At 45.0% G+C, this 110544-nt stretch overlaps 1 protein-coding gene across 3 annotated transcripts; it reads right to left on the reverse strand.

Annotated features, from left to right (window-relative positions):
• Nucleotides 1–39061: 39061 nt before the first annotated feature.
• MCCC1 (methylcrotonyl-CoA carboxylase subunit 1) lies at nucleotides 39062–100961 on the reverse strand. 3 transcript variants are annotated; one of them, XM_068281094.1, is made up of 19 exons: nucleotides 100932–100961; nucleotides 77202–77248; nucleotides 75855–75994; nucleotides 73602–73697; nucleotides 72388–72509; nucleotides 69523–69670; nucleotides 69075–69196; nucleotides 68882–68993; nucleotides 60328–60409; nucleotides 60083–60210; nucleotides 55260–55443; nucleotides 52483–52592; nucleotides 49353–49569; nucleotides 48897–48983; nucleotides 47284–47333; nucleotides 43992–44129; nucleotides 43175–43282; nucleotides 40626–40697; nucleotides 39062–39276 (listed from the first exon to the last, which is right to left on the reverse strand). In XM_068281094.1, exons 3-19 carry the CDS (start codon nucleotides 75933–75935, stop codon nucleotides 39166–39168), a joined length of 1968 nt encoding a protein of 655 aa, XP_068137195.1. In that variant the 5' UTR covers nucleotides 75936–75994; nucleotides 77202–77248; nucleotides 100932–100961; the 3' UTR covers nucleotides 39062–39165. The 3 variants fall into 3 exon arrangements, with proteins under 3 accessions (XP_068137195.1, XP_068137193.1, XP_068137194.1); XM_068281092.1 differs by lacking the exon at nucleotides 100932–100961 and adding an exon at nucleotides 96424–96528; XM_068281093.1 differs by lacking the exons at nucleotides 77202–77248; nucleotides 100932–100961 and having other exon boundaries at nucleotides 73602–73720; nucleotides 75855–75936.
• Between the last annotated feature and the right edge of the window lie 9583 nt (nucleotides 100962–110544).

Consider the following 110544-nt stretch of genomic DNA (forward strand, 5'->3'; position numbering starts at 1 on the left):
TGACACTCCTGCTCTAAAGGGATGCAGAAAAGCCTCATAAAAATCTCACTTTCCCCTGCTCTGCTACATTGAAGACCCACCTTCCTCCATGTTGGAATCAAATCAGGATGAGAAGCAGGGCTGTGTGGCTTTCCCTATTGGCTCCCTGGCTCTCTCTATTGGCTGTCTGTCAATGTCACCGCATGGAGAGAGTAAGTTATCACCTGGTGAGAGCTGGAGATACATATTTAACACTTTGGCCCGATTTACTAAATGCAGAAGTCTTTGTGAATTGCAATTTCTTGAGACAATGACTGCACAAGTTGGTAATTTACCTCACTAGTCGGTAATTTTAATTTTCTGTGTGGAAATAGGTTTAGTGAATTGGAATTTGGCATGGTAAAATCAGCTGTTTTCAGCATTACTAAATGTGGTAATGCTTATTGAATTGAGGTCATTGTCTAATTCTAACTATTATTATGTATTTATATAGCAGTGTCGCCGACTGTCCTCACATGCGCTCACAATCTAACCCTACTATAGCTATAGTGTAATGTTCTATCATATTATTCTAACATATTATTATTTTGTATTTATATAACACTGACTTGGGTGATTTATTAACCCTACCACCAATATCTATTAAACCTAATACTACATGGAGGTGGTGAAATTAGTCAGTGATAGGCCAATAATGATTAAACGTGTGTCCAGGCGTAAGGGTGAAAGACTTCCAAATATGCTTTGGCCTTGATGTCTGCTGGTAGGGGAGGAGTGGCTGAGTTGCTATTCACCACTCCTCTCAATAAAGATATGTGAGAGGGGATGGCAAGTATAATTAAATAATTGTATTCAATGCGCTGGGACAGCGCCTGCGTACTACTGACGGACCTCGCCGACCTGGAAGTAACCCTAAAGTCACTACACAGGGACTACTAGATCTTGCCATTACCACTTAAATGTGATGTGAAGTGTAGGCATGATGTCATGCAGCCTTCTCTCAGAGCAAGCACTCTGGAAGATCATGTGATGTTTCTGCTTTCTACCTTGCCAGCAGTAAAGATGCTTATATCTCTGATAAATGTAACAATGTAAATTGGAGCAAGGTAAGATTTTACACTGGTCAAACATTGACTAAATAATTTATGAATGAATATTGTGAAAAAAAAGCACTTTTACTCATTAAGTTAACACAGTAAAGTTCTTATTGAATGTAATTGAGGTAGAGTCAGCTGAATAGCAAACAATTGGCATTGTTTAAAAGAAAATACTGCATATATGGCAGCCTTTGTAACCCTTCCCTTTCACTACAGGGTCACTTAGTCCATAGTATTATGTATCCCTTTCACTACAGGGTCACTTAGTGCATAGTATTATGTATCCCTTTCACTACAGGGTCACTTAGTGCATAGTATTATAGCCCCCCCCCCCTCTTCCTGGACATGGCTGTAATAAGAAAATTGAACCCCAAATGGGCAGAAGGCTAGTGAGAGAAGTATACAAAAAGCCACAGCCAACCTCCAAAAGAATACAAATTAAATTCCAAGGGCAAAATCAGAGATGGTCAGCGAGATGCATTGACTCAAATGTATTAGCATCCCAATGACCAATTTTAGTCAGGATCTATCAGTGTCTGATACCCACATCTGAGTGGCAGTGGACAGTGGCGTAGCTAAGGAGCTGTGGGCCCCGATGCAAGTTTTACATGGGGCCCCCCAAGCACTCTATTGATAGGGCGCACCAAAACCTGCCAAGGACAACCACAGTATTAGAGATGCAAGAAGGGGATGGAGAACAGTTTGTTAATGATTACCACTATTCAAAGTATCTATAGAAGTGATTATTTTGAGCACAGGATCAGTAGAGAGCTAATACTGCAGTTGAGGGAGGGCTCATCGGGGGCCCCTTGGCCCAAGGGCCCCGATGCGGTCGCAACCTCTGCACCCCCTATTGCTATGCCCCTGGCAGTGGATTAAATGATAAATGGCCCAGAATTATATAGCCAGTGCTGTTTTTAACCAAAGGCATCCCAGCCTGGAGTGCCATTGTTCCTAGTGTGTGCCATGCCCCAAGATTAAGCCCTGCTCAAAACAATTCTCCACCCCCACGGGTATTCCATCACCTGCTTCTGCTGCATGTGTGCAGCATCAGGAAGTTCAGTGTCCTGACGGGCATAGCAATAAGGGTTGCAGAGGTTGCGACTGCATTGGGGCAGAGGGGCACCGGAGGGCCCTCCCTCAACTACAATATTAGCTCTCTATTGGTCCTGTGCTCATAATAATCACTTCTATAGATACTTTGAATAGTAGTAATCATTAACAAACTGCTCCCCACCCCCTTCTTGAACCTCTGACACTGTAGCTGCCATTGGCAGGTTTTGGAGTGCCGTATCAATTGTTATGTATAGAGTGCTTGGGGGGGCCCCATTGTAAAATTTGCATCGGGGCCCACAGCTCCTTAGCTTCACCACTGTGACCTGAAGAGCAGCAGCAGCATCGGTCCCAGAGGATCAGACATCACAAGGTCTGGGTTGTGTATGTTGCAGGCTGCTTCCACTGTGTCTCACTGTACCTGTGCCTCCTTCAGCCCCCTGTGCCTCCTTCAGCCCCCTGTGCCTCTTCTGTACCCTTGTGCCTCCTTCTGTTCCCTTATGCAACCTCTGTTCCTCCTTCATAGCGCAGCAGAGGATGTGCTCTCGCCTCCCCACAAAGTGTCTGTCTTCTGATTACTCAAGTGCTAGCACCTTACTTTCCTTATGTCGTGTGTAATCACCCCACATGCAGTAAGAGATGCCGGGTACTAGGTAGAGTTGTGGGCAGAAAAACAGCACTGGACTCTGGTGGAGAGGTGAGAGCAGAAGTTCTGTTGCGCAGTACACTGCGTTTACACACTAAGTTGGGAAAGTGCAGGAAGGGGGTGTGCAACATACCATAATTTACACCGATTTGGGTGGAAACCAATTAAGTTACCAGTGTGTTTTTTTTTTGGTAATGTGGAAAGAAGTCTCTGGAGGAAAAAGCAAGCATGGGGAGAACATACAATCTCTATGCAGATATGCCCAGTGTAGTTATTTCTACTCTTCCTAGATGTACCCAATAGTAGCCTGAAAGTATAGTCCATCATAATCCTGAATGAAAACTCCACCTACAACTTTTGTTCACCATATATATCTATATACTGTATATAGTCCCAACCACACAATATCCTTTCATTTCAAGTGTCACAGCTATGCAGGATATTAGGGAGTCCTGTAAAGCTAAAATAATATGTGAAGAGCCCATTGAAAAGGGCAGGGTAGGGGTTGAAGTTTCTTTCTCTCACAGAGCACTGTCTTTTCATGCCATTAGTACTGCAGGGAATTGGAATCAGGGACTGTCACATGCTTGTCTGATGCCTCCATGCCAACCGCAACTGTATATAAGTGGGGGTGCTACACTGGTCTGGTCTGTTTACAAAAGGGGCAGGGGCTTAACATTTCTATTAGGGATGGGACCTCGAATCTGGCGAATCCACGAATACCTCGAATCTTAAGAAAGATTCGAGATTCGTGGATTCAAATCCCCATGCCATTTTAGCGCATACGAATCCGCCGCAACGTTTTGCCGCCGCGGTCGCTGTGTATACATTACCTGCTCCGCTTGTGACGTCGTCGCGACCTCCGCCGACCTCGCGTTCCATCGCAGTGTGATGCGCCACCACGTCATCGCGACCACTGCCGACCTCGCGTTCCGTCGCCACGTGATGACGTTGACGCCACCCCGCCTATACTTCAGTGAAGGCCCGAGGTGTGGACGTCGCTCTCGCGTACAAGACCTGGCTGAGACTGAAGACGGACAGACGGAGGGAGAGAGAACAACAGACAGGTACAGTATGGGGGCAGTAAGAGTACCTACGCTGGTCGGGGGGCACTAGATTGCCGGGGGGTGGGCTCGGGCACTGAACTACCTATGCGGCACTAAACTACCTATGAAGGTGGGGGGCCACTAAACTACCTATGCTGCTGGGGGGCACTAAACTACCTATGCTGCTGGGGGGCACTAAACTACCTATGCTGGGGGGCACTAGACTACCTACCTATGCTGGGGGGCACTAGACTACCTACCTATGCTGGGGGGCACTAAACTATGCTGCTGGGGGGCACTAAACTACCTATGCTGCTGGGGGGCACTAAACTACCTATGCTGGGGGGCACTAAACTACCTATGCAGGTGGGGGGGCACTAAACTACCTATGCTGGGGGGCACTAGACTACCTACCTAAAGGCCCCTCTACATACCTACCTATACACCTACCTATACATAAGGCCCTATACCCTGCTACCTATACTGAAGGTCCCTCTACCTACCTACATACCTACCTACCTACCTAAAGGCCCCCTATACGTACCTACCTACCTAAAGGCTCCTATACCTACCTACATACCTACCTATACTTAAGGCCCTATACCCTGCTACCTATACTGAAGGTCCCTTTACCTACCTACCTAAAGGCCCCTATACCTACCCAAAGGCCCCTATACCTACATACCTACCTATACTTAAGGCACTATACCCTGCTACCTGTACTGAAGGTCCCTTTACCTACCTACCTACCTATACTGAAGGCACATGTACCTTACTACCTATACTGAAGGCCCCTATACCTAGCTACCTACCTATACTGAAGGCACATATACCCTGTTACATATACTGAAGGCCCCTATACCTAGTTACCTACCAATACTGAAAGCACATGTACCGTGCTACCTATACTGAAGGCCCCTATACCTTGCTACCGATACTGAAGGCACATGTACCTTGCTACCGATACTGAAGGCAGACGTACCTTGCTACTGATACTGAAGGCCTCTATACCCTGCTACCTACCTATACTGAAGGCACATATACCCTGCTACCTATACTGAAGGCCCCTATACCTTGCTACCTATACTGAAGGCACATATACCTTGCTACCGATACTGAAGGCCTCTATACCCTGCTACCTATACTGAAGGCCCATATACCCTGCTACCTATACTGAAGGCCCATATACCCTGCTACCTATACTGAAGGCCCATATATCCTGCTACCTATACTGAAGGCCCATATACCCTGCTACCTATACTGAAGGCCCATATACCCTGCTACCTATACTGAAGGCCCATATACCCTGCTACCTATACTGAAGGCCCATATACCTTGCTACCTATACTGCAGGCCCCTATACCTTGCTACCTATACTGAAAGCTATCAATATTGAAGGCACCCATACCTAGCTAGCTATACTGAAGGCACCTTTACCTCGCTACCTATGCCTGGGTACCTATACTGCGGGCAACTATACCACGGATCGCACAATTCTTATGTGCAGGATTTGTTAGATTCAGGATTTCAAAGGTTCGAGATATTCGAGAACCTTTTTAGATTCGGATTCGAAGAAATTGTGGATTCGTCCCATCCCTAATTTCTATAACTTATAGTTCAAATTGTTTGTCTATGAAATCTTCTTGATAATACATCGTGCACTGTGAAATACTCTTGCTATAAGACCATCCAAAAACATCCAGTTTGTTGCGCAAAGCAGAAACCTTTAATACTTACAAGTGTATGTTAGTGTGATTTGCCTTCCTAAAACAGAAGGTACTTGCGATAATTCAGCTTTAAGTGAACATTTGTGTGCTGCTATACACCAGCGGTTGTGGATGCAAGCCTGGCTCCAGGGGCATAAAGAGATAATTTGCATATTCAATAGCAGTGCATTGTGGTTAGCCACAAATATTTACTTTAAAGCTAAAGTATAGAACAAGTAGCTTCTGTTTTAAGAAGGCAAATCACACCAAGCATTGCTTTTTAGTAGGAGGGCTTTTCGGTCTCTTTTAGGCTTTGTTCACATCTAAAATTGAAATCGCAAACGCAAGCAGTTTTGTGCTCAATTTTTTAGTGCCTCCCGGCACTTGCCTGCGCACTGCGTTTTTGTAAAAGCGCTTTTCTAAAGCACTTTTGCAGAGCGATTTTTTTAATTCACTCCCTGACACAAGTCAAGAAGTGCACTCTTTGACCCGTAAAAGAATAAATACAATGCATTTATTCTTAAAAATGCAAACGCAATCATAAAGCGATTTTGTGAGCATTTAACGCTCTTCCTATACCTTCCATTAGAGCAAAATCGCCCCAAAAATGGTACAGGCACCGCTGTGCAGAGCGCAAAGTGGACAAAACGCACTGATACGAACCTTCTCATAGAGAATCATTGCACAAGCATTTTGTGGGCGATTTTGAAAATCGCCTGCACTTGAAAAAGGGCAGAAAACGCTGTAGATGTGAACGAGCCCTCATTCCCCTATACTTTCTAAGTGGAGCTCCTTGGTTACTCAGTATCTTAGTAAATTAAAATATAATTGAGAAGTTAATTTATTTTCATAATTCAATTCAGAAAGTGAAACTCGTGTATTACGGTATATATATTTATTAGACACAGAGTGATATATTCCAAGCTTTATTTCTTTTCATTAGCTTGTGTTTTTTTCCTATTCATTAGCTTAGTTCCAATATCAAGTTGTTCTTTCTTTCCTAATTAATACTGTGTTACAAGTCCAAAGTCAGCGCAGCCATCTACAAGGAAATTCAGGAGCATTTCATACTTGAATCTGCTGACAACAAGCTTTATAAAGATGCTGATTTCATTTTCTAGCAGAACTTGGCACCTGCCCAGAGCCTACACTGCCAAAAATCCCAGTGCCTAGTAAGAAACACAAAGGTCTGTAGGGCAATCTCACTATTCCGATAGGAGAAAAATCACACGCTACTACCTCACCATTATGGGAAAGGAAGAGGCACAAGCTACTGAAAGAAAATCTTACCATTGTGTGAAGGGCTGAGACACAAATTACATGACTCCACTTTCTAGTGGCTGCAAAGTGGAGAGGCATAAACCCTACAGCATTCACCAGCAATACAGAAAAAGGCAGTGTCGTAGCTAAGGAACTATGGGCCCCGGTGCAAGTTTTACATGGGGCCCCCCAAGCACTCTATACATAACAATCGATATGGTGCGCTAAAACCTGCCAAGGACAACCACAGTGTCAGAGGTGCAAGAAGGGGATGGGGAACAGTGTCTTAAAGGATACCACAGCCCAAAGGCTGTGGTAAAATCAAAGTTGCAATGTGGAGGGAAAGAAAGATACATACTTACCGCTTCCCTCGTTCCCTGCCGATGGGTCCCGCTCATCTGTTAAAGCTCCCGGTACCGACCCGACTCTCCTGACCCTTCACCCGGACATACTGTGCTGCGCATGCGCAGTATGTCACTATACTCTTCGCTTCTGCCGTCGCATCGTGACGGCAGAAGTACGGACACTCCCCCCGCCTCCTCCTCTCCCAGCGTGTGCGCTCCAATCTAAAGCTAGCGTGACATGCTAGCTGGAGTTCGCACTGGGACAATCGATGTGGAGAGAGCGGAGGGGGGAATAAGTTAAAAAAAACCACACTGCCGGCTGGAGGGAGCGAGTGAGTGGGCGGGCGGGCAGCGAGTGGGCGGCGAGCAGGCAGCGGCAGTACAGCCCAAGCATTCTGTACATAGATGCAATGACATCTATGGTACAGCAAGAAAATTATCCCCACATTTATCTCTGCATATGTGCATGTATATACATGTGTGTACATGTATATATACACATGTATATACATGCACATATGCAGAGATAAATGTGGGGATAATTTTCTTGCTGTACCATAGATGTCATTGCATCTATGTACAGAATGCTTGGGCTGTACTGCCGCTGCCTGCTCGCCGCCCACTCGCTGCCTGCCCGCCCACTCGCCCACCCACTCACTCGCTCCCTCCCTCACTCGCTCCCTCCCTCCAGCCGGCAGTGTGGTTTTTTTTAACTTATTCCCCCTCCGCTCTCTCCACATCGATTGTCCCAGTGCGAACTCCAGCTAGCATGTCACGCTAGCTTTAGATTGGAGCGCACACGCTGGGAGAGGAGGAGGCGGGGGAGTGTCCGTACTTCTGCCGTCACGATGCGACGGTAGAAGCGAAGAGTATAGTGACATACTGCGCATGCGCAGCACAGTATGTCCGGGTGAAGGGTCAGGAGAGTCGGGTCGGTACCGGGAGCTGTAACAGATGAGCGGGACCCATCGGCAGGGAACGAGGGAAGCGGTAAGTATGTATCTATCTTTCCCTCCACATTGCAACTTTGATTTTACCACAGCCTTTGGGCTGTGGTATCCTTTAAGGATTACTACGATTGAAAGCATCTATAGAAGTGATTATTACCAGCACAGGACCAATAGAGAGCTAATACTGTGATATAGGGTGGACCCTTCGGGCCCCTCTGGCCCAAGGGCCCCAATGCAGTCGCTACTTCTGCACCCCCTATTGCTACGCCACTGGGAAAAGGTTTCCTTAAAGCGGATCCGAGATGAAAAACTAAATATAACAAGTGACTTGTCTATATATCTTATCTAAAGTTTAGATAGTTTACACAGCAAATCTAACTGCAAACAGCTTCAACAGTATATTAATATTTTTTCCTGTGATACAATGGGAGCAGACATGTTTTCTGCTTGTCACTATTACACAATTACACACACAGGCAAGCTTATCTGTATCTAGGCATGCTAATCTACATATTCTGTGAAAACTCCACTCTTATCTCCTCCATTACACAGGCAACTGATCTGTATCTGCACTGCAGCTCTCAGATTGTGAAAACTCTGCCTCTGAAATCTATAGCTAGTAACACCTTTTTCACCTGCCCAGACTGAAATCCCACAATCCCTTGCAAGCGCCAAGGCACTCTGGAGAAGCTGTGGGTGTGGTTTGTTTAGTTTATAGTAAATTAGGGTATTAAAACAAAACAAAAACGTATTTGGCTTGAGGAATGCCCTATAAACAATAGGAAAGGAACACAATTATGCAATGAGTAAAAGTTCATCTCGGATCCACTTTAACAAACATGTGACATGATGAAACAAATGTGAATGTACAGAGTCATTCCTGCATAGAACTAGGCTGTGTTTTTTTTCTTACTGTAATGGTTAATAAAGGAGGTATGCAAATGACTGTTTCTCTCTGGTGGGATTGTACCATTGAAGCTGGTAAAAAGGGCACAAGAGCCCTACGGAAAAAACGGTGTCTATGATAAAAGCCACTTTTAGAGCCACAGTGTAGAGATCAAATTACAACTTGTGACACAGAGGAGGGGGAATTAGACAGGCTCTCGAAATGCGTACATGTGAATTTGGCGCTGGTACACTTGGGCACAGGATCCAGCTGTTATATGGCTGGTCCTGCTTCTGCACAAGTCCGGGGCGTTTTAATTACTATTCCCCCTCCAGGCCGCCATGGATAGTGGGGGAATGAAATAATTCGGCTTCCAGCAATTGCTGGAGGCCGAATTATTGTGTTTTTTAAGCAACTTCGGCTCTGTCTTCTGACGGAGCCGACCTTCCTCACTGAGCGCCGCTATAGACTGATTCCCATTACAGTCTATGGCGGCGCTGGCTGCGCCCAAAGGTAGCAGCGCTGATAAGCACTGCTCCGCTCGAAATACATACATGGTACATTCTCTGTTTTCCTTCTGTCCTGTGCAAGAGTTCAGCTCCACTTTAAAGCATCTGAATGACATTTATTTATATTTGCTGAAAAATCTATGCATCTCTTTTGAATGCTGAATGTACATATGGTGGTGTTCTCTAACATATTGACATTATACGGGAACAAATTCTGAAGAAGGCTTATTAGCAGAAAGCTTACTCTTTTTCTTTTAAGCCAATAAATGGTATCATCCTGATTCAAAACTCTCTGCTTTCGCTGATGGCTAAGATGGTACAATGCTCTACTGCTACAGGAAAGAAAAAGAATACCAAACCATATACACTAGCATAGAGGTAGTAACAGTTCAGGTGCAGTGCTGTTCGGATACCCATTTTCAAAATACGGATTGAATTCGGATCCGGATACCTAGATATCCCATCCGAATCGGATATCCGAGTTTAAAATTTTGGAATCCGAATCGGATATCCGAACCCAGTATCCCAGATATCCGCCTGGATTCGCATTTTCAGGAAGTGAGAGGGAGATGCAGGGATTGGGGAACTCTGGAATTCAGCTATTAGTGCAGAGCAGGGCGCTGGATGGCTGCGCTGCGGGACCAGAAGAGATGATTTACTTTGACATATGACCTCTTCTCTCTCCAAGTCATGCCGCCCTTCTTATCTTATCTAATTTTACCGCCCTAGGCCGTGGCCTTTCTGGTCTTCCCAGAAATCCGGCCCTGTATGTGAGTCCACTCCCTTGGATGAGAGGCAGCCTCACACATGATTTTCTTCTTGGAGATCTCAGCTCTCCTCCAAACGGCTTTCCTTCACTGTGCAAGCAGATGCACTGACATCTGCCTGCTGCTATTAACCGATCAAGCTCTGCACTGTTGACACCTTGATCCCGCAGCTATATCATAAGAGGACAGTGATGAACTTTCTTGGGCATTCTGAAACCTTCTTTAAAACGATTAAACCTCTCTCCTTCTTGACGATCCAATAAATGGTTGTAGGTGCAATCTTAGAAGCAATATCCTTGCGAGAGATGGCCCGAACGGTTTGCTGGCGAACGGTTTCAGGCAAACTTTGGGTGGTTCGCCTTCACCGACGAAGGCGAACTTTCCCGGAAGTTCGATTCGCCCCATAATGCTCTATGAGGGTCAACTTTGACCCTCTACATCAGGGGTCCCCAACCTTCTTTGGACCGGGAACCACTTTCTGACCAAATTTTTCTCCGGGGATTGGGGGGGGGGGGGGGAGTTCGTGCGCAGCAGGTTATGGGGGGGGGGGGTGGCTGGGGTGCGGCATAGCTAGCATAGTTGACCCAGTATAGGAAGTTTAGTTGCCCCAGTATGGCTAGTATAGTTACCCCAGTATAGCTAGCATAGTGCCCCAGTATAGCTAGTATAGTTACCAGTATAGCTAGTATAGTCCCAGTATGGGTAGGTAGTGCCCCAGTATAGCTAGTATAGTGCCCAATATGGGTAGGTAGTGCCCCAGTATAGCTAGTATAGTGCCCAGTATAGCTAGTATAGTGCCCAGTATGGGTAGGTAGGGCCCCAGTATAGCTAGTATAGTGCCCAGTATGGGTAGATAGTGATACAGTATAGCTAGTATAGTGCCCAGTATGGGTAGGTAGTACCCCAGTATAGCTAGTAAAGTGCCCAGTACAGCTAGTATAGTGCCCAGTATGGGTAGGTAGTGCCCCAGTATAGCTAGTATAGTGCCCAGTATAGCTAGTATAGTGCCCAGTACGGGTAGATAGTGCCCAGTATGGGTAGGTAGTGCCCCAGTATAGCTAGTATAGTGCCCAGTATGGGTAGGTAGTGCCCAGTATGGGTAGGTAGTGCCCCAGTATAGCTAGTATAGGGCCCAGTATAGGTAGGTGTTGCCCCAGTATAGCCAGTATAGTGCCCAGTATAGCTAGTATAGTGTCCAGCATGGGTAGGTAGTGCCCCAGTATAGAGCCCTAGTATTGGTAGGATGTGCTCCCCTCTCCCCCCCCCCGCGGCCGCCGCTTGTGTTACCTTATGAGCTGGCGGCCGCTTGTTCTATTAGATTCCCCCAGGCGCCGCTCTCCTCTTCACCGCATCTCCAATTACAGCAGTCAGCAGCGCGTCTTGCGGCTGCTGTAAGGAGGGATGGAGACAGGACAGTGACTTCCTGTAGCGGCGATATGCATTGCTGTTACCATGGGAACCGCTGCCCTGCTCCCTTCCCTCCTTACAGTAGCCGCAAGACGCGCTGCTTACTGCTGTAAGAGGAGATGCTGCGAATAGGAGAGCGGCGCCTGGGGGAATCTAATAGAACAAGCAGCCGCCAGCTTATAAGGTAACACGAGCGGCGGCCGCGGGGGGGGGGAGAGGGGGGAGATGACAGTCCCGCCGTGGCCCAGCTGGAAACTGCCAACGGACCGGCAGTGGGCCGCGGCCCGGTGGTTGGGGACCCCTGCTCTACATCACAGTCAGCAGGCACATTGTAGCCAATCAGGCTACACTCAGCCCTGGAGTCACTCCCCACCTTATATAAGGCAGGCTCGGCCGGCCATTACACTCACTCGTGTGCCTGCTATAGTCAGAATAGGGCGAGCTGCTGCAGATTGTTTCTCCTAGGGAAAGATTAGTTAGGCTCTTGGCTTGTTAGCTTGCTCCTGGCTGAATCTGATTGCTTTAATAGCACCCCACAACAGCTCTTTTCAGAGCTAATCCTGTTCTTGTGATCTATTTTTTTTCTTCTGTGTGAACCTGACACTTGTGTTGCATATAGACAGCCTTGATAATTCATGCTGTGTGTGCCACTGCCAGGCCCAGCACATTCAGTGACTACCTGTTTGTGTGACAGGGAGCTGCACATTGTAATACCCAATACTGCATATACCTGTTGTGTTTAGTTAACCCACCTCATCACTGCATATACCTACCTTTGTGTTGAGTGAACCCACCTCACTGCATCTAACTACCTTTTGTGTTCAGTGAACCCACCTCACTGCATATAACTACCTTTTGTGTTCAGTGAACCCACCTCACTGCAAATACCTAGCTGTTGTGTTGAGTGAACCCACCTCACTGCATATACCTAGCTGTTGTGTTGAGTGAACCCACCTCACTGCATCTAACTATTTTTTGTGTTCAGTGAACCCACCTCACTGCATCTAACTACCTTTTGTGTTCAGTGAACCCACCTCACTGCATATAACTACCTTTTGTGTTGAGTGAACCCACCTCACTGCATATACTTAGCTGTTGTGTTGAGTGAACCCACCTCACTGCATCTAACTACCTTTTGTGTTGAGTGAACCCACCTCACTGCATATACCTAGCTGTTGTGTTGAGTGAACCCACCTCACTGCATATACCTAGCTGTTGTGTTGAGTGAACCCATCTCACTGCATCTGACTACCTTTTGTGTTCAGTGAACCCACCTCACTGCATATACCTAGCTGTTGTGTTGAGTGAACCCACCTCACTGCATCTAACTACCTTTTGTGTTCAGTGAACCCACCTCACTGCATCTAACTACCTTTTGTGTTCAGTCAACCCACCTCACTGCATATAACTACCTTTTGTGTTCAGTGAACCCACCTCACTGCAAATACCTAGCTGTTGTGTTGAGTGAACCCACCTCACTGCATATACCTAGCTGTTGTGTTGAGTGAACCCACCTCACTGCATCTAACTATTTTTTGTGTTCAGTGAACCCACCTCACTGCATCTAACTACCTTTTGTGTTCAGTGAACCCACCTCACTGCATATAACTACCTTTTGTGTTGAGTGAACCCACCTCACTGCATATACTTAGCTGTTGTGTTGAGTGAACCCACCTCACTGCATCTAACTACCTTTTGTGTTGAGTGAACCCACCTCACTGCATATACCTAGCTGTTGTGTTGAGTGAACCCACCTCACTGCATATACCTAGCTGTTGTGTTGAGTGAACCCATCTCACTGCATCTGACTACCTTTTGTGTTCAGTGAACCCACCTCACTGCATATACCTAGCTGTTGTGTTGAGTGAACCCACCTCACTGCATCTAACTACCTTTTGTGTTCAGTGAACCCACCTCACTGCATCTAACTACCTTTTGTGTTCAGTGAACCCACCTCACTGCATATAACTGCCTTTTGTGTTGAGTGAACCCACCTCACTGCAAATACCTAGCTGTTGTGTTGAGTGAACCCACCTCACTGCATAGAACTACCTTTTGTGTTCAGTGAACCTACCTCACTGCATAGAACTACCTTTTGTGTTGAGTGAACCCACCTCACTGCAAATACCTAGCATCCCGCCCGAGATGGACAAAATGGACAAACCAGGTAGAGGAAGAGGTAGCGGCAGACCCAGAGGAAGGCCACCTGGCACTGGCAGGTCTGTGCGAGGTCGTGTTGATGTGATTTTGTGCGGCCCTGGCCCAAAGTACAGTGCTCAGAAGAAGGCACGTGCCATCACTTCCCAAGATCAGGACGTGCTTGCCTATTTAACACAGAACACCTCATCTCCTGCAGCCACCAGTGCTACTACAAGCACCACATCCGCTGCATTTGACACTTCGCAGGAGTTATTTGGTGTTGAAATCACTGATTTACAGCAAATACTGCTACAACAAGATGAAGGCGCTAAGCAAGTTACACCACCTCATACGTCTGAGTTAGGTGGCGATAGTATGGACATAACGTGTAAGGAGGGGGTTGATGAAGTACCTGGTGTTGGTGCAGTTTTGGAGGTGTCTGAGGAAAGCGAAGCTGGGCAGGAGGATTATGATGATGATTATACGGATGCCACGTATGTTCCCAATAGAGGAGATGACCAGGGTGACAGTTCAGAGGGGGAGTCAGAGAGGAGTAGGAGGAGACTAGTCCATGAAAGAAGCAGAGGGAGCTCATCCTCAGAAACAGCTGGGGGCAGTGTCCGGCGCCATGTATCGACAGCTATGGACAGCCAGCCAACATGCCCTTCAACGTCTTCTGCTGATGCCACCATAGTGCCATCACCCCAGGGGAGCTCAGCGGTTTGGAAATTTTTTAACATGTGTGCTTCAGATCGGAGCAAAGCCATCTGTTGTCTCTGCCTCCAAAAATTGAGCCGTGGAAAGGCCAACACTCACGTAGGGACAAGTGCCTTACGAAGGCACCTGGAGAAAAGGCACAAACAGCTATGGCAAAAACACCTGAGGAAAAGCAGCACCCAAAAGACAAGCCACCCTCCGCCTCCTCTTACTCCTTCACGTGCATCATCTTCAGCCGCTTTCTCCCTTGCACCTTCACAGCCACCCTCCTCCACACCGCCTCTGCCCTTGAGCGGTTCCTGCTCCTCAGCCCACAGCAGCCAGGTGTCCATGAAGGAAGTCTTTGAGTGGAAGAAGCCAATTTCTGCCAGTCACCCTCTTGCCCGGCATCTGACAGCTGGCGTGGCGGAACTATTAGCTCGCCAGCTATTACCATACAAGCTGGTGGAGTCAGAGGCTTTCCGTAATTTTGTGGCCATTGGGACACCGCAGTGGAAGATACCAGGCTGCAATTATTTTTCAAAAAAGGCCATACCCAAACTGTACCGTGCAGTTGAGAGGCAAGTGGTGTCATCTCTTGCGAAGAGCATTGGGTCAAGGGTCCACCTGACCACGGATGCCTGGTCTGCCAAGCACAGGCAGGGCCGCTACATTACGTATACAGCCCATTGGGTCAACCTGGTGACCGATGGCAAGCAGGGAGTACGTGGCTGCGTAGCAGACCAACTTATGACACCTCCATGGCTTGCAGGCAGCCCTTCTGCCACCTCCTCTCCTTCTCCTCCTGCTACATCCTCTTCGCTGTCATCCTCCTCCTCCTCCTTGGCTGAGTGGCAGTTCAACTCTAGTTGTACTGCCATCTCCTCCTCTCCAGCTACACAGCCCCATCTCCCCAGAGCCTACGCTGCATGCCAGGTACGACGGTGTCACGCCATTTTAGAAATGTCTATCAAAGCGGAGAGTCACACTGGACCAGCTCTCCTGGCTGCTCTTAACAAAGAGGTGGAGCAATGGCTGACCCCGCACCAGCTGGAGATCGGCAACGTGGTGTGTGACAATGGCAGCAATCTCCTTTCCGCTTTGAATTTGGGAAAGCTGACACATGTACCCTGCATGGCACATGTGCTGAATCTGGTCATGCAAAGATTTGTCTCAAAGTATCCAGGCTTAGAGGACGCCCTGAAACAGGCCAGGAAGTTGTGTGGGCATTTCAGGCGGTCTTACACGGCCATGGCACGCTTTGCGGACATTCAGCAGAGAAACAACTTGCCGGTGAGACGCTTGATATGCGATAGCCCGACTCGCTGGAATTCGACCCTGCTCATGTTCTCTTGCCTGCTAGACCAGGAGAAAGCCGTCACCCAGTACCTGTACAATTACAGTAGAAGGACACAATCTGGGAAGATGGGGATGTTATGGCCCAACAACTGGACACTGATGTGAAATGCATGCAGGCTCATGCGGCCGTTTGAGGAGGTGACCAACCTGGTGAGTAGCGCTGAAGGCACCATCAGCGACTTGATCCCCTACGCTTACTTCCTGAAGCGTGCCGTGCGTAGAGTGGTGGATAAAGCTGTGGAGGAGCATGAAGAACAGTTATGGCAGGAGGAGTTGTGGGAGCAATTTTCATCCGAACCAGATGTTTCCTCAACACCTGTGGCGGCACAGAGGGGGGAGGAGGAGAAAGAAGAGGAGTCGTGTGGGGAAGAAGAGGAGTCAGACTCGGATGATGATGAGGAAGGTGTTTCTGTGGAGGAGGAAGAGGCAGCGGTAGAAGAACAACCGCAGCAGCCATCACAGGGGGCTTGTGCTGCTCCACGTTCCCGTGGTATTGTTCGTGGCTGGGGGGAGGAAGAGGACTTGCGTGACGTCACTCAGGAAGAGCAAGAGGAGATGGAGAGTACGTCTGGATCCAACTTTGTGCAGATGGCCTCTTTCATGTTGTCCAGCCTGTTGAGGGACCGCCGTATCAAAAAACTCAAGGCGAATGACCTGTGCTGGGTGGCCACGCTACTAGACCCTCGGTACAGGCACAAAGTGGCGGACCTGTTACTAACTCAACAGAAGACGGAAAGGATGCAGCACTTGCAGAACAAGCTGGCAATGATGCTTTACAATGCATTTAAGGGTGATGTGACAGCACAACGCAATAAAGGTACCACTGGCAGTAATCCTCCTCCTCCCAAGTCCACGCAGACATGGGCGTCCGCAGAAAATTTTTCAGGGGGGGGTAAAAAGGGGGGGGGGGTAAAAAGAGGGTCGAACATTTTGGGTGGTGCTGTGTGGGGCGTGTAGCGCGCCAAAAAATGGAGCTACGTCATTTACGCGCGCCGCGCCGAAAAATGGGTGTGGTCATGAACCAGAATGTGGGTGTGGTCGTGGGTGGAGACAAGTTTACATGAACTGAGCAATGGTGGGACATTAGATTAGGACAGTGGTGGCGAACCTTTAGGAGGTCGAGTGTCCAAACTGCAAAGTCCCTTTACTATCACAAAGTGCCAACAGCAATTTAAACTAAATACAAACGTTTTAACTCATACATGAACATTATGGAAAATCCAAGTTGAAAATAAACTGTGAAGATAAACAATTTCATCCATCCTACTCCTGAAAAAATTATTCATTTTTTTTAGAACCTCCCAGTTTCATTTTCTGTTGCAAAAAGCGGAAAAAGTAGGTTTAATGCTATTGTCTCATATGATTATGATTCAGCTTTTTCCATAGTCTCGCAGTTAGTAATCATGTGACACCCAACAACACAAATTCAGCAATCATGAGGCCCCCATCAAGACAAATTCAGCAATCATGAGGCCCCCAACATGACCAACTCAGCAATCATGAGGCCCCCTACAAGACAAATTCAGCAATCATGAGGCCCCCATCAAGACAAATTCAGCAATCATGAGGCCCCCAACAAGACAAATTCAGCAATCATGAGGCCCCCAACAAGACAAATTCAGCAATCATGAGGTCCCCAACAAGACAAATTCAGCAATCTTGAGGCCCCCAACAAATAATGAGGCCCCAAACAAGACAAAGTCAGTATCCATGAGGCCCCCAACAAGACAAATTCAGCAGTCATGAGGCACATAAATAGACAGCATTTCACATAAATAGGCAGAATGCCCCTTTAAAATGGTAGACACCTCTCACCTGGCAGCAGTTCCCCAAAATACACTCAATCTGACAGCAGTGGTTCCCCAAAAAATAGGTAGCCCCAGGTCTATAGGTGTCCCCAGAATAGGTGGCCAGCGGTAGAGATGTCCCCAGAACTAGTAGCCAGGGGTAGAGATGTCCCCAGAACAGGTAGCCAGGGGTATATGTGCCCAGTATATGTAGGCAGGGGTATATGTGCCCAGTATATGTAGTCAGGGGTATATGTGCCCAGTATATGTAGTCAGGGGTATATGTGCCCAGTATATGTAGTCAGGGGTATATGTCCCCAGTATATGTAGCCAGAGGTATAGATGACCCCAGTATATGTAGTCAGGGGTATATGTGCCCAGTATATGTAGCCAGGGGTATATGTGTCCAGTATATATAGCCAGGGGTATATGTGCCCAGTATATATAGCCAGGGGTATATGTGCCCAGTATATATAGCCAGGGGTATATGTGCCCAGTATATGTAGGCAGGGGTATATGTCCCCAGTATATGTAGCCAGAGGTATAGATGACCCCAGTATATGTAGTAAGGGGTATATGTGTCCAGTATATGTAGTCAAGGGTATATGTGCTCAGTATATGTAGTCAAGGGTATATGTGCCCAGTATATGTAGCCAGAGGTATATGTGCCCAGTATATGTAGCCAGGGGTATATGTGCCCAGTATATGTAGCCAGGGGTATATGTGCCCAGTATATATAGCCAGGGGTATATGTGCCCAGTATATATAGCCAGGGGTATATGTGCCCAGTATATATAGCCAGGGGTATATGTGCCCAGTATATGTAGGCAGGGGTATATGTCCCAGTATATGTAGGCAGGGGTATATGTGCCCAGTATATATATCCAGGGGTATATGTGCCCAGTATATGTAGCCAGAGGTACATGTCCCCAGTATATGTAGGCAGAGGTATATGTCCCCAGTATATGTAGGCAGGGCGCCGGACTCGGACGCCACGGCCACAGGGCTCCGGCCTTTTTTGCATCTTTAGATGTAATTTCTCCACTCCACTCACCTCTGAACTCTATTTCTTGCTGAGGCGGAGGACATGGGAACTGCTGGTCTTTCTTTGCACCAGCCACGGACTGCCGTCTGCAGATCGGAGAGGGATCAGCTGTTCGGGGCCATGTGCTGTGCGCAAGCATGGAGAGGCAGCATGGAGATCAGCTGATCCAGACCATCAGCGTCTCAATCTGTGCTGATCCCACCACGGCACTGCAGCCATCCAGGACGGCTCCCAGCGGAGAAGCCTCCTCCGTGTTGGTAGAAGCTGCCGCGGAGTTGTCATACGGAGTCCACAGCGGGTTTCCTGCCGCTGCACGGAGGAGTCCTCAGCCGGTTTCCTGCCGCCGCTCACAGGGGCCTGTAGCCGCCGCCATGGAGACACGGACGCTGCGAGGAGGGAACTCCCAGCTGTTCCCCCACCGCTCACAGCCTGTAGGAGCTGCCAGAGCAACCAGGACGCCGTACAGAGGAAGTCACAGCTGGTCCTCCGCTGCTGCTCCCAGCCTCTCATCCACCAAGGTTGGAGGATCCTTTTGCTCTGCGGCTGCCATCAGGGAACCTTTCGGGGGCCCTCTGCTGCCGCGGCTTGTTGGGGTATGCACACCACTGTTCACCTTGCCCCCCTGTCCTGCCTTCTCACAGCCTGTTACACACAGCAGCCCTTGATCCCCATGTACAGGCCTGACCACCACTGCTCCCTCCTGGGCCTACCACGTGGAAGAGACCCTCAGGCTGAGCTCCAGAGAGGGTCTCCACCAGCCTGCAGCCCCCTCCTCTGCCGAGGCCCCTGCACCACCACCCAGCCCTGAAGCTGAGCTGCCCACCTTGCTACATCGGGGAATCGGACCACAGGGGTGGACATTTTTTTCGGACTGATTATCGGACCCAGTGGTGGGTTTAATATGCTGCCCTAAGGACTCTGCCTCTGACTCTCTCCTCTTGCCTTGGCTCTCTCCTCTTTCCTCAGTCTCTCTTATCTATCCCTTCACTCTTTCTCTCTCGTCTCTATCCACTCTTCTCCAGGACACACTGCGGGGCATCTGGAAACTGCCGTGGAGCGAGCGAGCGCCGTCGGTAGACGTGGCTGCTCCCCTCGCACAGCACTCCAGACCCCCCCTCACGCGTCCTTCACTATAGCTATGTGCTGTTTGTATATACAGGTATACGCTTACTTTGTACTACTGTACCTGACTGTATGTGTTGGATTGTGTCACGGAATAGCCGTGAGAAACGCAGGTGAATCTAGAGAATTCACAGTCGCTTTCCTGATCGCTCCCTGTCGGATCTGTGTAGTCAGGCAAGCGATCCGAAAATGACATTTTTGTGTTGTTTTAAATCCAGAGATCTGTTCCCCTGTGAGCCAAAGCAGTCCCCTCACCCCTCCGGAATGTCGCACGTGGCTGGACTCCCTGTGGGGCCCAGCTCATTCCCCCTACAGCAGATGTCCCCATGAAAAGGACCAGGAAACTGTCTCCACAGGGGGGCCATAGAAAGCCAGCCGATCCGGCACCGAGCATGGGCCATAAGGAAAGCATGGGTGATATGATTTCCTGTCGGCATACGAAAACCGTATGTCGCACAGCTATAAAATTCATATCGTCTTGTCCGGTAAAATCTGGCCATCGTGCTGATATGAAATTCCTTGGGATAGACCGTCCGGTTATCGAGATATGAATCTTCTCAGGAGCCTGACCCGCTGGCTTAGCCGTGTCTGATGTCATATTAATCTGTATTTTCCAACAAGTCTGAAGCTGTTACCCCCCTAAATGTAACATGTATGGTTCAGGAGTTACAGCAATTCATAAGTTTAGCTCTAAAATCTCTCAGAGGGAATGAACTGTCATTTGCTGGTAGCTCAGAGGGGGCTGGCACTGCCACACCCCCAAACCAGCTTCATCAAAAGCACAGAGCCAGCAGGCGGGCTGGAGTCCTCCACACTGAACCATCTTGCACTCATCAGATGCCAGCTTGAGGATATGCTGGCATCCACCTGGTCTGAACTCTGAACTCTGGACTTTGAAACCAAGGACTTTATGATTCTTCCCACAATAAGGACATCTTTCCAGGAACTAAGTATTTTTCTCCCTTCTTTTATTTTTCATACTGGCTATTACTGTTTAATAATTGTCTGTATATATTAATTATTTATATTGCGTGAATAAACGACTTTCTCCAAGTCATTCACTTTCCGCTACCCTGCTTATCAGCACACACAGAAATGATCCCGGGTCTCTGAAGATACGCTACTGTTTGTTTGTTGTTGGCTAGACAGAATATCGTGTGTGTTCCTCTGACTCAGGAAACAGAGGTGGTGGCAGTTTACTCTGAACCAGTGGGTGAAGTGGTAATCACCCGTGTCTCACAGGCTCCCTTCTGAGTTGTCTGCGGCTAATTCTTAACGGTTCCTGCGCATTGACTGCGACCAGAGTTCGCACGATCTGTGCGCTGGCACCGTTTAGAAGGCTAAGTGCGGTCAGCCACTGAGGGCTCATGTGACAGTGTTAGGCAGCGGTTGGGACCTGTGTTGTGCTGAAAGTATCTGCGATAGCACTAGCGCTATCGAGAAACGAACTAATTCGTTGGTGTAGCTGGAAGGCAATATATTTTTTATATATACAGAGAGGCTGTGTAGCCAGTACCCCTTCCCCAAAGTTTTATTTTATTTGGCATGGAAATGTCCGGGAACTACCAGAACATGTGCCTAGCAGACCTGGAAAATCTTTGCGAAGAGAGGGGCATTGGCATCCTCCGCAAGACAAAACGGGACCTGATAGCAGACTTGTCCAGATGGGATGCCCAGCAACTGCGGGAGCCGGGAGTGTCCGCTGAGGTGGATACCAGCCCATCTGACAATCAAGGGGAACCAGAGGCTGAAGATCTTAGGCGTACAGAGGTTGAGCATCCTGCGGGCCCTGTTGCAACAGTTACGCCAGAGACTGTCAGTATGGACCCCAATCCCAGAGTTTCTGACATTACTCGCCCAGAACTGGCCAGTACTGGACTGTCCATGGGTGCTGACCCGGTAATGCAGCAGGCATTACAAAAGCTGATGGAGACTGACCTGGACAAGTACATGCAGTACATGGAAGCACGAGAGGAACGGGAGCGCTAATCTGCAGAACGCAAAGCTGCTGCTGCTGCTGCTGCTGAACGCCACGCGGAGAGGGATGCCGCAGAGGCGCGGGAGAGACGACAGCATGAGCTCAACATGGCAAAGGTTCAACAGGCCAGCCGGAGTTCACCGCCCAGCCTCCCTGCTGAAGGAGCTGCAGCACCCGTAAGTGCAAAATTTAAATTTGCTAATATTGAAAAAGACACAGACATTGACTTGTTTTTGCGGTCTTTTGAAAAAGCATGCCGTCAGTATCGTCTGTCCCAAGACCAGTGGGCCAGACATCTGACACCTTTGCTGCGCTACAAAGCGCTTGATGCCTTCGCAGAATTGCCTGCGGAGAAGGATAATGATTATGCTGCTATAAAAGACGCTATCATTACTAAGTACCAGCTGACGCCAGAAGCCTATCGGAAGAAGTTCAGGGCCTGGCAGAAAAAGTCTTCTGATTCGTACCGAGATGTGGCCAGCAGCTTGCTCACCACACTCCGCCAGTGGACACTAGGCCTCACCAAAGGGTCTTATGGCGTCCTGGAGGACTTGATAGTCCTCGAACAATTTCTGAACATTTGCCCTGCTGATGTACGACAGTTTGTGCTAGAACGCAGGCCGGCTTCAGCCACTGTCGCTGCAGACCTTGCTGAGACTTTTGCAACTACCCGGGTGGCTGATACCCGCAGAACTGTCCCATCCAGCTGGAGAGGAGGTCAGCCCAATACCTCGGCAGACCCTCCTGCCCCTGTGAGCCGTCCGCCACAGAGGCCACCCAGCGCAGCTGCTGCACCCAGGCCTGCAGCGCCTGGAGAGGTCACCTGTCACTACTGCCGCCAGCCCGGACACATGAAATTCGACTGTCAGGAGCGGAGACAGACACCACCAGCACCTGGATCATCTGCATCACCTGCACCTCACCCACAGCAGAGGCAGCCCGCCAGCGAACCACAGCCTGGATCATCCGATTTTGTCATGTTTGCCCGCGGAAAGGAAATCCGCGACCGAACCGACCAGCAGCAACTTGTTAGAGTGAACGGCAAAGTTGTCACCGGATTTCGAGACACCGGAGCTGACATCACGTTAGTTCACTCACATCTTGTGCCAAAGGAGAGCATCAGCTCCAGCCGATCCCTTGCCCTTACTGGAGTAGAGGGCACCCTTTTCCACATAGCCCACGCAAGAGTGAAGCTGGATTGGGGAGTGGGAGGGGTCCACGAAAGGGTTGTTGGGGTTATGAAGGATCTCCCAGTCCCTGTGTTGCTAGGGACTGATTTGGGCAAGCTTGTGTCCTACTATGAACCTGCCACGACCGCCTTGTCGCTCACGGAAGGAGACGGACTCTCCACCCACCACCAGGTACTTTATACACTTGGGGGAGCACCAGGGGGAGGTGGGTTGAATGTGCCCAGTTCAAGGGTACCAGGTTCAATAGTGCCTGCTTCAAAGGCACCTGAGTTTGATGTACAGACTGTCTGTTGTGATGATGCTGTAACTGTACCTGAGTTTACTGTACAACCTATCTGTAATGAAAAAATGTCTATACCTGTCAATATCATTACTGCATGCAATGATGATTTGAGTACTGTCCGTCTGTGCCATTCTGACAGTGTACCGGTGCTAGCAGTACCGCGCAGCTGCACTGCTCAGAACCTGGGCTCAGAACAGGTGGAGGGGGTTCCGGCCTCCTCCCCCTCCTCTGACCGCAGGGATGAGACCTTTCAGCCGCTGGCCTCGTGTGACATGAGCCAGTTGGCTGAAACTGACAGCGCCGTATTCTCAGCTGCACTACAAAGTGACCCAAGCCTGGAGGTGCTCAGGCAGCAAGCCGCTGAGCCCCTCGCAGACGGGGCCGCTTTCAAGGTGTACTGGGAAGGTGGGAGACTGTACAGTGAGTCTGTACAGCCCCCTACAGGTAGATCCCACGCGAATACCAAGTGGCTTGTGGTCCCGAGTGCGTTCAGGGGACATGTGCTGAAATCCGCACATGGTAATCCTCTGACAGGGCACTCGGGTGTCCGCAAGACACTCGCCGGTATTCGGAACCAGTTTTATTGGCCCCGGATGAACAGGGATGTAGCAAACTACTGCAGGGCATGTGCCGTCTGTCAGGAGCTGGGAAGGTCCAGGGATTCCCGCGGGGTTCCCTTAGGTCCACAGCCACTCAGCAGGGGAACCCTGCGTGGGCTGGCTGTTGACCTAACCAACCCACTGCCCGTTGTCAGCAGTCCCGGCAGGCACCACGTCCGACTGCAGTGGCGCAAACGCCCTGTCCAGAACGGTCCATGTTGGGTCAACCCTGAGGGTAGCAGACTGCGACCGGTCCAGGGGAACCGAGCCACAGGCTCCAATAGGTTTCCCTGCCGCACCGGCAACCCGAGACCCGTCAGCCAGGTTGGCCGACACCGGAACGCTGATGGGCTGTCCTGGTGTCAGGGGGAACTAGGCCCAACAGCGCCAATGGCTGCTACGACGGATGTCTTGCTGACAACCCTCTACACAGCGTCAGGAAAGGGAGGTGTCACGGAATAGCCGTGAGAAACGCAGGTGAATCTAGAGAATTCACAGTCGCTTTCCTGATCGCTCCCTGTCGGATCTGTGTAGTCAGGCAAGCGATCCGAAAATGACATTTTTGTGTTGTTTTAAATCCAGAGATCTGTTCCCCTGTGAGCCAAAGCAGTCCCCTCACCCCTCCGGAATGTCGCACGTGGCTGGACTCCCTGTGGGGCCCAGCTCATTCCCCCTACAGCAGATGTCCCCATGAAAAGGACCAGGAAACTGTCCCCACAGGGGGGCCATAGAAAGCCAGCCGATCCGGCACCGAGCATGGGCCATAAGGAAAGCATGGGTGATATGATTTCCTGTCGGCATACGAAAACCGTATGTCGCACAGCTATAAAATTCATATCGTCTTGTCCGGTAAAATCTGGCCATCGTGCTGATATGAAATTCCTTGGGATAGACCGTCCGGTTATCGAGATATGAATCTTCTCAGGAGCCTGACCCGCTGGCTTAGCCGTGTCTGATGTCATATTAATCTGTATTTTCCAACAAGTCTGAAGCTGTTACCCCCCTAAATGTAACATGTATGGTTCAGGAGTTACAGCAATTCATAAGTTTAGCTCTAAAATCTCTCAGAGGGAATGAACTGTCATTTGCTGGTAGCTCAGAGGGGGCTGGCACTGCCACACCCCCAAACCAGCTTCATCAAAAGCACAGAGCCAGCAGGCGGGCTGGAGTCCTCCACACTGAACCATCTTGCACTCATCAGATGCCAGCTTGAGGATATGCTGGCATCCACCTGGTCTGAACTCTGGACTTTGAAACCAAGGACTTTATGATTCTTCCCACAATAAGGACATCTTTCCAGGAACTAAGTATTTTTCTCCCTTCTTTTATTTTTCATACTGGCTATTACTGTTTAATAATTGTCTGTATATATTAATTATTTATATTGCGTGAATAAACGACTTTCTCCAAGTCATTCACTTTCCGCTACCCTGCTTATCAGCACACACAGAAATGATCCCGGGTCTCTGAAGATACGCTACTGTTTGTTTGTTGTTGGCTAGACAGAATATCGTGTGTTTAACCGTTTTATTCGCAGGACTAGTCAGTTAGTGAGTTCCTCTGACTCAGGAAACAGAGGTGGTGGCAGTTTACTCTGAACCAGTGGGTGAAGTGGTAATCACCCGTGTCTCACAGGCTCCCTTCTGAGTTGTCTGCGGCTAATTCTTAACGGTTCCTGCGCATTGACTGCGACCAGAGTTTGCACGATCTGTGCGCTGGCACCGTTTAGAAGGCTAAGTGCGGTCAGCCACTGAGGGCTCATGTGACAGATTGCATGTATGTGTTTGTACCATCTCCGACCCTGTATGTGCCAAAAATAATTCCGGGTACAACCCCACGTTGTACTTGGCGAAATAAATATGATTCTGATTCTGATTCTGATATGTCCCCAGTATATGTAGCCAGGGGTATATGTCCCCAGTATATGTAGCCAGAGGTATATGTGCCCAGTATATGTAGTCAGGGGTATATGTGCCCAGTATATGTAGGCAGGGGTATATGTCCCAGTATATGTAGGCAGGGGTATATGTGCCCAGTATATGTAGGCAGGGGTATATGTCCCAGTATATGTAGGCAGGGGTATATGTCCCAGTATATATAGCCAGGGGTATATGTGCCCAGTATATGTAGGCAGGTGTATATGTCCCAGTATATGTAGGCAGGGGTATATGTCCCAGTATATATAGCCAGGGGTATATGTGCCCAGTATATGTAGGCAGGGGTATATGTCCCCAGAATAAGTAGTCAGGTGTGCCCCAGCAGGAGGGGAGCAGCGTAGAGAAGAGAGAGAGCTATGTGCGGATAGCGGGGAAGAGCGGACATTTCCTCCCCCCTTCCCTCACCTTAGGGGGCTCTCCCTCCATCGCTCTCCCCTCCGGAGCCCGGAACGAAGTGTGAAGCGGTTGGGCAGCAGGCGGAACTTACCTCGTCTCGTCGCAGGCGCCGGATGGATTAGCCGCTACTCTGGTCTGGTCCAGACCAGAGTGCGGCACCAGAACTTCCGGTGCAGGAGCGAGATGAGGTAAGTTCCGCCCGCTGCCCAGTCGCTGCACACTTCGTTCCGGACTCCGGAGGGGAGAGCGAGGGAGGGAGAGCCCCCTAAGGTGAGGGAAGGGGCGAGACGAGGTAAGTTCCGCCCGCTGCCCAGTCGCTGCACACTTCGTTCCGGACTCCGGAGGGGAGAGCGAGGGAGGGAGAGCCTCCTAAGGTGAGGGAAGGGGGGGGGGGGGAGACGTCCGCCCTTCCCCGCTATCCGTACATAACTCTCCCTCTTCTCTGCGCTGCTGGCCGCATGAGCACGCGGCCAGGGGGGGCAGCGGGCGTACAGGGTCGGGCAGATGCCCGATTTTGCCATATGTGCGAACGCCCATGCATGCAGGCAAGGACAGGACACTCCAGCGATCTCATGGTGATGTCGGACATGCGGACATTCTTTAGTCCAACGCCTCGCCGTAGCCCTTCCAGATCCACCCTCCACCAACGCCTGGACCAGCAGGTAGCCGACTACTTGGCCTTAACTGTGGATGTAGACACTGCGAGCAGCGATGATGAACCCTTGGACTACTGGGTGCGCACGCTTGACCTGTGGCCAGAGCTGTCCCAATTTGCCATCCAACTTCTCTCTTGCCCTGCCGCAAGCGTCCTGTCAGAAAGGACCTTCATTGCAGCTGGAGGCATTGTCACTGAGAAGAGAAGTCGCCTAAGTCACAAAAGTGTTCAGTACCTGACCTTTATCAAAATGAATGAGGCATGGATCCCGGAGGGCTACTGCCCGTCCGAAGACTAAGTCAGTCCCAACACACAGCATCTCTGCCTGCAGGCCGCTTGCCTTTTCCGCCACCACCAACAGGGTCCAGGACTCTAGGCGGATTCCTGAATTTTTAAGGCCGCTGCTAGCAGCGGCCGCTATACTAATTTTTCTGGTGCATGTACATACCTGCTTAATTTTTCTGGCTGCACTGCGGGCGGCTGCAACAAAAAAACAAAAGGCATGTACATGTGCCCATCCCCCTTCATGATCATTACCTTGCCGCGGTGAAGGGGCTTGCGTATCACCATGAAGCAATGACCGCCGGCTATATGAGTGTCTCGGGTGGGGGTGGCACACCAAAGATAATAAGGTCGTTGCTTCATTGTGGTCAGACCAAATTTGATCAGCTGGACAATTTGATCACTGTTGTCCTATCATTGAGCTACCACAGCCCGGCGACCATATGGCCTGGAAAACCGCCACGGCCTGCACTCTGGCCATGTTGCGCACCAGTCCAGCACGGCTGTCACTACGCAAACAGCTGTTTGAGGTGCGTTACACATTGAGTTTGGTGTGTCAGTGTGCAGCAGTACTCAATTACACTCCCTGATTGATGTATACACATGCAAGATGTTTGAAAGCACTTTAGGCCTGCAATTTAGCATTCAATGTGATTTCTGCCCTTAAAACGCTGCTTTGCGGCAAATCCAGATTTTTTTCCCCCGGACTTTTGACGTCTATCCCACTTCGCCATGCCCCCCTCCAGGTGTTAGACCCCTTGAAACATGTTTCCCATCACTTTTCTGGCCAGCATAAGTGTTTCTATTTTTCAAAATTCGCCCCCCCCCCCCCATTGAAGTCTATTGCGGTTTGCGAAAGTTCGCACGAACCGAACCCTCTGCGAAAGTTCACTTGAAAATCAGAGGTTCGCGACATCTCTAATCCTCGCCTGTTAAAAGGACACATCCAGGGTGGCGAAATCATTAATAAAAATTACCTTCTTGTCTTCTGCCTGTTTCAATGATCCTAAACGCAGTGCAATTATTTTTCTTACTCCCTCCACCAGAGTATCAGGGTCCAAGCTGGAGTCAATTCATCAACGCTGAGGTTATCTCGGATATGTTGTGGTGTTAGCCCTTTTAAGCGGCGATATTTTATTTGGTTCTTGAACTGGTTTTTGACAGCTGGTATTGAGAGGGAGAAGTGGATAGTGTGATGGTCTGACCAGGCAACAGGATTCATTTCCACGCTGGCTATTGACAAACCAGTATGAAATATAAGGTCGAGTGTGACCTTTCTTGTGAGTAGCAGAGCTGATTGCTTGGAACAAGCCCAGTTCATTTATGGCACGAGGTAGCTCTATTCCTAATTGAAAAAAGGGGTCATCCATCCATCTATTGAAATCTCCAAGAACAATCCATCTAGGGTGTTCCAGTGTTAGGTTGCATAGGAGATCTATTAAGGAAGGCCAATTCCTTTCCTGGTGGGCGGTAGATCAGCAATATGTTTGTTTTTCTTAGCTGAAAGTTGCGCCCCCATGCATTCAAACAAGTTGGTAGGTCCTACAGTAAGTGGTCTGATTTTCAAAGCTGATCTAAAGCAAAGTGCAATGCCTCCGCCCCAGCGTTCTTTCCTGTTGCAGTGTATTACGGAAAAGTGTATTGGCACGGTGGCCTCCAGGGTGGGGCCAGCTGGTTCAGAAAGCCAGGTCTCAGTCAGGCCAGATCAGAAGACTCTATTAGATTGTGTATGATTGCTGGTTTGTTGTTTAATGGTCTTGCATTACAGAGAACAGCCTTGATGGGGCTTCCCTGGGAGCTGAGGTCTGTGATTGAGGACTCCAGGAGGGAACAGTCTCCAGCTGTGTGGCTGTCATCTCTGCTGGATTTTGTTGGAACTTTTAAGGTTGTTGCCTGGGTGTACTCTGTAGATTTTGTCAGAGTTATTTTGGTTCTGCAGCGAAGAACATCTTTTTCCATGTTCTGGGGACCATCTTTTGGTCTTTCTGAGGATTCCAACAGACTTAAGTAGAATTATTGTTGATTTGTCAATTGGATGAATATTTCTTGGTTAGTATACAGTGAGAAGTGTCTCTGCTGAATATTGATGTTTACACATTAGAATGGACAAAAGAAACAGCTCAGGGCTCCTGCTGATATAGGCCCTGTTTAGAGTAATACTAGTCTGTGTGGGGGACTTGAAAGGGGCTTATTTATTTTTCTAAAAATATTTAGTGCAAGAAAAATTATTTAAAAACAAAAAATGATGCCCAAAAGCCCCATTTTTAAATAATTTTTCTTGCACTAAATATTTTTAGAAAAATAAATAAGCCCCTTTCAAGTCCCCCACACAGACTAGTATTACTCTAAACCAAGCTTTCTCAACCAGGGTTCCCTGGAACCCCAGGGTTCCTTAAGGACTCTGCAGGAGTTCCTTGGCATTTTACCCCATTGTGGGAGAAGTATAATAGAGCACACTATAATAGGTGGTACTGTAACAAGAAGCACTAAATTGGTGGGGGGTCAGGAGACAGTATAATGAGTGGCAGTGTAATAGGAGATAGTGAAATTAGCAGCCTAACCTATTTAAAGACCATGCCTCCTGAAAAATAAATGTAGGGGTTCCTCGAGACCAAAACATTGTTTGCAGGGGTTCCTTGAGATCCAAAAGTTACTTGCAGGGTTCCTCCAGGGTAAAAAGGTTGAGAAAGGCTGCTCTAAACAGATGTGAGATGTGTTTTTATCACATATAGAAGAAAACAAGATACTGGACGGGGAAACGTCACATACATTTATTTCATCTGTCCATTCAGCTACGTGGCTGAAGTTGTGTCTGTGAGGACTGCTTTACTTTTTAAGAAAATTGGTTTAAATTCAACTGAGAACATGCCCTGCTTATCTACTAGTGGTTATGCTGTTTTAGCTGCTGTTTCATACATTCATGAGTTTGAATGTTCTGCCACTTAGTGGCCAGTGTGTGTACAGCAATTAAAGTGAATTCTAACACCTTGTTTTTGTGTGTGTAAAGACAAAGGCTTCCCAGTAAAAACCCAAGCAAACTTGAAATCTGGACAAATTATGAATGAACTGTTGCTCTAAATGGTCTTTACTTTACATATTGTTTCTGCCTGCATTTTTGGAAGGATTGCTATACTGGCATTCGCTTCAAATTCTGGCCAATCAGAATGTACTGCTCCGTAGAGAGAGAGAGGACAGGGAGCCAAGTTTCATCAAAATCAACACATTTTATTGATTAATCTACTTAAGCGGGCTGCAGTCAGGATAAAGATGCCGTGTACCACAAAACTAACGTGTTTCCAGTCCTCCTGGGTGTTTAGTTGTAGGCATTACAACATAAGATCATGCAGAATTTAAATCCCCTGAACTCCTCTATTGCTCCACACGTTTCTCTAAATTCTGTATGGAGACCATATATTTATTAGAGTACATGGTAAACAAGTAGAGCCAAGGTAACCCAAAAACATTTTCTTCATGACAACAGAACTAGTAAAAATGTGTAGATACATCTGCACTCAATAGAATCTACAAAGACGGGATTGAACAACAATATAAACCCAATATATAGACAGTTTGGTCAAAGAACCAGTGGTGCCAAATGGATGTAAAATAATTAAAAACTTAAAAGGTAATGACGGACTTACCTCTCCAAGAAAAAACAGCCACCAAAGGTGCCTCTGGAGACACCAAACAAGACAAACTACTACTTTTGTGGAGATACTCCCTTGTGTTATATTTTGCCTGATGAAGGGGGTCAGCCAATGAAATCCATTGCAACATTGTATTAAGTACCGACTGTTTTGAATAAACTTTTTTAAAAACCACTATCGGTGGCTGTTTTTGCCTGGAGAGGTTAAATCCACCATAATCTCTCAGTTTTACACTTTTTTATTTATTTCACATCCTTTTGGCACTTGTGGTTCTTTGACCAATTTATGTTTTGTCCACCCTTGGTGGAGAGGGTTACCCTTATCAACGTACAGAGCAACTTTTGTACTCAAGTGGGGTTGGGTTCATTTAACTTACAGAGCAACTTTTTTTTACTCAAGGGGGATTGGGTTAATTCCCCCCGCCTGTACAGAGGTCATTACCACTGGGATCAGCCTGTATTCTCACTATTCCATAGGAGAAGGGTTTCATGTCAACCCCATGAATATTACAAAAATGTTTGGATCCAGTCGATAGATTATGAACTGTGCAATTGCCTTCTCCTTTACAGTATTCAGCAATCTTGATTCTCAACTAATAACATTAAATGACAACTGAAGTGAGAGGGATATGGAGGCTGCCAGGTTTATTTCCTTTTAAGCAAGGGTTTATTTCCTTTGAAGAGGATCAGCAGGGCTGCCAGGCAACTGGTATTGTTTAAAAGGAAATAAACATGGCAGCCTCCATAGTCTTCTCACTTTAGTTGTCCTTTAACTACAATCTTACTACTTACAGTTAATATATTGCTCAAAGTGAACCTTAAGCCAGAAAAAAAAAAAAGGAGTTTTACTCACCTGGGGCTTCTACCAGCCCCCTGCAGCAGTCCTGTGCCCTCGCAGCCACTCACTAATCCTCTGGTCCCCCGCTGCCAGCTAGTTTCGTTTTTGCCGACAGGCCCGTCAGGACTGGCCACGCGTAGCTTTTTCCGCATTCCCGACTGTAATTAGCGCTATTGCGGGCCGCAACGCGTACAAAAATACGCGTTGCCGCATTATGCACGCATAGATATGTGGCAACACGTATTTTTGTACGTGTTGCGGCCCGCGATAGCGCTAATTACAGTCAGGAATGCGGAAAAAGCTACGCTTCGCCAGTCCTGACGGGCCTGTCGGCAAAAACGAAACTAGCTGGCAGCGGGGGACCAGAGGATTAGTAAGTGACTGCGAGGGCACAGGACTGCTGCAGGGGGCTGGTAGAATCCCCGGGTGAGTAAAACTTTTTTTTCTGGCTTAAGGTTCACTTTAAGTTGCACTTACCATTAATGTTTTAAAACCATTGTCAGATTCTGTACCCTGCAATATCTACAGGTCCAATAGCCACATCTATGGAGGTATAACTGGAGCGACTTGATGTACATTTTCAATTATAGTTATAGAGTTTATGCCCAAGATGATGGCTCTACCTGCTGGATATTTTTGTTAGGTGGGAAAAGAAGGCTGTTTGGGGATTTTTTTTTTTTTTTTTTATATTGCGGAAGTTGTATTTGTTCTTCAAAATGTTACCATTCCTGTACTATTCAGTAATGTGAGAGAGATAGATAGAAATGTCTCTTTAGAGTCTTTTGCCAGATTTCTATAGTAGGAGGTGTCACTGCAGGAGTCAGACATGAGACTCCAACTGACCAGAAAGCGGATTCCTGGCGGCATGCATTGGAGAGCAGAAGAATCAAGCACTGCTCTCCATATGCCAAGCGGGACAGTTGACATGGCGGCCACATGCATGCTGCTCGGGGGGGGGGGGGGGGGGCACACACAAAGCCCACAAGCACACCAGGAATGTGTTCTCAATCTTCACTACCCCACACACATGCCAGCCAAGAACAGTAACCAGCTCCCCCCAGCCTCAGTGATGGCTCCGCTGCCAGGGTCAGTGCAAACTCATATCTAAGGCTCACCCATGGGAAAAAGCATGAATTCCACAGGAAAAGGAGATTTTTTTTTCTTTATACAGGAGTTTACATTGTATGTCTGTTAAGTAAGCTGCATGTGTGTAGAGGCTACACAGCATCCAGGAGTGAGATGGTGATTGGTTGTGAGGAGGAGCAGTGAAGGGCGCAAAGGGAGGGAGAGTAAGAATAGAATGCGTAACAGTGGCAGACAGTTTAGGTGCAGGAGAAGATGTGTGGGGGCAGTATTGGCGGTTTGGGGTGCAGAAGAAGAAGTTTGCAATGAGGGGACGGTATGGAAGTTTGGGGTGCAATGTCACTATCAAAGGAAACACAGAGCCATTAATAAAATTACCCCTGAAATGTCACATGTACCTCTCCTACTGCTTCATTTCCTAACCTCGGCTAATACTTGAGTCAATCGTAAAAGTTGGAGGGTCAGCTTATACTCAAGTATAAGCCCACTGGCGAACTCAGGGGGCTATTCCGGGTGTCTGGAACCTCCCCCCTGCACTGAGCTGTGTATTCAGCCAGGGAAGCCCGCATAATATAAACAGCCTCATTCTCCCTCCCTTCTTACTTCTGGTGCCTCCCTCCAGCTAATAGAATGAGAGAGGCAGCCGAGCTTCCCTCACAAGAAGATGCAGCCTACAGTGAGAGAATGTTGATTATGGAGTCCTGGACTCTCCACAGCACAGAAGTGTCAGACATGATGAAATTAGAGTGCAGGCAAGCTGGTAAATATGCACAGCATGATGCAGAGCTTGCCTGGACTCAGGGTCTGTGGGCAAACATCTGTCTGGTCTCTCCCCATTGTTATAATGACTGCATGTGTGGATAAGGTGTGGATAACAAGCTGAAAAGTTTTTGACAGTCCCTAGACTCCAGGAGGGCTTCTTTCTGACTTGTGTGAGAGACTGACAGGGACAGGAGTCCGATTACAGGCAAGTAGCCTGTGTGATGTGGGACTTCAATACAGATAAGTTCTCTGCTCCATCTCCGGGGCTATTCTCAATTTCTCCACTCCTCTCTCTGGGCTAGTGCAACGCCAAAATGACAATAGCAATCGCTAGCAATTTGTGAGTGTGATTTTGTGAAGTGATTTTCAGAGCGATTTTTGAATGAATTGCTCAAAAACATGCTACATGCAGTATACCTGCGATTTTGAAAAAAATCACAATGCTGCTGTGGGAACACCCACATAGGGTAACATTAGCCAAGCGCTTTTCAAATCACTGTTGATTTGAAAAACGCTCAGAAGCACTCTTGGTGTGCACCAGCCTCCTTCATTCACCTTTGTTTCCCTCTTCCCCTAGTGCTGGCTGGCTGACTGTGTGTTCTTGTCTTACAGGAAAGCTAAATAAAAGTGCAATTCTGGTGAGGCAAAATATTATTATTTAGTATTTATATAGCGCCGCCATCTTCCGCAGATGCATATATCCCTGCATCATATGGGTATCGCTTGCGCTATATGAAACTATGTAGCATATTCCACTGAATTGTCCAAACTAAGTCTATCTCCTGTTCCTCTCTTGGGGAGTTGTTCCAGCGCTGTACCCCGTTCACATTTGCTGCTACCAGAAGCCCTCAGAAACACTAGTGTCCTTGAGTACTTCCAAAGATAGGCAGCTCCGTAATACGCCAGCGCACTTTTGTGCATGGGCAGTATGGAGCCACCTGTATTCGGAAGCACTCGAGGACATAAGTGCTTCTGGACCTTTCAGGAACCCCCCCCCTTAAAAATACTGCGTTTGCCCCTGAAGCCAGCCCGAGTACATATAGTACTGACATCGATGCTTTCTGAAAGCCGTTTACCCTTTCGTCTTAAAAGGGAATAGTTCTCTATGGGTTGACACCTAATATACCTGTATTCTAAATCATAAATATGCATTCCAAAACAAACAAACTAGAATTTGACGTCCATTAAAATAAAACCCTCTACCGTGTAAAATACTGTTACTGTTGTGATTTCGGGATTAAAAATAGTTCTGTATTTACAAAAGGAAACAAAATCTTCATGTAAACCCATCAGTGAAAAGGTTTTTAATTGCTTGTTGTATCCATTTCCTTTCTTCACTTGCCTATTATGCTGTCCCCTCTACAATTAGTTCATTTTTTTAATCCCTAGACATTTAAATTGATGCAATGATCATGGTGGTTCAGATACTAATGTTCCAGTAGATTGTTTGCAAACCATTTGTTACATTTCTCACATGTCCGGTTTGTTTTCCGTTTGCTTTCAAAGCTTTATTTGTATGCCTGACAAACTGAAGGCCATATTCACATGTAATAAGGCAGTAATAAGTCTTACTGTTCCAAGTGATCATCTCATAGGCCTGATACTCTTTGCCAGTTATTGTAGAATGTTAGAGAAAAGAAAACTTAACAATGGATCTTCTAATATCTTCATCTATCATTAAAGCTTCCCAGCACTACATTGCTATTTGTATCCATGGTCTTAAATTGTTTAGTTGTAAGTTCATCACCTATAAACTGTGCAAATTTGGACAGAGGCGCCAGGCAGGTTAAAATGATCTAAAAACAACTAAAAAGGAGGAGTACAGGTGGACTTACCTCCTGAAATGGACAATCGAGATTGTTCAAATCGCAAATAACAATTTATTTTGGCACTCCGCAACGCGTTTCGCAGGTATAACCCGCTTCATCAGGAAAGAAGTGCAAGCTCAAAAAGGTCCAATAGGGGCAATGCGCCTCTGTAACCCTGTGCACCAAGTCTCTGCACGGAGTCCACTTGCCAGCCAGCTGAACTTAGCTCACTACAGCTACAGAAAAGCCTTCTTCTGGTCTTGACCAGCCAGGTCCTGTCATTTCCCATTCTGGCGGGCCAAAGTCCAAAAATTTAAGTAAAAGGGAATCTGAAGTGAGAGTTATAAGATGGCTGCCATATTTACTTATTTATTAAAAAAAACAAACATACTAGTTGCCTGTCTGTCCTGTTGATCTCTTTGGCTGTTTGAATCATACACCTGAAACAAGCATGCAGCTAATCTTGTCAGAAACATCAAATCTGCATACGTATTCATGGTCTATGGCTAAAAGTACTAGAGAGAGGATCAGCAGGACTGCAAGGCAATTGGTATTGTTTAATATTAAATAAATATGGCAGCCTCCATACCCATCTCATTTCAGGTGTCTTTTAAAGAAAAAGCCAATGTTGGTATTGCAGTACAGTGTCACAGGAGACAAAAAAAAAAAAAAAAAAAAAAAAAAAAAAAATCACATTCAAGCACACCATAATATTCAAGACTGGCCATTGTTTTGGATTATAAGTTGGTCTTGTATTGGTGTTATGGTTTGGTAAACACTTCAGTTAATGCACAGGTGTGGAATTCCAGGCCTGGAGGGCCAGATCTATGCCAGTGTTTAGGATGGGCTGAGAAAGAGAGGAATGTGTACTACCTGATGGACCACACCTTTCCTGATTCATACCCATCAATTCATTTGTGTCAAAAATGTGTTAGGATCTCAACTCTCGCAGGACCGGTTTGATAACCCCGAGTTAAAGGGAACTGAAGGTGAGAGGGATATGAAGGCAGGTATTAATTCCTTTTTAAAGTGACACTGTAGCGAAAAAAAATATGATATAATGAATTGGTTGTGTAGTACAGATAATTACTAGAACATTAGTAGCAAAGAAAATAGTCTCATTTTTATTTTCAGTTATTTCGTTTTTTTATAACATTGCATCATTCTCTAATATTTGCAGTTTTCACATTACAGTCAGCAATCTAAATGATTTCACAGAGCAGGCTAGTAAACTTTTGAACTGTCCTCTGCAGAAAAAAACAAAGTATAGTGAGAGACACTTGAGATTACAAGCTTCAGAAGACAAAGCTCTCTGGAACTTTGAAAGTTATGGAGCTCAGTGGCTCTTTTGCATAGATAACTGGAGTTTAACTCTTCCTGTACTGGAAACAGTATTACGCCCCGTCTACACGGGGAGATGTGGAGGCGATCCGGCGGGATCGCCTCTTCCGCATCCCTGCGCGTCCGCGCGTGTGTCGGATTCAATCCACCACTCGTTCCCGCCCGGCGCCGCTTATCTTCCCTCGTGGGGAATGAGCAGGGAATCGGCAGCTCACAGATCGGACCTGTCGGAACTTATCAATCGAGCCGCATCAGCGGCTCTATTGATAAGGAACATCGCCGCCTCATCTACGCATGTAGATGAGGCTTTAGACTCCTATCTCTGCTGATAATGCTTTATTTCTTAGCTGTACTACACATACAAATCATTATATAAGTAGTTTATTTTCACTTCAGATTCCCTTTAAGCAATACCATTTCTTTGGCTCTCATGCTGATCATATTAGCTGCATGCTTGTTTTAGGTGGGTGATTCACACACTACTGCAGCCAAAGATCAGTAGGCATACTACCAGTATTCTTTAAAGTGAAATACAGAGTGGCTGGATAGTGTAATGGTTAAGCGCTCTGCCCCTGACACCGGAGACTAGTGTACAAATTTCGGCACTTCCTATTCAGTAAGCGGTTCCTGGGCAAGACTCCCCAACACTGCCACTGTCTACTGAGTGAGCTCTAGCGGCTGCCTTTAACAGGTTTTAACTTGGACAGGAGAAAAGCGCTATACAAATATAGGAATTATTGCTTCAATACAATACAATACAATAACATTTCTATAGCGCTTTTCTCCCATAGGACTCAAAGCGCTTAGGCTCTCTCAGATTCAGTGATTAGTAGGATGAAGTATTCACACAACAAAAGTTATATTTCTGCAAATGCCAAACTGAACAGGTGGGTTTTCAGTCTGGATTTAAACACGTCCAGGGATGGAGCTGTCCTGATCTGTTGAGGTAAGGAGTTCCAAAACGTAGGGGCAGCATGACAGAAGGCTCTGGGACCAAAAGATTCCAAGTGGACTCTGGGTATGACTAGATTATTAGAACCTGTTGATCTGAGAATGCGGGGATTGCTACGCAGCTGCAACATATCTTTCATGTATCCAGGGCCTAGATTATTCAGGGATTTAAATGTCAGTAGGCCGATCTTGAATAGGACCCTCCATTCTATAAGTAGCCAGTGAAGGGAGTGCAGGACTGGCATTATGTGGCAGTGACGGGGTTGGTTGGTTAGCAGTCTGGCAGCAGTATTCTGTATCAGCTGTAGGCGGTACAAGACCTTTTTTGACAGGCCAGTGTAGAGAGCATTGCAGTAGTCCAGTCGGGATGTGATGAAGGCGTGGACTAAGGTTGGCAGATCTTCTGGGGGTATGAGGTGCTTGATTTTTGCAATGTTCTTCAGGTGAAAATAGGATGATTTCACCACAGCAGATATTTGAGTTCTGAATTTTAAATCCCCATCAATTAGAACTCCCAGGCTACGCACATGATTAGAGCTGCGTAGATCCATGCCTCCTATTCCCAGTGGTGAAGACTGCAAGTTAAGTTGTTTTGTTGTCATGCTCTGCCCTCCAAATCAGGACTTCAGTTTTGTCGGCATTTAGTTACAGCCAGTTGCTTCAGGTTCCCTTTAAAGGAATACTTAAGTCAAAAATAAAAAATGATTTTTACTCACCTGGGGCATCCCTCAGCCCCCTGAAGCTGTATTGTGCCCTCGTAGCCTCGCTCCCATCCTCCTGTCCCCGCCGGCGGCTACTTCCGGGTTCGGCGACAGCCGCCGACAGGCTGGGAACGCGAGTGATTCTCCGCGTTCCCAGCCACTATATCACCCTCTATGCTGCTATAGCGTATATGTTATCCGCTATAGCAGCATAGAGGGTGATATAGCGGCTGGGAATGCGGAAAATCACTCGCGTTCCCAGCCTGTCGGCGGCTGTTGCCGAACCAGGAAGTAGCCGCCGGCGGGGACAGGAGGATCAGAGCGAGGCTGCAAGGGCACCATACAGCTTCAGGAGGCTGAGGGATGCCCTAGGTGAGTAAAAATCATTTTTTATTTTTGACTTAAGTATTCCTTTAAGGTATGCATTCCTTATATCTCTCAAGTGAAGCTCATCTCCATTTTTCTTCTTAGCTTTTATATCTGAACTGCTGAATGGTTTAATGGAGAATGCTTAGGAAGATGGATGCAGGTACGATTTCTTAACACAACACATACAAAACATTTTTTTATATTGCGCTTTTCTGCTGGCGGGATCAAAGCGCCAGAGCTGCAGCCACAAGGACGCGCTCTATAGGCAGTAGCAGTGTTAGGGAGTTTTGCCCAATGATTCCTTACTAAATAGGTGCTGGTTTACTGAACAGCGAGATTGAGAATTCAACAGATCCAATGTAGGGAATTATTCACCAACAATAGAATTAAAGCTAAAGCAGGTTCATTGCAGTTATTCAGTTAATCCAAATATTCAAGACTCAGTTTATTTTACCAAGATGATTTATTGTGCAAAATAACGAGAGCCACATGGGAACAATATATTAATACGTCTTGTAATAACACAAGAATACATTTAATGGAAATTGTCATTCAGAGTCTTCCTCAAACTCAACAAGTGGGGCGTATCGGCTGGCTTGGACACCTTCTTTGAAGTGAACCTTTTTGATGGTACCAGCTTTCGGTGCTCTTATAGTGTGCTGCAAGTAAAAATGGTAATCATTCTCAAACAGATGCAATATAATTACCTAACAGGACTTAAACCAATATATAGTATACACACTCCCTGAGGGCTCGTTTCCACTATCGCGAATCCGCATGCGTCCAACGCATGCGGATTCGCACATGGTATGCAAGTGAATTGGCCTGTTTCCACTGTTGCGTTGGTGATGTGCGTTTTTTTGAGCGGTGAAAAAACGCACAAAAGAGCCAACAAATTCGCCGGAGAGTGGAATGCATGCGAATCGCATGCAATGTATTTAATAGGGAAATCGCATGCGTTTTCCCCATGCGTTTTGTGCCGCGAATTCGCATAGGTACCGATGTAAATTCACACAGGCAGTGACATGGTTAAAATCGCATATACCCTCACCTATGCGAATTCGCATGCGAATTCGCGGCAAAAAACGCATGGGGAATCGCAGCCGCATGCGATTTCATCAGCGGTGGAATCCAGGCGATTCCGCACCGCAACACTGGAAACGAGCCCTAAAGGTGATTTAGTGCCAGGGAGACAATTGATTTATCAACTAAATATCTGGCTACCCATGGGCTAAATGAGGAGCTAGACTTATCTATATTAAAAAAAAAAAAAGTTTATTGTTTACATATGTGGTAGTTATATATTTATCCTGAGTTTGTTTTAACTTTCACTGATTTTTAACTGATACTTGAACCAAATTTTATTTTTGTATATGGGGGGGGGGGAGATATGCGGGCTTCCTGCTCGAGATCAGTAAATCCATTTGTTAATGTAAAGGTCAATGACTTTATCAAGAGCAAGGCTGTTTTCATAGTGGCCATCAGATCGATTTTGCAACCAAAAACGTATCTGGATAGATTGATTTAATCAATATAATGCATATTGACTTTGATCTATTTTTCTGGTACAATTGTTTTTGATGTGGAGGTCATCTGACAATACGGGAAGGCCTCCAAAATTTGCTGTGATATTATCTGCTTCCTGGTTGGGAGGTATGAGTCGGGTGTGAAGATAGGATGGGAGTTTAGAATAAAGCTGCTGGCCTCATGCATGTTCTGCAGTCTGTCTTCCATATCTGCCTACATGCTATTTCAGACACCGTGGTATAGTAAGTGCAATTTAGTGTTTTTTGTTGTTGTATAATAAAAAGTACTTTACTTTCTTTGTGTTAAGTGTGTCCCAATGTGTAGTAGTTGTTTTGGGAAATGACAACTTTGAGTTTAGTCAGCTCAGAAGTATGAGACGGTCATATAATACCCATTGTTACGAGGCATTTATTTGATCCACCCAAACTGGGCCAGATCATGTGATGGTCACCTATAGATAGCATCTTTCAAAAGTATTTACCTCCATCTTCATAGCGTTCATGACCATCAGCGGATCTCCAGCTTCCACTTTATCTCCCACCTTGACAAATACCTAAAAACAAAAACAAAATGTATAAATGACTGGTATAGCACAATTATTGCTACTACAGTGTGTCACAAATTGATGTTCTGTAAGGGCTCTTTCACACCAGAGCCCTTTTCCTGCGTTTCAACGCAAAGGCAATTCTTTGCGTTAAACAAGGTAAAATGAAAGTCCATAGACTTTCATTTTACCTTTCACACCTGACGCTGCGTTTCAGTGCGTTGCGGTTCGACGCACCCGGCGTTGTCGGGTTCAATTACTAGCTACTGCCGCTAAATGCGTCGCACCACAGATTCCTGATGACACGACGCAGGCTATTCAACGCGTGCAGGAGAACAGCTCCTGCACGCGTTGTCTAATGTGAAAGAGGCCTCAGTAACCGATTAAAAGAACTGGAAAAACAAGAGACCTGCTATAAACAAATATGTAACTTTTGCACTTTGACTAGAGAAGAGAGACAGCCTTACCACTAAACTTTTCTAACTTTCATTAGAATGCTCTTGTGCCCCTTCCCTTCAGACTGCAGTCTGAGTGCACAATGGAATATAAAAATATTTTGCAAAGCACAAAATTTTAAAGAGGTTACAGTTCCCTCCACAGTACAGTACAATGATTGTATAAATTTACACGAAAAGTAAACCAAGTGGACGGTTTCCATTTTAGGTGTTGGATTAAATTTACCTATTGTCTTGACATATATGCAGATTTAATCCAATAGTGATTTGTTATACGAGATCTGACCATATTTTGGAGCCATAACTGACAGTACATTTCTCAATGTGGCATTCTGGCATTTCATTTAAAAGGTTATCGTATATTTAATAAGTTATTGTTAGATTCTTATTTTTTGTCTATAAAGTATATCAGCACTCCAATTTTCAAATAAACACGCTCTTTATTGAGCCATTTGTCACCAGTGTGACACCAGTGTTCAGCAATGGTATAGTCAAAATACTGCTCTAGGAGAGTGGTTGATCTAGACTAGAGGGACTAGCACCGTAACGAAGTATTCTCGTCCACCCTCTCCATGCAACACTGTTCCCATTCTCAATATATGTCCAGATGAATTAGCACCAGGGGTAGGGGGTAACATAAGTTACAGTTAGGAAAAGGTTTGTGTGGGGCACTTAAATATTGTAATACGCTGGTGTTTAATACTATGTAATTGTCAAACTACTTCTAATGGAGGTCTCTTGTGAGTGAAGGCTCATACACACATCAGACCATGGTCTTTGGAAAATGAAAGATCACAGACCAGTTTTACCCCCTTCCATGTAGTATGAGAGCCATACCTACACAGTCTATTCTATGGAGCTGAACTCCCCATCAGAAAAAAAACTTTTCAAGATGCTGCACACACAGATGCTCTACAGACACAAAAGATCAGTAGCTGCAAAAGATCTGTTCCTGCCAAAAATCCAACCCTGCAAATTGCAATGATAGTCTATGAGATCTGCAGATCATCATACACACATGATTTAACTGACAGATCTGCAGATCTGAAAATCCAACCTGGTGGATCTGATCTGCAGATGAATGTCAGTTAAATCATGTGTGTACGATGATCTGCAGTTCTCATAGACTATCATTGCAATTTGCAGGGTTGGATTTTTGGCAGGAACAGATCTTTTGCAGCTACAGATCTTTTGTGTCTGTACAGCATCTGTGTGTGCAGCATCTTGCAAAGTTTTTTTTCTGATGGGGAGTTCAGCTCCATAGAATAGACTGTGTAGAGTATGGCTCTCATACTACATGGAAGGGGGTAAAACAGATCTGTGATCTTTCATTTTCAAAAGACTATGGTCTGATGTGTGTATGAGCCTTTAGAGTGAGAGAGTGAGAGTGAGAGAGTGAGAGAGTGAGAGAGTGAGAGAGTGAGAGAGTGAGAGAGTGAGAGAGTGAGAGAGTGAGAGAGTGTGAGAGAGTGTGAGAGAGTGTGAGAGAGTGTGAGAGAGTGTGAGAGAGTGAGAGAGTGAGAGAGAGAGAGAGAGAGAGAGAGAGAGAGAGAGAGATTGCGGGCACAGACCGTACTGTGCAGGCCCACTATGGTCTGTGCCTGCGCAGTATGCTGCTGGTGACATCAGTGGGAGCGAGGACACGGCAACGCAGGCGAAGTGGTTTTCAGACTTTAGAGTCTGAAATTCCAGAAGTGACCCGGAGGTGGAGCTGGAGCATCGGTGAGTGGCTGTGCAGGCACAGGATGTCTGCGGGAACCCATTAGGAGCCCAGGGTAAGTTCAACTCATTTTCCCTCGACCCCCTCTATAGTATTCGTTTAAATGCATGCTTTAGAAATAGAACAGCTGTTATGAAAAACATTAGTGCAAGGAAGAATACCTCCAGTTTTCCAGTGAATTAAGTGGTATACAACACTGCTAAAATACGATGCTTACAGCATATGAAAAAAAATGCCTATTCCAGTATTCACCCTTTTATAAACAGTCCAATATTTTTGCTCAGTGTACATTATATTGTAGTAGCAATTACCTTCTCTATTGTTCCCGTCATTGGTGCTACAGCCCCTCCTTGGCTTCCGGATGTGCTTACTTCAGAAAGATATTTAGGAACAGGAATACCCAGCTGTACATTACCTTCCTGTAGCAAGAATAGACAGCACTGTACAATAAAACAAGGTCTGCATCACGTAAGGAAACATACAGTGTGTAGACTTGTGCCATTGTGAACCCAAAATAATTCCTGCAGTACACTAGAATGCATTTCATAGCAATAGAATATTAGCCCCTGCACTGTGGAGGCCACACCATAGTCATCTGGTCTGATGGATAAACTGGGGTTATACATTAAAATGTTTGAGCCTGCACACCTAAAGTTCTCATTTAATAATGATCGGATTCACGAATAAAATAATATTTCAAATAGGTGTTATCTTTAGAAATGGATTTAAATTGTTATGCTCACTACATGGCAGGAGAAAAGGGAAGAGTACTCCTAATTTAATCATGCAAATCCTGTCAACAGTAAGGATTACAGAGAAGTGGAATACACAGTTTACAGTAAAGGTTACCCAATCTAAACTTGTAGGAGTCACAGTACCTAAATACAGTCCTGGCATATGGCACTGCACCGTGGTAGAATTAACTTCACTGCTTGAAAGCAGTGTCTACAAAAAGCGTATCTTAGTACTGTAAGAGCATTAGAATGAGCCCATTACGATATTTCTGCACATTATGCAGAGACCCCCTGACTGACTGTCTCCAACTGAATTTGGAGTATTTGCAGCAGAAATAGAGAGAAATCTAGAATCTATAATACATTTAACAGATGTTGTTCTAAAGCAGATTACCACTGAAAAGAGATGGATAGTGTTGTCAATAATAATAAGCTTGGATTTGAAAACTGCGCCATCCACACAGCATTTTATGAAAGTCACACCACCGTCACTCGTGAGCTCTCCTGAAACTTTCACCACTTTATCTTGAACCTGTAACAAACAAATGGCAGTCAATAGAGATTAAAAGCTTTATCACTTTAGGAGTATCCAAACAAGAAGACATATGTGGAAATGCAGCATAGGTTGGTGGCCAAATGTGTAAGGTGGGGGGGAGGAGGAGGGGTGTGTTGGCACCTAAAAAAAAAAAAAAAAAAAAAAAAGAACAGAGACAATGGGAGTTCAAATAGTGCAATATGTAACTTCAGTGAGATGTCGTAAGTGCAATGTATACTACTCACAAAAATAGGTTGCATGAAAGTCAACCAACTAATAAAGCAGGTGGAAATGTTCACTTGACTCCACTCGGGGTGTACTGGATGTGGTCACACTTGAGGAAAAAGCACTCTGCAGCCTACCCAATGGTATGCACCATGCTAAGGTGGTAGCCCTCCAAACCTCATAGGTTGTGGGGGGGGGGGGGGATTATACAGCATAAAAAGGGAGAAGAGGCACCCAAAAGGTATATAAAACTACCGGTATGTTAAATACACTAATATCGAAAAGGGGGAGGTGGCTTACCTCAACAAGTGTGACATAGTCAACAATATTTATTAAGCATAGGCAATGCATTTCGTGGGTCTGAGCCCACTTCCTCATGCCAAATACAGTGCCAACGGGTTAATGAGATGGAGTATTGAGACCAAATGCCACACAGTGTAGGGACAAATGAACTGAACAGGCCAGAAAAATCTGGCGAGTCTAAATGTTTCCAGCTGGAGAGGCAATGCCAGCCCTGAGTGTGCATGGCTGCCTGTTCACTAGTATTAGGGCCCTTTCACACGGGCAGCTGACAGATGCTACCAGTGCTGGACAGGTGGCCCCTCCACAGAGTGAGATCTGAGCACTGCCATGGCCGCGTTCAGACTCAACATGTTGCGTTCCTCCGCCGCCCAGTAACACCAGCGCATGTCAACACTTGAGGCCTTAAAACCCTCAGCTAAGTCAAATATTCTGGAAAGGTGGGGGGGAAAGGCTGCACATCCCTAAACACATGTTGCAATTGAATGGTTAATCGCACAGGCATACACCGCCTCTGCCAGACTGAAAAATGCATGCCCTGCATCCAAGACAAGTGCTAACATTTATTAAAGCGGAATATAACCCTGCATTTCAACTTTGCTCTAAATCATTATTTACAGTATATTATATGCAACCAGCAGTTTTTTTTACTAGACCAGCATTGGAATGGTTAAACACAGAGGTTTAAAGTTCCATGGAGAAATATGCAGAAGTTCAGATTGATACATTTAACTAAATAGAATGTAGCAAGTGATAAATGTTACACACTCTTTGGCTGTCCTCCAGCTCCTTCTCAGTCAGAGAGAGTGAGTCACATGCCACACTTAGATACATTTATGTAAACAAAATGTATCTATGTCAGCTTCGGATGCGTCTGCAGTTCTGTCCAGGAACTTTAAAGCTCTGTGTAACCCTTCCAATGCTGGTCTAGTAAAAAAAAAAAAAAAATGCTGGTTGCATATAATATACTGTAAATAATATTTTAGAGCAAAGTTGAAATGCAGGGTTATATTCCGCTTTAAACTAGGAGGAACTTTAGCTTCCAATATGGTTTGCATGCAAAGTATATTATACTAGACACTTGCGCCACGGTGAGGCAAACCGCCGGGCAAGTGACCTAACCTAAAGTTAAAACCTTGGGGAGCAGCTAAGCAAAAAAAATGTGTAACTTACATTTGGTTAAACAGCGAGGAGAACGCCAGCGCATACCACTAAGGCTGCATCTGAAATAACGACCAGCTCAGTGCGCAGCACCTAAATAGATTTTCTGCACACTTCGCATTTAATTCAGAAGCAAATCATATGCAAATCTGCTACTACTTATCATGCAAACAGGAAACTCAGGAGGAACGTGTTTAGGGATGTGCAACCTTTCCCCCCACCTTTCCTTAACTTTGTAACTATGTAACTGTCAGGTTAGCTGCTCCCAGCCCCTCCTCCTGAGTTTCCTGTTTGCATGATAAGTAGTAGCAGATTTGCATATGATTTGCATCTGAATTGAATGCAAAGTGTGCAGAAAATCTATTTAGGTGCTGCACACTGAGCTGGTGGTCATTTCAGATGCAGCCTTAGTGGTATGCGCTGGCGTTCTCCTCGCAAGTCAAATATTCTGACTAAGAGATCAATGAGATGCAAATAAGTTCTACTTGCACTCAAATTTCATGTGCATTGTATGCAGCTTGAACAAGGATCAATCACAACTGACAGGAAGTTATAATGATTGGTCCAATTTCAAGCTGCATACAATTTGTGGAATTTGATTGCAAGTAGAACTTTTTTGCATCTTATTGACCATCTCCAATTCTGATGCATTGTAAAAAGACTCGCACAATGTCAAGTAAATGCATGAATCACTGCAGGTGCTTAAGAACATGTGGGCATGTTTTTGGGCCCCACAACCAGTTTATATGTGATGTTTTATTACTTTAAACTACAGTTTGATTCATTAACCACTTAAAGCAAAATGGATGTGTAAAAAAACGTCCTATTTGTGCAACAATTAGTGCAAAAAGGACATTAAAAAAATGTCCATTATGCCAAAATTGCACAAGTGCACCATGCCTGTTTTAACCACTCAATGGAGAGGTTGAATGCTAAGCTTTGTGGAAGAGGTTTGATAGTGCAAGTTCTTTGTATTATTACATATTTATTTGCTGGTTTTCCTACTGAAAATCATTTTTTTTTCAAATGTTGGGAGTGCTAGAGTATCTCAGACAATCAATCCTCTGATAAGCCAGCAGAATGCAGTGTGTGCTATGCAAGGGTTTGTTCGTGTGGCCCGACACAAATCGTACATAATTAAAATGTTAAAAAAAAAATTAAAGCTACAAAACTGAGCACACAAATATTCAAGGCCACCCTGCAGCAGTGTAAAAAAATAAATAAAAATTTCCGATCAGTCCTGAATATATACGGTAGAATCTCGTTGTAGTAAATGCTGATATTGTAATCCTCTGGATATAGTAAACTCAGTCCTCAGGTCCCAGCACATATATCTGTATAAATATACCATGAATGACCAATTCTGATATAAACTTCTAATATAGAAAACTACTTTTCCTGGTCCCTTGGAGTTATCTATAAAAGGGATTCTACTGTACTACAATATCCACGGTTTCTTGCTTACCTGCATATTAAATGATCCATCATGGTTGTAATTGATTTTCAGGTCCACTTCTGTTAAAAATGAACAGTCATTAAATTACAGCAATGGGTAGATGGGTAGATTGAAAATGGTAGATGCAATGGGTAGATTGAAAAAAGCCATTCAGCATTGTGCCTGATCACTGTGAACCTGACAACACTGCTAAATCCAAGCTTTGGGTTAGCCAAATGAAGTACAGATAACCACTAAAGACATGCAAGATACATTGGGAACAAGAGAGGGTAGGAAAATAGGAGGCCATGGTGAACATTTCAAGTATTTCTAGTATGTAAAGTGCTGCACAATCAAGGCACTGTACAAGGCTATATAAAGTAACTCAAGGTTGCATTATATTCAAGTCTGTAAATATAGTAATTCTGCCAATTACTGTAAATGTTCCCTTTCCTGGCGCATCTCCATAGCAACATAGTCCTGAGCTTACTCCACACCTTTAACCATACCAGGACCCTTTATCTGTACATATTTCACCAATAGGCCATGAGTTCATTTTTCTAACTACCTCCCATGGGAACTCTAGGCAAGAATTTATGTTGAAAATTACCAATGGTGAGGTCAAAATGTTCCCGGTTGATGCAGATTTTATGCAAATCTATCAATTTTGAAAATGAAGCAATTACAGCACAGGCTGAGGCTATTGATCTCCTCCTTACGCCTCCCGCTCCATCATGAACTGTTGTCCCTTTACCCCCATGTATAGAAGGAGAATGCAGGCTAACAACGCATCTTTGCAGCACTGTGGATACCTGTGTTTAATGACTAGTTTTTACAAATGCCAAGCAACCAGTATTCCCGCTGTACATACGTATTTCTATATAAAAGAAAAAAACCTTTTTAGCTTGTCGCGTTGTTAGTGGGTGTGATTATAGAGGACGGCAGTTTTTGCTGTCTAGTTTTTTCTTGTCTGCCAGTAGTAAAGATGATTACGTGCAGGGTGACTGTGGCTCATCAACACGAACAAATTACATGGCTAATATCAATTTCTTGATATCCCTTCTATTTTTATCTTCTCATTTTGAAATGTATTGTACTGAAGTACTGAATAAAAATGTGACCAAATAGCTGGTCAGGGCCTAAACCCTTTAATGTTTGATCATCACTTGACACCTTTTCTTACCTTCCACTACCCGTGCGTGCGCGAGGGGGGGGGGGGGCGCGGAGGTTTAAAGTTCCCCAGCAGCCTTCTCTAACCCATCCCACGGCACATTCCATGCTGAGTTCCAAGCCGCATAACTTGATTACTACGCTTCCACCTTCAACCTGGAAGGAGGAAGTGTTTGTAGTCACGTGACGCGGCTTGGAAAGCAAGGAGCTCATCCCTGGCCATAATACAAGTGAATGACCTGCATACTATTTTACTGGCCAAAAGTAATGGTTATAGCTGGCGATCAGTTACTCCAAGCAAATACAGCTACAAATCCCCACTAAGGCTCATTACCACACAGCAATCAAAGTGCTGACTGCCACTGTAATAGACTGCCTTTTATAAATTGGGCAATATAAAAATGACAATTGGACTAAGTGGAGTGCTCTTTGTTTCAGGAAGGCAAAATTATACCTAGAGCTCAGTAACTTACGGTTATCTCCATCCAGCAAAGTGAGGTTCCTGGTATGCGAGACATTAATTCTCCTGCCACTGCCTGAAGCAAAGGGAGAGAATCTATCTGCAAAAGACAAACAGTAAAATGAGTACCAGTAAGTAAAAAAATAAAAAGTAGCACACTGTAATTCGGCTTTTATTACAAATGTGAAAATCTATTATATATGTGAAGGAGTCTTTATTATTATTTTCCACATACAGGTGAAAAGGTAGAAAAATGTGTGTTTCAAATGGACCCTATGGCCATTCATGTCTGACGGAAAACATACGGTATATAGGATGTACTGTAGTCCCTAATTTGTGACCACATTACAGCTAAAACAAGAGTTGCTGTACTGTATTCTAAATGTTATATCTGCATTATAAAATACTGAGCAACATTTTAGGATCAATCAAAATACACCAACTAGCATGCAGCAAAAGTGTAACAAACCTTCCCAGTGTAGATTGAACTCATTGGTGAAGGCTTGCTCCTTCAGAATGAGACCCAGAGCAGCCTGGCATAGCCACTCATTGGAGATTCCTTTTTTAGGAGGGAAGAGCTCATTGTAGTGCTGGGGTATAAAGCTGGTGTGCACATCCCCCGCCTCAAACGCTGGGTGTCTGGTGAGGCTGAGCAGGAAGTCAATATTGGTGCTCAGGCCTACAATCTGGAGAATGAGGGTAGAAGGGGCATCAATGCATCTATTATTTATTGCATTTATATAGCGCCAACATGTTACGCAGTGCTGTACAACACATAGGATTACAGCCAATGATAACAGAGGTGACCGGCAGCACAATTCAGGTAATAAGGAATAAGATACAACAGCACAATACAGGTAATATACACTCACCTAAAGGATTATTAGGAACACCTGTTCAGTTTCTCATTAATGCAATTATCTAATCAACCAATCACATGGCAGTTGCTTCAATGCATTTAGGGGTGTGGTCCTGGTCAAGACAATCTCCTGAACTCCAAACTAAATGTCAGAATGGGAAAGAAAGGCGATTTAAGCAATTTTGAGCGTGGCATGGTTGTTGGTGCAAGATGGGCCGGTCTGAGTATTTCACAATCTGCTCAGTTACTGGGATTTTCACGCACAACCATTTCTAGGGTTTACAAAGAATGGTGTGAAAAGGGAAAAACATCCATTATGCGGCAGTCCTGTGGGCAAAAATGCCTGGTTGATGCTAGAGGTCAGAGGAGAATGGGCCCACTGATTCAAGCTGATAGAAGTGCAACGTTGACTAAAATAACCACTCGTTACAACCCAGGTATGCAGCAAAGCATTTGTGAAGCCACAACACACACACACACACAACCTTGAGGCGGATTGGCTACAACAGCAGAAGACTCCACCGGGTACCACTCATCTCCACCACAAATAGGAAAAAGAGGTTACAATTTGCACAAGCTCACCAAAATTGGACAGTTGAAGACTGGAAAAATGTTGCCTGGTCTGATGAGTCTCGATACTCTGAATTTGGCGTAAACAGAATGAGAACATGGATCAATCGTGCCTTGTTACCACTGTGCAGGCTGGTGGTGTAATGGTGTGGGGGATGTTTTCTTGGCACACTTTAGGCCCCTTAGTGCCAATTGGGCATTGTTTAAATGCCACAGGCTACCTGAGCATTGTTTCTGTGTGTGTTACGATCACTAATAGGGGAAGAGGGAGAGCACTAGATAAAATCCTAGCCACAAAGGATCAAATACAATTTTAAAAACACAAAATCCAGGCTCCTCACCTGGAGCTAGGACTTTTAAACACTTGTAGATTTAATGGGAAGGTGCTGGAAGGGGTGTGGCAAGAAAAACATCAAAATGAACATCCGCACACTCATGCGAATCCAATTATCTAGTGCTCTCCCTCTTCCCCTATTAGTGATCTTAACACACAGCTTGCTGGTGTGTTTGCATGGTACATATGTAGGTACTAGCAGCTCCCTTGCATGATTAGTTAGATGCACTATCTGTCCCAGGGAGGACATTAAGGATATGTGCTCCTATTCCTTAGATAGGTTTTGATGCGCTGAATGCATGCATGCATGCATGTTTGTGCTTTGCATGTTACAGGGCCACAGTTAGGACACATACGACACTGGGCTACCTCTACACGGTGTATGTGACTACATAAGAGACTTTATTCTTGTAATGAAAATCCCAGCTTTTAACTTAGCTGTAGGGACAGCATGGTTTTCTGCATGATTTTTGTAAATGGATTTGCATGAGGATGTTTTGCTTGCCATATCCCTTTCAGCACCTCCCCATTAAATCTCCAAGTGTTTAAAAGTCCTAGCTCCAGGTGAGGAGCCTGGATTTTGTGTTTTTTTAAATTGTTTCTGACCATGTCCATCCCTTCATGACCACCATGTACCCATTCTCTGTTGGCTACTTCCAGCAGGATAATGCACCATGTCACAAAGCTTGAATCATTTCAAATTGGTTTATTGAACATGACAAGGAGTTCACTGTACTAAAATGGCCCCCACAGTCACCAGATCTCAACCAAATAGAGCATCTTTGGGATGTGATGGAACGGGAGCTTCGTGCCCTGTATGTGCATCCCACAAATCTCCATCAACCGCAAGATGCTATCCTATCAATATGGGCCAACATTTCTAAAAAATGCTTTCAGCATCTTGTTGAATTAATGCCATGTAGAATTAAGGCAGTTCTGAAGGCGAAAGGGGGTCAAACACCGTATTAGTATGGTGCTCCTAATAATCTTTTAGGCAAGTTTATACAACAATACAGGCAATAAGCAATAAGATACACAACACAATACAGGTAGTAATACAATGCCAGATCATATACTGGAATGGTAGTGCCAATAATACAAGTTTACATTATTCTGGGTAGAGTGTGCAATCAAGTATTGATACTTGACACGCTGATGTACATTGTGCGGTGCAAGTGGGGGAGATAAGCACACAGCACAGGACTTTGTGAGGGGCTTCCGCCAGCTCAGAGCGAGCACCACATGCACACAGAAGGAGAATAGAGAGCAGGCGGGAGGGCACAAGCGGCATGGTCTGTTCATGTTCTGCTACAGATGTATTAAGCATTTATGTACGTATGTGTTTTATCTAGGAATTACATATGTTTTTGTTTTACCGACCCAATTTTCAGCCCACTTGGCATAGCATTTATACACAAATCAAAAAAAAAAAAAAAAAAAAAAAAAAAAAAAAGAGTATTGTAGGTTGCTAGCCATAAGTAAGAGCAAGAAGTTTTGAATCAGGACAATATCGTTCATTGACCCACTTTGAAGTAAAAGAGTAAGCTTTCGGCTAATAAGCTTTCTTCAGACTTCCCACCAGGAATGCATTTATTATTGGCATAGTATGTGACAGCAACCACAGTCAGTGTAGACCCCAGAATGACATCAGCTTTAACAATGGCTATAGGGAGAACACCAATTGCTGGTATGGTAGGGGATAAAAAGTCTTCCCTCAAATCATTTGTTGGACTACATTTGGGACCCAGATATACTATATAAAAACCAGGAAAAAACCACCACATCTATAACACTAATTGCACAAATGCTATCCATTAGACACCTTACTGAACTCACATTGTACTGGTGTAAGCAGTATCTTAGCTTTGTCAGTGCCGCTTGTCGATCCTTTGCCCACACCACTAATTTAGCAATCATGGGGTCATAGTGTACAGAGACTTCATCACCTGTCATTTGAGCAAGCAGAAGGAAAAAACAAAATGAAGCTATTAAGCAGCAAATATACACTGTAGACACCATATAGGTTTTCTGTGAAAATGTGCAACAGACGAAGATGATAGATGAGATTAATGTGTGAATATCCAACATTCTATATAAACATTCTCAAGAGACTTCCATTCAGGGCTATGGAGTGGGTACAAAAATCATCCAACTCGGAGTCCTCACAGTTTATGAAACCACTGACTCAACTCCAGGTGCACAGAAATTGTTCCAGCTCCAAATCCACAGCCCTGTTTACATTGGTGTTTTATAGTTTGTGAGGCCTTTTACATTTTCAGTATTTGTACATGAATAGGACCTGAAACATGATCTATTTTCCACATAAGTCCTAAAAAAGAGAACCCCGAAATTAAACAAAAGGAGTCCAAAACTATATTTTCTGAGGAAAATAGTCCAAAGTTGCATATTTTTTCATGCTGAAAGAATGTGAATTTTGCTTTCAGAAACTGTTGTGCCCTCTGGGAAGCAATAACCACAACAACATGTTTGGAAACAATAAAATATGTCATTTAGATAATTGTATTAAAGAACTCAATATTTTTGGGAGGAGAAGAATGGGGTTCCTGCTATATTTTAGGTCTTGTGTGGAAAAACAGATCTTGGTTTAGGTGACACATATGCAGAAATACTGAGTATTCAGAAGGGTTTATGTAACGATAGGTGTCAGCAACCAGAGAGAATCTGATTCTTGGCGATCTGCAGTACCCCCAAGAATACAGATATACCTGATTATTGAGAATCTGCAGAATCGCCAATAATCCAAGTATAACTAACCTCTAGACACCTGAAGCGTGTAAGTGTTTGGTGTAACAGTAGGAATTGGACCACCGGGGTAGCAGGTGGTCCAATAAGTAGAGAAGGACTCTACTGCAGTCAAGGGCTCCAGGAGGGGGAGTCCCTGACTGGTTTTGCAGCAAGGCCCCCTCTGAGGAGCAGGGGACCCCTGCAGGAGGACTGAGCACCCAAGGGGTGGGTGACAGTCAGAAAGGTCGGGCAGGCCGGGTCGGCAACACACAGGCAGATAAAGTACAGAGACAGGAGACTGATTCGGTAACCAGGGACAGGCAGGGTCGGCAACAGTAGATCAGATGTGCGAAGGTACCGAATCAGAAAGCAGAAGAGAAGTAAGGAGAGCTACAATTCATAAACAGATATCCAATAATGCCTAGTCTAGAGTGTGAGGTCCGTGGTCCCACACCCTGGAACTGGTCTAAGGAATAACACAGATGATATACAGTATTCCTAGTCTGGGGTGTGAGGTCCGTGATCTCAACACCCTGGAACTATGCTAGAGAATAACACAGATAATAATACAGTGAACTGGCTAAGTGTGGATTCCCATGTCCACCTGGTTCGACCACACTGAAGGATCTGACTAAGGTCTGAGTGCTAACACATAGGTATTCGCAACACCAGACAACCAGCAACTGAACAGCAAGAGATATACAGGATCTTCTCAAAAAATTATCATATTGTGATAAAGTTCATTATTTTCTGTAATGTACTGATACAAAAGCTTTATGGAGATGAAGATTTCATTTTTCAGCACATCCTGGCACCTGCTCACAGTGCCAAAACCACTGGTAAATGGTTTACTGACCATGGTATTACTGTGCTCAATTGGCCTGCCAACTCTCCTGACCTGAACCCCATAGAGAATCTGTGGGATATTGTGAAGAGAAAGTTGAGATATGCAAGACCCAACACTCTGGATGAGCTTAAGGCCGCTATCGAAGCATCCTGGGCCTCCATAACACCTGAGCAGTGCCACAGGCTGATTGCCTCCATGCCACGCCGCATTGAAGCAGTCATTTCTGCAAAAGGATTCCCGACCAAGTATTGAGTGCATAACTGAACATAATTATTTGAAGGTTGACTTTTTTTGTTTTAAAAACACTTTTCTTTTATTGGTCAGATGAAATATGCTAATTTTTTGAGATAGGAATTTTGGGTTTTCATGAGCTGTATGTCAAAATCATCAATATTAAAACAATAAAAGGCTTGAACTACTTCTGTTGTGTGTATTTGAATTTAAAATATATGAAAGTCTAATGTTTATCAGTACATTACAGAAAATAATGAACTTTATCACAATATGCTAATTTTTTGAGAAAACCCTGTATATAGCAAGGCGCTCCACAGTGCCGCCCAGCTCCCATCAACCAATCACCTGCTGAGCTGGGATCAGCTGACCGCCTCGATCAGCTGACCCTTCTCCCATTGGCATAAAGAGCCTGTCTTGCGGCGCGCGCGTGTAGCTCCCCATCTGTATGCACTACTAGGTCCAGACAAACCAGACGCATGTTGCTGCGGGGAAACCGCCGCTCTGTACGCGGACACCGCCGCCTCACTGTCAGAACGCGCGGCGGCCTCCCCGCAATCCATCACAGTTTACAAACAAACATACCAATGATAATGTACATGACAGGTGTCTGCTGCATACATAACCCTCTTTCTCTGGACCGCCTGCATTCTACATTTATTACAGTGCACACTCATGCACAATACTGCTCTGTTTCAGCAGGAGCACATATCACCATATCATGCATTTAACAATTACCTGGCTTCACAAGCATCAGATAATTAGAGGAGGGATTAATATGCATAATGACCTTGTCTGACTCCAGTTTCAATGCGAGTGTAACTGTCAGCTGCTGGGGTAGACAGATGCAGGAGTGGCCCAGCTCCTGGCATGAAGTTATTGTCGGGGTCCTCTGCATATATCCTAGCTTCAAATGCATGGCCATTAAGGGTAATCTCATCCTGATTCATTGGGATCTCCTCCCCAGCAGCTACCTGCAAGACAATATAAGTAACCGCTACAGCCAGGACAGCATCAGAGAAATCAAAGCACATTAAATAAGAGAAGCACTCCCTATTTAAAAAGCACAAAGATTGGCAGCATGTAAGGGAAGCGCAGGGTTCTTTGCAATAAATATTGTCTCACTTTTCCAAAAGACAACAGAATATTATATATATCTAGTGCTCATTATTATTTATTGTATTTCTAAAGTGCCAACATATTATGCAAACAAGACACAGAACATTTATATTGCGCTTTTCTACTGGCAGACTCAAAGCGTCAGCACAATAAATGCAGCTCTGTACAATACATAAATAGGGGGTGTCACACAAGCTAGGACGTACAAAAGGAACAAGATACAAGATGAGGTGATGGGATGAAGGTCTTTGGCAATGAATAATTCACGGTCCGACACAGTCCATGAGACGTGTGCCATAAGCTGCATACCCACTTGGTGATATTCCAGACTACAGGCGATTTTAAAATGACGTTGCGAGGTTGGTACAGGCGCATGATTACGAACGTCGTGCAGACGACGACGGACCAACACAGTGGATCAGATCTTTGAGATCCCTGATGACACCGCACAAAGTACCGCGATCATGGAAATCTCGTGCCAGCTGATGATGACACACAATCAAGTTGGAAACACTAAAGGGGGTGGGGCGGGGAAATCTGCCAGTATCTTACAATCTGGAGGGAGAGAGGGGACTGATAGATAAAAGGTGATGGGTGGGGATTAGGAGAAAAAGAAGCACAGAGAATAAAAGGGAGCAAGACAAATACAATTAGTGATAACATTCTTGTATTGCTAGTTTTCTGGCGTCCTCACAGTTGCTTAAATCGGTCTGCGTACCTGCTTGTGTTTATAATGCATTGTAGCTAAGATTTTATCTTGAAGGGATCCTGAAATGAGAGGTATATGGAGGCTGCTGTATTTATTTCCTTTTAAGCAATAACAGTTTCCTGGCAGTCGTACTGATGCTCTGCCTCTAATACTTTTAGCCATAGATACTAAACAAGCATGCAACAGATTAGGCGATTCTGACAAGATGAGCTGCATGCTTGTTTCAGGTGCGATTCAGACAGTACTGCAGCTAAACAGATCAGCAGGACTGACAGGCAACTGGTATTGTTTAAAAAGAAATAAATATGACCGCCTCCATATTCTTCTCATGTCAGGTTCCCTGTAACAGCCATAGAGATCGCATTTTAACCACTTAACCCCCCGCGGTACGAATTTCTCCATCCTTTTCCCCCGTACCTTTTTTCCCTCCGTACCTTCCGCGCTACCGCCGCTGTCCGCCTCCCGCCGCTCGTGTACGCCGTCGCCCGGAGATCAATGAACGGGAAAATCCATTCCCGTTAGTTGATCTAAGCCCTCGCAATGATCTGCTGCTTCTTTGAGAAACAGCGCGATCATTGTGATTTACCCAGCCTCGTACTGCTTCCTGTAAGCGTCCTTCCGGACGCTTACAGGTCGGGTGTAAACAAACACACTGTGGCCATCTTGCGGCCAAATAGTAAAACTACACCCTAAAGCATTTTACATATACAAACACATTACATTTACACAATAAATTAACTCATTACCTCCCACACGCCCCAATTTATTTTTTGTAATAAAAAAAAAAAAAACAATAAAAAAAAACATAAATAGTTACCTTAGGGACTGAACTTTTTAAATATTTATGTCAAGTGGGTATAACACTGTTACTTTATAAACTACGGGCTTCTAATTAGGGATGGATGCAAAACTGAAGAAAATGCACCTTTATTTCCAAATAAAATATTGGCGCCAAACATTGTGATAGGGACATAATTTAAACGGTTTTATAACCGGGACAAATGGGCAAATACATTTCATGGGTTTTAATTACAGTAGCATGCATTATTTAAAAACTATAATGGCCGAAAACTGAATAATAATAATTTTTTCCTATTTTCCCATTAAAACACATTTAGAATAAAATAATTCTTGGCATAATGTCCCACCTAAAGAAAGCCTAATTGGTGGCAAAAAAAAAACAAGATATAGTTCATTTCATTGCGATAATAATAAAGTTATAGACAAATGAATGGAAGGAGCGCTGAAAAGTGAAAATTGCTCTGGTGTTCAAGGGGTAAAACCCCTCAGTGGTGAAGTGGTTAAGAAGGAACTCAGCAGTGACTTCTTCCAAATTTCTTTTGTAGTGTTAAAAGAGATCTTTAATTAGAAGAGTGGATTACAAATCTGAGCTTTCAACGTTAAGCAATGCAGATTACCTGGCTGTCCTGCTTATCCTCTGCCTCTAAAGGCAGCCATACATCTCACGAATGATTCATGCGATTGACTCATTCGATTTTTGCATTCAGAGCATGAAGACACAACATAGGTCGGATCAAATGTGAAGGTGAATCGCATAGCATGTAGTTTCTAGTGTGTGGATCATTCGTCTATCGACTTTCGATCAATCATACTTAAGTCGATTCCTTAATAAAGTTGATCAATTTGTCGATTGAATCAGAATCACTAGATGTATGGCTACCTTAAAGAGAATCTGTACTGTAAAATTCTTACAATAAAAAGCATACCATTCTATTCATTATGTTCTCCTGGGCCCCTCTTTGCGGTTTCTGAAACTCCCTGCTGCATTCCTGGCTTGTAATTGCCAGTTTTAGGCAGTGTTTACAAACATTAAACATGGCTGCTAACCAGCATGTGATAGGCTGAGAGAAGCTCAGTCTGTGACTCATACAGAGCCTGGAGGGGGCGTGGAGAGGGTGTGTATAACTTCTACCTATCACAGCAGAGCAGCACATTCCTGCCTGAGCCGACAAAGCGGACAAAGGAAAGAAGATTAGATTATATAACAGAGATAATACAGCCACTGTGCAACTAGGAACGGCTGCAGTAGGACAGACCACATTAGAACAGGTATAGAAACTTATAGGATAGAAGAAATAAGGCTGAACATTTTATTACAGAGTCTCTTTAACAATTTTAGCCATAGACTCTGAACAAGCATGGAGATCAGGTTCTCTTACTGAAGTCTGGCTGCATTTGCCAAATCCTTGTTTCGGGTGTGTGATTCAGATGCTACTGATGCCAGTAAGATCAGCAGGACAGGCAGGCAACTAAAGTTGTTTAAAAGGAAATTCATATGGTAGCCTGCATAGGTTCTTTTACTTCAGGTCCCCTTTAAAGTGAACCAGAGCTGAATATAAACTAATGAGATAAACAATTGGATCTGTCCTACTCCTAAAAATGACTCTTTTAGATATCTCAAGGTATGTATAATAATTTACAAAGCAGATTTAAGGTTTCATAGTCTCTGCTCAATTGCAGTGTCTCAAGAGTCCCAGAGTAAAAATACATGAACTATTGACTATCTTTTCCTCTCACAGTAAAAAGCCTGCTGGAGAAAAACTGTCAGTTCCATAGCCAATGATAAACTCTTTCAAGCAGGAAAAAAAGAGAAGGAGCACAGCATAAGTGTCTGTATGCTTGCCACTGTATATACACGTCTACCTCACCATGTCACGTTGTCTCTTCTGGTACACTTTAAAAAGAGCCCAAGGTGGGCTAAAAAAAATAAATAAAAAAAAAAGTAGGCTACCTGATCCGGGGTGCTGAGCGGCTCAGGTAGCTGTAAAAACTGCAGCTCCCGTGGGCCGCACTGGCTCACTTTAAGGCCCCGTTTACATTTATTCAGTTGGTACGCGTTAGTGTGTGTTAGTGCGCGTTGGTACGCATTTTTTCTATAGCAGTGCATTGGGAAGAAGATTTCAGTTAAAACACGTTAAGTGTGAAAGGTGCCATAGGAAAACAAGGGCATTACTTTGAAAATCGGTTTTCTTTCCGTTTTAACTGAGAGCAACTGATTAAGTGTAAAAGGGCCCTCACTCTGCAAGGAGAGACTGTGTGGCCTTAAAGTGAGCGTGCAGGGAGGTGGGGAAGCAGCAGGAGGCGCGGCTAGGTAGAGAGCTGCCCAATCCCTCTCGCTGAGTTTACCTCAGAGATAGTGACAAATATTGTCCCTAATCTCAGGGGGCTATAGCGAGGCGGGAGGGGAGGGGGGGCAGAGAGCAGCAGTGTGGGGATACAGAGGCATGTCAATTTAGGAAAATGAGGATAGATACAATAGTTTATTGCATCAGTTAGTTTTCAGTTTAGTTTTGTTTTAAAGAGTACCTGAAGGGGAAACATTTTTTTGAATATTTACCTCAGTAGTGGGAAGGCTCTGGATAGTCCAAATGCTTCCACAGTCCTCCTCTAACCCACTGATCCAGCTCTGGGAGCCTCTGAGCAATCGACAAGGGGCTGTCGAATATGGTCACGTGGCCGTGCTCTCGACCATGTACAAGCACAGCCGCTCTGCGCAAGGGCAAGTACTGCCCAAGCCTGTGCAGTAAGTAGGACATAGCTGCTCATGCATGAGTGTCTACGTGCCTGCGAGTGCCCATGAAGAAGTGGAGGGTCCTGGCCAGCATCAGTGGGCTGCAGGAGGATCAGAGAAGCCATTAGGTCATCTAGAAGCTTCCCTCCACTGAGGTATTTTACTTTTTTTTTTTTTTTCTTTTAAAAACTCATAGGTTTGGATACATGGGTTATAAACAATCTCCCCATGCTGAAGCGCTGTGGCTACTTACCCGCAGCTGCCACTCCACCAGGTCAGTTCCTGTGATCATCTCTGTGACTGGATGCTCTACTTGCAGGCGAGTGTTCATCTCCATGAAGTAGAAATTCTGTTTTGAGTCCATAATAAATTCAACTGTTCCTAGATACCATATTGATAAAAAAAAAAAAAAAAAAAAAGGATAAAAAGGATAAAAATTGTATAACAAGCCACGCTGTTATTTATCAGTAACAATAGCATTAGCCTTCAAGGAAGTACCTGCACCAACATAGTTAACGGCTTTTGCTGCTCTGACTGCAGCTTCTCCAAGTTTCCTCCTAACCTCAGGACTGATTCCAGGCTGTAAACAGATTAAGATACATTCACCAAATATCCAGCTCACCTCTATGGAGTTGCAGATTAACAGTTCTAATCACTACCAGACATAATATTGTAAACTTTGCTGTTCTTTGGCTCAAATGTTTTTTGTACCCGATCTTTACTTAGACTACTTTCAGATGGGAGGGTGAACTGTATGCTTGTAAACAGTTCAGCATCCTGTCTGTCACTCACGTGTGCCATTCAGGGGCAATTCAAATGCAGCTGAATGGTAGCATTGCACCACACCACACGTATCAGCACTTGACACAGTGATGTTACCCGGCAGCAGAGAACGTAACATGTTGGCCATGCTCAAACTGGGGTGGCCCCTCTGTCCACTGCCGGCAAAGAGCGCTATCAAGTGCACAGCCTGTGCAAGAGAGCACCTGACAGGCGGTGAATTCATCGCCTTCAATTGCCCGTACAAAACAGCCCTTCTGGTGAAAGAAGCTTCACTGTTACATTGGCCTAAATTCACTAAGCTTTATCAAACACTTTGTCGAACAATTGATCATTTACCTCATGGGTAAAATCTAATTTTGAATGCACTAAGGTGTTATAGATTTATTGAATGTTTTATCTATAAAACGTTCAATAAACCTATGAATATTCCACGAAGGACCGGCACCACACAAAGTAAGTATAGCTCTTTAAGGCTTTATTGATGCAGGCATGACGACAACAACAAACAGTTGTTTCGGCCTCCTCAGGCCTTTCTCAAGTTGTAAAATGGTCATATAAAGCATCATACATCAAACACACATATTTATAAGAAAGATCCACCCCTCAGGTGAAGCCCCTGACCAATCACAGGAGGCAAGCAAAGGAGGACCTGATGGGAGACTGTTGCGTCCAAAAAGGACCAATAGATACTGCATATTTCAAAAAGAAGAAGAACTCACCAATCAGGTGTGCAAGAGGAGACCCCGCCGCCAGCAACCAATGTGAGGGCAAACGGGCGCATCATAGCAGCATATCCGCCGCCTCCATCCACGGAAGCGAGCGTTCTGGCGTCAGAGTCATGTGAAGAAGTCACATGACTTGGTCAGCTGATGACCCAAGAGCCAATCCTATGCGCCCCAGCCGTCACCCAGCGCAGAAGCAGCCCGCGCATCATCACAGTAGGTGGTGCTAGAGCGGCCAAGACATTGCCATAGCAACATAGTCAAAACATATACACACAGACCGCAGCATTCACCATACTGCTGCGCGGTTAAAGGGGAACTCCACTTGCTCTCCAATTGAGTCCTGTGTCGGTCTGTGAAATAAAAACAAAGCGAATTAAAACCACAAAGTGCCAATACTATACTATAAAAATTATACATATGCGAAAATGCTAAGTCAAGTCACCACCATCCTAAATACAGAATCCCAAATCTAGCTCGCGATTGAGCCCTGCCCTACCCATAGCGTCCATACGCCTAATCCAGCCCGCCTCCCTACGTAATAGTTCTTTGGTTCTGTCCCCTCCCCTCCAGTTTGGGGGAACCCCATCTATGGCCATCACCCTGAGTTGGGAAACATTGTGTCCGCAAGATTTAAAGTGCTCTGCCACTGCCTGTCCCGCCGTGCCATTTCTAATGGCTGATTTATGCGCAGAAATCCTCACCTTGAGACACTGTGTAGTCATACCAATGTAGATAAAGCTACATGGACATTTAAGTAGATATACCACATAGTTAGAATCACATGTGTAGTGCCCCTTGATATGGTACACAGTGCCCAAGGTGGGATGCAAAAAGGTGTTACCACGTATAACACTGTTGCACATGTGGCAGGACAGGCAGGGGAACATCCCAGTTTTAATCCTGTGAGCCTGAGTTTGAGGTGCCGATCTAATCCGCAGTTTATCCCGTAGAGTCGGCGCACGGCGAAACGACATCATAGGAGGAAATCTAAATTCGGGCACCGTGGAGAAACCATCCCTCAACAGGTGCCAATGTCGGCGTACTGCTCTTGCCACTACGTCACTGCACACATTATACGTCGAAACGAAGGGTATACGTGGTACACCCCTCAAACGACGACCTCGACCGCGGTTTTTCTTTTCCAGAACTTCCTTAGGGTAACCTCTAGAGCGAAATTTCTCACAGAGTTCATCCTTACGATCGGCACGTCTGTCAGGCTCACTTACAATCCTATCCACCCTCGAAAACTGACTGCCAGGAATCCCATCCCTCACACCACCAGGGTGGAAGCTCCCATAGTGGAGAGTGGAGTTCCTGTCAGTCGGCTTCGTGTATAAATCAGTGGATATAGTCCCATTGTTGTAACTCACTAAAACATCAAGAAAGGGTAACTGCTCCGTGTTCCAATTTGCCGTTAATTTTATAGCCGGGCACGGCTGGTGTAGTATATCAATAAACTCATCCAGAGTATCACGTGGCCCCCTCCATATGCAAAATACGTCATCTATGTAACGCCACCAGCACATAGCGTGCCGGCGGAACAGGGGGCTCAGGTAGACAAAAGTTTCCTCATACAGCCCCATAAAGAGATTTGCATAGGAGGGGGCCTTGTTAGAACCCATCGCAGTGCCACGTAGCTGTCCAAAGAACCGCCCCTCAAACATAAAATAATTCTCTTTAAGAACAATTTCAAGAAGCTTGATCAAAAACCTGCGTTGGGGGGAGGTACAATCTGATTGTGTCATAAGGTACCAGTCTACCGCCTCTACACCCCCATCATGTGGGATGGAGGTGTAGAGGCTCTCGACATCTAAGGTGACCAGTGCCACATCCCCCTCCAGGGCTGGCAGAGCATTCAGTCTGCTCAAGAACATACCAGTATCCCGTAGGTAGGACTCCAGAGACTGCACCATGGGTTGGAGAAGCTTGTCCAAATATTGTGCCAAAGGGACAAAGACCGATCCCACTCCCGCCACAATAGGACGTCCAGGAGGACGTTGCAAAGTTTTATGTATTTTAGGAAGAATGTATATATGTGGCGTAGTGGGATTGGTCTGTTGCAGAAACTTAAATAAAGGTTCGTCAATAATGTCCCTGGCTAAAGCCTCTCTCAATACTCCCAGTATGTGCCTCTGGATCCTAGGTAGAGGATCACACTGTAACTCAACATAAACACTGCTGTCAGACAATTGTCTACAGATCTCCCCAACATATTGATCACGGTCTATTACAACAACAGCTCCACCCTTGTCTGCAGGACACACGACAATATCTTTGTTATCTTGTAATGTCTTAAGGGCAGCACTCTCAGTCTGAGACAAATTATGAGCAACACGGAACTTCCCATCTCTATAGTCTCGTTCAATGTTCAATAAGTCCTCAGTAACCTTAGAGATATACACATCGATAATGGCATGGCTAGGGGGCTTAAAGGTACTTGGGTTACGCAAGCCAGAGTCTTTCAAACGTAGGCCATCGCTGCCTTCGTTCCCATAGTCCCTAGGGATCAAGGCTTGTGGTACAGTACCAAAAAAATACTTTAGCTTAATTGAACGAAAAAAACGGTAAAGATCTTGTTCCAACTTAAAAAAGTCAGGCAAAAAGGTGGGACTATAGGACAAACCATAATTGAGCACACGTTCCTCAACATCAGATAGCACATGGGAAGAGATATTTACCACCAGGCTGGAGTCCACTATCTGCCCCTCCTGGGCCTGAGATTCATCGGGTTCCTGGGCGGTTTGTTTTTTGGGCCCTCCTCCTGTACCTCCGGCCCCCTCGCCGCCTCCTCCTCCTTGGGGGCGGGCCGGAGAGTTATCTCTTGAGGTAACGACGTCATCAGAACCTGACGTACCCGCTCCAGAGCCACTTCCTCCCAGATGTCCCCTACCGGGTGTCCTCCTATACCTGCGTGGTGGTCTGTTCTGAGAGGGTGTTACTTGTTTCTGCCAGGGGTAGACATATCCTGACACATAGTCCAATTTATCTCTGTTAAATTTGGACCGCTTAGCCTCCTCTTGGACCTTCAAATACTCCACCATCTTCTTATCAATGGCATCAATACATTTTTTATAATCATCACCCGTCATGTGGTCCTTAATTTGTTGAAGTAAGGAACCCATTTTCTCATCCAGTATGGGCAATTCCTTCTGGATTCTCACAATGGTGTGTAGCATCGCATCATATGATGCTTTGTTCCAAATACGGACCCACACTTCACAGAATTCTGGATCCTTCGGGATCCAGAATTCTGTGAAGTGTGGGTCCGTATTTGATGCCATTGATAAGAAGATGGTGGAGTATTTGAAGGTCCAAGAGGAGGCTAAGCGGTCCAAATTTAACAGAGATAAATTGGACTATGTGTCAGGATATGTCTACCCCTGGCAGAAACAAGTAACACCCTCTCAGAACAGACCACCACGCAGGTATAGGAGGACACCCGGTAGGGGACATCTGGGAGGAAGTGGCTCTGGAGCGGGTACGTCAGGTTCTGATGACGTCGTTACCTCAAGAGATAACTCTCAGGTACAGGAGGAGGGCCCAAAAACAAACCGCCCAGGAACCCGATGAATCTCAGGCCCAGGAGGGGCAGATAGTGGACTCCAGCCTGGTGGTAAATATCTCTTCCCATGTGCTATCTGATGTTGAGGAACGTGTGCTCAATTATGGTTTGTCCTATAGTCCCACCTTTTTGCCTGACTTTTTTAAGTTGGAACAAGATCTTTACCGTTTTTTTCGTTCAATTAAGCTAAAGTATTTTTTTGGTACTGTACCACAAGCCTTGATCCCTAGGGACTATGGGAACGAAGGCAGCGATGGCCTACGTTTGAAAGACTCTGGCTTGCGTAACCCAAGTACCTTTAAGCCCCCTAGCCATGCCATTATCGATGTGTATATCTCTAAGGTTACTGAGGACTTATTGAACATTGAACGAGACTATAGAGATGGGAAGTTCCGTGTTGCTCATAATTTGTCTCAGACTGAGAGTGCTGCCCTTAAGACATTACAAGATAACAAAGATATTGTCGTGTGTCCTGCAGACAAGGGTGGAGCTGTTGTTGTAATAGACCGTGATCAATATGTTGGGGAGATCTGTAGACAATTGTCTGACAGCAGTGTTTATGTTGAGTTACAGTGTGATCCTCTACCTAGGATCCAGAGGCACATACTGGGAGTATTGAGAGAGGCTTTAGCCAGGGACATTATTGACGAACCTTTATTTAAGTTTCTGCAACAGACCAATCCCACTACGCCACATATATACATTCTTCCTAAAATACATAAAACTTTGCAACGTCCTCCTGGACGTCCTATTGTGGCGGGAGTGGGATCGGTCTTTGTCCCTTTGGCACAATATTTGGACAAGCTTCTCCAACCCATGGTGCAGTCTCTGGAGTCCTACCTACGGGATACTGGTATGTTCTTGAGCAGACTGAATGCTCTGCCAGCCCTGGAGGGGGATGTGGCACTGGTCACCTTAGATGTCGAGAGCCTCTACACCTCCATCCCACATGATGGGGGTGTAGAGGCGGTAGACTGGTACCTTATGACACAATCAGATTGTACCTCCCCCCAACGCAGGTTTTTGATCAAGCTTCTTGAAATTGTTCTTAAAGAGAATTATTTTATGTTTGAGGGGCGGTTCTTTGGACAGCTACGTGGCACTGCGATGGGTTCTAACAAGGCCCCCTCCTATGCAAATCTCTTTATGGGGCTGTATGAGGAAACTTTTGTCTACCTGAGCCCCCTGTTCCGCCGGCACGCTATGTGCTGGTGGCGTTACATAGATGACGTATTTTGCATATGGAGGGGGCCACGTGATACTCTGGATGAGTTTATTGATATACTACACCAGCAGTGCCCGGCTATAAAATTAACGGCAAATTGGAACACGGAGCAGTTACCCTTTCTTGATGTTTTAGTGAGTTACAACAATGGGACTATATCCACTGATTTATACACGAAGCCGACTGACAGGAACTCCACTCTCCACTATGGGAGCTTCCACCCTGGTGGTGTGAGGGATGGGATTCCTGGCAGTCAGTTTTCGAGGGTGGATAGGATTGTAAGTGAGCCTGACAGACGTGCTGATCGTAAGGATGAACTCTGTGAGAAATTTCGCTCTAGAGGTTACCCTAAGGAAGTTCTGGAAAAGAAAAACCGCGGTCGAGGTCGTCGTTTGAGGGGTGTACCACGTATACCCTTCGTTTCGACGTATAATGTGTGCAGTGACGTAGTGGCAAGAGCAGTACGCCGACATTGGCACCTGTTGAGGGGTGGTTTCTCCACGGTGCCCGAATTTAGATTTCCTCCTATGATGTCGTTTCGCCGTGCGCCGACTCTACGGGATAAACTGCGGATTAGATCGGCACCTCAAACTCAGGCTCACAGGATTAAAACTGGGATGTTCCCCTGCCTGTCCTGCCACATGTGCAACAGTGTTATACGTGGTAACACCTTTTTGCATCCCACCTTGGGCACTGTGTACCATATCAAGGGGCACTACACATGTGATTCTAACTATGTGGTATATCTACTTAAATGTCCATGTAGCTTTATCTACATTGGTATGACTACACAGTGTCTCAAGGTGAGGATTTCTGCGCATAAATCAGCCATTAGAAATGGCACGGCGGGACAGGCAGTGGCAGAGCACTTTAAATCTTGCGGACACAATGTTTCCCAACTCAGGGTGATGGCCATAGATGGGGTTCCCCCAAACTGGAGGGGAGGGGACAGAACCAAAGAACTATTACGTAGGGAGGCGGGCTGGATTAGGCGTATGGACGCTATGGGTAGGGCAGGGCTCAATCGCGAGCTAGATTTGGGATTCTGTATTTAGGATGGTGGTGACTTGACTTAGCATTTTCGCATATGTATAATTTTTATAGTATAGTATTGGCACTTTGTGGTTTTAATTCGCTTTGTTTTTATTTCACAGACCGACACAGGACTCAATTGGAGAGCAAGTGGAGTTCCCCTTTAACCGCGCAGCAGTATGGTGAATGCTGCGGTCTGTGTGTATATGTTTTGACTATGTTGCTATGGCAATGTCTTGGCCGCTCTAGCACCACCTACTGTGATGATGCGCGGGCTGCTTCTGCGCTGGGTGACGGCTGGGGCGCATAGGATTGGCTCTTGGGTCATCAGCTGACCAAGTCATGTGACTTCTTCACATGACTCTGACGCCAGAACGCTCGCTTCCGTGGATGGAGGCGGCGGATATGCTGCTATGATGCGCCCGTTTGCCCTCACATTGGTTGCTGGCGGCGGGGTCTCCTCTTGCACACCTGATTGGTGAGTTCTTCTTTTTGAAATATGCAGTATCTATTGGTCCTTTTTGGACGCAACAGTCTCCCATCAGGTCCTCCTTTGCTTGCCTCCTGTGATTGGTCAGGGGCTTCACCTGAGGGGTGGATCTTTCTTATAAATATGTGTGTTTGATGTATGATGCTTTATATGACCATTTTACAACTTGAGAAAGGCCTGAGGAGGCCGAAACAACTGTTTGTTGTTGTCGTCATGCCTGCATCAATAAAGCCTTAAAGAGCTATACTTACTTTGTGTGGTGCCGGTCCTTCGTGGAATATTCATTGCTGTGACCCCCAGGTACCGGGGTGAGGACCTTGGCACACCAACTGCTTGCTTTTGAGCATTGTTTGGAGCTCCTGGACGCTTGCAAAAAAGTTCAATAAACCTATAACACCTTAGTGAATTCAAAATAAGATTTTACCCATGAGGTAAATTATCAAACATTCAATAAAGTGTCAGTGATAAAGCTTAGTGAATTGGGGCCAGTGTCTGTTTTTGAAGTACAGACTGCCAGGCCGGGAGAGATCCCTCTCTGCTTCATTACAGGCAGCCCATTTCTGCTCTGCCTTTGTCTATAAATATCCACTCCGAGCCTTACATAGTATAAAAAGTAAAGTTGTGCAGGTTTTGGACAGGGGTGTATCTGGGTGACATAGCGCCTATGGCAAACACTGAAATTGCGCCCCCCCCCACCTTACCCCATCAGACCACCTTGTCCCATAATAACAGCTTATTTTCTTGCAATGATACAAGTCTCCCCAGTATAGGTTGCTAGAATTAACCCTCAAGTAAAAGTAACCAGAGGTAGCACCCTAGTATAGGTAGCCAGAGGTAGTTCACCCAGTATAAGTAGACCCATGTTTACATTGCCCTCCCAGTATATGTAGTTAGAGATGTTTCCCCTATATAAGTAGCCTTCTTTAGCATAAGTGGTAAGAGGTATCCCTCCAGTATAAGTAGTCCCTCAGTATAGGTAATGAGGTTCTTCTCAGTATAAGTAACCCCCTCAGTATAGATTTGGCAGGTGCCCCCCAGTATAAGTAGACCCTCCCAGTATAGGTAGTGAGAGATGTCCTCCAGTATAAGAGCAGGTACAAATGCCTGAGAGGCATACTTCAGTATGGTGCTGAAGCATTAGGGAGGAGAAGACAGCTGTGGCGCCCATGGCACAAGCCATGCCTGCACCCCTCTAGATACGCCTCTGGTTTTGGATGAAGCAGATGTAGTCTTACCCCAGGAGCCTCTTCTATGATTTTCTGATGTCTTCTTTGAACACTGCAGTCTCTTTCAAATAAGTAAACCGCATTTCCATGTTGGTCCCCAAACACCTGGACCTCGACATGTCTAACAAGAAAAATGAAACAGAAGATTGCAGAAGGTGATCTGAAACTTCTTTATGCAGATATTACTTTCCAGATATTTTACCTTGGATTGTCCACAAATTTTTCAATCAGCATGACATCATCGTTAAAGGACTTCCTGGCTTCTCGCCGTGCAGATTCTAACTGGTCCAGAAACTCTTCCTCTGATCTCGCAATTCTCATACCCTGTAGAGGTAATACGGTTTTACTGTGCGTTAAAAGCCTTAATAACCTACATGCTCACTTGTAATTCATGAGACAGGTGAAGCTCTGAGTTACTGACAAATAATTTTCATCTGAGTTTGAAGCATCCTAAGGTCTAGTGCAGGCATGGGCAAACTCGGCCCCTCCAGCTGTTCTTGAACTACAAGTCCCAAAATGCATTTGCCTTTATGAGTCATGACTGTGGCTGTCAGACTCCTGCATTGCATTGTGGGACTTGTAGTTCCTTGACAGCTGGAGGGCCAAGTTTGCCCATGCCTGGTCTAGTGTATAAACAATAGCAGCTTTACCTTTCCACCTCCACCACGGACGGCTTTAATCATCACAGGATAGCCGATTTTCTGGGCTTGTTCCATAAGGTGCTGGTCAGACTGATCTTCCCCATGGTAACCTTCTATGATAGGGACTCCAGCAGCAGACATGATTGCCTTTGAAGTGCTAAGAGAACAGTTGGATATTTAACGGATTAAGGACTTTGAATATCAAGAATAGAGAGAAATGCTTATGAGATGACCAACATAAACTGGGTGGCTAAGTTACAGGCACTCATGGCCGTTTCTAGGGCCGTGCGGCCCGTGCTGGCGCCCTGAGCGCTGTTGGGAGGGGGGCGCTGTGATGGAGGGTGGAGCCGCAGCGAGGGCAGCCCGACCTCTCCCTCCCCTCCTTTCCCCGGCCGCCCTCCGTGCTCCCCCCTCAGTGTGCAGACAGCAATGCTCAGGGAAGCGCTATAGAAAACTACTCACCTCCCTGGTTCCAATCGCTGCTCTAAACAGGAAGCAGCGTGTGTATCAGCGTCTATGGAGAGAGGAGACTGGCGGCGAGAGAGAAGCGATTGGAACCAGGGAGGTGAGTAGTTTTCTATAGCGCTTCCCTGCACATTGCTGTCTGCACACCGAGGGGGGAGCACGGAGGGCGGCCGGGGAGAGGAAGGGAGGGAGAGGTCGGGCTGCCCTCCCCATGGCTGCGGCTTCCCCCTCCATCATGGGGGGCACCTACCTAACCTGTAACTGGGGCAGCTACCTATCTAACCTATCCTGGGGGGGGCACTTACCTATCTAACCTATCCTTGGGGCACCTACCTATCTAACCTATACTGGGGGCACCTACCTATCTAACCTATACTGGGGGCAGCTAACTATCTAACCTATACTGGGGGCAGCTAACTATCTAACCTATACTGGGGGGGCAGCTACCTAATCTAAGGCCCGGTTCACATTAGCGGTGGCTATCCGGAATAGCCGTGCCGGAGCCGCACCGCATGCTGGCCGGACGAAACGGACGCACGGCATAGCAATGTAGTCTATGCCAGGGTTCACATGTGTCCGTTTCGTCCGGACCGGAGCCGGACCGGATCCGGACTCCGGTGTCCGTTCCAACATGCGCTATTTTTTGGTCCGGCTCCTCCGGCAGCCGTATCCGGGGCGGAGCCGGACTGCACCATCCGGCCAATGGAAACCAATGAGAACCGGAGAGCGCACAACACACTGGCAAAAAATCCGGATGTTCTACCCCACTTCCTATGAGGATTGTTGCGGCGATATTGTATCGGGGACACATGGGCAACCATTTTGGAGTGGAGCAGCACGAGCTGGAGATGTTGGCAGCATGTTGGAGGTGGAGGTGAGTGCTAAACAGCGGAGGGCCTGATTCCACAGGTCCCCCTTCTGCTGACCTCCCAGACCCCAACATTTTTTTTTGTTTTTATACAGGTTGTTATCTCTTTTAGAATCCGGATCCGGACCGCAACCGTGTTCATACCGCACGGAAACCGTATGCAACCGGACCGGATCCGGACAGGAACCGTACGGTTCAGGTCCGATCCGGCTCCGGTGCGGTCCGGACATCCGGTGCGGTTTTTGCAAAACCGCAAGTGTGAACCGGGCCTAACCTTTACTGGGGGGGCAGCTACCTAATCTAACCTTTACTGGGGGGGGCAGCTACCTAATCTAACCTTTACTGGGGGGCAGCTACCTAATCTAACCTATCCTGGGGGGCAGCTACCTAATCTAACCTATCCTGGGGGCACCTACCTATCTAACCTATACTGGGGGGCAGCTACCTATCTAACCTATACTGGGGGGCAGCTACCTAATCTAACCTTTACTGGGGGGGGGGGGGCAGCTACCTATGTAACCTATACTGGGGGGCAGCTACCGAATCTAACCTATACTGGGGGGCAGCTACCGAATCTAACCTATACTGGGGGGCAGCTACCGAATCTAACCTATACTGAGGGGGCGGCTACCTAATCTAACTTATACTGAGGGGGCAGCTACCTAATCTAACCTGTACTGGGGGGCACCTACCTATCTAACCTATACTAGGGGGCACCTACCTAACCTATACTAGGGGGCACCTACCTAACCTATACTAGGGGGCACCTACCTAACCTATACTAGGGGGCACCTACCTAACCTATACTAGGGGGCACCTACCTATCTAACCTATAGTGGGAACATTAACTTATCTAACCTGTATTGCGGGCACCTACCTACCTAGCTAGCCTATACAGGTGACAACTATACTGGCTACCTATATTGGAGGCACCTACCTAACTAACATATACTGGGGGCACCCACCTAGCTAACCTGTACTGGGGGCAACTATTGGCTACCTATACTGGAGGCACCAACCTGGCTAACCTATACCGGAGGCAACTATACTGGCTCACCTATGCCTGGCTAGCTATACTGGGGGGGGGGGGGACCTATAGCTGGCTACCTACACTGGGGTACCTGTTCTGGGCTACCTATACTGGGGGAATCTATACTGAGTGCAACTAGACCTGGCTAACCTATACTGCGGGCACCCATACCTTGCTGCAAGGGGGGGGGGGGGGGCGCAATTTTTACACCCTCGCCCTGGGTGAATTTTAGCCTAGAAACTGCACTGCAGGCACTCATGCGGTGCGTTTGTATAGGATTCTTCCCATTTCCCCGGCTAAAAATTACATATACAAGGGGGAAGGGGGGGGTGGTCTGGTGAATGGATTCCTCCGAAAACTACCCATAGCCTGTAGTGGGCGCATCTCAATGTGATCCCCTCTGAAGGACAATTAGTACAGTGTCATGAATTATCCCATATAGTCTGGAAACTGCTGTTGTAAATGTTTCAGCGCTATACAAATGCATAAGAATAATACAAATGTTCTTTACCTCTTGATCCCCATATCTCGGATTGCCGAAGAGGGGGGTCCAATAAAAATGATGTTTTCTTTCTTACATAGTTCTGCAAACTCTGTATTCTCTGATAGAAAACCGTAACCTGGGTGAATAGCCTATATCAAGAATAAGAACAGCTAAATCATCTGCAACGGTTTTAAATAATAGTAAGCAAATCTGAGAGCTCATATTTTATATATGCCATAATGGGATTTAGCCCATGACTTCTTACTGTAAAAAGTAAAACTCAGCCCTAGAACTTGTAAAGAAGAACTTTGACAGGGTTCCCAAGAACCAGAAGTATTAAACAGTTCAGCACGTCAAAGAAATACATACTTTGTATAAAATACAAAAATAAACACTTTGGCTCGAGATAAGTTTAGTTTGAAAGTGTTCCTAGCAGGATCTTATAATAGTAACCCTTCATAATAATGCTAATAGATTGCATCACTGCTCAACCAGGGACAATGATAAAATGTTTCTTCCAGTCTTCTGGCTGCCAGCTTCCTTCTGTCAGTGCCCTCCACAAACTGCTGCAACCCCTGGGTAAGGCCAGGTATGTCATTCTATGTGTATTATGCAGCCGCCAGGAGATTTGGGCGCAGGGTAAATCCGATACATGGCTCACCCTGCCCCTGCACAAGTTGGCGTTAATTACCATTACCCCTCCAGGCCGCCATGGATAGTGTGTGTGTGTGTGTGTGTGTGTGTGTGGGGGGGGGGGGGGGAGATGTAATGCAGCTGGCAGCTATTGCTGGGGGCCGAAATTACAGTGTTTTTTCTTACTATTTTGTGCTCTGTCTTTTGACGGTGCCCAAATTACTCACCGAGTGCCACTATAGCCTTAATTCCTATTATTGCCTATGGTGGCGCCAGCTGTGCCCAAATCTCCTGCTTTGTTTTTACAGCATTCAGTCTGGTAATATATGCTTCTTTAGCTCATCTTTCAGTGCTGATACTGTTACAGACATTTTCACCCCACTCCTAGATATCATGGGAGAGGAATAGGTATTACACGCTATTGTGTTTCCCAAGAACAGGGACTTTTAAGTATGGAATTCCTCTATATTCACATATTTTACAGACAAAATCAGTTGGTGAGGACAGGTTAGATAATAGTACCATCTGCAGTGTAAACACTGAACAGCAAACCAATAGACATTAAACTGCATTTCATACATGTAATAGCACAAAACAGAATACATTACCTGGGCACCTGTAGATTTCGCCACATGCATTATTCTGTCCATGGCAAGATAGCTCTGTTGGGAAGCAGCTGGACCAATAAGATAGGCTTCATCTGCCTGCAATAATATTGGATGATTACCTAGAGTGGCAAAATTAACAACACTGAAAATCAAAAGTAATTTTACGTTAAGCCCAGGATTAAGCATACAAGTTGATCTTTCCTCCCCTAGCCAATCAGACGAGTGTCAGATGAAATTATATTACGAATATTGAGTTTTAGAATGTATGGGCTTACATGAGAAGGCTGGGAATTCCTGCCTCCATCACTGTACACCATATGATGATGATCACATTACATAACTAAGGCTATAGTGGGTGTCCTGTGTGGACGAGCAAGACTTCTTAGATCCTCTGCATCCAAGCAGAACTTCCATGGTGTCCCTAGTACTGTGTGATGTAAACATTACTCTGAACAACAATGTAAAGACAAGGCAGGGAATCTCGTGCTTTCTCCTTACCAAAGAGCATAAGAGGAAATGTAGCTATAACCATAGCGGTCTAGGCCATCGACATGGGAACCTGTAATGTATGCTTGCAAATAACCTATGAACAATGAAAGTATGCGTATAGATTTTGTAAACCTCTATATAATGGCTGTGAAAGCAGTATTTCATAAAGCAACGTTCTAGTATGTTAGGAATTGCACATTTTTGCAGCCAAGAGGGCATTTAACAATTATACTACTGGCTTCACTACACAAGTTATGCCCTTGCTTTCTGTTTTGGGTTATTGACAGGTCGGAAGAACCCTTCTGTTATCTGTTGTGCAAGTTTGAGATTTATTTTTTTTATTTGAGAGATTTAAAAAAAAACAAAACAAAAAAAAAACAACTTAAAGAACCTTAAAGGAACACTATCGATCTACATATTTTTTTCAATTGAGATAGGAATTGTTTGGGAAGTGCTGCCAAGTCTTGATGTAAACATTTCACTGGCAACCTCTTTGTTTACTGTTATCAAAATATTTTCAAACTTTACTGCAGAATGAGCCATGAGGAGAGGGGAAATTCCCCTCACACTTGATCAGTTAACCCTGTGTGTAACTCCGTGTGTGTGTGAGGGAGAGAACGCTCACAGCTTTTCATGCTGTTTTTGCTTTCAGAGAAAAATACACTGTAGTCTGATATGCAACACTGGCTGTGCATTGAAGCAGACACCCCTTCTGCAACTGATTTGTCCCAATATAGCTAAATCCTACTCTCCATAAATTAAAGCTTTTGCCTCTGATATTTAACATGAAAAGTAGGAAAACGTTTACACAGCTACTTAGACATTATTTGTACATTCTCATTTTGGAACACTTGGGCATTGGTAGTATTCTTTAAAGCGAAATATAACCCTGCATTTCAACTTTGCTCTAAAACATTATTTACAGTATATTATATGCAACCAGCATTTCTTTTTACTAGACCAGCATTGGAAGGGTTACACAGAGCTTTAAAGTTCCTGGAGAGAACTGCAGACGCATCCAAAGTTTACAGAGATACATTTTGTTTACATAAATGTATCTAAGTGTGGAATGTGACTCACTCTCTCTGACAGAAGGAGCTGGAGGACAGCCAAAGAGTGTGTAACATTTATCACTTGTTACATTCTATTTAGTTAAATGTATCTATCTGAACTTCTGCATATCTCTCCACGGAACTTTAAACCTCTGTGTTTAACCCTTTCAATGCTGGTCTAGTAAAAAAAAAAAAAAAATTTGCTGGTTGCATATAATATGCTGTAAATAATGTTTTAGAGCAAAGTTGAAATGCAGGGTCATATTCCGCTTTAAAGGATTTAAAAGGAGGGTGGAAGAGAGTCGACACTCTAGGAGAGTTCCAGCTTCCATTTCCAGACATCTACTGAACTAACAAGGGGTCTATTGGAGACCTTTATAAGTTTAGTTTACTTAAAATTTTAGACAAGATCAATTTCAGGTGAAATATACTGTACCACTAACACAAAGTAAGACAAGGGCCGAGTCCTGAAAAAAAAAAATAAAATAAAAAAAAACTACATATAAATTGCTATGCTGCAAGAACTTTTGGGCAATGTTTTTGTCTCCTCCTGTGTCATGTTTTTGAGATGGTTTATCTCGAGTTTGTAATCTATGCCTTTTATTTAATACATAGCAGCGTGTAATAGGCTGTTACTTTATAAATGAAGGCTATTAATAGTATAGAAAAGTGTATTCCAGTAGTCACAATTGCTAGTTAGCAAAAAACCTACCAGGGAGACATGCATAGAATTGCGATCTGCTTCACTATAAACAGCCACTGACTGAACCCCCATTTTCTTAGCGGTGTGCATCACTCTGCAAGCTATCTCTCCTCGGTTAGCAATCAGGACCTTCTCGATTTTTCTTTTTCCTGAACAAACAGCAAGACATTTACTTTTATTAGACAGCAGTTAAAACAAAATGTTTACACGTGTAACCAGGGCTGTGGAGTCGGAGTCAAAGTCGAGGAGTCAGAGCAATTTTGGGTACCTGGAGTCGGTGATTTCAATAAAGTGAGGAATCGGATGATTTTTGAACCAAATCCATAGCTTTTGTATAAATTAGACTAAGGAGTCAGTGGTTTCATAAATTGAGGAGTTGGAGTCTGAAGATTTTTGTACCGACTCCACAGCCCTCTGTATAACACTTTCCTGGCAATTACTGACAGAGAAGACTGATCTGTATTGGTTACAGACAGCAGTGCATCATACATTAAATATTCTACACAAAAATTGTGTAAAAATTCAGGATTGTATCAGGGTCACGGAATAGTAGTCGTCACCTAAGCTTCGTCCGATGGCAACATACGACTAATAGGTCTTTCTTGGCAACACCACATGGATAAGTAGAACCGATCGATTGGTGCTTCATCCATGGCTAGACCTCTCCTTCTTCCTATCCTATAAATTAGGCCCCCTTTCACCAGTACCTACTTCTCCTTCCATGTCACCTACCTTCCCTTCTCAGCAAAGTGAATATGAGCAGTATCATCATAGACTAAACAACTAACATTCATAGCCACTGAAAGGACTGGGCTGAAGATATTCGTAGACACTACTGGACTTGCAATGCAAACATGAGATGTTATGTAAGGCCATGTACACACACTAGATGGCACTCAGACAAGGTGGCCTATCAGAACCACATAGCCGTGAAGAATGTCTAGATTGTGCACAGCTGTCCCCCCAACATTGTCAGTGTGAAGCCAGATCCCAATGTTCCCTTCCTCACCCTGCCTGCTGGAAGCTGATATGCCATCGGCCACGCTGTTGTCCTTCCTCCTTTTTCTACAGAAACAGATGCATCCCTTGCCTGTAGTTGTGGGACAGGTCTGTACATCTCTTGTGCACTGCAGTGTCCCCAAAGGATCAAGCTAAAGCCTAACCGGTGACACTCATTCAGCCTGTGTAACTCAATCAATTGTGGAGGAAGTGGACATTTTACCCTCTGTTCACCTATTTTTCTTGAATTGCTGTTGTGTACAGTTGCCAACTTAATCTGTAGTTCTTATTCTATGAAAACAAAAAAAGAACTACACATCATAAGGCCAAAATGCAATGATTACATTGTAAACAAACCTGCATCTGAAGCATATCTCAGTGGTAGGGAGCTGATTGTCCATGTCCTGAAAAAGTGAAGGCAGTAAAACAATATGAACAACAGTAAATCACAAGTAGTTTTGGGATTGGCACAGAAATGGTCTTCACACAGCAGGCACAAGCTAAATAATATATTACAGAATCCACTTCAATCCAGCACAGCTCCTTTACAATCAAATCCACTTTATTGTATGAAAGGTAGGTACAAAGTTACATAAAATGCTGCATAAGTGGCTACAGCCCGCTGTTTCGAGCCACTAGGGCTCTTGTTCACGCCATGCAGCACAACAAACAATACACAGCACAAGTCTTAAAGGAATACTATCGATTCACATATTTTTTTCAAATGACACAGGGATTGTTTAGGAAGTGCTGCTAAGTACTGGTGTATACATTTTAGTAGCAACTTTTTTGTTTACGGTTATCAAAATACATTCAAACTTTACTAATGCCAAAAGGAGGAGAGAGAAAATTCCCCTCACACTTGATCAGTTAACTCTATGTGTAGCTCTGTGTGTGACAGAGAGAGAGAGCTCCCAACAGCTGCAGATCCTGTGTCCTGTGTTTCTGACTGAGGTGTCTGAAGAAAGCAGAGGAAATGTAACTAATTGCCACAGCTTTTTCATACTGTTTTTGCTTTCAGAGTTTGATATGTTTGATATTTGCTTTCTGTAGTCTGATATGCAACTCTGGCTGTGCATTGAAGCAGACACCCCTTCTGCAATTGATTTGTCCCAATATAGCTAAATCCTACCCTCAATAAATTACAGCTTTTGCCTCTATTTAACATGAAAAGTAGGAAAATGTTTACACAGCTACTTACATTATTTGCACACTGTCATTTTAGAACACTTGGGTATCGACAGTATTCCTTTAAAGAGACACTGAAGCGGAAAAAAAAAAAGATATTATGATTTGTATGTGTAGTACAGCTAAGAAATAAAACATTAAGATCAGATATATCAGTTTAATTGTTTCCAGTACAGGAAGAGTTAAGAAACTCTAGTTGTTATCTCTATGCAAAAAAGTCGTGGAGAGGGCTGTTATCTGACTTTTATTATCTCAACTGTAAGTGAACTAATTACTTTTTCTCTGCCAGAGGAGAGGTCATTAGTTCACAGACTGCTCTGAAAGAATCATTTTGAATGCTGAGTGTTGTGTAATCTGCACATATTAGAGAATGATGCAATGTTAGAAAAAAACACTATATACCTGAAAATAAAAATATGAGGATATTTTCTTTGCTGGTAATCTAGTAATTATTCATAGTACACAACCAATTCACTATATCATATTTTTTTCGCTTCAGTGTCTCTTTAAATAATGCATCATGAACCTGCAATAAGTCAATCAGTACAAAGCATGCAAATGAGAGGACCTGATCAGGAACTTTACAGAAATGGCCAGTAAGGCCACACCCTATGTTCTCATTGGTCACTTATCAATTAAAAAAAAAAAAAAAAAAAGGATCCAACCAATTAGGAACTATCATGATAAAGTTCATGAAAAAAAAACAAAGTAAATAGGCTAAACTCTAATTAAAAATAACTAGGAGAAGCGTATTGTCTGACCAAGTGTAAACTGACAAAAACAAACCGTTGGGTTGGCGAAAAACGCAGCTAAAAATCCCCCCAATAAAAATATAATTCGCCAACATTTGGGCGAATTTTCGCATCCAATGCGGAAAAAAAAGAGATGCAGAAATGCGCATCCGCGGCAGAAACTGCATCTCATACATTAGACTGCCCAGGTGGCGGAAAAACGACCAGCAGATGCATGGAAAGTCCCAGCTGCTTACCTGTAGCCGTGTTTCGGCGAGTCCTCCAGGATGGCTGCTGCCGAGACATTGTCTGTCCCCTCCCCGAAAGGAAACACCTGAAAAGAGTAATAAAATTAACACTCCTCCCTATATAAGGCTACTCCTCCCCTGGTCATTCAGTTTTATAAAGAGTACATCATCGTATCATAATCATATCAATATTAACATATCTCTAGTTGGGTTGGGAACTCGGCAGCCATCCTGGAGGACTCGCCGAACCACGGCTACAGGTAAGCAGCTGGGACTTTCTCCCATCGTCCTCCAGGATGGCTGCTGCCGAGACCAGCGAGAAATTTACCTTAGGGAGGGATGATGGCTTGTAGTACTTTTCTTCCAAAGCACTGATCTTGACTTGACAGAAGTTCCACTCTGTAATGCTTCACAAAAGTTGTATGTGACGACCAGGTGGCTGCTTTACATATTTGATCCAATGATGCTCCAGATCTCTCTGCCCACGAGGTTGCTAAGGATCGTGTAGAATGTGCCGTAATTCTAGAAGGGGCTACTTCCTGTGACTGTCTGTAGGCCCAACTAATCAATTCCTTGACCCATCTAGCTATTGAACCCTTTGATGCCTGTAGACCCTTAGAGGCTGCCATATATGACACAAATAAGTGACTGGATCTCCTCCACTGAGCTGTCCTCTCTAAATAAGCTAAGACCGCCCTTCTAACATCTAATGTGTTCCATTGTTCCTCTCTACTGTTCTGAGGATTGGGGGAAAAAGATGGTAAAACAATCTCCTGTGAGCGATGAAATGCTGATGAAACCTTCGGAAGGTATGCTGGGTCAGGTCTGAAAACAATTCTGTCTGCATGAACTATCATGTAGGGATCCTTGATAGATAAAGCCTGAATATCTCCAATCCTCCTAGCTGTCGTTATTGCCACTAAGAAAGCTACTTTCAGGGTTAGATTCTTTAACGGAGTCTGAGCAATCGGTTCAAATCTGTCAGAAGTCAGAAAATTTAAAACTAAAGATAAATCCCATGGAGGAACCAATTTCTCTGGCATTGGTTGGGACTTTGCTACGGAAATCAAAAATTTTTTTACAAAAATCTCCTTAGACAACTGTCTATGTAGAAAAACTGACAGAGCAGATACGTGAACCCTTAGGGTACTTACCTTCAGTCCTAAGTTAATACCGCTCTGCAAAAATTCTAAAATAACTTTGAGATCATCGGAACGCATATTATTTTCTTCTTTCCAGAAAGAATATGCGTTCCAAATCTTTGTATCTTTACGTCTCGTAGAAATCTTTCTACAGTTCACTAACGTGGCTGCAACCTCTCTTGAGAATCCCTGACCTACAAGGATTGTCTCTTCAAGATCCAGGCTGTCAATTTTAACATTTGGGGATTTGGATGGGTGTTCGTACCCTGTTCCAGCAGGTTCTGCCTGTTGCCCAAGTGCCAAGGACCCTTCTGGACTAGGGACTTTAGGTAAGGAAACCAGGCCCTTCTCGGCCAATAGGGGCCTATGAAAATCACTGTCGATTCCGACCTCTCTATTTTCCTCAAGACTTTCGGGATGAGGTTGAATGGAGGAAAAGCGTAAAGGAGGCCTGCTGGCCACTCTACTGTCAGGGCATCCAGCCTGTTCTCTGCTACTGACGGATGGAGGGAGCAAAAATCCCTCACCTTTGCATTGTCCGGAGTGGCAAACAGATCCAAAATTGGCCACCCCCAACTGTGCGTTATCTGCAAGAAAATTTCCTGATTTAGGGACCATTCCGCCTCCTCTACCACTCCTCTGCTGAGGGAGTCTGCCCAACTGTTGTCCCTTCCCCGAATGTGAACTGCTGTAATTGAAATTAAGTTCTGTTCGGCCCAAAAAATAATTTCCAGAGCTAGATCTCTCAAGGTCTGGACCCTGGTGCCCCCCTGTCTCTTCAAATAAGATACCGTTACCATGTTGTCTGAGAGTATCAATATTTCCTTCCCTACAACATGGTCTCGTAACTGAAGAAGCGCTAACTTCACTGCCATTAGTTCCCTGAAGTTTGAGGACTTGAAGGTCATGTCTGTATCCCAAACCCCCTGAACCTGGTGAGACAGATAATGGGCTCCCCATCCCCATGCACTTGCATCTGTGAATATTTTCTGTGGATCTCTCTGATTCCAAAACCGACCCTCTGTTAACCTGTTCGGGACCAACCACCAATGAAGGGACTGTAATACCTGAGCTGGGATCGTTATCTTCCTGTCTAGAGACGACTGTTTTCTGTCCCACACTGACAGAAACCAAGTCTGGAGATCTCGGGAGTGCGCTTGCGCCCACTCTACCGCCGGGAAGGTGGAAGACATCTGTCCTAGAAGGGACATTGTCTCCCGTAGTGATGTGGCTGGGTCTGAAAACATATTCTGAATTTTCTCTATCAGCCTTCTTTCCTTGTCGACCGGGAGAAATACCTTCTCCTTGATCGTGTCCCATAACAAACCTAGGAAGATCTTTTGCTGGCTTGGGTCTAGCTGAGATTTCTCTATACTTACCAACCACCCTAGTCCTCTTAGGGTCTGGAGAGAAAAATCTAGCTGCTCTTTTAAGGTTACCTCGGAGCTTGCTAGGAACATGAAATCGTCGAGATACGGCAGAACTCTCACACCGTGGAGATGCAGGAAAGCAATTACTTCTGCCAGTATCTTCGTGAAAATTCTCGGTGCCGACGAAATTCCGAACGGCAGCGCTTGATACTGGTAATGACACAGAGCGTCCCCTATCCGAACCGCGAACCTCAGATACCTCTGATACGCCGGATGAATGGGAACGTGAAGGTAAGCGTCTTCTAGGTCTATAGTGGCCAGAAAAGCACCTGGCCAAATTAGATTCTTGACTGAAGCAATGCTTTCCATGCGAAATCTTCTCTCCACAATGTGGGGGTTTAATGGTTTTAAATTTAGGATCATCCGATACTTGCCTGATGGCTTCTGCACCAGGAAGACTCTGGAATAAAACCCCTGGAACTGTTCCTGAGTAGGGACCCTGCTGATCACTTTTTTCTGTAGTAAAGAAATGATCGAATTCTTTAGATCTGCCGCTCTTTCTGGATCTCGGGGAGAGCTTGTTATCAAAAGGCTGGGGGGAGGGGGAGAACTGAACTCTATTTTGTACCCGAACTCTACCAGGTTTAATATGAACTCGTTTGATGTTGTCTCCTTCCAAGGTGAGGTAAACTGAGCTAGTCTTCCCCCTACCTGGAGCTGGCTGTCATTTCCCGGGTTTTGTGGGGGGGGCATTGGATTTGTTAAAGAGAAAGGACGACCTACCCCTACCTGCATTGAACGTCCATCTCCTGGTTTGAGCTGACCCTCTACCAGCCTGATCCCTGCATGTGGGTCCTCGCCTGAACTGAAAACCCCCCTGGTTAGGTTTCTTCCTCTTGTCTGGAAATTTTTTCCCCCTATTGGAAGACCTTTCCAATACTGTATCTAAGTCCTTCCCAAATAGCAGTTCACCCGAAAATTCCATGGCACATAAATTATGCTTGGAGGTGACATCACCTTCCCATGCATTTAACCAGACCGCACGTCTGGATGAATTTATCAAGGCTGCAGCTTTGGCTGATGCTCTCAAACACTCTGAAGCTGAATCCGCTAAATACGAAACAGTCTTTGTTATAACCGGTAAAGATTCTAATATAGTTTCATGGGGAGTACCTTCAGCAAGCTGACTCTGTAATCCCTTCATCCACTTGTCTAAGTTCCTAGTAAGACAAATAGATGCAATAGCTGGCTTGAATGCGAAACTAACTGCATTCCAAGCCCGCTTAAGTAACGTTTCCGCCTTTCTATCCATCGGTTCCTTAAGAACACCCGCGTCTTCGAACGAAAGGTCAGAGTTTTTAGAGTACTGAGCCAAAGCCGCATCCAGTTTAGGACATTTTGCCCATGGTACCTCATCCTCCTCTCTAAACGGAAACCTGCGTTTAAAGGATCTGGGAATAAATAACCTCTTCTCAGGGTCTTTCCACTCAGATTTAATTAAATCCTTAATAGAATTGTGCATAGGGAATGTTTTAAAGTTGCGAGCTTTCAAACCCCTGTAAATCTCATCCTGAACAGAAGTAGAGGGAATATCCGTTTTAATCTGTTCTGATTCATAAACTGCCTTAAAGAGGAGCTGTTAGGTATAAGGTCTCAGAGAAAATAAACACATATATCAGTAGCTAAAGATTGCCTGTATTTACATTACATATGCATTTCACTGTCCACGTTTGGATTTCACAGAATTTTTATATAGTATATGCAGAGAATGATGCTCCTGACAGCCCATGGCAGGTTCCATGTTTGTGAAGCCAAATGTGTCGTCATGTCCTGCCTGCTTCCCTATTCACAGAGGAGCTCGTACAGAATAACACAGTGTGCAGTGAATATTAATGAGCCATGTGGCTAGGAACAATAGCGGACTCCTGCAGAGTACTCTGCCCGGAGATTTATCTGTGCTGTGGCTGGACTGAGTTAGAAGCTGCTGAAACTTGATCCCGTCTTCTCCTTAGCAGCCGAGGGGAGGGCCCCAGAATGCTTTGCAGTATGGAATGCGGCTTGCGTCCTCCTTAGGAGCTTAGCTTTGCTGATAAGCACACATTAAATGTAAGAGAGATTTTTATCTTTAGTAATGTCTTTTTGGCTTCTGTCTAAACTGTTTAACACAGGAGAATAGAGGTTTAAATTAGCTTCTGCAGCCTGACAGTTACTCTTTAAAGGGAACCTAAACTGAGAGGGATATGGATGTTTCTTTTGAAACAATACCAGTTGCCTGGCAGACCTGCTGATCTCTGACTGCAGTAGTGGCTGAATCATAGACCTGAAACAAGCATGCAACTAATCCAGTCTGACTTCAGTCAGAGCACCTGATCTGCATGCTTGTTCAGGGGCTGTGGCTGAAAGTATTAGAGACACAGGATCAGCAGGAGAGTCGGGCAACTGGTATTATTTTAAAAGGAAAAATCCATATCCTTCTCAGTTTAGGTTCCCTTTAAGCAGTTCTTCTGTATCTTCACCATTAAAAAGATATTTAGGGATTTTGACAACAATTGAGTCCTCTGAAACATCTGAACCAATTGCTTCACCTTCATCCGACTCTCGCTCAGACTGCTGCCTAGGTTCTGCCTGATTCAAACCCCCAGAATCCTCAGCTGGATCAACTGGCTGAGAGGCAGTTAGCCTTGTGAAGCTGATGAAGTACCAGGTTCACTAACCGGAAAGGGCAACGGAGGGGTTGAAGGATTAGGCAGAAAAGCAGATCTGAATGCAGAAAAGGTATTTGTCATCTCATCTCTCATAGATTTTACCAAATCTAACAAAGCTAAAGTAGTCTGAGCTGGTTCTCTCTCTGGGGAAGCCTGTCTCTTTAAAAGTGACTGACATTGCTTGCACATATTTCTAGTAGCCCCCTCATGAAGTCTGATGTTACACTTCTGACACCTTAATCTTTCAGGCTGTTGCTGAGCAGGTCTCTGCCAAACAGTGAAAGAAAAAAGACAGAGAACCTTTAAAATCACTTCGCCAACACCACATTTAGCTAAGGCAGTGATTCAGGATTTCCACATACCTGTCCGGCATCCACTAAGGGAGACTGGCTCGGCTGGGTATCTGTGGCAGAAGCCGCAGTGGAGGACTGCTCCTGCTCCATAGCGCGGCTTGGCGTCCCACGTGTGAGAGAGCGTGTTGCCGCACTCCCCTCGGCTATGAAGATACCGCCCAAGGACTTCCTGTCTTCGCCGGCCAATCGACGGTGAGCGGAAGTGATGTGTATGCAAAGTCGCATCCCACTTGCTACGCGTCACCGCCCACACGCTGGGACGCAAGAAGACGGCGGTGATGGCGGCGATCCGATCCTATGGACAACTTGTGACAGGTACCTCTGCCCCCACCACACAAGCTAAAGCTGGAGCCTCACCGCTCTCAGCTTCCACCGCCACTAGGAAGTAAACCCTACCTAGCAGCATAGGCGCCCCGGGCAAACCTATACTAGAAAATAAGAAACATCTTTCCAGGTATCCTCAGGTGATGGGAAACACACAAAAACTGAATGACCAGGGGAGGAGTAGCCTTATATAGGGAGGAGTGTTAATTTTATTACTCTTTTCAGGTGTTTCCTTTCGGGGAGGGGACAGACAATGTCTCGGCAGCAGCCATCCTGGAGGACGATGGGAGAAAGTTAAGCACCTTGGACAGAAGAAGAACGCTTCACCTTGAAAAGAAGACCATCCTATGAGATAAAGACACACATAGCGTGATCCCAATGAACAGATTGCTGAAAAATGGATGCAACTAGGTGAATACCCACAAGCACAATTACCATATAAAATTCACGTCATAGTCCTGCTTTAATCCACCCGCCCTATTGTTTTCAATTCCCTAATCCAACGGGCCTCCCACTTAAGAAGTTCTTTATTCCTATCACCACGAAATGATCTAGGTACCCCATCAATAACTTGAATACGCAATTGTGACATTTTCTCTAAACTGAGTGAAATGTTCTGACACAGCTTGATCAAGATTCTTCCCCCTTATGGCAGTCTTCTGGGATTAAATTCAGTTCCTCAAGTCCTGTGTGGACTTTCTAATGCAACAGCTGCCACAGGGGCACTTAAAGGACAACTGTAGTGAGAGGTATATGGAGGCTGCCATATTTATTTCCTTTTAAGCAATAACAGTTACCTGGCTATCCTGCTGATCCATCTGCCTCTAATACTTTTAACCATAGACCCTGAACAAGCATGCAGCAGATCAGACATTTCTGACATTGTCAGATCTGACAAGATTAGCTGCATGCTTGATTTTGGCATGATTCAACAGCCAAATAGATCAGCAGAGCTGCCAGACAACTGGTATTGCTTAAAAATAAAATATGGCTACCTCCATATGTCTCTGGCTTCAGTTGTCTTTTAAGCATATTTACAGCAAAAACGTAAATCACACGAATACCTATCACGAATAGTATAACGTTTACCAGTACTTGGGTGTCTGAATTAATTACCTTAGTAATGCTGTGACATGCGATAACTGAGACATGGAAAGGAACCACAAATTTGAGGGGCCTGTGTACGACTGGTACGCCCCATGTCTGAGTGAACAAGCTTAGACCTCAAAGAGAGTCCTCTTGAAAGCAAACAAAGGGGGCCTGGCAAATTCCGCCACAGATGGCAACGAGTCTTAACCCACCCCAATGTTTAGTAATGATGCGCTGTACATCGCCACTAATGGTGTTATAAGTAGATACAAAAACTGCACGATTCCCATTATCGCATTGACTCTTGCCATGTCTGTGTCATAGCTTATACCTGGCCAAAGTATTAGTAGGGTACCCTCTGGCACTAAACTTGTTCCTCATCTCCCTCGTCGTTCTTTAATATTAGGGTCATCTACAATCTGTGTGACCCTACTGTACTGACAATCTTATGTTTGGGGTGAAAGGAATTCTAATGCAAAACAGAATTGCGGTCACCTTAACAAAAAGGTCAGTTCTCAAGGTATTTCCAGATTTGTAAACCTTCATGTCCAAAAAGGACACTGTCTGCAAGTCAGCCGTAACACTAAGCCTGACATTAAAGGGAAGGTCCAAGCAAAAAAAAAAAAAAAATGAGTTTCACTTACCTGGGGCTTCTACCAGCCCCATGCAGCCATCATGTGCCCTCGTAGTCACTCACTGCTGCTCCACTCCCCCGCTGGGAGCTTTCTGACCTCGGAGGTCAGGGCCGAATTGCGTACATTTTTACACATTCCCGCTAGTGCAGGAACATTAACGCATACATTTTTACGTGTTAGTGGTGCAACGCGTACATTTTTGTTCCTGCACTAGCTGGAATGCGTAAAAATGTATGCAATGTGGCCCTGACCTCCGAGGTCAGAAAGCTGCCAGCGGGGGACTGGAGCAGCAGTGAGTGACTACAAGGGCACAGGATGGCTACATGAGGATGGTAGAAGCCCCAGGTAAGTAAAACTCTTTTTTTTTTTTGCTTGAACCTTCCCTTTAAGCTAAAAGGGTTGAACAGGCCCCGTCCACAGGCAAAATATATTATCAATAAAGCGCCACCATCCTCTGGCATATAGTCGAGAGAGGTGGTTATTGTACACAAAAGCCTCTTCCCAGACGCCCATAAACAAATTTGCATTGGAAGGTTCTACCCCATAGCTGTGCGCCTGCGTTTTAAGAAAAAAAAAAATCAGATTTAAAAAGGGAAATCAAAAAAGATCTCGGTTTCTCATCAAAATCAGACATGGTGAACAGATGATGTTCGACCGCCTCCACATCGACATCATGAGGGATGGTGGTGTAGAGGCCCTCGACATCAAGAGTCACCAACACGATCAACCATACTAAGCCTGTAAAAAAAACAAAACAAAAAAAAACACCAGTATCTTTGATATGTGGGTGCGACTGGATAACATATGGTTGCAAGAGTTTAGAAGAAGCTACTGCCACCACAATGGGGCGACTGCGGGGGGGGGGGGGGGGGGGGGGGGAGGGGGGCAGTGGTAAGGTAGCGGTGGAGGTTCTTGTGGATTTTAGGCAAAGTATAGAAACAAGGCATAAAGGGATGTTCATTAATCAAAAAAGGTTTTAAAGGGAATGTCCAAGCAAAATAATGAGTTTCACTTACCTGGGGCTTCTCCCAGCTCCATGCAGCCATCCTGTGTCCTCGTAGTCACTCACTGCTGCTCCAGTCCCCCGCTGGCAGCTTGCCGACCTCGGAGGTCGGCGGGCCGCATTGCGTACATTTTTACGCATTCCCGCTAGTGCAGGAAAATTAACACATACATTTTTACGCATTACTGGTTCAATGCGTAAAAATTTACACATTGAATCACTAACACGTAAAAATGTATGTGTTAATTTTCCTGCACTAGCGGGAATGCGTAAAAATGTACGCAATGCGGCCCGCGACCTCCGAGGTCAGCAAGCTGCCAGCGGGGGACTGGAGCAGCAGTGAGTGACTACGAGGACACAGGATGGCTGCATGGGGCTGGGAGAAGCCCCAGGTAAGTGAAACTCATTTTTTTATTTTGCTTGAACCTTCCCTTTAAGATCTTCAATAGTACCCTGCTGAATGGCCATCAAAACCAGTGTCTTTAACTTGGACTGTACTACATAGGTAGGATCAGCTGGAAGCTCTTCATATATCTCAGGGTTGATAAGTTGTCCATAAGCCTCCTGCATATAGTATGCCTTATCAAGAATATATTACTGGATGAGCAGAGAATTTACCCAAGATACAAAGCTCTGCTTAAGAAGGAAACCAGAGACAACTTAAAGGGGAACTGAAGTAAGAGGTATACAGAGGCTGCCATATTTATTTCCTTTTAATCAATACCAGTTGCCTGGCAGCCCTGCTGGTCTATTTCTCTGCAGTAGTATCTGAATAACACCAGAAACAAGCATGCAGCTAGTCTTGTTAGATCTGACTTTAAAGTCTGAAACACCTGATCTGCTGCATGCTTGTTCAGGGGCTATGGCTAATAGTATTAGAGGCAGAGGATCAGCAGGGCTGCCAGGCAACTGGTATTGATTAAAAGGAAATAAATATGGCAGCCTCCGTATACCTCTTACTTCAGGTCCCCTTTAACCACTTGAGGACCGTGGGCTTTAACCCCCTTAAGGACCAGGCACTTTTTTTCCATTCAGACCACTGCAGCTTTCACCGTTTATTGCTCGCTCATACAACCTACCACCTAAATGAATTTTGGCTCCTTTTCTTGTCACTAATAAAGCTTTCTTTTGGTGCTATTTGATTGCTGCTGCGATTTTTACTTTTTATTATATTCATCAAAAAAGACATGAATTTTGTCAAAAAAAAAATGATTTTTTTTAACTTTGTGCTGACATTTTTCAAATAAAGTAAAATTTTTGTATACATGCAGCGCGAAAAATGTGGACAAACATGTTTTTGATGAAAAAAACCCCATTCAGCCTATATTTATTGGTTTGGGTAAAAGTTATAGTGTTTACAAACTATGGTGCAAAAAGTGAATTTTCCCATTTTCCAGCATCTCTGACTTTTCTGAGCACCTGACAGGTTTCATGAGGGGCTAGAATTCCAGGATAGTGTAAATACCCCCCAAATGACCCCATTTTGGAAAGAAGACATCCCAAAGTATTCACTGAGAGGCATAGTGAGTTCATAGAAGATATTATTTTTTGTCACAAGTAAGCGGAAAATGACACTGTGACAAAAAAAAAAAAAAAAAAAAAGTTTCCATTTCTTCTAACTTGCGACACAAAAATAAAAAAAAATAAAAAAAATAAAAATAAATAAATATGAAATCTGCCACGGACTCACCATACCTTGAAGTGTCTACTTTCCAAAATGGGGTCATTTGTGGGGTGTGTTTACTGTCCTGACATTTTGGGGGTGCTAAATTGTAAGCACCACTGTAAAGCCTAAAGGTGCTCATTGGACTTTGGGCCCCTTAGCGAAGTTAGGCTGCAAAAAAGTGCCACACATGTGGTATTGCCGTACTCAGGAGAAGTAGTATAATGTGTTTTGGGGTGTATGTGTAAAAATACACCCCAAAACACATTATACTACTTTTCCTGAGTACGGCGGTACCACATGTGTGACACATTTTTGCAGCCTAGGTGCGCTAAGGGGCCCAACGTCCTAATCACAGGTCATTTTGAGGCATTTGTTTTCTAGACTACTCCTCATGGTTTAGGGCCCCTAAAATGCCAGGGCAGTATAGGAACCCCACAAATGACCCCATTCTAGAAAGAAGACACCCCAAGGTTTTCCGTTAGGTGTATGGCGAGTTCATAGAAGATTTTATTTTTTTGTCACAAGTTAGTGAAAAATGACACTTTGTGAAAAAAAAAAACAATAAAAATAAATTTCCACTAACTTTTGACAAAAAATAAAATCTTCTATGCACTCGTCATACACCTAACAGAATACATTGGGGTGTCTTTTTTTCTAAAATGGGGTCACTTGTGGGGTTCCTATACCGCCCTGGCATTTTACGGGCCCAAAACCGTGAGTAGTCTGGAAACCAAATGTCTCAAAATGACTGTTCAGGGGTATAAGCATCTGCAAATTTTGATGACAGGTGGTCTATGAGGGGGCGAATTTTGTGGAACCGGTCATAATCAGGGTGGCCTTTTAGATGACAGGTTGTATTGGGCCTGATCTGATGGATAGGAGTGCTAGGGGGGGGGGGGGGGGGTGACAGGAGGTGATTGGTGGGTGTCTCAGGGGGTGGTTAGAGGGGAAAATAGATGCAATCAATGCACTGGGGAGGTTATCGGAAGGGGGTCTGAGGGGGATCTGAGGGTTTGGCCGAGTGATCAGGAGCCCACACGGGGCAAATTAGGGCCTGATCTGATGGGTAGGTGTGCTAGGGGGTGACAGGCGGTGATTGATGGGTGTCTCAAGGTGTGATTAGAGGGGGGAATAGATGCAAGCAATGCACTGGCGAGGTGATCAGGGCTGGGGTCTGAGGGTGTTCTGAGGGTGTGGGCGGGTGATTGAGTGCCCTAGGCGCAGATAGGGGTCTAATCTGATAGGTAGCAGTGACAGGGGGTGATTGATGGGTAATTAGTGGGTGTTTAGGGTAGAGAACAGATGCACTTGGGAGGTGATCTGACGTCGGATCTGTGGGCGATCTATTGGTGTGGGTGATCAGATTGCCCGCAAGGGGCAGGTTAGGGGCTGATTGATGGGTGGCAGTGACAGGGGGTGATTGACGGGTGATCAGGGGGATAGATGCATACAGTACACAGGGGGGGGGGGGGTCTGGGGAGAATCTGAGGGGTGGGGGGTGATCAGGAGGGTGCAGGGGGCAGTTTAGGGCATTACAAAAAAATAGCGTTGACAGATAGTGACAGGGAGAGATTGATGGGTGATTAGGTGCAAACAGGGGTCTGGGGGGTGGGCGGGGTTGGGGGGAAATCAGTGTGCTTGGGTGCGACATAGGGTGGCTGCAGCCTGCCCTGGTGATCCCTCGGACACTGGGACCACCAGGGCAGGAGGCAGCCTGTATAATACACTTTGTATACAATACAAAGTGTATTATACACTTTGTATGCGGCGATCCGGGTGCTAGTAACCCGCCGGCGTTTCCGAACGGCCGGTGGGTTACAGCGCGAGATGGGCGGAGCCAGTCCCCGGCGGCCGATCGCGTTTGCGAATGACGCAATCGCGCCGCCCATGCCCGTAAAAGGACCACCGCTATTTGTCAATACGGCGGTCCTTGCGGGGTCCACTTCCCGGCTGCCAAATTGTATATACGGCGGTCGGGGAGTGGTTAAGAAATGAAGGTCAATCATTCCGAAAAATTCGGAAAACTTTGAAAGTGTCCCCAAGTGCAGTCTCAAAAACCAAGCGCTACAAAGAAACTGTCTCACATGCGGACCGCCCCAGGATAGGAAGACCAAGAGTCACCTCTGCTGCAGAGGATAAGTTAATCCGAGTCACCAGCCTCAGAAATCGCAGGTTAACAGTGTGACGAATATTACGGAAAGTCGTGCGCAAAATTGCCATCGATTTTCGCATGGTCGTGCACAGTTACTGTCAGTCCTGTGTAGAATAACAAATACCTTTCTTTTGCTCTTCTTCTGAGAGCATTGCAGAGAGTACAGTGACCTTCCCCCCACATCCTGTTCAGGTCAGGAAGGAATTTAACAAGTGGCTAACTCCCTTGGGGAGCAGCCATTTGGTCCCTCAGCTCATCTCCACCAAACCAGCTCAAACTGGTTGAGATTCAAATTTCCCTCCAAGCTCATAACTTCACACAATGGGAACATTTACTTTATTAATAATTCAAAATAGGTTTGGTACAGCAAGACCAAAATTACATTTCCTGATACCTAGGAAACAGGTATTATTCACATGAATTATTCTCTAGCTATCAGGAATCAATAGAGAAACCACTTTATCCGTGCGTAGAGCGAATTCGTTAGACTAGGCATGTATAGCCTCATTTAATACAGAGTCGCATGCTGCTTATGAATATGGGCTCGGATTTGCGATACACTAATCTTGGGCCGAGTCACACAAATTATTAATAAATTGGTACATTTCTTGCTCTAAGTCTGAGGGTGGCAACCTGGCTTCCAGGAGGGAACCCTGCCTTAAACACACCTACTTTCCAGGTAGTGACCGCCCCAAAACTGAGGTCAGTAAAAAGTGTTTGCGAGGAACTCCGCCTCAGTTCTTCAATTTCCATCGACTAGGGAGGTCCAGACATGTGCTCAAGAAGAACCGGGCGCATGTTGTGTACAAAGGACTTTTAACCTGAATGCCTACCTTTAAACTGGACTATTTTTCTTCATGCTTCAAATGGACTGCTCAGCTAACTAAGTAAGAACTTTCTGATTTTATTCCTTTTATTTTTAAGGTGTGTGTGTGTGTGTGTGCGTGCGTGCGTGCGTGCGTTTTTATGTTTCAGAACTAGGTTTTGGAAAAGAAGGTGCCAGACATGATGTTCATAATTTATTTAATTGCTCCTAATCTGTCCCTAATACATTACCTTAGATGTTCCTGTGTTGCCACACACTGAACATCTTGGGTATAATATGTTGTACAAAATAGTCAACATTACATTCCTCTGATAATACTTTGTATAGGTTGTACACCTCTAATTAGTACAGGTCTCTGGTGTGGTTTGTCCTTCTTTACCCTCTGCCGACAAAAAAGGTGTGGGACCTGCAGACACATTTACTCCACTGACAGGTTGACAATACCAGGTTCACAACAGGAGTACAGAGTACAAGGCACATGTTCCTGTGGTTCCACCAATCTGGTATATCTGATCATGTGTGCTAAATGCCCCAATGTTATGTACGTGGGAGAAACTGAACAAACTCTGCGCAAGCGTATGAATGGACACAGACACACTATTAACGATACCAAATCTGAACTCCCAGTTGCTACACACTTTTGTTCCAACGGGCACAGCATGTATGATCTTCGTGTCACTGCCCTGAAGGGTGGCTTCAAAACGTCAAATGATCGATTAATAGCAGAAACAAAAATTTATAAATTGGTTCAAAGCAGTGGAAAAGGGCTTGAATAAGGACAAAAACGTTTTATATTGGTATGAGGTTGATGATATTTAAACTTTTTCTCAGCCTATATAGCTAAACTTGTGAACTCCGAATTTAGGATACCTCTGTGTCAGTTCAACTTCCAGGTCTGTGAGCAGGGAGTAAACAAGGATTCTTATCTCAGCTAACAACTTCCCACCCCATTTAGATGTTCTGTTTCACTTAAGGCATCTTAATGACTTGTATTTATGCTTGAAAAAAAATCTGTTTTCCCTTTTGATGTTGCGTGTATATAGCTGTCTGTACCACCAGCCTGCAAGCATACAGGATTGTAAGCCCTACAATGGCTGCAAGGCCAAAAGCTTGCTTATTCTTATTCTGTTTAGTTAGCCAATAAATGGTATCATCCGGATTTAAAACGTCTTGCTTTTACTGATGGCTAACACGGTACAATACCCTACTGCTACTACTCTTTCTGGTACTGGTACACACCCTTTTTGCATTTGCATGACCAGGAAGCGGACCTCTCTGTCTCCGCCATGCATAATCCCTCTAGGTTGCCTTAAGCAAGCCACTGGGAGAGAAGTTTCTCCTTAGCTGGTCTGTAGTGACACTGTCTATGTTCAAGTCTCTTAGCAACCCGATGGTCATGGTCATGAACTACATGTTATAGTTAGAGACACCATCCAAGGGTTTCCAAGTAAAAACATTGAGCATGTGATGTCTACATGCACATGGTCCACTGGCACAGCTGGTTTGATAATCAGCAGTTGAATAAGCAGGGCTAAAAGAGGGACTAGTTAAAGCGGATCCGAGATGAAAAACGAACTATAACAAGTAACTTGTCTATATATCTTATCTAAAGTTTAGATAGTTTACACAGCAAATCTAGCTGTAAACATATTTAATAGAAAATGATTATTTCTTCCTGTGATACAATGACAGGAGCCATGTTTGTAAACATTACACAGAGGCAGGCTTATCTGCACCATCAGCACTCAGACTGAAAAAAAACCTAATCCCCCCTCCTCCCCTCTGCCTCTGAAATCAATAGCTAGTAACACCTCCTCCTCCCCCTGCCCAGACTGAGCTCCCATGAGCCCTTGCTACTGCCAAGGCTCTCTGAAAACCTGTGGGAGTGGTTTATTTAGTTTATAGGGAATAATAGTATTAAAACAGAAAAGTATTTGGCTTGAGGAATGCCCTATAAACAATAGGAAAGGAACACAATTATGCAATGAGTAAAAGTTCACCTCGGATCCACTTTAAGTAGTTTAAGTAAGCCGGCCTCAAACCATTGCAGTGAGACTTCTTCCCACTACAGAGTCCGCACCATTCCTCGATGAAGTGCATGTAAAGTGAAACAATATTTGTCCTCAACCTGTCTCTGTGAGGCAGTCATCCTTGGATATTTGTGTGAGCTGCTGGATACGCAAGTGCTGTAGCACATATAAACCGCTTTGTGTCATCCCTGTGCCCAAGTGTTGAATCTCCTAGATTTGTATTATCTGTAATCTGTCCTTTTATATGGGAGAAGAAGCAAATACAACCTTTTGCACACTGTTTAGCCTACACAATCAAAGAAAAATAGCTTATTTCAAAAACTAGGAATGCATTTATTCCTAGTCAATCTACTGAAAATCACAAAACAATCACATACACAAAAATACCACTAGCACGAAAAACGCAGGGATCACATGCTGCAAAAGGCAAGATTGCAGTGAGAAGCAACCCGGCTAAAAAAAATAAATAAATAAAGAGCCATATAGAGGCTGTTAAATTTAATGTTAACTTAATGGGAGCTGAACATAGGTAGGGTACTAGGGAGTGAGGTTGCCTCTGCGAAGAATCTAGTGTGAGTACAGCAGCACCAATGAATCAGCGTGAGATACAGCCAGTCAGATTATTTTGTCCAACCGCAGGCCAAGGCTTCTATTCTGCTGCTTACCCCTCCATGTTCACTGTGATGCATTGCGGTTCGGTGTAACGGCTACTTTGTTGCGTGACTTACTGCACATCAATGCACCACCTATAGTGACATTCACAGTGTGGCAGGTACAGTTTGGTATCCACAAAATGCACACAGTACAATGAAGCATAGTTTTCATTGCTTGAATGCTTTACTGTATGCAATACAATGCAAGGGTAACGTGTGATGCCACTATTCCCATATGCTGTGTTCCTCCTGCCACAAGAAATGCAGCACAAAGGCCACTGTGAATGTGGCCTAAAGGTGCAAATAGACGACGTAGATTTCCGGACGAGATACAGCAGATTAGATTACTGTGATCAAATCTGCTGTGAAATCGATAACGCAAATGCTGACCGATTTCCATCTGAAATCGATCGAATCAGTCGATCTGTCCAGGCGGAAAATTTCTATCGATTGCCGGCGGGTCGGGAGCACAACTCTAGCGGCGTTCAATTCTGCAATTCTGACGCAGCAGTAATATCACCTGTCCGCCGGCGCTAGTCCCCGCTGGCTGGTCTTCTTCTCCATCTTATCTTCACTTCCTGTCCCATCCTGTGAGAAGGGGAAATTACTGTTTGAACTTTCGCTTGACACGGGACGGGACAGGAAATGAAGAGGAGATGGTGAAGAAGACCAGCCGGAGAAAGGGATAGCATGGATCGATCTGTTGATCAATTTGGTGGCAATCAACCAGTGTATGGCAGCATTAAGGAGACTCAGAAATGAGTTTTCCTGCCCCGGTAAGCAGCTCAGTGACATCAGCGGCAGACCTTCTATGCAAGTGTAGAAGACCCCGGCTGACGTCACTCAGTCAGACAGAGTCCGACTAAGCTGCGTACCGGGAGTTGACAGCAGCTGAACGGGAGATCGCAGGAGGACTGCGAGGGACACAGCCATGCTTATGGAGCTGGAGGAAGCCCTGGGTAAGTGTATATAAAAAAAAAAAAAACATCTCTGAGTCTCTTTAAGGTACCAGGGTACCCACACATTACTTATGATTTTATGCTGAAATCTATTGGAAATCACTGTGCAGTGTGGGCACTGGGCAGGCAACAGATCATCCTAATCAGATATGATGACACCACCTTTGTGCATGTGAATGAGCCACAAGGAAGCGATTAAGATAAAATAGCATAGCAAGATGGGGATAGTTAAATTAAGCTATAAGAGGTCAGAGGAGAGTTAAAATTGTGCACTGACTAGACAGTAGAACTAATGTCAGGCACTTAGCGTTAAAAAGTAGGCACCAGGCTGTATTGTTAAAAGGCAGGGAAGGTTAAAGGTTAGTCACGGGAGAGAAGGGGATAGGTTTAATTGAGGTAGGCTAGGAATCCCTGCCACCCGTGACTGACAGTAATATAGGGCGATCCGTATAAATTCGGTGCACACACGAATCGTTCGCTGTCAACTTCGCATAATTCTACCCACCGAGACTGCAATAGAGCGCCCAGAGCTGGACATCGTCTCCTCCTCACAAACCCCAAGGTGGCCGCCATGTTTAGCGTCTACTGCCGACCAGCTGACACCTTTACTCCGCCCCTTTCCCAACACACTGACACCTGCCTGCCTGGCTACTTAGATGTTTATTCTGGCTAGCATTTTCCAAGACGAGATGCAAGATTGTAGCGACTTCAGCGTATTTTGTGGGACTATAGTTGAACATTTTGACAAAGGCAGAAACGTGTTCCATCCAATGGCTGAACGGAGGCGCGTCACGGCAGCCAATCCTGTGCTTCTTTTCCCGAGGGTTGAAAGCCGGTTGTGGGCGTGGTTATGTGGGGGCCGAGGTTGTAGTAGAGAAGCTCTGTAGTAAGTTATATGCGTGTTGAGGCATTGGTTATGCTCTGCAGCAATAAAACACTAAGCAGGTGGAATAGCATTGCAGATTAGGACTTATGAAACACAGGGGTCACACTTGTCTTTCAGTTTCTACACTTTGCAGAAAACTGAAAGACAAGTGTGACCCCTGCCTTACAGCAGCTAATGTAATTTATAGAGAAAACTGACAAATTGCGCAAGATGTCAGTTTTTTTTCTGCATGTGAAATCTGCATTAAAGTGTGACCTTGCTTATTGATTAACATGAGTTCTCAGTTGAAGTCAGTTTTTCTGTGCAGAAAACGCGTACGAAAGCCGGTAAGTGTGACCCCTGCCTCAAGTATTTAGGGCCTGAGGAAGATTAATAACCGCTCATGGCAAGTTCGCTGACTGCACTCTGGCAGGTGACATGGGCTTGCCTCGAAGTGTGTCATGATAAAGGTGTGGCGAAATGTCAGTCACAGTAGCCACACACCATACAATTTGTATGCAATCTGGCTGTACAATCAGTGCTGTTATACTACATGGATCTTGGTAAGATTGTATACAAATTGTACAGTCAGATTGCTTGAAAATTGTATGGTGTGTGGCCACCTTAAAGGGGTTTTGTGGAGTCCTGCAATAAACATATACAGACACTTACCTAGAGCTTCTATCAGTCCCCTGTAGCTGTTATGTCCCACGCCGTCCTCCTCCAATCACCCCTTCCCAGCCGCCAGCACCGGGCAATTATTCGTCCAACAAGACAAATAATGTTTGCTCCCGCTCGCATCTCTGGGAGCTTACTGCGTAGGCGCAGTATGAGGTTTTCTTGTAGTAAGTAAGCAGTAAGCTCCCAGAGATGTGAGCGGGAGTGTGCAGTCGCATGACACGTGTAATTAGCCCGGGACCAGCGGCAGGGAACGAGTGATCGGAGGAGGACGGCGCTGGACATTACAGCTACAGGGGGCTGATAGAAGCCCCAGGTTTACTTGTAGTAAGTAAGCAGTAAGCTCCCGGAGATGTGAGCGGGAGTGTGCAGTCGCATGACACGTGTAATTAGCCCGGGACCAGCGGCAGGGAACGAGTGATCGCAGGAGGACGGCGCAGGACATTACAGCTACAGGGGGCTGATAGAAGCCCCAGGTAAGTGTCTGTTTATGTTTATTGCAGGACTCCACAGAACCCCTTTAAGTGTATACAAATCCTTTCAAAAACTGAAACAGCATATCACAAAAATACCAACTAGGCAGCACATTTTCAAAATTAGGCATTCTTTAAAACTAAACAGGGATGGTTGGAATTGCCGTATTCCATATCTGTTGAAATTCCGCACATAATTCTTAAAGGAACCCTGGGTGAGAGGGATATGGAGGCTGCCATATTTATTTTTGTGTAAACAATGCCAGTTGCCTGGCAGCCCTGTTGTTCTTCTGGCATAAGTAGTGTCTGAGTCAAAACCCTGTAACAAGCATCTGGCTAATCCAGTAAAACCTGAGTCAGAGTACCTGATCTACATATGCTTTTTCAGGGTCTATGGCTAAAAGTATTAGAGACACAGCATCAGGTGGTCTGCCAGGCAACTAGTATTGCTTAAAAGGAAAAGAATATGGCAGCCTCCATATACCTTTCACCTCGGGTTTCCTTTAAAGGGAACCTGAGGAGAGAGGGATATGGAGGCTGCCATATTTATGTCCTTTTAAACAATACTAGTTGCCTGGCAGTCCTCCTGAACCTGTACCTCTAATACTTTTAGCCATAGACCTTGAACAAGCATGTAGCAAATCAGGTACTCTCTGGTCTGGTTTTACTGGATTAGCCATATGCTTGTTCCAGGGGTTTGACTCCGACACTACTTATGCCAGAGAACAACAGGGCTGCCAGGCAACTGGCATTGTTTACACAAAAATAAATATGGCAGCCAGCATATACCTCTTACCTCGGGTTCGCTTTTTACTCCATAAATTCCACGTTTACAAAAAGTTACAATTCCACTTATAATTTTCACATCTCCCAAGCATTCACAGAAGATATTTTCCAGTATATAAAAAGGTCCTCAAAACCTTCAGGATCACCTACCCACAATTACTGGATCCCGGCAACCAGCTCCCAAGCCCTGTATAACCATGTCCTATGTTGTATAACCTTATAGAGAACCCGAGGCGGCATACTGAAATCCTAATAGGACCCAGAGGCATGACGTGTGCACAACGACATATCTCTGTGCCACTGTATCGCCACTGACAGCCCCCCCCCCCCCCCCCCCCCGCGCTGCACCCCCTTAAAAGATCGCCAGGCTAGCGACAATCTGCTTGTCGCTCTCCTGCTTTATTTATGTGAGGCTTGTGAATCAGTCTCGTAGCATCTCCCCCTCGATAACGCAATCCACCCGCCACTCTCTGCCTCTGTTAGCTTCTTCCAATAGGAAGCCAAGCCGCGACTTCCTGGGACTTGTCTTTGTGCACATGACATGCCTCTGGGTCCTATTACCATTTCAGTATGCCGCCTCGGGTTCTCTTTATGTTACCATTGTATGTATCCCTATTTATTGTCAAGCGCTACATAATATGTTGCCGCTTTACATAACTAAGAATAATATTTATGCAAATATTCTATACATGGTACATTTTTTTTGATTAGATAATTTTGTTTGATCATTTTGTTAGAGCGAATATCAAGATTTTTCCAACATGTCCGATCTGATATTTATTGGAAAAAAACAGTATAATCATTTGTTTTTCTTGACCGAAAAAAATATTATTTTCATTTTTTATTCGATTCAATCGTTTTGGCTGAATAAATGAGAAAATCAAACCTTTTTATTGTACTGTGTATGGGCACCATTAGAGGCCTCTTGCACACTACATGCGATTCCGATTTTGATGCGATTTTACATGTGATTCCGATTTGCGATTTTTAATCGTTACGCCATGCTGCATTTTTTCTGCGTTTTTCTTTTGATAGCATCCAGGGCAAATTGAAATTGCAAATCGGATTTGCAGTGTGCAGGGGGCCAGAGAGAGATTCCAATGTTCCTCTGGAATCTGGATTGATCAGGTGAAGATCCCGCCTCCATGGCACAGAGCAAAAGTCTATGTGCTTAGCAGTTGGGGGCTGATGTTACCTGAATAGTTCATCAGAAGCTGGACCAGCCTTTGTTGCCACACCAGATTTAACAGGTACCTGTAATATCACCAAACCTAGTGTTGTAGAAAAGCGTTGAAGTCCGATCCCGGGGATGAATGTCCCACAAGAGATTTACCATCTTCCCCCATGTGAGATCTTTAGGGCTAAACAGATATACAATTACCTTCATTCACAGGTTCATTTCAACCAGGAGATAATCATGAAGTCTTTTGAAGAGTTATGACACAGAACGAAGAGGTACTCTCTCCTGCCTATGTTCTGTCCTGAACAAAGCTCCACAGCCTCATAGCCTTACACTTGGTTCAATCATGGGAATGGGATTTAAAATCGCTCCAAATAGCGATTGCGATTTGCAAATCGAATCACTATGGTGGAAAATACTTCTCATGATTTCTATGATAAAGTAGTAACCTTAGCGATATAAAAATCACTAGCGATTTTTAGCTGTGCAGTGGAAAAGGGCCCTAACTGCTCACTGCTGCCTGGTAACTGCTCACTTAGCACACAGTTCAATGAGCCCTAACACCAACAATATTCAAATATTGCCTACAATACAGCACCATTGTTGTGCCAACGTGTTATAGTCATGCTGTAACATATGGATTGGAAAGTGTGTAAATATAATGTGCATTGCCTGGTCTCCAGTAGGAGTAACAATTACTTGCGTTGGTCGTGGTAGGCAGCCATAGCAACATAGCTACCAAGACAGCCGTTATGCATCTTTTTTTCCCTCTGGTGGTGCATGGGGAAAAAAGGCTTTTGTATTTGAAAATCTCATCTGTTCTTTGCAACAAATATTGTGAACGCCCTATTGGTGAATCCACAAGCAGAAATCCAAGTCTGTTACATTGTCAATTCCTACCACATTTGCACAGTGACACCTAAGAATCTGACATCCCAGATATGAACTCTGATCACAGGAAGTGCCAGCGTGTCCTGCAAGACGCACACCGGCCTAACGGAAACCAGCCCACAGAGAAATGTGAACATTACCTTCCTTGCAAACGTGAACTAATGCTACCTTGCACAGTTATAACTGATAGCAACTGAACTATAGTGATGGTCATGGAGAAGCATGTGATTTGATCAGCTGATAGATTTGCAAAGCTCTGATTTGCTGTGATTACATCCTGCTTTGTCATGATCATAACTAGAAAATCAGGAACTCCAGTGAACATTTTTACTGTTGGCAGGTGATGTAGCTGCTGCATGGTTTTTGGCAGTTGAAAACAGCTGTAAACAGCTATTTCCCACAATGCAGCAAGGTTCACAGACAGGAAACTGCCAGGAGTACCACGGTCCTCAGAGTTTCTTGTGGGAGGGGTTTCACCACAATATCAGTCATACAGCGCCCCCTGATGGTCTGTTTGTGAAAAGAAATAGATTTCTCATGTAAAAGGGGGTATCAGCTACGGATTGGGATGAAGTTCAATTCTTGGTCGGAGTTTCTCTTTAAGCAATAAATAAATACAATTCTGAGGAATGGACTCCTTATTTTGTTTTAGGGGATCCCCCTCCATGGGAAGCTTTCTCCATGTATGGTGGACCTTCCCGGTGGTGGCGGACCTTTGGTTCAAAATTTGTACCCTTATACAGAACATTTTAAAATGTAAATATGTGGCTTCTTGGTCTCTTGGATACAAGCCTGAGTCCTTGAAGTATGCACCCCATAGACTCATCCAGTTTATAGTGGTAGCTGCTTAACACCAGATTGCTTCACAATAGCTACTCTTGCCTACTATCGGCTGTTAATGCTATTCTAGTCAATGAAAAGATAGCAGCATTGTATAATGAGTCTATTTTTTATTACTATATTGTGCTGTACTCTGTCTTTATTGATGAACCTCTATACAAGCTGACTCTGATTGGTCTCTCTGTGAAATGTCTATTTACTTTAGAAATCTATATTGAATCTATATTTGTAACTTTGCTTTCTAGGTTTATGTCTATGTTATGTACCATGATTATGTCCAATTGTCCATACTGTTTGGCCTATGTTGCAGCCTACTTAGGCCACTGTTTATTGTTACAAACTCAATAAAAACCTTTGAAATAAAAATACAGATGTTAGTATACATAAACATATACACATTGGTACATAATACAGAATATGGCCTCATTCACACTAGGGACGTTTCTGTGCGCTTTTCACAGCGCATTGCCCTGTGCGTTGTGCAAGGTATTGATTTTCCTGTGTAATTAAATGTGCCTGGTTTACATCTATGCGCTGCGCTGAGCAACGTTACAAAACGTAGTGTTGCATGCATTTCTGTGCATTGAGCTGTAAAGCGCACATCAATGCAAGTGAATGGGTGCGCTTTTTTAGCACATAGAAGCGCATACAAGCGCGTAGAAACGCATAGGTTTTTTACCCCTAATTGGAAAAAAAAATACATTTACAAATGAAAACAAAGCTTTATTGACAACTGCTACAATAAAAAAAGGGCTTAAAAAAAGCGCAACGCACTGAAACGCGCACTAAAGCGCGCGTTTTTAACATGTGCTTTTACACGTTTCTAATAGGATGTCTAATAGGCAGTGAAACAGAAACAGTGGCAAATGTATAGTGATTAACCAAACATACAGTAACACAAACAAGGAAGAGAGCCCTTATGAGCTTACATTCTAATAATCTTTAGTTGGCTGGCGATTGTAGTGGAATAGTATACAAAATGCATGTTATAGCAGCAACATGTATGTTGTGTGCATAAAGTGAGTTAAGCTATATGTGTAACCCGCTAATCTTTCGGTGCCCTGTCAGCACACAGTAAAGATCAGTGAATTGGGGCCTTTGATAAATTCCAGTAATTCAATACTCCATGTTAAACCTCCTGAAACAGAAAGCCCCCATGAAAAACCCTAGTAACAGACAGCCCCCAAATCCCAAGTAACACCACCCCATGATAGCCCTCCCACATTTGCATGGCTGGTCATTTTTAACAGCATCTATGCGTGCATGTCACATTGTGCCTCCCATCCTCAACTGCCACACCAACATGCGTAATGATTGGACAATGAGGGAGGTAGGGGTGAAGCTAGGAGATGCTGTGTAGTAGAAATGAACGTTGGCTGGGCTGTCGGTACATACAAGAGTCATTACATTTAACATGCTTTTTTTTTTACTGCATTGGCCTTCTAGGGGCCATATGCAATTCACTTTTTCACTTGAGTTTTCTCCTAGGAGATAATTTTTCATTTTTGATTAGATAACTTTTTAGCACTTTGCAATGGAAAAAGTATTAAAAAGTAAGTAAAAAGGTACTATCAGAATTATTTTGAGTATTGGTTTGCTTGCTGGTGGTTTGAAAGGTATTTTATTGACAAGTTTAAAAATATCACCTAGGAGAAAACTAAGGTGAAAAAGTTAATTGCATATGGGCCTGGATGTTTATTTTTTCATTACTTAATCAGTCTCTGTTGTTCATATTTGTTACAGATTTGAGTTAAAATTGTAATCCTGTCATTTTAATTTCTGTTCACTACTTTTTACTAAAGTGTTACTAAGATTTAGCAAACCATGTTTTGAATGTATTTTCACAAACAATATTCTGAACTATTTTGTTAATTAGTTGGTGCAAACAAACTACAGCACACAACGTCTTTTTAGATGTTTATTGTAAATGTTCACAGTTACAGTGTATTGAAAGGCTTAGAGAAGTACAAAATATTTTCTTGTTTAATACTTTATTGAAGTTTTTTAAAAGCGCAAAACAAGGTGCAGCAAAATACGTTATCCATTTTTTGGTTAACAATCAACAATCAGACATTAATCAGTAAAAACACATTTATAACAACTGAAATTATACTATTTAAGGATAGAATAACCGTAATAGGGACCAGCCTCAAGTGCAGCCTTGGGTAGGAGCACCTGGGGTCATTTGGGTGACACCCTTTATGTGATGGCCTCGGGCTACTATTCCCTCTGAACCTCTAACAACTGCTAACATCCCCCCATCTTAAAGGGGACCTAAAGCGAAAAAATTACCCCTAGGGAGTACTAACCTCGGGAGGGGGAAGGCTCTAGATCCTAAAGAGGTTTCACTGCAGGCCCGTTCTAGTGCTGGGACTCCTGAAAAAAGGCTTGTTGACACAGATGCACTAGCACTGTTCCGAGTGGCTTTCTTCGGAAAAAGTGCTGGAATGGGTTGACATACGAGGGCGGCGAGGAGTCTTTGGGATCCGGAGGCTTCTCCCTCCTAAGGTAAGTATCTAAAATGAATAATGCAAACCTCCCAGTTTTGCTGTAAGTCCGACTCCAGATCCAACCAAGGCCCACAAGCATTATGCTATTACTGTCTGTGTTCTTCAGAGACTTCCCAGGTCCTTCTCCACCTCACTGCTGCTGGTTGGGACTCTTCTTTTTTGTGGCTGCACTACTGTCCATGTATGAGCAAGGCCATAGTGCGCATGTGCAAGTACAGTCCATGTCTGCACAGTGGTACTAAGCTGTTTGTGGACGGAGGAAAAAGCCATGCATGAGCGGCTTTGTGCTACTGCACAGGGAAATATTATTTCAGATGTCAGCAGTCATCTGGAAGAATTTCCATCTGACCACTACCACAGCTAGCTTTGTCCTGATCAATGCAGTATAAAAGCTATAGGAAACATTGCAGCATCGACTGTGACCATACCAAGAGGCAGAAGAGGGTGAGACCAGTATAGGAGGAGTGAAGGAGGGTGAATGGGAGAAGGCATGGCTGGTATAAAATATAGGGACGGGCAGTGGCGTAGCTAAGGAGCTGTGGGCCCCAATGCAAGTTTTACAATGGGGCCCCCCAAGCACTCTATACATAACAATTGATACGGCACACCAAAACCTGCCAATGGCAACTACAGTGTCAGAGGTGCAAGAAGGGGATGGGGAACAGTGTGTTAATGATTACCACTAATCAAAGCATCTATAGAAGTGATTATTATGAGCACAGGACCAATAGAGAGCTAATACTGCAGTTGAGGGAGGGCCCTTCGGGGCCCCTCAGGCCCAAGGGCCACAATGCGGTCGCGACCTCTGCAACCCCTATTGCTACGCCCCTGGGGATGGGGCTTCTGAACCTGGAAGTCAGAGACTCACTGTGGAATTAATGAATATCTGAAGTTTTAGAAAAAGGATGTAATCGACAAAAACAAAACGTTTAGGATTTGTCATGAAGTGCATAAAGAAACAGGTTGTGCTGGCTAAACAACTGCTTTACAATATTAAAACTAAGTCCTCATATTACAGTAATAGATAAACAAAGGCATTTTATAATTTAAATACATTTCTCCCAATAGCCAGCAATTAAAGAAATTATCTAAATAAACATGTTAACAATACAAGAAAGTTACCTATCTCCCAAGTGACATTTGCTGTCTGTGTTCTACTAGTTGCATGTTAGTCTGTACCATTTTTACTAGCATGGTAAAAGATATTTAGCTGCATAATAAAACATAATAAATTTAGTCATTAGATCCTAAACCTGTCTCAGAGCTTCAGCTAGGATTACATGCAATTCACCATACATGATCCAAAACTGGGACCATAAATTACATAATAGCATAGCAAGATGGCTCCTACAGATTAGTTACACCGTTATAACTTCTAAGAACAAACTATCGTTTTAAAGCAAAATAATAATAATAATGCAGGGAACTTCTATGTGCAGTGTACACTGATAGGAATTAGTGCAGTTAGGACTTAACTGAATATCACATTATTCAGCAAACTGGCTGCTTCCAGTACTGGATAACTATAACTTGGCACAGATTTTATTGTGATGTTAACAAAGATGAGAAGATTTGGGGCGGCCGAAGCCTGGTAGGATAACTGTGCAGTCAATAGGTAGATGGGAGAGACAGGTTTTAGTTGTATGTTTGTTATGTGTGGACTGCAATTCCATTAAAAAAATGGTTAATTTCTAAGCAACCTCACCAGCGACTATTAAAAAAAGAAATTACACCTCCTGAGACTCAAAAGGTCTCCCAACTGTGACCCTCCTGGAATCACTGCTCAGCATAGCCTCTAGTCTGCAACTAAGGCTGAGGCGCAGTAATGTGAGGTGGTGGCAAGCTATTGAGTACCTTCATCTCCCTGTCAATTCAGAATACTCACTGGGACTCAAGAAGTAAGAAATGTTACAAAGCTGCTGCACAGCCTGGTGGGAAAAGCAGCCTTATCTTTAAGCCTGGTACAAACATCCAATCTTGTTTGGGCAATTTGACCACCTCAGTGTAGTATGAGGGCCAACAGATTTTGAATACTTTTAGCAGTTTGTATAGATAAGCTTTCATACTACATGGAAGTAGTAAAATTGGCCAATGAAGATTGGATGTTTGTATGGACCTTCGGTTGTATTTTTACGTATGGACCTTCGGTTGTATTTTTACGTGAGTTGCAGTGCCACGTGATGTAAGTATAAAATACTGTACATGAAAATACCCTGCTGGTCATACAGAGTGCATTTGTATTGGAAAAGTACAGGACCACTGTAGAGATCAGCAGGGTTTGCTAGCTGGTCCCCTTACGCACTCCCAAAAATAAATATAATGTTAGGTTCAAAGAAGTATCGGGGTGCTAAATCCTCCACATAAAGTGCATTTAATCTAACATAAGAGATAAAAGTGAAGTGAGAGAGCAGGGAGTAATTGCAGCCTAACCACTGTTTAATAGTAAACATGCATCACAGGCAGTAGACAAGATAGAGGCAATAGAAAAGATATTGCCTCTGATGATGCATAGCATCAAACAGCTGTTGGACTGCTTTTACCCTCTGCTCTTGCATTGCACTTTTTATCTGTTATATTACTGAGGATCCATTGGCCAGATGCTTTGCTGTGAACTTATGATTGGCATGTCTGTTCTGTGTACACACACCCTCACTAGCTCCAGACAAGCGATAAGTGCATGTTGTTTCCTGCTGCTGATCTATTATCGGCTACTCATTTCCTCTTCTTCTTTTTTCTTCTTTTTTTTTTGGGGGGGGGGGGGCAAATAAGTATAATTTTACTAATCATTTTATAGTTAAAGATACCATAGCCTCATGCCCTGGGACTGTGTTACACAGTTATATCTGTTGTTGGATACATACATCCAGTATTTCTGTTAGGGAAGGAGAAATGACTAATAAGAAGGTGGCAAAGATGTGGTGTTAGGTGAGTGAAGGAAGAAGATACTCTTCAGGATTATGACTAGACCAATATAATTAAATCTAATGAGTATGTTAAACTTTTAATATAGATATGTTAAGATATTTTATCAATTTCTGTCCAGTGTAAATTGTTCTACATTGAATGCTCTGCATCAAAGCAATCCTGTAGTGTAAAATAATATAATTAATAAAATTGCTTATTTTTTTTACTATATCCTATAAAATAAACTCCCAGTCGCTGCGCCCTCCTGTGTCCCTGTGCCCATGCATTGTGCCTGACGCGCATACGCACCATGCGGACGGACTTCAGAGAGCAGAGGAGGAAGGGCGAAGGGGGATGGGAGTGTGCGTTTGTACGCATCACGGCCATTCGTTGCAGGGAGGGGGGGTTGCAGCCGAGGTCTAGGGCCTGTTTTTTTAACGGTCAGGCCTTTTAACTAGTGCATTCACAAATAATTTAGTCAGTGTTTGCCCATTGTAAAATCTTTCCTCTCCCTGATTTATATTCTGAAATGTATCACAGGCAGCAACATTTGGTACTGGCAGGTGATCTCTATGCAATGTTTTTTTTACTGAGAGAGAAGATGTCTGGTTTCCGGGCCGGGGGGAGGGCGCGTATGGATTCTGCAGAGTAAACAGCCTAGGCTATTCAGGGTGGGGCTGAATACCTCCTCCTGTGAAGTCTGCACCACCTGTCCTCAAATGTAGACACCAGGGCCTGAGCTCACACCAGCTGGTGCTGCGTTTATTTACACGCCATACCAATGCTTGCTACAGACTGCAGTGTAGAGTGACAGTGCTGCAGTGTAGAGTAAAAGGCTTTTCTGTTCATTATTACTATTAAGAAGCACATGCATTCAAATTAACACAATCTGACTTTCCCCCATTAAGGTGCACTAACAAATCAACTGCACATCAAAGCAGAGTATTCGGTGCATGAATGGTAGGTATGTATTCTGAACATGTTTGGTCACAGCCCACCTACCTCTCAGTGGCTCATATGCAATTAACTTTTTTCCTGCCTTTTCTCCTAGGAGATAATTTTTTAAATTGTATTTAAAATAACTTTTAACTTTTTAGCACTCTGCAACTGAAAAAGTACCACAAAGGAGAAAAAAAACACTTAAAATTATTTTGAGCATGTTCTTGCTTGCTGGAGGTTTAACCTTTTGCCGACCGCGTCACGCCGATGGGCGTGGCCGCGGCGGCAGCCCCAGGACCGCCTAACGCCAATTGGCGTAAAGTCCTAGTGCCAGCTAATGCAGGAGATCTCGCGCATCTCCTGCTTGGGGGGCGGAGCTCCGCCCCGCCTTCAGTCTCTGAGCGGCTATTGCCGCTCGGGAGACTGCTAGACGGCGAGATCACCGTCTATTTTTTTGTGCAGCGCTGCGTGTGACACGGCTGTCCCCCTGGGGGACAAGAGAGCGATCGGCTCTCATAGGCAGAGGCCTATGACAGCCGATCGCCGTAATTGGCTGGCTGCGGGGAGGGAGGGAGGGAACTTATTTAAACAAACAGTGATTTTTAAATAAAAATCACCAACAATAATATTTATATTAAAAAAATAAACATGTGGGGGGCGATCAGACCCCACCAACAGAGAGCTCTGTTGGTGGGGAGAAAAGGGGGGGGGGGATCACTTGTGTGCTGTGTTGTGCGGCCCTGCAGTTTGGCCTTAAAGCTGCAGTGGCCATTTCAGCAAAAAAAAGGCCTGGTCGTTTGGGGGGTTTAACACTGCAGTCTTCAAGAGGTTAAAAGGCATTTTATTAACAATTTTGAAAATGGGCCTGATGATATTCAAGGTGATAAGTAGCTTGCAAGATGCGAGCTACTTATCACCTTGCCATTGCACAAGGATTACCAGCAAATCCTATTGCCAGTTTCACTCCTGCGATGGCTGATCGTTAGGGAGCATTACTCAGACAAAAGCCTAAGCAATGCTCCCATGTTACGTGCGATAAGGGGCGCGGCTTTACCCTGTGGTGCAGTCCATCAGCACTACGGCCTCGCTCCCCACACATGCGCACAACCCGCCGAACATCTGCCGCTATCTTCCGTCGCTGCATCTGAGCTCCCCGCCAGCCGCCGCTCGTCTATGCAACCCCCCACGTAGCTGCACAGATACTGTGAAGCAATTACCGACCCGCCACTAAACACCCGCCGCAAGTCACCGACGTGTAATTACAGTGTATGAGTCACTGTAATTACTCTCGCTATAGCAGAGTCCCGGCAAAGCATCTTTGAATCAGCCGCCGGGGCTCTCCATTGGTTCACAGTCTGGACCAATGAAAATGGCTCAGCCTGTGAACCAATGGGGAGCCCCGGCGGCTGATTCAAAGATGCTTTGCCAGGACTCTGCTATAGCGAGAGTAATTACAGTGACTCATACACTGTAATTACACGTCGGGGACTTGCGCCGGGTGTTCAGCGGCGGGACGGTAATTGCTTCACAGTATCTATGCAGCTACGTGGGGGGTTGCATAGACAAGCAGCGGCCGGCGGGGAGCTCTGGGGGTCTCTTTATTGAAGGAGACCCCCAGATGCAGCGGCGATGAGGTGCGCTAGCATGTTTAGACCTGCTTTTTGCAGGTCTAAGCTAACGCTCATGTCTGCCTGCAAAGTCTAATAGGATAGGGTGTATTGAACTTGCTGGGCGATAATATCGCCCAAGTGAGTTTTTTTAACACCCTGCCTAGGGCTAAATGTAATTGGATCAGGCAACTTTATTGTCACCTGATTATCAGACTCACCAGCGTTTAACACTGGCGAGTCTGACAATTGCATCAGGCCCAATATCACCTAGGAGAAAACTCGGGCGAAACAATGAATTGCATATGGACCTATGATTTCAAAGCAATCAGAAGGTAAGTTGCAATAATTCAGCTTTAAGTGAACATCTGTGCATCACTACTGAATGGATGCTAGCCTGGCTACAGTGGCATTGTGTGTAACCACAGATGTTCACTTGAAGCTGAATTATAGCAAGTTTCCTTCTCTTTTAAAAAGGCAAATCACACCAAGCATTGCTTTTTAGTAGGAGGGCATTTCGGTCTCTTTTAGTCCCATATACATTCCTAGTGGTTTGAGTCACCCCGAGCTGCTTGATTACTCTGTTCAAAGCAATCAGGAACCAGCAAAAAATGCAGCAGAAAAAAAGATATGCTAGTACATGAAATGTGGGAAAATGCAATATAAGGCCAACAAGACTCTGAACACATTTTTAATGCGGGTTAATACTGCTCTATATACCGCATACACTTGCATATAAGCCAAGGTACCCACTTTTAACTCAGAAACCAGGAAAAAGTGATTAACTCACTTATAAGCCCCTACCCCCAGTATAGCCCCCTCCACAGTAGCCAGATGTGCCCCCAGTACAAGTCAGCCCCCTCCTCATAGCCAGATGTGCCCTAAGGATGATACAGCTGTGTCTCAAGACAGCACTAGATGGCATCAAAGATATGTTACACAGCGATTGCCAC

The sequence above is a fragment of the Hyperolius riggenbachi genome, chromosome 4 (genome assembly GCF_040937935.1).
Source record: "Hyperolius riggenbachi isolate aHypRig1 chromosome 4, aHypRig1.pri, whole genome shotgun sequence".
NCBI classification, from domain to species: Eukaryota; Metazoa; Chordata; class Amphibia; order Anura; family Hyperoliidae; genus Hyperolius; species Hyperolius riggenbachi.

What these genes read in the sequence shown, in the direction of transcription:
- MCCC1 (XM_068281092.1), bottom strand. Translation starts at nt 96,491, where the DNA reads ATGGCGGCCACCTTGGGGTTTGTGAGGAGGAGACGATGTCCAGCTCTG. An exon ending in ATGGATCATTTAATATGCAG is followed by an intron (nt 44,130 to 47,283) that starts GTAAGCAAGAAA and finishes TGTTTGTTACAG; the next exon opens with GTTCAAGATAAAGTGGTGAA. An exon ending in TGACGGGAACAATAGAGAAG is followed by an intron (nt 40,698 to 43,174) that starts GTAATTGCTACT and finishes TTTTGTTTTTAG; the next exon opens with GTATTTGTCAAGGTGGGAGA.